Here is a 144,179-nt window from a genome sequence, read left to right on the forward strand (position 1 = left end):
CTCAAAGTTTTTTGCATTAATAGTCCATCGTGCTATGACCAAATAATGAGCATTTAGTACATGCCTAAAATGATCTCTGATGGGTATTGCAGGGGGTGGATTTTCATTATCTCTGTTGCCAGCCATTGCTTGAATCTCGTCTCTTCTCGTCTTTCTTAATCTTCTTACGGTTCTTTTGGTCTCGAGATCAAAGGTAAGCAAGTCAAGATTTTGCGATCTTCGCATGCGCTGTCAAACAGAGATAAGAAACAAATAAATTTTTTAATGTAATACAATAAAAACATCTCTAAATTAAAATCAAGACTAATTGGTAACAATACTAATATAAATTTAAAATAAACACTCCCCGGCTACGGCGCCAAAAACTTATTGCGTGTTTTCTTGATTTCTCTCGCAAGCGCATGACGTAGATTTATAGTAAAATGTATTTTTGAGTACAAGTGTCGATCCCACGAGAAGTATATATATAAATGTATATTAGTGCTTGTGATTAAAATAGTCTCGACTTTATTTAAAAAATTAAATTAAAATATTTAGTTGCAAGAATAATTAAATTAAAAGGGATTTAAATGTAGCACCAAATTGTAACAAATAACAATGGAATAAAAGATCTAGATGTCCGATTTCACGCAACTGTCCACCATGTGTAATTTCTTGTAACTATGTCATAAAAATCCTTCTTATTCATTAGCCAAAAATCCTATAATTATCTACTCCCTCTCCCGAGTGTTAAGTAGATATTAGTTATCTAAAAATAGATTGCAACGTTCCCATCAACAGTCTACAATTAAATAACACATCAAGCACTAGATTCTCTATGGGCTTCGATAGCATTATAGAACTCCTGAACTCTATAAATACCATTGATGTATTTTTCCCCTTTCTTGTTTATAATTTCCTCTTCCGAGTGATAAATTGTAAACATATAAATCATTCAAATTATGGCCAATAAATTGAAAGCATTAAGACTAGAACAATACAAATGAACAATATGAAGAACTTAAATAGATTAACATATAGATTCTAACACATGGTTTCTAGTTTTGTTCCATCTTTCCTCTAGAAATAAAAATTATTTCATAATAACACAAGTAAAACAATAAAACGTAGTTCTAAAACAAGACATATCAAATGAAAAATAAAAGAAAGAAGAACTTAGAACAAGAGTTTGAAGTGCTGATTCCGTCCCCGGAGCTGTGCAACAGATTTTCCAAAAGAACTTGATGAACTTGAGTCTTCAATCTCCTAGCAGCAGCCTCCACTCTTCCCTTGGCACCCCAATACCCTAGATGGTAAGTAAATGATGCAGTTTATAGTCCCAAACAAACCTCAATCCGTAGCACACCAAAATCTTGGACTTCCATGCGCAGCACACCAAAATACAGATTTTCCGGATTCTGTCTTGCAAGGAGCGCAGGTCCGGTCAAGAGGAGACCTCGGGTGCAGTGTTGGTTCTGGTGTGTGCGCGCAGGTGCGGTATGGATTGTAGCGCGGGTGCGGTGTAAAGATGAACGCGGGTGCGATATGGCCTCTGTATTTTTTTTTATCTTTTGCACTTTCCAATTCAACACTTTAATATTCCAAACTCTCATTCTAAGCTTCCAAACTACAACAACAAAAACAACAACAAATCAAATAAAACCTGCTCAAGAATCACAAAATTCTAATTTAAAACAAGTAATTAAATTACAATAAATTGCACTTATCAATATTAATACCGATAATGCAATCAAAATCAGATAACCCAAGCACAATACAATCTAACTCAATCTCATTACTTTTAAACTGTAGCATACCATGTCTAACAGAATTCCATGATATCAAACCACTCCCCAAAGGTGAAGAGACAGATACTACAACAGATAATGACTCTACAGGCAAGGCATGCATCAATGCAAATCGCTCAGATATAAATGTATGTGATGCACCAGTATCTATCAATACAAATGCAGGATAATCACAAAGAACACAGTTATCTGCTATCACATCCTCAAGTGCGTCTTGGGCTTGTTCCTCAGTCAATGCAAATACTCTCGCCTGCTGTCTAGGAGGTTGACTAACCGTCTGGCTTTCTCTTGGCCTTGGCTGGGACTGGGCATGTGACGGCTGAAAAAGTGAATAGAAGATGTCTGTCTCTCAACTTGAGCTACTGATCCAGATGATCCTGCACCCTGAGATCGCTTGGAACTTCTCTGTGAATAGACTTTAGCAAAATGTCCTTGCTGTCGACATATGTTGCATCTACCAAACACTTCTTGGCATTGCTCTATTGGATGTCATCCACCACATGTTCTGCAATAAACCCCTGTATACATCTGACTCGAACTAGTCTGTCTGGAGCCACCTGAGCTAGATGAACTGCTTCCCGACTTCTTGAACTGCTTCCCTCGGGCTTTCAGACTCTCTTTCTTCCCACTGTTGTTACCACCACTATTGAATCTAGGAGGAGGTTGTTGAAACTGAAAAGAGGGTGGTTGTGGTCTCGGGGTCTGAGCAACATACGAAGCTCCTCGCTGCTTAATCAAGCCAGCTTCAGCTTCCTTTGCTCTGTTCAAAGTATCAGCAAAATTATTTGGTCGTCCCGTATTCACCAATGTAAAAATATTTGGATTCAATCCATTGATGATTGATCAGCTACGGCTTCATCATTCTCGGCCACATGTGGCGCAAAACGTAGCAAGGTAGAGAATTTGGCGACGTATTCTTCGATGTTCAGATTACCCTGTCGCAAATTTGCAAACTCTGCACCCTTGTATTTTCTGTACAATACTGGGAAAAAGCGTTGATAGAACTCAGCTTTAAAGATCTTCCTAGTAATCATCGTACCTTGTTGTTCCAAAGCTCTCTTCGTCGTAAGCCACCAACTCTTCGCAACTTCCTGTAACTAGTGCCCAATCAGTTTGACCCTACGCTCATCTGTATAATCAAGGGAATCAAACAACATCTCAAGATCATCCAACCAGCTCTCACAATCAACAGAATTCTCGGTGCCTTTCAAAGTCTGCGGTTTGAATGACTGGAATCTTTTCAGCAGTGTTTCCATAGTTGTCGTAGTAACATCCATAGGATCATTCCATGTACTGCCCTGTTCTGGCATGCGGACTGCTGTTCTTCGAGGAGGCATATCTAATTATCAAAATGATTAGTACTCAACTATATTTAATCTGTCTCAGTCCTCCTCTGATCATCTTATCTCTGGTCCAGAATCGGTTCTGATTCATTCTTTACCAGTACATATCTCAATTACTAAATAAATCAAGCAAACATGTACTTTCAAAGTAATAAAACATGCTTTCATGCTAGCATAGAACATAAGTACAACAACAATACAATATTCCCATGCTAGTATCACATAAGTAAGCAAGGAAAAAGACTCAATCTACCCCGCTCACTCGCTTTTATCTCAGGCTAAGGAACCTATGGCTCTGATACCACCTGTTGTGGGGACCCGAGTGCTAATTCATCTTCTTCAATCATTGGGACTAATTGGATCAATTATGTATACTAATTTGATAAAAAAAATTATAATATCAAAGCATTCCTAATTAAAATGTATACCAGCATACAACAAGTTAAGTTTCTTTATTATACAAGATCAAATGTAAAGTTTACAACACATGATCAACTTACAAACTTATTCCAAATTACAAATCACATAACTAGTGTTGTTTTTCCATCACTACAATTATAGGAATAAACCACCAGTTTCATATCTAAGCCCGGATCACCATGCTAATCCTCCCTCGTTCAAGCTCTTTTCGGTGCCGATCCTGTCCCACCTGTTGCCATGCACACATACAAACACGACAACAGCCGGATAACTCCGGTGAGAATAGAATTTTCAGTATAAACAATGTATACATGCATGTCATACAAACATATACAACACATAAAACATATATTAAATACATGAATCCAAGTCTAGAAACATATATCAAAACCATACTCTAAATCAAACTCTTTAACTCTTAATCTTTGACTCGACTCTTTTTCTAAGTCTAGGGATCCCGTTTTGAATAAGAACGTAACAAATCTCCCACCTACTCTCCCATTCGGGGTGGCAATACGTTCTATTCTCGGACTTCGGCCCTCTCTATATTGAATATCTACAATAGGAGTAGATCTTCTCCTACGCACATCAATATAAACCGAACATCCGGTTACTTGGCACCTCTACCAAGTATTCATCTATCTCATATACATTTCTATAACTCAACAGACAAAGTATAAACATATCAAAGTATAAACAATCTAGTATGTGGTTTTGGGAAACTCAAATCGGATATAATTCGAGTTATTCTTCCCGGTTCAACATTGGATTATAGCTTTCTTTGTTCGGTTTGATTCTTTGTTCGTTCTTCTTTCGATGGTGAAGTCGGATTCTCGACGTATAAGCTGTCAATACCAACTGAAATGACAATTGAGAGGCCTGAAATCACATACAACTTAATGTACTTAAGTGATAGGCTTAATATTTGGTCTAGATTTATTCAACGGCATAATGGCGTCATTTCGATATACCGACAACTCAATCATCAGTAGATTCAATGTCACAACTCATCATCATCAACCAATATCATACACAAGTCACAAAATCTGTATAATCCCACTCATATATATGCTGAAAATTCATAACAATTGCATATAATAACATTTCTTCGATCCGGTTTCGATTCTACTTATCTCTACATATCACGAACACATCATATAGCTCAAAATCTGATTTCCCCAACATGATATTTCAAAACCTAGCAAGAACATAATAATACATACATAATCTTGAAGCTAGTAATGAAAGGAGCAAGAATCTACGCTCGGATAACAACTCGGATGGTTAGATGTTGCACAACCAAATTTCTAATATATTTTGTAGCTTGAGAATGTTTTCTTCATGGAGTCTCGTTCTTCAGCTGAAAATTGTGAAGGAATGAAGAGGTGTACACATTTAAACGCATGGCAAATTCACTTGGCTTATTTTTCGTTCTGCACGTCTCGCGTATATGCGCGACCTTCATTGGCGCATATGCGCGAGACCTACTGGTCTCTGCGCTCAGCAACTCTGCCTCTCGCACATATGTGCGCCCTAGCCCCGCGCATATGCGCGAGACTTACTGTCTCGGCATGTAATTTCCTAGGCAGCTCGCGCATATGTTCGTCCTCTCTCGCGCATATGCACGAGGTCCTCTACCTGCCTCGCGCATATGCGCGCATCATGTCGTAGCATATGCGCGAGAGGTACTTTCCTCGCACATATTTCATGTATTTTCTTGTCTTTTCCGGTCTGATCTTTTCTGTCTATAATCACATCAATTATCAGTAACTCATTTCAAATTACAATAGCAAAATTCTCGGGCATCACAGTCGCACCCAAGCCCATGCACCATGGTTCCCTTAAAACACAAACATTGACACAAACATGCAATAATCGGTTTCCTTCTTGTTCCAATTTGCTTGCGGCATCTTGTGCTCTATAAAACTCCGTAACTCATGTAAAAAAATGGCCCTATGATCCTATAATAGGCAGCCCCTTCATGTATGCATAAATCATGTTTTGGATCAAATATTATGCTTCAAAACCCTTTTTTATGCATAAAAAATAAATAAAAGAGTAACTTGTTTTTCATTCAATTAATATTCAAATACTTATTAGAGTGTGATAGATGAGAACAGAAAAGAGATATGGCGTGCCTTTGCATATTTAGCGCACGAATTCCGTTGACGATGCGAAGAACGATGACGAGAAGACATTGGGTGAATTTCCTAGCAATAGCCGAAGCTTTTCTCCTTGAAAAAATTTGTGTGTACCCTGTGATTGAGGAGAGAAGGAGTCTTGTATTGATAGGGGTGAGGGACGTGTGTTATGTGAATTATGGGGTGTGTTTGTACTTTAAATATTTAATCAACACTAATAATAGCTTAGGCTCATTAACACGGTTAGTTAGGCCTAATAAGCTCATTAGTACTTTTAAAAATATTTTGTTTAGGAAAGTTCGTGAAATTATTATCCAGGTTGTCAAAACGTTCGTATTTTTGATAAAAATCAAATACCGATAAAATTTACGTCCCGACGTTTAAAATCACCTCAAAACTCCTTATTTTCAAAAATAATAAAAAGCATCAACCTTATTTTAAATAATTAAAAACAATTATTTAACAAAAACATTTTCCATTTTTCAGTCAACGGTCTCCGTTCCTGGATCGCAACTCGAATAACCTTTAAAAATACATTTTAAAGCATTCAAGTAGAAAATTACTTCAAATTCATATAAACATATCACACATAATTAATTTAAAAATTAAATCAATTAATTAGATATTATTCATTTTCTCTATATTTACATGTATTTGGATTACATCGTCTTAATTTTGGACTTTACAGATGTTCTTGTTGATGAAGAGAAAAGAATGTTGATGAGGAGACCTACCAATGAGATGACTAAATATATCAAACCACTCTACATCTCAACACATGTTAATGGAAAGTCGGTGTCTAGGGTACTGATAGATAATGGGTCTGTTGTCAATATTTTACCATACATAATCCTTCTAAAGTTGGGGAAGAAAGTGGAAGACTTGATTCCTACCGAAGTCTCTGTGGCGGATTTTACTAGGGAATCTACAAAAACTTTGGGAGTGTTTCCAGCAAATGTTAGTGTAGGGTCTCGATCCTCGTTGTCAGCTTTTTTTGTGGTCAATTCTAGTGCTAGCTTCCATGCTTTGTTAGGGAGGGATTGGATTCATACCAATCATTGTGTGTCATCCTCCATGCGCCAATTATTGTTAATGTGGAAAGGGGATGAGGTTGAAGTGGTACGGGCTGATTCAAAATCGTATCAATCTAATTCCAATGCTAGTGAAAGCTAGATATTATGATGGAGCTTTTGGTCCAATTAAGTTTCTTAACTACAAAGTGCATGGACAACTAGGAACATTGTACATGGACACTCAAAAGGTTAAAGAACCAGTTGAGAAGGTTCTCAAACCTACTGCATGGTCTCTCCTAGACCAATGGTCTGACCTATTATCAAAATAATAAAAAATAATAATAATATTTTAATTTAAACACATAATAACAAAATTTTTGATTTAAATTTGAAAGTTTAATCGTAGAAATTTAAAAGTATATTTACTAAATCAAATAAAAAATTTAAAAAAAATAAAAATATGCAAAATAAATATTAAATGATGAAAATTTATCATATAAATATACAATAAATTTTGTTCAAACATACAATATATAAAAATATAGGTAATATTTTTAAAAAAAAGTTTGCGGGTCAACCCGCGACCCAACCCGACCCAACCCGAAACCCGCATAACATTGCACTAACCCGAATCCACCCAACCCGAACCCGAAAGACCCCAACCCGAACCTGATTTTTTTCGTGTTGGGTCGTGTCGGGTTGATGGGTCGTGTCGCATTTTGACATCCCTAGTGATATTTATAAACAATTTGAGACAGTTAAGCATAAACCGTTGCTATTGGCGAAGAAGAGCGACGGTTACCATTGGTAATTTATAAATTGCGACGGTTTTGCTTACAACCGTCGCTATATTTAGCGACGGTTGCTCAAAACTGTTGCTAAATTAAAACCGTCGCTAATTTAAAAATTGCGACGGTTTTTCTTAAAACCAAGCGACGGATTTAAAACCGTTGGTATATTTAGCGATGGTTTTAAGCAAAACCGTCACAATTTTTAAACTAACGACGGTTAATATAGCGACAGTTTAAAAGAACGGTTTTTGTTTGTCTAAAAAAACACGCTAATCGACAACGATTTTCTAAAAACATTGTCTATTGTCCAAAAGAACTCGCCCGTTGTCTTTTACTTAACAAAATGCACATACGACAACAGTTTTCACTAAAATCATTGTTAAAAAGCATACGATAACGGTTTTTTGTCGTATGTGCGTTGTTGAATGACGATTTCCTTGCAGTTTTTTGTCATATTGACTCATAAGAAGTTTCTGTAAATATGTGAGGAATATTATTTTAAGCCATTCCTTGTTGAAATTGTTTGTAAATAATGATGAAGCATTTGTGAATAAATAAAAAATACTTGCTCATGGAGTCCGCTATAGTCTTTAATTAGAATTGTTTGTTGTGTTAGTTGGCCAAATCGATAACAAAATGAAGTTCGTTTAGTGCATGTCTTGAAACTTAGGTGAGCATTATTAAAAAAATGTTGTTTAGCTGTTGGTTGGAGACAAATGTTGACTTGTGCTATTTGCGTCAATATTGAAGGTGTTCAACTTTTATAAACTTTTGTTGAGTTTCTTTGTAAATGTATTATGCCAAAAATATAAATGCCTGCAAATAAATCCCAAGCAACATATACAAAGATAACAATGTATTTTAACGGCAAAGTTGAGCTTTTTAGCCACTTTTCATCATTAAGGAAACAAAAACAAGGTAAGCCAAATCATAGAAAACAAGTGAAAAAATACACATGTTGTCCCTAGCCTATGTATTTATTCCATTTCAATGTGCATGACACTTCATACGTATATGTTCAGCCCCTTGCAGAGATATTCATCAAAGTTTGTAATTTTCTTTCGGATTGGCTAGCTGCACTACCATGAAGATTTTCTCTCTCTCTATTGGTTTTTAAGGTACTTTCTTGCGTTGGCCTCTGAGATTCTCAAATTCTCTATTTCTCAAACTTTGTTTCCTGAAAAAGAAACGACATGAGAAAAAATGGAGCGTTGATCAACAAAACTATGCTTTTTGTGTGCTATATGTTGTCCTTGATGTGGCAATTGTCACTTCTTTGTGAGGTGGAACGAGTCTTGCCATTTTTGAGTTTATGGCTTGCCAAAATTGCAGAAAATGGGATGTCATCCTCAATGAATGTGGTGGAGCATCATAATTCCTTGTGCTGGTGCATTTCATTTAAGCATATAAAAGATTACATAAGTTGCACAAGCTATAGACCAAGCTCTTAATATGCATACCAAGGGAGCCGTTATGTTGAGGTGCAAGCAGTAGGTGTTACAAGGTGTTACTCATCGAAAACTCACTCGGACATATTCACAAACACCTTGAGTGTAGTATGAAATGTGAAATATTCTACAATATTTTGTGATGGAGGATTGAGAAAAATGGTGAAATATATCTCCCTGGAGAAGGTGTGGCTTATGTAAAGGAGATTGATGATGGCAATTTTGAAAAACTTGGATGGCATCACAAAGGCGATGAAATAGACTGTTTCATCGGAAATATCGGTGGGCAGCGATGGAGATTTTGGGGAAAGAAATGAGGAAGAAAGAGATAAGGATGGAGTTCAGGAAATGCACGATCGGATTTAACATGTTGGAGGAAGAACATGTGTTTGAACTGTCAATTCTTCTTCAAGTTCGTAGAACCATTCTTTTCAACAATATGATTATATGCTAAGCTCTAAATAGTTAAAAGACTGAACAACGCAAAGATATAGCCAACTTGGCACACTGGGCCGAATTGGTCAAATTAGCCAAATAGCTAAAATTGGACAAATTGTCCATTAGCCCAAATTGGCTGGGGGGCAATTGTTTTAGAAGCCCACAAAAGCTTGGAAGTATTCGTGAGAAACAAATAATAAACAATTAACACGGAATTATTTTCAATTTAGAAGAGATATTCGATTTAATATAGATGATATACCTCGTCTGACGTCTCCCTTTGTTGGGACAAAGACAACGTGTCAAATAAATTTGGCTTAAAGTGCTTTGAATCTACACGGATTTTACATTTTTTATATTAAAAAAATAAAGAAATCATCTACAAGGATTTCATTTATTTTAGCCTACTGATTATTAATAATTAAGAAGTGTTAAGTGCTTATGCCTCATAATACTTTTCTTTGGTAATCAATCTTCATGTAACTCTGGAAAATTGGGTGAGTTAAGTAGACAATTTCTCGAGCAGAGATATGTTTTTTACTTATGAATACTGGTGATGTGGTAGGATGAACCTAGGTTGGATGGTCTGCACACTTTAAAACAAGAAACGTTAGTAGGGATGTCGGAAAGGTTTTCCTTGTGGCCAGTTCGACGATCTATTTAATCGATTATTCACACAAAAAAGAAAGTGTTTTTAAGATAATATAAAGGGGTTCCTTGTGAGAATGAAAGTGAACTCTCTGATTTTACCTTTGCTGAGGGTATTTATAGGGTACCACAGTAGGTGATCACTTCGAGATCCTCGGATAATTGCCACGATGTGAAGACGTGGTTCACGTCTTGGCTTCAACATGATCTGAGAACGTGGAGGGTAACAATCTTCTTGATTTTATGTGGACACAATCCATGATCAATTGACTTAGTATTCTTATGTTGCCCGATTGATCCCGAGATTGTACTAGTTGGTAGTGGTCTGATAGGTTCACTACAAGAAAGACGGCCAACGACAACGCAACTACGACAACGGTTTTTTTGAAAAACCGTTGTAACCGTTGCCGTAGATGCATTTTGACAACGGTTTTGTAAAAATCATTGTCTTTTAGGGGGTCAACAACACCGGTTTTCTAAAAACCGTTGTCTTTTAGCGTTTTTTTAGGACAAAAGACAATAGTTCTATGAACCGTTGTCTTTTGGCGAGTTTCTTTGGACAATCGACAACGGTTTTTAGCGTGTTTTTTTTATCAAACGACAATGGTTTTTTTAGACTGTTGTTTATTAGCGTGTTTTTTTGGACAATTGACAACTGTTTTAAAAACCATTGTCGATTAGCGTGGTTTTTGGACAAACAACAACGGGGTTGGAAAATGTTGTCATATTTAGCGACGGATTTTCTAAAAACGTCGCTAATGTAGCGACGATTTTATGATAACCGTCGCTAATTTCAAATTAGCGTTTAGACAAACCGTCGCTAATTAATAGCGACGGTTTTAAGGAAATTGTCACATGTTTAAAATTAGCAACTGTTTTACAACACCCATCGCTAAACATGCGATGGTTTTTGTGAAACTGTCGCCAAATGTAGCGACGGTTTTTCATTTGGCGACAGTTTTAAAAAAACCATCGCTAATTTCAACGTAGAGACAGTTTAACCAAAAACCGTTGCACATGCTCTATAAATAACTCCATATTCGGTCCATTTTCCTCCACAACACTTAAAAATTTTCTCTCTTACACAATTTTATCACTTCACACAACACTTAAAATTTTTCTCACTACATCATAACACTTCAAATTTTTCTCTCTTACACAATTTTATCACTTCACACAAAACTTAAAATTTTTCTCACTATTTCATAACACTTAAAATTTTTCTCACTACTTCATAAAATTTTTCTCACTACTTCATAACACTTAAAATTATCTCTCTTACATGATTTTATTACTTCACAACACTTCAATTTTTCTTTTTTACACGATTTTAGTTTCTTTTAGATTTATGAAATTATTAAAAGAATTTTTTTTTTGAAACACATTAGCGGGGAAATCATGATTAAAGACTGTCGCTAAAATTAGCGACGGCTTATATATGCTCACCATCGCTAAATTTAGTGGCGGTTTGAATAACCGTCGCTAATTTTAGCGACGGTGTAATAAACCGTTGCTAATTAGCAATAGTGTTGAATAAATCTGTCACTAATTTTATTAGCGACGGTTTTCCAAAACCGTTACAAATTCTACCTACCACAACGGATAAATTCCGTTGTCGTATGTTTTTTTGTTGTAGTGGTTTCCCGCATTGATGCATGTTCGAGGGTGGTTTAAACATGATATTTTTTCTTTACTCGGTCCTCTCTTGGCTTCACGGGACCAACTCTAGACTGACCCTGCTTTGGTCTTTCTTCCTAGCTCGTTTCCAAGGATGACCCAGGCCTTTTCCTTGAAGTTGAAGAGACGAGTGTCTGACATACATCATTTCGCATACGCGTAGCATTTTAGTTATTCCCATATGACCCGATTTAGTTTTCGAGATACATTATGTCTGTTCACGCACCCCGAGATCAATGGCTTAGATCATTTTTCTTGCCCCTATAAATACCAACCACCTTCCACCATTTCTCAATTTTGCACATTTGTGCTCTCATTTCTCCTGCAAATTTGACATACTTCCGCTTTCTTGTCGTGATTCCGACTACCTTCACATCTCATCACTTTCCTTTTAAGTTTCCTTCGTGTTTTCTTCTAATCACCATTATGTCTCACTCCATTTATTCTGCTTCAAGAGCAAATGCTCGCGGCTCGTCGGATTATGTGTTTGTCTCTCTGCACTCCGAATCCTTCGTTTGTTCTCCCATATTTCCCACTCTACTGAAACTTCAAAAATTCATATTCTCTCTATCTCCTAATGCTCAGAGCGAAGCCCACAAAAAATCCCATCCAATTGCATACCTTGGGACCGATCCCATCAAGTCCCATCAATTCTCTCTTTTTCTAGAGCACAGAGTAAGAAAAAAAAAATGAAATCGATCTCCAAAGATGGGACCAATACCTTGTGTGCCCCATGATTTTCAACCATGGCCAACACCCAATGCTCCGGTGCTGATGAGGACATCGTGTTCTTAGTCCATCTTTCCACTTATTCCATTATCATCCCTGGTCCTTCAGACCAGCCCCCTGAGGGGTTCTACACCTTCTTCCATGACCAAGTCCACAGTGGTATCCAATTTCATATTCCCACTCTCTATACCGAGGTGTCCCGCCAATTCCATCCTAATCTCCTGATAAATACTCTTATCTTCCATTGTTATTATGTTTGTTGTTTCAATGGAAATGCATTCTCTCTAACTGCTCATGTCAACGGCAAGTTTCTTGATGACATCAATTTCTCTCTGGAAAGATGTAAGGGTCTATACTTTTTTATTCGACCCCCTACCCCCTTAGACTGTTTAACTGGGTTTCTACCTAAGTGCCCACATATCTCAAGCTCTCCAAGGATTTTAAAACCTAGGAACCCTATGTTCGGAGCCAAGAAAGGAAAGTTTTGGCTGAGCCTGAGCACATCCTCTTAGGGATGTGATGGAGGAGATTTTGTACTTAACCCGGGCAGCCGGCCCTTCATCCTCCCATCGGTTTATTCCATGGACTCACCTTCAAGTCCTCCCACGGCCCAAGAGGACATTTTTTTGATGGGGTTTCCTCTGTTAGGATCCGGCTGGTGAAGTGTCTGACTTCTCTGGCCTAGCAAGCCCATATTGTGAGCATGGGCTTTGACCGCAAGTTCGTTGAGGGCACTACTCGGGCTTTCTCGGTAATCTCTCCCTTTTGTCCCCTATCAATTCTTAACAAAATATTTTCTGACACATTCTTTGCTTATACAAGGCATCCAGCTGCTGATAGACGCTTATGAGTATGTCGTCTCCCTAGCTCAACTAGAGACAGACTGTGCGCAGGAACTTTATGACCAACTATTAGATAACAAGTACAAAATTAAGGATAATATTTCTTTAAATGAATCTTTTTCCAAGGAATTTCCTTAGCTATCTTATAGGCATAAGGCTCGTGAGCCGACTTCCCAGATCACCTATTACGGTCTTTCCCACCGGGCTTCCAAATTACCTACATCTCCTGCACGATTAGATATCATTAAGACCAGATCACCAACCTATAAGTCTCAAGCCCGGATTCGTTTCTTGTAACCCCGCATGACTTGGCCCCGGTATGCCTCCATTCGAATGGTGACCTTTTCTATTTTTTCTTCAATAAAATCCAACTCTAAGCTCAAGCTTCATCATTTCCTTCCTGATAGACTTCATTTAGGTTGAAGTTTGCCCTATCTCGGCTGGTAACACTTCCTCAGACCCGTATACCAAGCTGAAAGGTATTTCCCCATCACATTCCAGGGGCTATATTGGTAGGCCTAAAGGACACTTGATATTTCTTCGACCCAATATTTCATGACTCGGTATTTCCTGGCTCTTAGGGCCTGAAAAATGGTGCGATTGGTAAACTCAGTCTATCCGTTAGCTTGTGGATAGGAAACTGAGTTTAAGGATTGTGAAATAATCATCTTTGCACCCAAGCTATCACCTTGGGTCCATGAAACCGTAGGCCAATGTCAGACACCAACTTCTTTGGCAACCTGATCTGGAACAATATGTTTTCCTCAAGAATTTTAACACCTCTTCCTCCGTAATTTTACCAAAGATTATGGCTCCACTCATTTAGAAAATTGTATACCGCTACCAACATGAATTTTTTCTGGGCTCGGCTACGGAAAAAGGCCATACGATATCCATCCCCATTGATCAATGGGGCAAGATGGTCGTAATGATCCCATGACCGAACCACTCACATATAATTTTAGTTCATAGCATGCCACCAAAACCACATCAACAACGCTTTCTTGTTTAACATCATGGCCCCGACATGGTCTACGCAACATCCTTTATGGATCTCTCAGAGCATGTACTTGTATTCCTCCTATGCCACATATTTGAGCATTGGACCTTGGTATGATTCTGGTACACTCTCCCCTTCAACACCAAAAAGGCCCGCCTTCTGACATTTTGATCTTGACCCAGGTCCTCGGGTAATCTGGTGGTCAAGATATATTCGTGCATAGGAGTCAGCTAGTTGTCTTCCCGAGGAACCGTTGGCCCGAACTCTATTGTGGACATCAACTCGGTATGACATATAATTTTTCGCTCTTTTACCTCGGCCAAGAAGGTTGTCATCTTGGCCAGGACGTCAGCCTCTGCATTTTCTTCACCGTGATTCGTTCCAAGCTCCAGTTAGTGAAACTTTCAGATAACTCTGGAACAATTTTCAAATATCTCATTAATCTTTCCTCCTAGACTCGTAAGATCCCCTTACTTGTTGGATGACCAACTGTGAATCTGAGTAAATGATGACCCAGGTTGCTTCGACTCCTCGGGCTGCTCTCATCTCGATAAGAACATATTCATACTCTTCTTCGTTGTTAGAGGCCTGAAAATTAAGCTTTACTGCTTAGGAAGACTCTCACGCAAATTATATCCTTATTAGATTCGCCTTCCACAAATACTCTACATACTTCTTGCTGCCTGGGATATCCTTGTGAGTTGTGGTCCTCCCAAACAGACTATTGATGAGGGCAATAATAGTATGAGACAAGAAGTAAGGTCTCAATTTCATTGTTGTGATTGATAGGTCTAGGGCCACCTTCTCTACCTTAGTATACCTCATCTCGAACCCCTTGAGGAAGTGACTGACATACTAGACATGATTTTTATCAGATCCTGTCTCTCGAACTAGTATTGAGCTACTCACATGCTCAGTTACAGACTATACCCACAACCTCTCTCTGGGCTTGGGAATCACCAAGACTTGTAGACCGGTTTGGTGACTCTTCAAATATTGGAAGGTTTGTTCACACTTATCATAACAAACAAATTCTTGGGTCTTCCTCAGTAACTGAAGGATATAACTGTGATGTGCCGACCTTGAGATGATTTGGAACAAAGCAACAATCCTCCCTATGAGCCACTACACCTCCTTGGCAGATTTGGTGGAGACCACTGCCATAATAGCTCTCACCTTTTCGTGGTTGGCCTCAATACCCCTCTTAGTCACCATAAATCCAAGAAATGTCTCACTCTTGACACCGAATGTACACTTAGCCGGGTTCAGTTTCACCCCATACTCCCTTAGATTTGAAAATGTCTCTTAAATATCCAGAATGAAACAAGACATGGCTCGGGATTTGTTAAAAATTTCATTCACGTATACCTCCAGATTCCTGCCAAACTATCTTTTGAATATTTTGTCCATCAACCTTTGGTATGTGGCCCTTACATTCTTCAAACCGAAGGGCATGACCACGTAGCAAAATGTGCCACCCATTCTTGTGCCAGAGAGGTTTGGTGATATCCGTGATAAACATCCATGAAGTAGAGGAGATCGTATCCCAATATGGAATCCACCAGCTGGTTGATCTAGGGTAGAGGATATCAATTTTTTGGGTGAGCTTTATTCAGGTCTATGAAGTCCACGCACATCCTCAATTTTCCAGTTGCTTTTGGAACCAGGACCACATTTTAGAGCGAGGCAAGTAATTGGATTTTTCGGATCAGCCCAACTCTTAGCAACTCTTGGACTTGTTCCGCTCAATTTAGCTTTCTCAGGACCCAAATGTCTTTTTATTTTCTTGGCAGGTCAAGAACCCGGGATGATATTCATTTTGTGTTCAGCCACATGAGCTAGGATCCCTACCAGTTCTGAGGATGACCGTGAAAATACATGAGCATAATTCCTTAAACAAGCAAGTAGCTCAACCAGAGCAACTAGTTCAAGATCCTGGGCTACCTTGGTTGTTTCTCGGACTGCCGGGGAACTATCTCCATTTTTTCCTACATAAAACTTCCGAGAGGAAGGTTGATCTCCTCGGACTTATCCTACCTTGTTCCCCACGAGGGATTTGATATCGTGATGATAATCCAAGGTGATGGCCATGAGGGATTCATAACCAGTCTTCTTAGAATGATGTTATATGAGGAAGACACACTGATCTATGTGAAGGTTTCCATGGCCGTCTTACTCAAGTTCTCGGAACTGACTATCAAGGCAAGCACTATTTCAACTTTGGGGTACACGGTGTGTCCATCGAAGCCAAAGAGAGTTGTTAGCAATCCTGACTTTTATGATCATGCCGAGATCCCCGAGTCTACAAACACATGCTTCACATCATAGTTAGCAATCCTGGCTTGTATGATCAAGGCATCATTGTGAGGTACAATGATGCATTCCAGATCTTGGGGTCCAAATCTAATCATCGGCTCCTTCCCTCGACCATCATTATCCACTACCAAGCTTTCTCTTCGACTCTAAGCCTTTCAAGCTCGATTAGAATCCTGGTTTGTTGATCCCCCCAAGATAATCTTAATCAAGCCTAAAGTAGGGGACTTTCTTTGGTCTCTCTTCTTGATCTCTGTCTCATCAGGAAGGGTCATCCTGACCTCCCGACCTGGATTGAAAACCTGGGTGTTTGAGGGAAAGATGGGACCTGAACTCTTGTGCACCCACAGAAGTCCCCAGTCTCTCTTGATCGACAGACTGAACTTAGTTGAGCTTAGTCAATAATGTGTCATCCTAAATTTCTTTCATCTGCTGGTATCATGTGCACATTCCCGATGGCATGCGCAGAATTTAACTATCATTTGTTGGTCCTTGGGATTCATGAGGGCTCTGGGAAAAGCCTATTCTCATTGCATATGTGTACTGCCCGATCTTTCCACCTTTAAGGGCGTATATTGGAAAAAACGCTCCAGAGGGTTTCCTCTTTGTACCCAGTCCTCCGCCCTTCTTGCCTGATTTCCTTTTTTTTTCCATAGTTTCTATTTTTTGTCTTTGAGCCTCCTCTATATTAATATACCCAGTGAAAATTTTTCATTAGGGATTGGAAGAAGTCTCTATACTGGAGCCCCTAAGTGAAAGCTGTAGTTTTGGTCTCAAGGGAATATGATGGTACCTCCAAAGCTGCTTTACTAAAATGATTGATGTATACCCGCAAAAATTCATCTATGTTCTAATTCACTTCGAACGGACTAAAGACATTCTTTGATATGATCGATTAAGGTTGGTGAAGTGTTTAGAAGGGAGGTTGAATAAACACGTAGGATTTTTGTATTCTTTTCTGATACGTGAATCAATTCTTTGAGGAACTGATCCTAGAATATTGTTTGTTGATATAGATCATTCAACTGATTGTAGTGAGGAATAAGACTGAAATATATATTGAGTACTTAGTGTAAACTGAAATGGTAACTGAAATGAACACGAGAGTTTTTATGGATATTCAGAGATTTCAAATGCTTCTACGTCACTCCCTTCTATCACAAGGATATGATTTCACTAAAAAACTTTGATATATTACAACAGAATGAAATAATCATCTTTAATTGGTCTTACACACTGTCAAACTAAAACTCTTAGTCTAATAACTCTTATACATTAGAGCGAGGCAAGTAATTGGATTTTTCGGATCAGCCCAACTCTTAGCAACTCTTGGACTTGTTCCGCTCAATTTAGCTTTCTCAGGACCCAAATGTCTTTTTATTTTCTTGGCAGGTCAAGAACCCGGGATGATATTCATTTTGTGTTCAGCCACATGAGCTAGGATCCCTACCAGTTCTGAGGATGACCGTGGAAATACACGAGCATAATTCCTTAAACAAGCAAGTAGCTCAACCAGAGCAACTAGTTCAAGATCCTGGGCTACCTTGGTTGTTTCTCGAACTGCCGGGGAACTATCTCCATTTTTTCCTACATAAAACTTCCGAGAGGAAGGTTGATCTCCTCGGACTTATCCTACCTTGTTCCCCACGAGGGATTTGATATCGTGATGATAATCCAAGGTGATGGCCATGAGGGATTCATAACCAGTCTTCTTAGAATGATGTTATATGAGGAAGACACACTGATCTATGTGAAGGTTTCCATGGCCGTCTTACTCAAGTTCTCGGAACTGACTATCAAGGCAAGCACTATTTCAACTTTGGGGTACACGGTGTGTCCATCGAAGCCAAAGAGAGTTGTTAGCAATCCTGACTTTTATGATCATGCCGAGATCCCCGAGTCTACAAACACATGCTTCACATCATAGTTAGCAATCCTGGCTTGTATGATCAAGGCATCATTGTGAGGTACAATGATGCATTCCAGATCTTGGGGTCCAAATCTAATCATCGGCTCCTCCCCTCGACCATCATTATCCACTACCAAGCTTTCTCTTCGACTCTAAGCCTTTCAAGCTCGATTAGAATCCTGGTTTGTTGATCCCCCCAAGATAATCTTAATCAAGCCTAAAGTAGGGGACTTTCTTTGGTCTCTCTTCTTGATCTCTGTCTCATCGGGAAGGGTCATCCTGACCTCCCGACCTGGATTGAAAACCTGGGTGTTTGAGGGAAAGATGGGACCTGAACTCTTGTGCACCCACAGAAGTCCCCAGTCTCTCTTGATCGACAGACTGAACTTAGTTGAGCTTAGTCAATAATGTGTCATCCTAAATTTCTTTCATCTGCTGGTATCATGTGCACATTCCCGATGGCATGCGCAGAATTTAACTATCATTTGTTGGTCCTTGGGATTCATGAGGGCTCTGGGAAAAGCCTATTCTCATTGCATATGTGTACTGCCCGATCTTTCCACCTTTAAGGGCGTATATTGGAAAAAACGCTCCAGAGGGTTTCCTCTTTGTACCCAGTCCTCCGCCCTTCTTGCCTGATTTCCTTTTTTTTTTCCATAGTTTCTATTTTTTGTCTTTGAGCCTCCTCTATATTAATATACCCAGTGAAAATTTTTCATTAGGGATTGGAAGAAGTCTCTATACTGGAGCCCCTAAGTGAAAGCTGTAGTTTTGGTCTCAAGGGAATATGATGGTACCTCCAAAGCTGCTTTACTAAAATGATTGATGTATACCCGCAAAAATTCATCTATGTTCTAATTCACTTCGAACGGACTAAAGACATTCTTTGATATGATCGATTAAGGTTGGTGAAGTGTTTAGAAGGGAGGTTGAATAAACACGTAGAATTTTTGTATTCTTTTCTGATACGTGAATCAATTCTTTGAGGAACTGATCCTAGAATATTGTTTGTTGATATAGATCATTCAACTGATTGTAGTGAGGAATAAGACTGAAATATATATTGAGTACTTAGTGTAAACTGAAATGGTAACTGAAATGAACACGAGAGTTTTTATGGATATTCAGAGATTTCAAATGCTCCTACGTCACTCCCTTCTATCACAAGGATATGATTTCACTAAAAAACATTGATATATTACAACAGAATGAAATAATCATCTTTAATTGGTCTTACACACTGTCAAACTAAAACTCTTAGTCTAACAACTCTTATACATTAACTGAAATGCCCTAAATTGGTAGCCTGAATGCTACAATGAATGTAGAGCTTGAGTGTGCGATCTTTATCTTGATAAAATACTTGTGAAAGGTATCGCAACTAATTGAAGGTTGAAATTTGATTGTTTTTTTGTTTGTTTACTCGTAGTCACTAGCCTTCTTCAACTGATTTGATCAGCTATATATAGTCTTCGATCTCAACGGTCGTATTGAATGAATATAATGAACATTTAATGACAAATATCCGTTGAAACGTTGTGTAGTTACTTTATCTGACAGTAGTATAATGTATTTAGAAATTTATTTACTTATTAAACTGTTCTGCTTTGGTACGACCTGTCAGTCTATCTGCTGATACTTTAACTAATGACGTGATCAACTGGTTAAAAGTAAACTGATCAGCCGATCACTTCAGCTGGGCATTATCATTTGTAACTGATATCCTATCAGTTAATAATGCTTCAGTTGATAAGATTTTTCCAGTTCAGCCAGAACAAGGTCTTCAGTTACAATTGCAAGACTGTTCGTTCGGTTAGATTCTTCAGTTCTCTTCTTGATTAATTTGTCAAACTATAAAACTTTATAATATTCCAACAATTTCTCCCTTTTCGGTGTTTGAAAAAACTTATATTGCGTGAACTGATGATAGATAATAAACTGATTGTAGATAAAATAATGTACAGATTCATACATAATCAGCAATAAAATTTTATAAATTTTGAAAGAGCTAAGTACAAATTCGTACAAACATTTCAAAGAAATAGTCTCCAGAATAACAACTGACTTAGGACATGAATTATTCCTTTGACTTCTTCTCAGATCAGCTGATCTTTTATCAGTTGGCTTCTCTGGTTCAGTTCTCTTCTTGTTGCTTGCTCCTACTGCCTCTATCTTCTGTTCTTCCCTTTTTTGTCAACACCCGCTACTCTTGTGAAGTGGAGGAATGTTGAACTAACTTGAGCAGATACCTCAGTCAACTGATTCTGCATTATGTCAATCTTCTTAGACAAAATTGTATGAACAAAATCTGTAACGTTCCGAAAATTTGAAAGTCCACGGGAATCACAAGCATGCAAGTTATTAAATTTATTTGGTATTTTATTAAATTGCTTTAAAGCATAAAATGCATCTTTATTTTATTAATTGGCGTTTAGTTATTTTTATGCATTTCATGCATAATTCATGCACGATAAGAGTTAATTCATGAAATGTTATAAGTTCATGCATTAGGGTTTCTAGGTGCATTTCACGCTCGAACGAGGAACGGAGACCAGAGAATTTTTAGGAAAATTATTTTATTACACGATTTATTTTTATAAATTAATTTAAATCATTTTTAAGTGCATTTTTCAAAAATGGGAATTTTTGGGTATTTTTACCCACAATATTTTAATTTTGAACGGTCCGCAAATTTTATCGAATCGGGGGACTTTTTAAGGATCGGCTAATATTTTCAAAATCTTTCCAACTCGTAATATGTTTTGGAAGAGTGTTAGGGCCTAATGGGCCTACCCATTAGTTTATTGGGCTTAAAATCTTTTTAAAACTTTTAAAATGCATTTTTATGGCCCATGAACTAATTATTATCTATATATATTAGGCCTTAATCACCCAATTAGCCCTAAACCTAATTTTTATCGCCCAACCAGCCAAAAACCATTCAGAACTCGTCCCTCCCCTCGGGTTCAGAGCTTCTCTTTGAGGAAAACTTTGGTGGTCAAGTATCCTTGCAAAGCAAACTTCTTCCGGGTCCTTTGTCTCGTTCTTGCACTCCAAAACACCACAAGGCACGCCTGAAACCTCCTTTCTGCATCACGCATGTTATATTACTGATGTGTATGTGTGTTTGCATTTAAAACTCTCGATCCAAGCATGTGTAAAGAGGATTAGTGGATTTTTCATGGGTTTATTGAATTATTTCATTTCTGCTCACTTCTCACGTTTTTATCCATTCTTGGTGCAAGGGGCTGCGGTCCTTGAGTGTCTAGAGGCTGATGGTAAGTTCAAGTTGCTGTCATGAGGGGTAGGTAGGTTATTGATGCGTCCGGGTGTAGGGACGAGAGACGATTTTCTTCTCGGGTGGCTAGATCTTGAGTGGTATGGCGTGTAAGGTTCGAACCACGGCATTGACCTCACTGAGGCTTAGTCCAGACCCTGGTGGGTATGAGACAAGGCTCGGAAGGGCTCTGCTTGATTTGGACCCATCCCAGGCGCAGTGGAACGAAAGAGTGGAAGTTGGCTTCGGTTAGGGTGCTTGGGGGAGAATAGCGAGTTGTAGGTGGACTGTGACTTGCATGGGGCGGGTGGCTTGGTTCAGTGGCACTCCTTGGTGTCTGTTCTAGGTCTACAGTAGGTGGGTTCATTGCTGGGACGATGGATTAGCTTGAGGTGTCGAATTAAGAGAGGACCGAGAATTTTAGCGTATTTTAGAATTTTTCCGTGGGTTTGGGGAGCCTAATGGCATTGTTTTAGGGCCTATTAAGTGCTTTTATGATATGGTAAAAGTTGTAGATGATTTGGGTAGATTTTGGATTGATTCGGATTAAAATCGGAACCCCGAACCGAGTTTTAAAATGAATTAGATGAGCGGCGAATTGGGCTCGAGTTTACGTCTAGGAATGCTTTTAAAAATTTTTTGGAATATTTTAAGGGGTTTGGTAAGCTTCGGGTTAATTTAGAGGTCCAGGCGTGAAACGAAATTTTTGGGTTTCTAGGGGCAAAATGCTCATTTTGCACCCAGGGTGAGATTTTGGTCCTGACAGCGCCCTGAGCACAAATTTATGATATTTTAAATGTTTATGCATCATGATCACGATTTTAAGATTTTATGATTTATGAAGATATACTTCGTATGCTTGGATTTAAGAAAAATTGCATTGGTGCATGATTTTTATAAGTGATAAAAATGATAATGTTTTGAATGACGGGAATTAGTTGTGGCTATCGAAGTATATGTAAATGTTTAAGACGTATATGCAAATGATGATGATGAGGCCTAGGCATAGTGGATGGGTGATCCTGTCACTGATGTCCGACAGCCGCCGAGTACCGCGGTTCTATGTATGATGGATCCATCGTAAATGATGATGATGTACGATAGTCACCTCTAATTAATTGAATTCACCAATGATAAATTATAAATGATGAATGATAAATGATGAATGATGAACGATAAATGATAAACGATGAATGATGAATGGTGATTAACGATGAGCTGTTTTAACACATCATGATTTTACAGGACACGTTTATGTTACGTTTTTAAAAGTTCATGAAAGGTATGTTGAGTATGATATTTTTCATTGTTGTGTGCTATGTATATGTATTTGCTATTAATGGTGCAGGTGTGTTGAGTCTTTAGACTCACTAGGCGTGTGTGATGCAGGTGAGCTTAATAATGAGGGGACTGGAGGTGCCGAACTCTAACTACGCAGACCTGGTGCAGTGACACGACCCGGGGACCACGCGTTTTTTCGCATTATGATTTATGAGATTGAAAGGAGATAAACATTTTTACATGTTGATGATTTTAAGATTTTTATTTGTTTATGGCTATTTAAACTGCACGATGTTACTGTCAAATATTTAAGATCATTTTTAAATGTTATCTTTTTTTGTACAGAGCATGCATAAGAAACGTTTAAATGTTATTTTGAAAATGTGATCTTTAAAAAAAATAAAAAAATTCCGCACTTTTAAAACATGTGGACGTTTCAAAATCAATCCAATTGCTGAGTGGTTCTTGGGAGGAAATCAGAAGTGGAAGTGTAACTGATTCTCTTTTAATCTTTTCAACTGAGTCCAAAAGAGCAACTCCATCCTTGGTCAGTTTCTTCTAGTACTTCAATGTATGTTCTTTTAAGGTGCCAATGTAGCAGCTGAGTAGATTTGATCTGGCTGATATGTGAACCAAGATTGTTCAATAATGAAATGATGGCGTCCAGCCTTATATCAGCTCATAGTGACAATTCAGGGGAAAAAGCTTCAGTATGTACTTTTTCTTTCCCCTTTCACTTATAAGGGAATTCCACCACACCAAGTTGACCTGGGGAAACATCTTGGTCAATATCAATGCAACTGACTGACTGAAAGGGTGATCGTGTTGATCATTCGAGTTAGATGCTTTTGCAGTCGTCTGAGCAGCAAAAATCTGAAGAATGGTTTCAGACATAAAGAAAGTCTCAGGAAGCAGCTGGTTGATTGATGGAAATTCTGGTGCTGCTGAAGGTTCATATATTGAGGAAGTAACAAATTGTTCAGTTGGTAACTGACCATCTTCAGTTTACCTTCCGTCTATGTTGGTGATATCATGGCTTGATCTTCAGTAGGTTCAACAACTTCATTGGCAACTGAATCATATTTGTATCCCATTTGAATATCCTAAGTGACTGATTGCAGCAGATCATCTACATTTGCTAGTGTCAGATCTTCTTTAGTATATATAGATGGTTGTGTTGTAGGTCCAGTCATTGGAAGGATAATCAATGCTGCAGAAGAGGAGGGTTGATCATCGGTGGAGAATGGAGGAGGAACTTCTAAAACTGTTTCAACTGGTTGAACCACAATATACTCTGCTTCAGCTGGAGCCATCATCTGCTCCTCGTTTGTTTCAGTTGGGAAGTCCTCCACAACTGACTAAGTTGGAATTTCTTCCTCGGCTAACTTGAATTGATGGTCTGTACTAGAATAAGTAATTGTTGTCACATCTCCCAGTTCTTCATTTTCATCTGAAGGGATATGAGATTAGAGTCCAGTTGTTGAAAAACTTCTCTCTCTTCATAGGCATTAGGACCAGCTGGATCATAGTTTGATTTCAGTTCGGCTTTCACCTCAGCCAACCTCTTGAGTCGCATAAGATCAAAGAAGTATGATCTTCTCTCCATGGCTTGGGCGACTGTGGTGGTTTTGACAGCCTTCATGACAGCTGATTCCAAAGAAATGAACTTGTCCAGAACTTTCTTCTTCTTCAGCTTCTTTGCAAGAGTAACTGTTCTGAAGTTCACCCATTCATCATAATGTTCCAACTTCAGTTGAGCATGCTCATTGATAGCTCTGCACCTTTTAAGCAAAAATCTCCAGATTAATGCCCTACTTTTCATATCTCAATTCCCAAATAATTCGCAGAAAACGCAAGCTTTCTTCTTATTTTCCACGACACATCAACTCTCGCCCGATTCTTCGAACCCACAAAATCTCCACGGTGTATTCGAAATATGTGCAAAGATTAATGAACTTCATATTAATTTCAATCAAATAACTATTTATAAATCCTAAAAAAAATATTAATTGCAGACTACTGTATTGACCTTTTAAATTTAACCAGAACACATAAAAAGCATATCGGCAGTAGGTTCTCAAGGTTAAAAAATAAAAAAATAATGTGAGATTTTAACATGATTTATTAATATTGCATAGTATTAGATGTGCCACATCAACTTTATTAAGTTCTTTATTCTTGTATATATGGATTTGGACAATTTTTTCATTGAGATAGATTTTAAGTTTGAGTTATGTTCAAATTCAATCTCAACAAACAGAAGATCAAAACATGATATGCTTTAGATCCCACCTCTTATTGGGACATCAAAATTAACCATTGTTGTAAGGCTCGAGAATTTTATCCTATTAATCTGAAATGATTTGTGGATATTTGATATGGTTATAGACGGAAATGATCGGACCGAGAAAGACGAGGAAATGCATGAAAATGTGCGAGGAACAGTAGCCTCGCACATATGCGCGGCACAGATGCGCGCATATGCGCGACGGAGGCAGAGGACCTCGCACATATGCGCGAAGTGAGTCGCGCATATGCGCGAGCCCTTGAAAGCGAAGTCCAGAGGACCTCGCGCATATGCGCGGAAATAAGTCGTGCATATGCGCGAGCTGCCGAGAAGCCGAGTACTGAGACCAGTAGGTCTCGCGCATATGCGCGAGACGTGTAATAGGCGGAATGAGCCTGTGACACCCTGACCCGTTACAATTAAAAATACAGCGGAATTTAAAATTTTCTTTCAAATGGAAGGAGTTTCAAAATACATTTCATTAAAATCTTTTCATCAAAATAAATACATGATCATTCAAATGATATAACAAAATACAAAACATCATTTCTATGATCATGTCCAAAAATCTTCCTTCCACATGGCATGCATATGACCCCCCTGTCCACAGTCAACGTCCCGGTCCGTCGCTCTTATCTGCATCACATGAAAATAACTGAAATGAGTATAAAACTCAGCAAGTGGAACTCTTACATAGCAATGAACATATCATACTCTGTAAAACATAGCTTTGAAATCATTAAATACCATCAACTCTGAAACAAATATCATAGCAATAGCATAACAATGAGATGGTATTTCTCTTTACTCTGGTTGGATTGATATCAATAGTAACTCTGTCTATGGTGCTCGTATCCCAATCGATATAAACCGATAACTCTGAGGGATATAAGCCTATGGGCGTTGATCAACTAATTGCATGCAATCTCTGACTATGTATCTATCAATCCAATAAAACATTTGAAACTCTCTCTTGGCATTTAAACAACACTTTAGAAACTATACTCTTTGTATTCCCTTTCAATACAATTGAGACATATAATGCCTCCAATAGATATAACAATGAATCAATACATAACTATGGATCAAATGGAAGGGAATATCACAATAAAACCTTTGAAATACAATACATATATAAACATGTGAGCACAAGGGATGAAATTCCACTTACAAACCACAAGAACACCTCAATCTAAGCTCTTGATACACCACCTACAACTATAATCCATAAATAACACCAACATCAACTCCATAACCAAGAAATCAAGCCAATAAATCCATAAATCCATAAACACAACCAACCTACTATATCTCTTTTCCAAAATCAAGAAATAACACAACCAAAAGCTTACCTTAGCTTCCTAGCACCAAGGAGAACTTCGATCTCTACTCGAAAATCCAACTAGAAGCTTGAATCGAAGATAGAAAATGGAAGAAATGGAAGAAAACCCTTATTTCTAGAGAGAAAAACGAGATGGAGAAGGAAGAAACGGGAAAAAGTGAAGTCATCTTATCCAAAAAGGTACTTAAAATCTCGACCATACCTCTACTGTTCATCACCGCGGGTGCGCTGCCAACAAGCACCGCGGGTGCGCTGAGCTCTCGGCAATCCAACAATTTCTGAAATACTCGGACCGCGGGTGCGGCGCTGCACACACCGCGGGTGCGGTCTCAACACCACCGCGGGTGCGGTGATGCTACGGCTCTCCAACAACAAAATTATGAACAGTACACCGCGGGGCACTCCTACTATGAGCGCGGGTGCACTAAGGTCACGGCCAAGAAACAAAACAATGCAACCAAAATCGATCCGAAATGCTGAAACGAACAACCAACAACAACTACACCTCAAGACAATAATAACCAACAATACTATGGCCCATAATCACAACTCTAATCATCTAATCAAATAACCCAAATAAACATACAAAACTTAAACCGTACCGTACACCGGGCTCGGCTATTACAATCTCCCCTCCTTAAGGGAATTTCGTCCTCGAAATTGACGTCACTGCACGAACAACTCAGGATACTTCTCTCTCATCTCATCCTCTGGTTTCCACGTAGCCTCTTCGATCAAATGGTTCCTCCAAAGGACTTTAACGATGCCGATCTCTTTGTTTCTCAATACTCTGACTCTGCGATCCAAAATCTGGACCAGAATCTCTTGGTAGGTCAAATTCGGCGTCAAGTCCAATGGCTCGTGGCGAAGAACATGGGAAGGATTAGCAATATACTTCCTGAGCATCGATACGTGAAAAACATTATGGACTCTGTCAAGATCTGGCGGTAGGGCTAACCTGTAGGCTCGATCACCAACTCTGTCCAAAATCTCGAAGGGACCAATAAACCTCGGACTCAACTTACCCTTCTTGCCAAACCGCGTCACACCCTTGAGAGGTGCTATCTTCAGAAACACGTGATCGCCAACCTCAAACTGCAAAGGTCTATGACGAACATCCGCATAGCTCTTCTGTCTCGATTGCGCAGTCTTTATCCTTTCACGGATAACAGCAACAACATCGGCCGTCTGTTGGACCAACTCTGGTCCCAACATCTTCCTCTCACCAACCTCATCCCAATACAAGGGAGATCTGCACTTCCTGCCATAAAGTGCATCATACGGTGCCATCCCAATCGTCGCTTGGTAGCTATTGTTGTACGTGAATTCAACAAGAGGCAACTTGGAATCCCAGCTACCAGAATAATCGATAGTACAAGCTCTGAGCATATCCTCAAGAATCTGAATGACTCTCTCTGATTGACCGTCGCTCTGAGGGTGATAAGCTGTACTGAAAGCTAACCGTGAACCCAAAGCTCTGTGCAAACTCTTCCAAAACTCTGAGGTAAATCTAGGGTCACGATCAGACACAATCGACACAGGGACACCGTGAAGTCTAACAATCTCTGCTATGTAATCCTCGGCATACTGGTTCATGGAATACGTCGTCTTGACTGGAAGAAAGTGCGCTGACTTGGTCAATCGATCAACGATAACCCAAATGGAATTAAAACCCTTCTGCGTCCTAGGAAGACCAGTCACGAAATCCATCGTAATATACTCCCACTTCCACTGAGGAATCGGCAAAGATAGCAATGTCCCAGCAGGTCTCTGGTGCTCAATCTTCACCTGCTGACAAGTTAGGCACTGAGAAATGAACATAGCAATATATTTCTTCATACCTGGCCACCAGTAAAGTCGACGAAGATCCTGATACATCTTGGTGCTGCCTGGATGTATCGAATATGGCGCGGTATGAGGCTCTGACAAGACGTCTCGCCAAATATCATCACCAATAGGAACACAAATACGACCTCTGAAAGTCACCAAACCATCACCATTCATCGCAAACTCTGAGTTACCTCTCTCCTCTGCTCTAGCTCTCAACTCTGTCAACTGAACATCAACAGTCTGCTCTCTACGGATCCTGTCCGTCAATGTAGCCCGAATGACCAACACTGAAAAGCGAGCAATGATCCCCGGAACTTCCAAAGAAATCTCCTCTCTCTGCAAGTCCATCAACAATGGTCTCTGAATCAAAGAACTCAAAGAAGAACTCGACTTACGGCTTAAGGCATCAGCCACAACGTTCGCCTTCCCCGGGTGGTAACTAATAGTCACATCATAATCTTTGACAAGTTCTAACCACATCCTCTGCCGCATGTTGAGCTCTTTCTGGGAAAACAGATACTTCAAACTCTTGTGTTCTGTGAAGATCTCACATTTTTCGCCATACAAATAATATCTCCAGATTTTCAGGGCGAAAACCACAGCTGCTAGCTCCAAATCGTGCGTCAGATAATTCTTCTCATAGTCTTTCAACTGGCGAGAAGCATAGGCTATAACCTTACCTCGCTGCATCAGCACTGCACCAAGGCCTTTCTTCGACGCATCGGTAAAGACAACGAAATCCTCTGAACCACTGGGCAATGAAAGAACAGGAGTTGTCGTCAATCTATCCTTCAACTCTTGGAATGAACTCTGGCAATCAATGGACCATTCGAACTTCACAGTCTTCCTCGTCAAATTGGTCAATGGCAAGGCAATCTTGGAGAAATCTGAAATAAAGCGACGATAATAACCCACCAAACCAAGGAAACTGCGTATCTCAGAAACAGTAGTAAGAATAGGCCACTTCTGAACTGCCTCTATCTTCGACGGATCAACAGCAATGCCATCTTTCGAAACAACATGGCCTATGAAAGAAATCTGATCCAGCCAAACTCACACTTCTTCAACTTGGCAAACAACCTCTTCTCCCTCAACAATCGGAGAACAACTCTGAGATGCTCTGCATGAAGCTCTCTGGACTTGGAATAAATCAAGATGTCGTCGATGAAAACAATGACGAAGCTATCCAAATAAGGCTTGAACACACGGTTCATCAGATCCATGAAAACTGAAGGGGCATTGGTCAGACCAAAAGACATCACAAGAAACTCATAATGACCGTACCTGGTCCGGAACGCTGTCTTAGGGATATCGGAATCCCTAACCTTCAACTGATAGTAGCCAGACCGAAGATCAATCTTCGAAAATACGGTGGCACCCTGAAGTTGGTCAAACAGATCGTCAATCCGTGGCAACGGATGCTTATTCTTGACAGTCACTTTGTTGAGCTCCCTGTAGTCGATACACAGCCGCAAAGACCCATCTTTCTTCTTGACAAACAGAACCGGAGCTCCCCAAGGCGAAGAACTCGGACGAATAAAACCCTTGTCCAATAGATCTTGCAACTGCGTCTTCAACTCCTTCATCTCGGCAGGGGCCATTCGGTACGGAGCCTTAGAAATAGGAACCGTACCTGGAGCTAGATCAATAACAAACTCAACATCTCTATCCGGCGGCAAACCCGGTACATCATCCTCAAACACATCAGCAAACTCCCTCACAACATCGATATCATCAATATTCAACTTAATCATTCTATCCACATCCACAATCGAAGCCAGAAACACATCACAACCTCTACACATCAACTTCTCAGCCTCAAGACAAGAAATAAAAGGAAGGACCAGCGAAGTACCTGCACTGGCGAGAACTCCTCCCTTAATGCTATCATCTGCAAAGGTCACCGTCTTAGCAACTCAATCAATAACAGCACGATAGGTCGACAGCCAATCCATGCCAAGAATAACATCAAAGGCAACCATCGGGATAACAATCAAATCAGCAAAAACAACTCGCTCCTCAATACGAACAGGGCATGCAAAAACAATAGACGTCGGGCACAACACGTCCCCCGAAGGCAAAACAACAATAAGCTGGAGGGGAAGAATGGAAGGAACTATACCCAAAGATCTCAAAAACAATTCAGACATAAAAGAATGAGTAGCACCAGTATCAATCAAAGTCGTAGTTACTCTGCCTGAAATCAAAATAGTGTTAGAGATCACAGAAGAATCATGATTAATACCTTCCTTGGTCATCGAAAAGATGCGACCCTGCACCGTATCCTTGCTTGCTCCCTTCGGACAATCTCTGGCAATGTGGTCTGCCGTGCCACAACGATAACAAGAATGTGTGCCAAATCTGCACTCTCCTCTATGATGTCTGCTGCACTTAGGACACAAAGGCTTCTCGGGATCAACTGGTACTGGCGGTGGTCTAGGACTCGGCTCTATCTTGCCCTTCCCTTTGAAACGATCCTCGCCTCTCTGATTCGAGCCCTGGCCTCTCTGAATAACAGCTTGATGCCTTTCTTGCCTCTCCCTGGCGATATCTTTCTCGTCCTGCTCGGCAAACAACGCCTTGGACACGATCTCTTTGAAAGTCACGGCCTTGGACATGTTGATATCCCTCTGGATCTCTGCTCTAAGGCCTCGAATGAAGTGAGCGCCTTTGTCCTTGTCGTTGGAAGCAATGTACGGAGCAAATAGACAACCCTCTTCAAACTTGAGAATGTACTCATCAACGTTCAAGCTCCCCTGTCGAAGCTCCAGAAACTCTGTCACCTTCCTAGCTCGAAGGGCGTCTGGGAAGTACTTGTCATAGAACAAATCAGTAAACTCTGACCACTTCAACACTGAAACATCAACACCAATCAATAGATAACAATGGATAGATGCAAAGAAAACATACCCGGACAGTTGAAAGTAGACGAAGTCATATGCATTGGTCCGAAGAACGGTGCTCTGATACCACTAAATGTGACACCCTGACCCGTTACAATTAAAAATACAGCGGAATTTAAAATTTTCTTTCAAATGGAAGGAGTTTCAAAATACATTTCATTAAAATCTTTTCATCAAAATAAATACATGATCATTCAAATGATATAACAAAATACAAAACATCATTTCTATGATCATGTCCAAAAATCTTCCTTCCACATGGCATGCATATGACCCCCCTGTCCACAGTCAACGTCCCGGTCCGTCGCTCTTATCTGCATCACATGAAAATAACTGAAATGAGTATAAAACTCAGCAAGTGGAACTCTTACATAGCAATGAACATATCATACTCTGTAAAACATAGCTTTGAAATCATTAAATACCATCAACTCTGAAACAAATATCATAGCAATAGCATAACAATGAGATGGTGTTTCTCTTTACTCTGGTTGGATTGATATCAATAGTAACTCTGTCTATGGTGCTCGTATCCCAATCGATATAAACCGATAACTCTGAGGGATATAAGCCTATGGGCGTTGATCAACTAATTGCATGCAATCTCTGACTATGTATCTATCAATCCAATAAAACATTTGAAACTCTCTCTTGGCATTTAAACAACACTTTAGAAACTATACTCTTTGTATTCCCTTTCAATACAATTGAGACATATAATGCCTCCAATAGATATAACAATGAATCAATACATAACTATGAATCAAATGGAAGGGAATATCACAATAAAACCTTTGAAATATAATACATATATATACATGTGAGCACAAGGGATGAATTCCACTTACAAACCACAAGAACACCTCAATCTAAGCTCTTGATACACCACCTACAACAATAATCCATAAATAACACCAACATCAACTCCATAACCAATAACTCAAGCCAATAAATCCATAAATCCATAAACACAACCAACCTACTATATCTCTTTTCCAAAATCAAGAAATAACACAACCAAAAGCTTACCTTAGCTTCCTAGCACCAAGGAGAACTTCGATCTCTACTCGAAAATCCAACTAGAAGCTTGAATCGAAGATAGAAAGTGGAAGAAATGGAAGAAAACCCTTATTTCTAGAGAGAAAAACGAGATGGAGAAGGAAGAAAAAGGAAAAAGTGAAGTCATCTTATCCAAAAAGGTACTTAAAATCTCGACCATACCTCTATTGTTCATCACCGCGGGTGCGCTGCCAACAAGCACCGCGGGTGTGCTGAGCTCTCGGCAATCCAACAATTTCTGAAATACTCGGACCGCGGGTGCGGCGCTGCACACACCGCGGGTGCGGTCTCTACCGCGGGTGCGGTCTCAACACCACCGCGGGTGCGGTGATGCCACGGCTCTCCAACAACAAAATTATGAACAGTACACCGCGGGGCACTCCTACTATGAGCGCGGGTGCACTAAGGTCACGGCCAAGAAACAAAACAATGCAACCAAAATCGATCCGAAATGCTGAAACGAACAACCAACAACAACTACACCTCAAGACAATAATAACCAACAATACTATGGCCCATAATCACAACTCTAATCATCTAATCAAATAACCCAAATAAACATACAAAACTTAAACCGTACCGTACACCAGGCTCGGCTATTACAGGGCCACTCGTCCTCTTGCATGTACGTGAATGTATATATATATATATATATATATATATATACACACGAATCCTTCGTTGTTCAGAAGGAAGGAAACGAAAAGAAAATCGAGAAAAGGTTTCTGAAAAAGGGTTGAAAATCCTTACGCGTTTTGTGAGAAATCCTTCTATCCGATTTTGAATCCGACTTCGGTATTGAGTTCCTATCGACGTAGACTACAACTGGACGTAAGTTTTGCTACGTTTTGATATGATTTGAAATTATGGTATTGTCAGAATCTGATATGATTCATATATGACGTTCTTGGTATGTTAGACATCGTATAATTGAAACTGGATTGAGAAACAGATACCATATGAAATTGTTATGATTTTCGGAATAGTTTTGGAATCAATTGATATCAGAATTGAATTGTTATCGAGTATGAGATGTTAGAATTAATATCTGACTGATATGGTAATGGTGGGTATATTGAGACTATGACGTTATACTGTTGAAACAGAATTTGATTGAATTCTGATTATGTCCAGTATTGATTGAGTGGTATATTGATATCGTACCCTCGATATTGTTATTGTCAGATTGAGTATTGACAGGCTTTGAGTTCGAGACTTCGACAGAGTCAGAATATCAGAAAGAAAGGTATAAATTAATGTTGAGTTGGGATTGCACAACTCGAGTGAGGTTTGACTCGAGTTTCCCTAAATCACATACTTTGTTTATTTCATTGATATTTGTAATTGATGAGATTGATGTTTGTAGTCTATTGATTTATAGCCACTGCATGTATTGACTACTGATTCGTTTAGTCACCGGCTGATTCGCCTAGTCACCGGCTGATTCGTCTAGTTATTGATTGATTCGTCTAATTATCGACTGATTCGTTTAAACTTTAGCTGATTCGCTTAATTACTGGCTGATTCGTCTAGTTATTGGCTGATTCGCTTAATTCTTGACTGATTCGTCAATTCTGCGGCTGTCTTGCCCAGACACTGGATATATGAAATTATATCGATGCCGTTTAGGGATTGATTCCTTCCTATCGACTGAGATTCAGTATATTTATCATTATCCAGACATCGGGATCCCTAGGTTAGAGTTGAGTCGAGTCTGAGACGACGCGTTGTTTGAGTCGAGTCTGAGTTTGAGTGTGATTCATTGCTTGATATTGAATTATGTTTCTGATTGGATACATGTTATGAATATTTATTATATGTTTTTGTATATGTTTTATATGATTGCATGTGTACATTGTTTATACTGGGATTTATTCTCACCGGAGTTATCCGGCATTGTCTTGTTTTGTATGTGTGCATGACAACAGGTGGGGTTGGATCAGGGTCAAGAAAAGGATGAGAGAAGACAGTAGCGTGGAGATCCGGGCTTCGAAATAACTTAGGGTTCAGCACTGATATATAGTTGAACCTAGTTGAATTCTTGTAGATAACACAGGATTGTATGTTTATGTTTAATATGTAATTTGAAGTAAATTACATTACGATTCCGCTTTGCGTTTTTTTAAAAAAAATTAGACCCTGTTTACTATAATTGATTAATTATTCCCAGAAAGTGATTAAGAATTGAATTAAGTTCGGGTCCCCACAACAGGTGGTATCAGAGCAGTAGGTGCTAGAACTGTAGGTTCTTGAGACTGAGATAGAAGCTAGTGAGCGGGGTAGATTGAATTTTCTTCCCTTGCTTGTGATTGCTAGCATGCTTTATTGCTTTATATAATACATGTTACTTGATTTATCTGATTTGATTTTGTAATATGTATTATTGGAAACGAATCTGAACCGATTCTCGATCAGCAGTAAGATGATCGGAAAAGGGAACTAAAGTGAAACAGGTTTATTGGATTAGGTTACTAATCCATTTGATTATCAGATATGCCTCCGAGAAGAGTGCCTGAACAGGGTAGCACTTCAAATCCTCCAATGGATGTTACAGCCACCCCTATGGAAAAATTATTGAAAAGATTTCAGTCATTCAAACCGCCAACCTTGAAAGGAACAGAGACTTCGGTTGACTGTGAGAGTTGGTTGAATGACATAGAAATGTTGTTTGATTCGTTGGAGTATACAGATGAACGACGAGTTCGGCTGATAGGACACCAGTTGCAGGACATTGCAAAGAGCTGGTGGGTTACGATGAAGAGGACCTTGGAGCATCGAGGTACGACTATTACTTGGGATGTATTTAAAACTGAATTATATCAGATATTTTTTCCAGTGTCGTACAGGAAAGACAAGGGGGCGGAGTTTGCCAATTTGAGACAGGGTCAGCTGAACATTGAAGAATATGTGACCAAGTTCTCTACCTTGTTGAAGTTTGCTCCACATGTGGCTGAAAATGAGAAAGCCTTTGCTGATCAGTTCATCAATGGCTTGAATCTCGATATCTTTACATTAGTGAACACAGGGCGACCGAATAACTTTGCTGATGCCATGAATAGAGCAAAGGGCGCTGAAGCGGGCCTGATAAGGCAGAGAGGAGCTGCAGATGTTCCTTCCGCACGGAGACCACCGCACTACCTCCCCGATTCGAGAGTGACAGTAGCAGTGGTGGAAAGAAAGATTTTCTGAAGGCTAGAGGAAAGCAGTTTAAGAAGTCTGGCGGCAGTTCTTCTAGCTCTAGCGGTTCCAAACAGAGTTATACCGGGGCTTACTGTGGAACTTGTGGAGGGAGACATTCCACTGAGCAATGCCAAGGAGTACTTGGTAGTTGCCACTTCTGCAAACAACAGGAACATTTTGCCAGAGTGTGTCTACAGAAGGGTTCCCAAAGATCCCAGGGAGCCGAATCATTTGGATCAGCGGCATAGTGGAGTAGACGATCAGCTGCTATTCATTCATTTCAGTCAGCATCATCTCAGTCACAGCAGAGGCCAGGAGGAAGCCAGACAGTTGGCCAGCCTCCTAGACAGCAGGCCAGAGTATTTGCTTTGACCGAGGAGCAAGCTCAGGAAGCACCAGATGATGATGTTGCAGGTAAATGTTCTTGATGTAGTTATCCTGCTTTTGTATTGATAAATACGGATGCTTCCCAAACGTTTATTTTTGAAAGATTTACATTGAGTCATGCATTTCCTGTTTAGTCTTTATCTACTGTAGTGTATGTCTTTACTCCGTTGGGAATAGATTTGATATCAGTGAATTCTATAAATATACTGAATACTACAGTAGGATGAGAATGAGATCGAGTTAGATCGTGTGGTAGATGGTATTGTACTAGTGTTCTCTGATTTTGGGACTGCATTACTGATATTGATATGCTGACCAAGTACAGAGCTACCATAGATTAGTTCCAGAAGATGGTGAGAATCGGACCTGAGATGGCCAAGGAATGAATATGGTACGATAAGGATTCTAGATTGAGAATTTCTTTGATATCCGTACTATCTATGACTCGATTATTACCGCGGGGAGCAAAGGGACTCCTTATGCATTCAGTCGATTTACTGAAGTTGAATTTATCATTGGCTGATTTACCAATGGTATGAAAGTTATTGATGTTTTTCCCCGATAAAACTCTAGATCTGATTTCAGTCAGAGAGATTGATTTTAGTCTTGAAAGATTTTTGAAATTCTGAATCCTGATTGAGACAGATTGCATTCAGGATGTGTTATATCTGAAGATGATATATTTGTTGATTTTAATAGAATTAAACCGTAATTAGTTGGCTGAGGTGGATATCAGTGTCAGATATTTGCGGTTTATGAGTTTAACAGATTAGTACCGATGAATGATGTTTTGAATCTGATTGAATCTGGCTGTTGTTCTGAATCCATGTCGGAATCAGGTAAGTAAGACTGCATTGTATATGAATAACTGGTCTGTTGTGCCAGATATTCCGAATTTGAAATGATAAATATTGCCAGAAGTGTGCAATAGTTTATTCAGTATGCATTTTGATAGTAGAAAAGGTGTTGATAGAAACAGATGAGAGTAGATATGGCAGAGTTGTACTGAAATGTCTACATCGTTGACAGATAAAGACAGGAAGATAGAAACTAGGAGATGGGTTGTACAGATTATTGATTCCTAAATATAAATTGGAGTACATTTCTATGGATCTGGTGATAGATTTACCGAAATCTTGCCAAGATTGCACCAGGATGTGGTTATGATTGAACGGTTGTTCAAATCTATATATATGTTATATTGTACAGGATGACGTACAGATATGATTAGACAACTGAGAGTTATGTCAGAAAAGAGGTCTGATTATATTAAATGCCAGAGTTGATTATATCATACCGTGATTTTTCGTTGATTTTGTATCTTGGTAGAATGTATAGCATGTTTGTCATCTCTGATTTAGAGATTGAAGGATAGTCGGAGCGAACTATCTAGATACTGGAGGATATCCAGAAAATGTCGTGCTGGATTTTAGCACCAGTGACCTGATGTCTTGTCACTTGATGAATTATTGTACAATAATAGCTATTAGATGAGTATCGAAATAGCTTTAGTCAAGATATTGTACAGTGAGAGCTGTAGATTTTCTGTGTATGGAAATGATACTACGGTGATGCCTGAGATTGGATCTGATAGGATCAGAAATTTGATAAAGAAAATGGAATTGATTCAGAAGTAAACGAAGATAGCTCGGAAATTGATATGAAATATGCCAACATTGGAAAATGACTGTTGGTATTTGAGGCCAAGATTGAGTTGTTAGGAGCTATTGGTTGATATATACGGATGTGGGATAACCAGTATTATGAGATTGATTCTATCATTAGTTTTTGAAAGCGGCATTATGAGGTTATACCTCTTAAATGAAAACTCATAATGAAGACTATTCTGATGTTAGAAATGCAATAAAGTCAACAGAACATCGCAACGTTACCTGGAAGACAGAGTTTGATATAAGGTAGCTATGTTCAGAACTGATGTCACTGAAATGAGTTTGCTGATTGATTCTGTTATACCTTCTTTTGATATGATTTTAATAGCCTGTGATTTCGATGACGAAATCATATCTTTGGGGGGGGGGGAGAAATGTAAGGCCCGAGAATTTTATCCTATTAATCTGAAATGATTTGGGGATAATTGATATGGTTATAGACGAAAATGATCGGACCGGAAAAGACGATGAAATGCATGAAAATGTGCGAGGAACAGTAGCCTCGCGCATATGCGCGACACAGATGCGTGACGGAGGCAGAGGACCTCGCGCATATGCGCGAAGTGAGTAGCGCATATGCGCGAGCCCTTGAAAGCGAAGTCCAGAGGACCTCGCGCATATGCGCGGAAATAAGTCGCGTATATGCGCGAGCTGCCGAGAAGCCGAGTACCGAGACCAGTAGGTCTCGCGCATATGCGCGAGACGTGTAATAGGCGGAATGAGCCATTCGTCCTCTTGCATGTACGTGAATGTATGTGTGTGTGTATATATATATATACACACGAATCCTTCTGTAACAAACCGTACTTTTTACTACTTAAAATTTGCGGAAAAATTAAAATTTTATTAAACGTAAACATCCTTACGGTCGTCACTCAACATTCATAAAAATATATCTCAATTTCATCCATAACCAAATAAAATTTTTTGCTAAAAGAAGTTGTCTCAAAATATTTCACATCCAGATATTTGAAAATCAGAGTATTTTTAAACTTCGCATAAAACGTGAACATTGCGGTCCTCGGGTCTAGCCTGCCACTCAGTCCAAGCCTGCCCCTTGGTCGCCATCTCCTGCCTCCTCATCAACATACTCACCTGCATCGATCAAGTCTAGTGAGTCTAAAGACTCAACACGTATAAACTGGGATAACGAGTACTACATAATAAAATCGCATGCATCTTAAAAATAGATCGTACATAACTTGAAACTTGAACTTGCATAATAAACTTGAACATATGTACGTACATAACTAGACGTGCCATCAACATAAACTTTTCATAAACATACTGCATACTTGAAGATACATAACTTCATCATTTTTGCGTAGAGGATGTTTCAAAGCAAGTGACTCATACATAATAAACGCCTGATCAGACAAACAACAGTACTGGGCTGACAGGGACGTATCCACTGCCACATACATGAGATCTCCGTTCATAATTTAACGGGCTGGTTGGTCCCCGTTCATAATTTAACGCTTTCCAACCGTGATCTAACCCGTTCATAGTTTAACGGGGCGGAGAGGTCCTCGGCCACGTTCACCGACTTCCAAACCCATTCATAATTTGGTCACAAGACATTTAGCATACCTCAAAAAAGCTTAAAATATTTTCTTGCACGTCATACATACTTACTTGGCGTTTAGGTATTCATTGGACTTCGATCGGGGCCGTCGCTGCTGCACATACTAACTTGAATTTACATACTTAACTTGCATACCTTAACGTAGAAATCATACTTACTCTCGAGTTCAATCATTACTTAGGACGTTCTAAAATTCCCATGACACGACCTTGACAATCCTTGCACTAAACCATGGCATCAAACCTCAAAGCATGCTAAAATATTTTTCCCAAAATGTGAAGGACACGGACCCCGTGCCTATCTCCGTGTAGGGGTCCGTGTAGACTCGAGTGAAAAGGGCTCGAAAAGAAGGGTGGACACGGACCCCGTGTCAGGGTCCATATGGGGGTCCGTGTAGACTCTGGAAAAAGACACCGAGGAGAATTGAAGGCACGGACCCCGTGTCAAGGTCCGGGTAAGGGTCCGTGTAGTCTCGGTTTCTTGGCACTAAGGAGGAAACAAAGGCACGGACCCCGTGTCAGGGTCCGTGTACGGGTCCGTGTGTCCTCGGTTTTTCTGTACCTGCGAGAAAACTTATGCAATGTCTATTCACCCCATTTGACACTTAAATGATGTGATTCAACACTTTACGACTCTTCTTAGGACACCCTAACAATGCACCAAAACCCGTACAAACTCCCCAAAACACGACGTCCCTTCTACTACCCAATGCACACGAAATACGGCAATTGACATCACATCGATTTCCTACATCTTCCCACTATTTCAAATGCCTAACGACATGAAACGAGACCACGATAACCATCTTACCAACATAATAACCATACCTAAACACAGCAAAGATCGCCCGTCGATCCCCAACGAAGCCTGCAACATAAAACTACAAGAACACAATTTTCGTAAAAGTAGCAGTTTGAGCAGTCCCAAAAAAATCATCATAACTCACTCAATATTCGTCCAAAAATCTTGAATTTTATATCAAATCGAAGGCATCGAAAATTTCTACAATTTTCTAGTTGAAAGTTATCTAAAAATCTCGACCGAAAATTCACAGTTTCAACCAGAACAGTAAAAATGTTATTTTTAGATCTAAAAAGGCTCCAAAAGCGATTTAAACATGATTGCTCAAACTTCTACACAACATACACATGGTTTTACGCATAAATAACAACGCACGCATAATATGACATGATCGATGCATCAAGAACAGAATATATGTGCTTTTTGATAATAAACGTTACCGAACCGGCGATATCGAAGCGGAGATGGAAGCGAGGTTGACCCGGAACGATCGTGCAACGATTTCTTTGAAGAAACTCGACAAAATACTGTTGGAAATAATCAGAGAAAGGGCGGCTGCTCTTGGGGAAGGAGAACCCTAGGTGTGTCTTGTAAAAATCTGAAAATAAACTTGTAGGTGTGTGTTGTGTGTTTTAGTGTGTGTAAAAATGTGTAAGTGTGTGTGAGTGTAGAAAACGTGTGTGTGTGTGTGTGTTTTAATTAGGAGAAATTCTAGCTAAATTAACTATTTAAAATACTAATTAAAGGTTAACACCTAATAATTTACTCAAAACTCTCCAATTAAAAATGATTACACACCAATTTTAAAAGTTTAAACTCTTAAATCACTCAATACATAGATAATGTTTTAAATTACTAAAACTCTATAATTTATTTAAAATGCCCCATCCTAAATCTTAAAATAAAATACCACATTCTAAATTGCCAAAATCGTCACCGGTCTTTTCCTCGATCCCGCCTCGAATAATCGCCTGAAACATGAAACTCGAAAAACATTTTAACGTGCATCACATAAACATAAATAATTTAAAACAATGCATTCAAATAAATCATGCATGGCTTAAAACTCATTTTAAAATTAATTAAATGATTTACTAGTTAAATAAATGCCTGTGTTATACGTGTACTGAATTTGGGCACTACAGTTCCTCCCCCACTTATAAAAATTTCGTCATCGAAATTAAATCTTACCGAACAACTCCGGGTAGCGAAGTCTCATATTTGCTTCGGACTCCATGTGGCTTCTTCCATTGATTGGTTTAGCCACCGGACTTTGACTAGCTTAGTCACTTTGTTCCGGAGCCTACGCTCTTGCCTGTCTAGGATTTGGACTGGTTTTTCCTCGTAAGACAAGTCTGGAGACAGCTGCAATGGTTCATAACTCATAATATGCGAAGGATTGGCTAGATACTTCCTCAGGATAGAAACATGGAACACATTGTGTATCCCGGCCAGATTCGGCGGAAGGGCTACACGATAAGCTAATGTTCCAACTCTTTCCAAAATCTGGAATGGTCCAATAAACCTCGGACTCAGTTTGCCTCTTTTTCCGAATCTCATAACACCCTTCATAGGTGTTATCTTAACGAAACGTGATCACCAATGGCAAACTCGAGATCTCTCCTCCTCTTATCAGCATAGCTCTTCTGACGGCTTTGGGCAGTCTTCATTCTGTCACGGATCTTGACCACCACGTCTGCAGTCTGCTGAACTATCTCTGGACCAAGTTCTGCTCTCTCACCGACTTCATCCCAATGAACTGGTGATCTGCACTTCCTCCCGTACAACGCCTCATAGGGAGCCATAACAATAGATGCTTGGAAGCTGTTGTTATATGTGAACTCCACTAGAGGTAGTCTAGACTCCCAAGTTCCTTGAAAATCAATCATGCAGGCTCTTAGCTAATCCTCTAAAATCTGAATCACTCGCTCAGACTGACCATCTGTCTGCGGGTGAAAAGCTGTATTGAAAAGAAACTTTGTCCTCATGGCTGCATGCAAGCTCTTCCAGAAGGACGAGGTGAACCTTGGGTCCCTGTCGGACACAATTGAAACTGGGAATTCATGTAAACGAACTATCTCCCTGAGATACAACTCCGCATACTGCGTCATGGAGAAAGTCGTCTTCACTGGTAGAAAAGGCGCTGATTTAGTTAGTCGGTCCACTATAACCCAAATCGAATTCGATCCTCTGACTGATCTCGGCAACCCAATGACGAAGTCCATCGTGATGTTCTCCCATTTCCACTCTGGTATGGGGAGTGGCTTAACCAATCCCGCTGGCCTCTGATGTTCTGCCTTCACCTGCTGACAAGTGAGACATCCAGACACAAACCTGCGGATGTCTCTCTTCATCCCAGGCCACCAATACAGAATCTGTAAGTCCTTATACATCTTGGTACCTCCTGGATGGATAGAATACGGAGATGCGTGTGCCTCTGTCAAAATATCCTGTCTGATCGAACCAACACTTGGCACCCACATTCTGCCTCTGTATCTCACAATTCCATCTGCCACTGTGTAGAGAACACTGCCCTTGGCTTCTTCTCTCAGTCTCCATTTCTGTAGCTGCTCATCTGAAGACTGTCCTGCCCGGTACGGTCTAGCAAATCAGATTTGACTGTCAGATTAGACAGCATAGGAGCTCTGCCCTCACAATAAATCTCTAGACCAAACTTCTGAATCTCAGACTGAAGAGGTCTCTGTGCTGATAACTGAGCTATGATGGAAACTTTTCTGCTCAAAGCGTCTGCGACAACATTAGCCTTTCCCGGATGGTAGCTAATTTCGCATTCGTAATCTTTCACAAGTTCCAACCACCGTCTCTGTCTCATATTCAACTCTTTCTGCGTGAAGAAATATTTGAGACTCTTATGATCGGTGAAAATCTGGCATTTCTCGCCGTATAGGTAGTGTCTCCAAATTTTCAGTGCGAAGACAACGGCGGCTAACTCAAGATCGTGTGTCGGGTAGTTCTTCTCGTGCACTTTCAACTGCCTGGAAGCATAAGCTATGACCCGACCCTGCTGCATCAATACTGCGCCTAGCCCGAGCTTAGATGCATCGGTATATAATACGAAATCTCCTTGCCCTGATGGCATGGCTAGCACCGGCGCAGAAATAAGAGCTTGCTTCAAGGTGTCGAAGCTCTTCTGACACTCGCCACTCCACACGAACTTAGCATTCTTCTTGGTCAGTGAAGTGAGTGGCACTGCTATGGACGAAAATCCCTTAATGAACTTACGCTAGTAACCGGCTAAACCCAAAAAGCTGCGGATTTCTGATGCATTCTTTGTTTCAACCCATTCCTTAACGGCTGCTACATTAGCTAGATCCACCTCAATACCACTGCTAGATATTATATGCCCCAAAAAGGCAATTTTCTGCAACCAAAATTCACACTTACTGAACTTCGCAAATAGCTTGCGACGCTGCAAGGTCTGCAAAACTGTCCTCAAATGCTGGTTGTGCTCCTCATGGCTCTTCGAGTATATAAGGATGTCGTCAATGAATACTATGACGAATTGATCGAGAAACGGCTGAAATACTCGGTTCATGAGATCCATGAAAATTGCTGGAGCATTCGTCAATCCAAACGGCATCACTAAGAACTCGTAATGCCCATAACTGGTCCTGAAGGCTGTCTTGTGGACGTCTGCATCTTACACCTTCAGCTGGTGATATCCTGATCGAAGATCTATCTTAGAGAACACTGTAGCTCCCTGCAATTGATCAAACAAGTCTTCGATCCTAGGAAGCGGGTACTTGTTCTTTAATGTTACCTTGTTCAGCTCACGGTAATCGATGCACAGTATCATGCTTCCGTCTTTCTTTTTCACAAAGAGCACTGGTGCGCCCCACGGTGAGCAACTCGGGCGGATAAACTCCTTGACTAAGAGCTCCTGAATCTGCTGCTTAAGTTCTAACATCTCTGCTGGAGCTAATTTGTACGGTGCCTTAAAGATTGGCACTGTACCTAGCATGAGATCGATTGCAAACTCTACCTCTCTATCTGGTGGAAGGCCTGTGACGTCATCTGGGAAGACGTCTGGAAATTCTTTGACTACAGGTACCTCTGATATAGAAGGAGTGGGCACGTCAGGTGCTGAGATAACACTGGCCAAGAAAGCCTGACACCCCTTAGAAATTAGCCTCCTCGCCTGCATGCACGAGATCATGCGAGGGAAACTCCTCCATCTAGCTGGCTCAAATAGAAACTGCTCCATGCCCAACGGTCTGACCAACATTGATCTCTTCTGAAAATCTATCAGAACTCTATTCTTAGTCAGCCAGTCCATGCCCAAGATAATGTCGAATTCTGGCATCGGCAATAGGATCAAGTCGGCATATACTAGGTGGCCATGCAATTCTAGATTGATATCTCTGACCACGCTGGTAGCTAACAGCTCTTCTCCTGATGGGACTGTCACTGAAAAGTTCACGTCTAGGCCAATGGACTTGAGGTCCAAATGATTAGCAAACGTCTCCGACATGAAGGAGTGAGTGGCTCCTAAGTCTATCAGGGCAGTTGTGGATAATCTCTTAATAAAATATTTCCTGAGAGACGTTAGCACACAAACTAACTTATATCCCCAAAATTACTAACATAAACCTTAAGCACAATAGAACTCAATAACCCTAGGCACACAAAATATTACTAGCACGCTAATAATCCCAAGTAAAAATTCCACATGCAAGGCAAAATAATACTGAGCTTAGGTAGAAAAATTTACCGGTCAGCAACGTCGTGTCTGGATTCGCCTCATGTGCATGCATGGCGAATACTCTCCCTTGGGTGGGCTGCTTCCAGTGTGGGCACTCTTTCAACATGTGGTCCGTAGCTCCACATTTAAAACATTTCCCGGATCCCCATAGGCACTGTCCGGGATTCTGGCGATTGCACTTCTGACACACTGGGAAGTTACCGGGCTTCTGAGGCGCCCCCTGCTGCTGAATTGGACCCTTGCCCTTTGGCGGTCCTGGATATGGCTTCTTCCCAGGAGGCCCCTGAAACGGCCTCTTAAACTGGGGTCTCTGCTGTTGTTGCTGCTGGTGTTGCAGTGGTGCCTGATAGGGCCTCTTGCCCTGCCTGTCCATCTCGATATCTCTCAGATCTTGCTCTGCAGCCAATGCTCTAGATACTGCGACTGCGTAGCTAGTAGGGCCAGCTACTCTCATATCGCGGCGCAGGATCGGCCGCAACCCATTCAGAAAATGCCTCAACTTTGCCTTGTACATCATTCGCAATGAGGAGAACGAAGTGACACCCTCTCTCAAACTTCCTCACGAATTCTGCCACGCTACTGTCTCCCTGTCGCAGCGTCATAAACTCGTTGGTGAGTCTAGATCGTACTTCCTCAGTGAAGTACTTGGAGTAAAAGGCCTCCTTGAAACCATTCCATGGCAATACTTGCAGATTGACTGCCACTGATGCGCTCTCCCACCATAACCTGGCGTCCCCAGTCAGAAGAAACGTGGCGCATCTGACCCTATCTGCATCGGTCAGTTCCATAAAGTCAAAGATTACCTCTATGGACTTAATCCATCACTCGGCTGCCATCGGGTCAGTGGTGCCCGAAAACTCCTTAGGGCTCATCCTCCTAAACCTTTCATACACTGCTTCTGATTGGGGTCTCGCCCCTGCACCTACTGATGTAGCTTGGTTCCCCGCAAACTGTGCGAAGAACTGCGTCATGCCTGCAAGCATCTGTGCCTGCATGTTTGGAGGTGGTGGTGGCGGAGGATTGGCCCTCTCCTCAACTCGAGGCTCTCTGTCCTCCTCTCTGGCTTCCCGGTTAATCACACGTCTAGGAGGCATACTGTTCCAATAAATTCCCAACACGTAAACCCAACATGCATGAACATGATATCAATGACATGGGATGCACGTACTACAACTTTAAAATATGCACATGCTGAAATCAGAACTTAATGCTTACTACATAACATAAATTTGAAACTTTAAAACTTACAGACTTGAGGTGTGACTTCGCGAGCTTCTTGCGACTGGCAGTAGGCATAACCCTTTACAAGAACACCGCTCTGATACCAACTGTAACAAACCGTACTTTTTACTACTTAAAATTTGCGGAAGAATTAAAATTTTCTTAAACGTAAACATCCTTACGGTCGTCACTCAACATTCATAAACATATATCTCAATTACATCCATAACCAAATAAATTTTTTGCTAAATGAAGTTGTCTCAAAATATTTCACATCCAGATATTTGAAAATCAGAGTATTTTTAAACTTCGCATAAAACGTGAACATTGCGGTCCTCGGGTCTAGCCTGCCACTCAGTCCAAGCCTGCCCCTTGGTCGCCACCTCCTGCCTCCTCATCAACATACTCACCTGCATCGATCAAGTCTAGTGAGTCTAAAGACTCAACACGTATAAACTGGGATAACGAGTACTACATAATAAAATCGCATGCATCTTAAAAATAGAGCGTACATAACTTGAAACTTGAACTTGCGTAATAAACTTGAACATACGTACGTACATAACTAGACGTGCCATCAACATAAACTTTTCATAAACATACTGCATACTTGAAGATACATAACTTCATCATTTTTGCGTAGAGGATGTTTCAAAGCAAGTGACTCATACATAATAAACGCCTGATCAGACAAACCACAGTACTGGGCTGACAGGGACGTATCCACTGCCACATACATGAGATCCCCGTTCATAATTTAATGGGCTGGTTGGTCCCCGTTCATAATTTAACGCTTTCCAACCGTGATCTAACCCGTTCATAGTTTAACGGGGTGGAGAGGTCCTCGGCCACGTTCACCGACTTCCAAACTCATTCATAATTTGGTCACAAGACATTTAGCATACCTCAAAAAAAGCTTAAAATATTTCCTTGCACGTCATACATACTTACTTGGCGTTTAGGGATTCATTGGACTTCGATCGGGGCCGTCGCTGCTGCACATACTAACTTGAATTTACATACTTAACTTCCATACCTTAACGTAGAAATCATACTTACTCTCGAGTTCAATCATTACTTAGGACGTTCTAAAATTCCCATGACACGACCTTGACAATACTTGCACTAAACCATGGCATCAAACCTCAAAGCATGCTAAAATAGTTTCCCAAAATGTGAAGGACACGGACCCCGTGCCTACCTCCGTGTACGGGTCCGTGTAGGCTCGGGTGAAAAGGGCTCGAAAAGAAGGGTGGACACGAACCCCGTGTCAGGGTCCGTATGGGGGTCCGTATAGACTCTGGAAAAAGACACCGAGGAGAATTGAAGGCACGGACCCCGTGTCAAGGTCCGGGTAAGGGTCAGTGTAGTCTCGGTTTCTTGGCACTAAGGAGGAAACAAAGGCACGGACCCCGTATCAGGGTCCGTGTGTCCTCGGTTTTTCTGTACCTGCGAGAAAACTTATGCAATGTCTATTCACCCCATTTGACACTTAAATGATGTGATTCAACACTTTACGACTCTTCTTAGGACACCCTAACAATGCACCAAAACCCGTACAAACTACCCAATGCACACGAAATACGGCAATTGACATCACATCAATTTCCTACGTCTTCCCACTATTTCAAATGCCTAACGACATGAAACGAGACCACGATAACCATCTTACCAACATAATAACCATACCTAAACGCAGCAACGATCATCCGTCGATCCCCAACGAAGCCTGCAACATAAAACTTCAAGGACACAATTTTCGTAAAAGTCGCAGTTTGAGCAGTCCCACAAAAATCATCATAACTCACTCAATTTTCGTCCAAAAATCTAGATTTTTATATCAAATCGAAGGCATCAAAAATTTCTACAATTTTCTAGTTGAAAGTTTTCTAAAAATCTCGACCGAAAATTCGCAGTTTCAACCAGAACAGTAAAAACGTGATTTTAGATCTAAAAAGGCTCCAAAAGCGATTTAAACATGATTGCTCAAACTTCTACACAACATACACATGCTTTTACGCATAAATAACAACGCACGCATAATATGACATGATCGATGCATCAAGAACAGAATATACGTGCCTTTTGATAATAAACGTTACCGAACCGGCGATATCGAAGCGGAGATGGAAGCGAGGTTGACCCGGAACGATCGTGCAACGATTTCTTTGAAGAAACTCGACAAAATACTACTGGAAATAATCAGATAAAGGGGCGGCTGCTCTTGGGGAAGGAGAACCCTAGGTTTGTCTTGTAAAAATATGAATATAAACATGTAGGTGTTTGTTGTGTGTTTTAGTAGTGTGTAAAAACGTGTGAAGTGTGTGTGAGTGTAGAAAACGTGTGTGTGTGTTTTTAATTAGGAGAAATTCTAGCTAAATTAACTATTTAAAATACTAATTAAAGGTTAACACCTAATAATTTACTCAAAACTCTCCAATTAAAAATGATTACACACCAATTTTAAAAGTTTAAACTCTTAAATCACTCAATACATAGATAATGTTTTAAAATACTAAAACTCTATAATTTATTTAAAATGCCCCATCCTAAATCTTAAAATAAAATACCACATTCTAAATTGCCAAAAATCGTCACCGGTCTTTTCTTCGATCCCGCCTCGAATAATCGCCTGAAACATGAAACTCGAAAAACATTTTAACGTGCATCACATAAACATAAATAATTTAAAACAATGCATTCAAATAAATCATGCATGGCTTAAAACTCATTTTAAAATTAATTAAATGATTTACTTGTTAAATAAATGCATGGGTTATACGTGTACTGAATTTGGGCACTAATCCTTCGTTGTTCAGAAGGAAGGAAACGAAAAGAAAATCGAGAAAAGGTTTCTGAAAAAGGGTTGAAAATCCTTACGCCTTTTGTGAGAAATCCGTCTATCCGATTTTGAATCCGACTTCGGTATTGAGTTCCTATCGACGTAGACTACAACTGGACGTAAGTTTTGCTACGTTTTGATATGATTTGAAATTATGGTATTGTCAGAATCTGATATGATTCATATATGACGTTCTTGGTATGTTAGACATCGTATAATTGAAACTGGATTGAGAAACAGATATCATATGAAATTGTTATGATTTTCGGAATAGTTTTGGAATCAATTGATATCAGAATTGAATTGTTATCGAGTATGAGATGTTAGAATTAATATCTGACTGATATGGTAATGGTGGGTATATTGAGACTATGACGTTATACTGTTGAAACAGGATTTGATTGAATTCTGATTATGTCCAGTATTGATTGAGTAAGATATTGATACCGTACCCTCGATATTGTTATTGTCAGATTGAGTATTGACAGGCTTTGAATTCGAGACTTCGACAGAGTCAGAATATCAGAAAGAAAGGTATAAATTAATGTTGAGTTGGGATTGCACAACTCGAGTGAGGTTTGACTCGAGTTTCCCTTAAATCACATACTTTGTTTATTTCATTGATATTTGTAATTGATGAGATTGATGTTTGTAGTCTATTGATTTATAGCCACTGCATGTATTGACTACTGATTCGTTTAGTCACCAGCTGATTCGCCTAGTCACCGGCTGATTCGTCTGATTATTGACTGATTCGTCTCATTATCGACTGATTCGTCTAAACTTTAGCTGATTCGCTTAATTACTAGCTGATTCGTCTAGTTATTGGCTGATTCGCTTAATTCTTGACTGATTCGTCAATTCTGCGGCTGTCTCGCCCAGACACTGGATATATGAAATTATATCGATGCCGTTTAGGGATTGATTCATTCCTATCGACTGAGATTCGGTATATTTATCATTATCCAGAAATCGGGATCCCTAGGTTAGAGTTGAGTCGAGTCTGAGACGACGCGTTGTTTGAGTCGAGTCTGAGTCTGAGTGTGATTCATTGCTTGATATTGATTTATGTTTCTGATTGGATACATGTTATGAATATTTAATATATGTTTTTGTATATGTTTTATATGATTGCATGTGTACATTGTTTATACTGGGATTTATTCTCACCAGAGTTATCCGGCTGTTGTCTTGTTTTGTATGTGTGCATGACAACATGTGGGGTTGGATCAGGGTCAAGAAGAGGATGAGAGAAGACAGTAGCGTGGAGATCCGGGCTTCGAAATAACTTAGGATTCAGCACTGATATATAGTCAAACCTAGTTGAATTCTTGTAGATAACACATGATTGTATGTTTATGTTTAATATGTAATTTGAAGTAAATTACATTACGATTCCGCTTTGCGTTTAAAAAAAAAAAATTAGACACTGTTTATTATAATTGATTAATTATTCCCAGAAAGTGATTAAGAATTGAATTAAGTTCGGGTCCCCACAACAGGTGGTATCAGAGCAGTAGGTGCTAGAACTGTAGGTTCTTGAGACTGAGATAGAAGCTAGTGAGCAAGGTAGATTGAATTTTCTTTCCTTGCTTGTGATTGCTAGCATGCTTTATTACTTTATATAATACATGTTACTTGATTTATCTGATTTGATTTTGTAATATGTATTATTGGAAACGAATCTGAACCGATTCTCGATCAGCAGTGCTACTTACCATATCTATTACACAATAAGTTGATTAAGCTCCTTTGATAGTTAATTTGTGTAAAGCACCAATTTTTATGAAGAAAGTTTGAGAACAATGAAAAGTACTTATTAGAGAAAATATTGATAGTGAAAAGAGTTATTGGCGGGGAGAGCTCTCTTTCGTTTATTTGATTCCTTTCCTTTCCTATTGTGGAAAAAAATGGCCCGAACTTTCTGGGCCAAATTTTTTCTTGACACGTAAAATTGGGCTAAAAAGTTTTAGTTGGAGAAAAAATGTTGTTTAAAAAAAATTGGTTATTGCGGGGCATTCGACCAGTAGGCCACTAATATATATATATATATATATATATATATATATATATATATATATATATATATATATATATATATATATATATATATATTTACTTATTCTAAAAAAAATTCAAAATATAAAATAAAAATAAAATGTAGAAACATGCCAGTAAATTATATATTTTAAAGCTCCTTCAAATTTATGTTTCGAGCATATAAATAACAACATATGTTCTTTGTAAATTTTCAGCAGAATTTTAATTTATAAAATGAATATAGTGTCTTCTTTCCTAAAGTAGTTTATTTGTGATGTCAGAAATTTTCATGACTGTATTATACTTGAACAAATTCAGAAAATCATACAAAATTTTCCATAATTGGTACTCTACCACCACCACACACTTTCATTACACCTTACCTGTCGCGCTCTAGGCCTCGGTCCGCGCCTGCGTAAGTGTACAATGAGCCTCTATAGCAACTACTTCGCATTCTTCTTCGTTTTACGTAAATGATTATTCTAAGTTGCTATAGAAGTCCATTATAAATCATTATAAACTGATATGAAATCTTTAATTTTTACTATTTAGGACAAAAGACATCATCTTACCTAATCACCTTCAAAAGTACAATTTTAAAAATTATGGATGATATATTTGACAAATTATATTTCCTTTATTGACTAAAATGGGAACAAATTATACAAATAATATCATTAAATAGAGCAACTAAAACAAGTCCATCATCAAATACACAAGTGATCCTCGAAGACATCTGATTACTAGAGAAACGAATTGATAGCTGAAGAACGAATTCGACATCGCTAGTCTCCAAAGAATTGACATGAAAATTGAAAAGAAAGAACGAAAGACTGATCAAATCGAAATATTATCTTATTTAAAAAACAACTAGAGCTAGCTTTTTCAAGTTTAGAATAGTGTTCATACAAAATTTAAAAGAGACATGGAGTGTTTGTTTTATATACCCATTAGATGTAAGTTGTATATTAGTGCCGGCTTTAGTAAATAAAAATAAATATAAACACAAAAAGTATACGTATATACTCATCATCGGGTGTATATATATAAACATTTCGACTTTTTAAGAGTATATCTATACGATAATCAATTTTTTTTTAAAAAAATAAAATTAGGCCAGCACTTAACAAAGATTGTATTCTTATATAATGCTGAAGAAGATATGAACAAGAGAAAAATTTATGTTAGATGGTCTCACGGATTGTATTTTGTGAGACGTATCTCTTATTTGAGTTATCTATGAAAAAATATTACTTTTCATGCTAAGAATATTACTTTTTACTGCGAATATCGGTAAGGTTGATCCGATCATATTTTGTGAGACGGATCTCTTATTTGGGTTATCCATGAAAAAATATTATTTTTTATACTAAGAATATTATTTTTATTGTAAATATCGATAAAATTGATCCGTGTCAAAGATAAATATTCGTAAGATTGACTCACAATCCTTTCATTGATAAGATTCATGCATACCCCCGAGGGGTTTCTCATTGGAAGTTGGGAACATGCCAATCTTGATGTGCTCACCCGATCTAAAACCTGTACAACTATTAATTTCTCGAGCTATAGAAATATCAAAAAATGTCCCATCTGTACAGCACCAAAATTATGATGATAATGATTGGAATGAGACCTCGATTTTGAGATTCAATCGTAATAAAAACAAGAAAGATAATATTACTACGGCAATTAATACATGAACTTAGACAGAATCTACCAAAATCGAATCCTTTAATCAGAATACGTAGGCAATATAAGTAACCGACGAACTATTGGTCAATTCTCAAAAGTTTAAGGATGCAATAACTGGTAGGTGACGAATTCATTCTATTCAAGAAAGGGACGTGACCGACGATTCGGTTGAGATTAATTCTAGTAAACGGACTAGGTTAAGTTATAGTAAATAGACGAACAGTCCAAGTATCGATCCCACAGAGACTATTATTTAATTACTAAGATTCGATTATTTTATTTAATCTAGGCAAACAAGAGCGAACGATTGATTATTATTTCAACTAAGCGATTTTTAAACGAATTTATTCTAATGTAATAACGAAAGCAAATATCAGAGAAGCTTGGACGCGGGATTTTCAAATTTAAATAGAATGACCGGGAACACACAACGGTAACAAACTCTGATTAAATTCAAGCACTGGAATTATTCGACTAGCAATTATTCGAAGTCACGATGTAATCCTCTAATTTAATTATAAATCTATTTCTAGAATTTATAATCCTATTTTCATTTAACAGTCCAATTATTTCTAATTGAATTTAATTAAACAAAAACGCATGCATCAACTATAGAATTACAGCTGTCGCCTAAAATCGCACACTGAAACCGAATACTATTTCTAGTCGGTTTAACCGTGTGTTGATTAATATTTTTGAAGCTAAATTTCAATCTATTCCTTTTCGAGTCAAGATCGAACAACAAACATGCAATTTAATTGGCCAAATCAAAAGCACGAAAATTACGCAAACATTGATCAATAACAAGAGATAATTATGAATTGAACGATCCAACGAATAAACAAAATCAGGCGTTTGTCCCTATCGTGGTCCCGATCACAAGAAGAACTACTCCATAAATTCAACACTCAAATCAAATTCAATGTTTGAATTCATGTCTAAGAAAATAAGAAAATAAAATAGAAGAGAAGAGAAATCTCAATGACGGTGCGCGGATCTTGCGTGTGAATTGCGCTGTTTTCGCCCAAGTCGCCGCCGTCTTCGAAAAGTTCAAAGCTTGCCCTCTTCTTTTCTCTCCAAGTCGGGTGCTTTCTGAATTTTTTCAACAACCCTATTCTTTCTCTCGATTTTCCCTTTTATTCTTCCTCTAAATCTCGAGCAAATCTTCGCCAAAATCTCGATCTGATATTGCACACACGGACCTCGTGCCTGCATCCGGAGAGGGGTCCGTGTAGGCTCTGGATTTTTTTTCTTTCTCGAGAATGGCTGACACGGACCCCGTGCAGGGGTCCGTCTGGAGATCCGTCCACATACTGTAAGTTGGGTTCTCGGGTGATGAGGAACACGGACCCCGTGTAGGGGTCCGTCAAGGGGTCCGTCGAGGCTCTGTAAATTGCATCTTGCAACTGAATGGCACGGACCTGTCTCCGGGGTCCGTGCCTGGGTCCGTGTCTCTTCGGCAAAATTCTTCTTTTGTGGTTGAATGACACGGACCCTTACACGGGGTCCGTGTAAGGGTCTGTGTTTTGTTCATGCTTTCTTCCTATTCTTCCGGGTATTTCTGACGTGGCATTGCGGAGTTTGACATTTCTTTCACTTCTTTGGTTTTCACCCTCTTTTGGTCAAACCTGCAAATAGCCATAATGAGACGAAATAAGCGCAAAACTCGGAATAAAAATGCCAGATAAGCACGAATACGACAAAATAAAATCCCTAAAATGTTATATAATTCGTGCTTATCAACTCCCCCACACTTAACCCTTGTTCGTCCTCGAACAAATCAGACAAAATAAAGATGAGAAATATCTCAGATTCAGAGCTCAAGTAACACAATCAAAGCTTCTCAATTTGTCAAATCCGTTCACCCCCAGTTAAAAGATCACGCTTCGCATATCACAAGATTCGTTTTCGTTGCAATTTAAAAATCTAACAGTCACCAATAAAGATCAACGGAACAAGATATGTGTAGTGTGCATGTCAGACTCGTACTCATCAGCAGTTACTTGGTTTTAGGATCACTTCTTTTTGTTTTTTATCGAACCGCCCCATATGCTTGACTTTCATACCCCTCTCTACTAAATGTTGAACGACGATGACTAGGTTAATAGGTCTTTTTAAGCTTATAACGTAAGGCCACGGTTCACGGCTACAAAAGAAGGCGTGGGAATCAAAAGTGAGAGAAGATAGAAAAAATTAATCCTGTCACACATTCACTTAACTTTTGACTCATCACCGACTACTACATTTTCATCATTTTTAGAGCCCTGTCGTTTCCTTTCTTTCTCATTGTCCATCAACTTTCACCCACAGATTTTTCGGGTGTTTTCAATACTACACACTTTCTTCCCTTTTCTTTTCTTTTTGTTTCTCTTCTTTTTTTTTTTTTTTTCCATCTTATAAAGATTCATTGACTCCTTCACACATATTTCTTCAACCCATTGGGGTATTTCAACCATTTCAATGTGTACAGGAAGTTTATTTCTCTCACAAGTGGGTAGGGAAAAGTGTATAGGCTAAACTTCAGGTAGTTGATGTGGGACATTGAATAAATTACGAATGGGGGCTAATCGTGTGTCATAGACACACACCATTCGATTCTTGTAGGCTCAAAAAAGGTTACTAGAGACAATAAATGATGTATCGGTTAGGCTTGAAAGGCTCAAACGGTCCAAAGATTGCCTAAATCATCCCTAAATCACCATCGTTCGTATTTTCGCTTCGAGGGCTAATCAGACAAGTTCTAGGATTCGTTGTTTGAATCCTTTTTTTTTTTTTTTTAAGTTCACCTTACACCGATTTACCATTAATGAGCAAAAATCTGACCACGTGCATAGAATGAAATGTTGATACAGAACTAGTTAATGTCTGACTCTTTCCTTAAAACTACGACTCCTCTCATTCAATACTAGGCGTGAAACGATTTCCAGGGTGATCCAAAATCTAACAAATTAATCAGAATATCAAGTGAAACAGGAGTTCGTTGTCTAAAAATAATCTCATCCTACGTGAAAAGTGCTGTTAAGTGGTGTGCAACGATGTGAAACTAAACTGACCTACCCCCACACTTTGAAATCGACACTGCCCTCAGTGTAAAACAATATATATAAAAAAAATGAATGATCAAGATATATAAAGCAAAAACACTTCCCTGGACTGTGCGAGATTTTGAAAATCGATCGCCTTGATAAATTCTCCCACACCTGATAAATTCCACCGCCAGTAGATAAATTACCTGCACCACCATTCATTGAGATGAGCTCTCGAGCAATGCTAGAAAAACAAAAAGAAAGTAAACTAGAACAGATAAAATAAACTAAAACAAGAAAGAAAAATAAGATTAAACACTGGGTTACCTCCCAGTAAGCGCTAAATTTAGAGTCGATAGCCTGACTGTACTCCCTTGATTCAGTTTGGATCCTGCAGATCCACTGTGGTCGGCTCATCGGGTATGGCACCACCATGGTAAACCTTCAGCCTATGCCCATTCACTTTAAATGCTCCAGTCGCTTCGCTAGTGATCTCCACTGTCCCATAAGGGAAAACTTGCGTGATGGTATATGGTCCTGACCACCGTGAACGCAACTTACCTGGCATCAACTTCAGTCTAGAATTATATAATAGTACATGTTGTCCCACCGCAAATTCTCGACCGACAATGTTCTGATCATGCCAGCGTTTGGTTTTCTCTTTGTAAAGCTTGGCATTCTCATAAGCCTCCAACCGAAACTCATCCAATTCATTCAACTGCAACACTCTATCATCACCTGTGGCTTTAGCATCAAAATTCAGAAATTTAGTTGCCCAATAAGCCTTATGTTCAAGTTCTACAGGTAGGTGACATGACTTTCCATACAACAATTTAAAAGGAGACATGCCGATGGGGGTTTTAAAAGCAGTGCGGTATGCCCACAGTGCATCGTCAAGTTTGCTAGACCATTCTTTCCTTGAAGCACCGACAGTCTTCTCAAGAATGCGCTTAATCTCTCGATTTGATACCTCGACTTGGCCACTAGTCTGGGGATGGTAAGGTGTAGCCACCTTATGTCGGACCCCATACTTTGCCAACAGACTGTCGAATTGGCGATTGCAGAAATGAGTACCCCCATCGCTAATAATGGCTCTAGGTGTTCCAAAACGTGAAAAAAATGTTTTTCTTTAAAAATTGAACAACCACCTTAGAGTCATTAGTTTTGCATGCAAGTGCTTCCACCCACTTAGATACATAGTCTACAGCCACCAATATATACTTGTTCCCAAAAGAAACCGGGAACGGACCCATGAAATCTATACCCCAAACATCAAATATCTCACATACCAAAATATTATTAAGAGGCATTTCATGTCTTCTAGAGATATTACCTGTGCGCTGACAATTTGAACATTTTGTAACATACTCATGCGCATCCTTAAACAAAGTAGGCCAATAAAAACAAGACTGGAGGACTTTGGACGCAGTTCTAGTTGTTCCAAAATGGCCCCCAGCCGGACCAGCATGACAATGAAACAAAATTTCACTTACCTCTTCTTGGGGGATACATCTACGAATTATACCGTCTGCACATATTCTAAACAAATAAGGGTCCTCCTACAAATAATATTTCAAATCAGAGAAAAATTTCTTCTTTTGCTGGTATGTAAAATGGGGAGGAATGAACTTACTTGATAGATAATTAACAAAGTAGGCATACCATGGTAGACTGTTGATCGCAAACAGTTGCTCATCTGGAAAACTGTCTCGAATAAGGCCAGTGTCTTGAATAGGATTCTCCAATCGTGAGAGGTGATCTGCAACTTGATTCTCAGTCCCCTTCCTATCGATTATCGTCAAGTCAAATTCCTGCAGAAGAAGGATCCAACGAATTAGCCTTGGTTTCGCATCTTTTTTAGACATTAAGTATTTCAAGGCTGAATGATCGGTGTGCACGACAACTTTGCTCCCTATTAAATATGATCGAAATTTATCCAGAGCAAAAACTACAGCAAGAAGCTCCTTTTCCGTAGTGGCATAGTTCAGTTGAGCTGCGGACAGTGTCATACTAGCATAGTAAATGACATGGATGCATTTTTCTCTCTTTTGTCCCAACACTGCCCCCAGAGCGGTGTCGCTTGCGTCACACATCACCTCAAATGGCGACCCCCAATCGGGTGCTATCATCACAGGTGCGGTGATCAACTTCTCCTTCAGGGCCCGAAATGCCTGCACACACTCATCAGAAAAATTAAATGGCACATCTTTTATCAGCAAATTGGTCAGTGGCTTAGAAATGCAGGAAAAATCTTTGATAAAACGTCTATAAAACCCTGCATGTCCTAAAAAACTACGCACTCCTCTGATATTTGTTGGGGCTGGGAGTTTTTCAATTACTTCAATTTTTGCCTTATCAACTTCAATCCCATTTTCAGAAATTTTGTGCCCCAACACTATCCCCTCTCTCACCATAAAGTGGCATTTTTCCCAGTTCAGCACCAAATTTGACTCCTCACATCTCTCCAAAACTTTAGACAAATTAATCAAACAAGTATCGAATGAAGAGCCAAATACAGAAAAATCGTCCATAAATATTTCAATGAAGTCCTCAATCATATCACGGAAAATTGCCATCATGCATCGTTGGAAGGTTGCTGGTGCGTTACATAGACCGAATGGCATTCGTTTATATGCAAATGTCCCATAAGGACAAGTAAAAGTGGTTTTCTCCTGATCTTCAGGGTCAATAGGAATTTGCATATAACCTGAATAACCATCCAGGAAACAGTAAAAAGGATGTCCAGCTAACCTTTCCAACATTTGATCAATAAAAGGGAGGGGGAAGTGGTCTTTACGGATGGCATCATTAAGTTTTCTATAATCAATGCAAACACGCCACCCTGTAACAGTTCTAGTAGGGATCAATTCATTATTCTCATTCTTGACAACAGTGATCCCACCCTTTTTCGGAACTACTTGCACTGGACTAACCCACCTACTATCAGAAATCGGGTAAATAATACCTTCGTCCAGTAGCTTAATCACCTCTTTCTTTACCACCTCTTGCATAGCTGGGTTCAGTCGTCTTTGAGGTTGGGTAGAAGTCTTGTGGTCAGCCTCCATCAGAATTTTGTGCATGCACATGGATGAACTGATCCCCTTGATGTCTGCAATGCTCCAACCTATTGCTTTGATATTATCCCTCAGAACTCGCAGCAGCTTTTCCTCCTCCAAAACTGTCAAAATAGATGAGACAATTACCGGCAGTTTATCATTGTCAAGCAAAAATAAATATTTCAAATGAGAAGGGAGAGGTTTCATCTCTAAGATTGGGGCTTCTTCAATGGATGACCTTAAAGGTCTTGGGACATGCCCAAGCTCCCCAATCCTAGAGTTTACCGTTCTCGAAATCGGTCTGCCTGCTTCCAGATAAAGCATGTATTCCTTAATATCCTCATTCTCCAACTCTCCTGAACATGAATCAGTCAAACAAACCTCCAAAGGATCTTCACCTATCAGTACCTGCAAACTAAACTCAACAAGCTCGTCAGTAGCATCAATTCTAAAACAATCAGATTTATCATTAGGATATTTGATGGACTGAAAAACATTAAACACCACACTTTCATCATTCAGTCTCAACACCAACTCACCCTTTTGTACATCTATCAGAGCTTTCCCAGTGGCTAAAAATGTTCTTCCTAAAATTAGAGGAATCTCACGATCCTCTTCCATGTCTAACACAACAAAATCCACTGGAAAAATAAACTTGTCAACTTTCACCAACACATCCTCTACAACTCCCCTAGGAAATTTAATTGATCTATCAGCTAACTGTAGGGAAATTGTAGTTGTTTTCACTTCACCTATCCCTAGCTTCTCGAAACATGAATAAGGCATCAAGTTAATGCTTGCACCTAAATCACACAAAGCTTTAGCAAAAAATGAAGTTCCTATGGTACAGGGAATAGAGAAACTACCTGGATCCTTAAGCTTTGGAGGTAATTTATTTTGTAAAATAGCAGAACATTCCTCCGAAAGCTTAACTGTCTCAAAGTCAACCAATTTCCTCTTGTTTGATAAGATTTCTTTAAGAAATTTTGCATATGAGGGCATTTGAGCTAAAGCTTCTGCAAATGGGATATTTATGTGCAGCTTTTTGAAAATCTCAAGGAATTTTGAAAATTGAGTATCCAATTGCAGTTGCTTAGCTCTTTGGGGAAAGGGGAGCGAATTAATATCAACATTGGAGTTCAAGTTTAGGGACTTACCTTTCTCCTTCGTGTCATTGGATCCTTGCTTTGATGACTCCTTCTCCTTCGCATATTTATCGACATCAACCACCTCTTGCTTTATGGGAGACGTCACAGTGACTGCATTGACACCTTTAGGATTCTTTTCCGTGTCACTAGGTAGTGAACCCGGAGCTCGTGTAGCCATCTGTGTCGCTAGCTGCCCTAGTTGAGTCTCCACTCTTTGCATAATGGCATCATGATTTTGCCATCTCATCTCATTCCCTGCTATGTACTTTGCAAGCATGTCCTCAAGGTTTGACTTGCCATCTTGTGGCTTGAAACCGGGTGGCATAGAGGGTCCAACACCTTGTGGGGGCTTAGGTGGTTGTTGAGGAGGCTTTTGCTGCATAGGATGTTGTGGAGGATTAAACTGTAATGGCACAACAGCATTTTCTGACGGTCTCCATCCGAAATTTGGATGATTCCTCCAGCCTGGATTATACGAGAAACTGTATGGATTGTTTTGCTGATGCCCCTGGTTTCCCAAATAATTTACTGAATCCCCTCCAAAACACTGTATTTCCTCACAAGGCATATCCGGCATGAATGGCATGTCACAAGATGGACCACCAACTATTTCAGCATTTCCTTGGATCTGATTCACTGACTTGACTGGTATTGACTTCTGCGCTTGTAACTGTGCCATCTGATGTGTCAATCCATCAAGTTTCGCTGTAATCGCTGTCAAAGCATCCATCTCAAGGAATCCGACCTTCTTCTCCCTTCGCTTATCTTGCCAACCCAAATTGCTTTCCGCCATATTAGAAATGATTTCAAGTGCTGCGGTTGGCGTTTTCCTGTATAAACTCCCATTTGCTGCCGCATCAAGCATAGATCTCACAGAAGGATCTACCCCAAAGTAAAATGTCTCCACCTGCTGGCCTACTGAAAAACCATGTCTTGGGCACATTCTCAACATCTTTTTAAACCTCGCCCATGCTGAATTCAGTGATTCCCCATCTCTCTGTCTAAATGAAGTGATTTCATTTCGCAGTTGTGTAATCTTAGTAGGGGGAAAATACCTGTGCATGAAAAACTCAACTAGCCCATCCCAAGTAGTGATAGTGTGACGTCCCGAAAATTGAGTTCCACATGAACCACGTGCGTGCAAGTTATTAAATTTCTCATGTATTTTATTAAATGGTTTTAATGCATGTTTATTTCATTAATTTGCGTTTTAATTCATGATCTATGAATTTGCATTATGTTAAATTATTATATGATGCACGTAAAAACGTTTTCCTCGAGTTTTATATTTCAGGCGATTATTCGAGGCGGGATCGAGGGAAAGAGACCGACGACGAATTTAGGCGATTTTAAAATGTGGTATTTTATCTTAAGTTGAGGTTGGGGTATTTTAACTAATTTATTAGGTTGGTAGTATTTTTAAAGCCTAATCTTGTATTTTGTGAATTAAGAGTTTAAAATTTTTAAAGTTAGCATTCTTGGTGTTCTATTGTTCTAATTAGAGAATTTTATAAAATTAGTGGGGATGCATGTTAATTAGGAATTTTGTTAAAATTAATGGAAGGTTGGCATGTTAATTAGTGGCTAATTGTCATTAAGCATAATTTATTCCCTAGATATTAGAAACACACGCACACACACAATTTCACACACAAACACTCACGTAAAAACACACTACACACACACATACACATTTTATTTTCAGAATTTAAAAGAGAGAAACCTAGGGTTCCATAGCATTCAGCAGCCGTCCCCTTCTCTTCGAGTCTCCCAGCAATTTTCGTGAGTTTTATTGCAAGAATTTAGTGCCACGTTCGTCCCGGATCAAGCCTCGCTCCGTTCCCGCATCGGTATCGCCGTTTCGGTAAAGTTTATCATCAAAAGGCACGTATATTCTGTTCTTTCTGCATCGATCTTGTCATATTATGTGTTGGGTTATTTTTATGCGTAAAAATTCATGTGTGACATTTGTCGTTTGAGCGGAAAATGGTTTGAATGCGTTTTGAAATACTTTTTAGATCTGAAAACTCGTAACTTACTGTTCTGTCAAAAACTGCGATTTTTCCGTCGGGATTTTGAGATAACTTTCAACTAGAAAATTTTAGAACTTTTCGATGCCTTCGATTTGATATAAAATTCGAGATTTTTGGATGAAAATTGAGTGAGTTATGACATTTTTCGCGGGACTGCTCAAACTGCGTTTTTCAGAAAATTATGTATTGATGTGTTCTTGAGATTTTATGGTTGCAGGCTTCGTTGGGGATCGACGGGTGATCGTTGCTGCGTCTAGGTATGCTTAGCATGATGTTGGGTTGTTATTTGATAGGTTGTTTAGTGTCGATAGGCACTCGACCTCATTAAAGCCGTAGGAAACGGTTCTGTGTCAATTGCCACGTTTTTGAATGATATGCGTCGTAAGGTGAACATTGTTGCTTTGGGAGTCTATGCGAATGTGTTTTAAGGTTATGGCAAGCTAGGATGGGTCTCGAGGTGTCCACTCATAGTTCGTACAATCGAGTCGAGAGCGCTAAAAAACATGTACAAAATTCTCGTGAGTTTTCTTGTCCCGCGAGTACACGGACCCTCACCCGGACCCCCACACGGGGTCCGTGCCTTTGTTCCCTCAGTAGTGCCAAGTTTCTGAGAGTACACGGAGCCTCCACACGGACCCATGCACGGGGTCCGTGCCCCTCTCCTTTCCGAGTGTTCCCTTCACAGTATCTACACGGACCCTGACCCGGACCTATAGACGGGGTCCGTGCCTTTACTTTTCGACACACACACCATGCAGTGTCTACACGGACCCAAGCCCGGACCTAGGCACGGGGTCCGTGTCCTCCTATTTTTGGGATACATTCTTTCATCACTTAGGATTCGGTTTGAGGTTGTATGTTAAGGTTTAATATGATGTTTTCAAGGTCGAGTCATGGGAAAACTTAGAACGTCCTAAGTATTGATTGAGCTTAGGAGTAAGTATGATTTCTACGTCTAAGTTATGTCAGTTAAGTATGCAGTTTCATGTTAGTATGTGCAGCAGCAACGACCCCAGTCAAAGTCCAACGAATCCCTCAACGTCAAGTAAGTATGTATGACGTGCAAAGAAAATAGTTGAAGTTTTTGAGGTATGCTAAATGTCTTGTGACCAAAAGTGAATGGGTTTGGAAGTCGGTGAACGTGGCCGAGGACCTCTCCACCCCGTTAAATTATGAACGGGTTTGAAGTTAGGATTGGAAAGCGTTAAATTATGAACGGAGACCAATCCGCCCGTTAAATTATGAACGGGTTAGATCGTGGTTGTGAAGCGTTAAATTATGAACGTGGATCAACTGGCCTGTTAAATTATGAACAGGGATCTCATGTATGTGGCAGTGGATACGTCCCTGTCAGCCCAGTACTGTGGTGTGTCTGATCAGGTGTTTATTATGTATGGGTCACTTGCTTTGAAACATCCTCTACGCAAAAATGATGAAGTTATGTATGTGCAAGTATGTTCAAGTATGCAGCATGTTTATGAAAAGTTTAAGTTATGGCACGTCGAAGTATGTATGTACGTATGTTCAAGTTTTAATACGCAAGTTCAAGTTTCAAGTTATGTATGTCCTATTTTAAAGTTGCATGTGATTTTATTATGTAGTACTCGTTATGCCAGTTTATACGTGTTGAGTCTTTAGACTCACTAGACTTGATCGATGCAGGTGACTATGTTGATGAGGAGACGGGAGGTGGCGACCAAGGGGCAGGCTTGGACTGAGTGGGAGGCTAGACCCGAGGACCGCCTACGTTATTTTAAGATTTTAAGCATGAAAACATTTACACTCTGATTCTATGATTTGAATGTTAGATATTATGAGGCAGCTTTTCTTTTAGTAAATTTTAGTTGGCGACATTGATTTCAAATATTATTTTGATGAATGATGAGTGACGACCGTATGGATGTTTTTATTTAAGAAAATTTTTAATTTTTCCGCAAATTTTAAGTATGAAAATACGGTTCGTTACAGTTGGTATCAGAGCGGTGTTCTTGTAAAGGGTTATGCCTACTGCCAGTCGCAAGAAGCTCACGAAAGTCACACCTCAAGTCTGTAAGTTTTAAAGTTTTGCATTATGTTATGTAGTAAGCATTAAGTCATGATTTTCGCATGTGCATGTTTTAATGCTATACATAACCTGTGTGTCTACATGACATACGTTTTAGAGTACAGGCTTACCTGTCGTTATGACTTGAGATTGGATCTTTAAAATTTTATGCATGTTACGACATGAAATGAGAAATTGTTTAATCTTCTTGCATGCTGGGTGGTGGAATTGGAAATGAGTAAGAATTTTGCTTTTGGGTGTTAGGAAAAGTTGGAAATGATTTGTCTATTTTAATTTTTGGTTAGTAGTACTGATGTTATAATCGTGGGTCATGAGTTGAACTTGACAATTATGAATGCTTTTGGGACTTGTAGATTTTCTATGAAATTACTGATGGTTCGTGGTTGCTAGCTGAGTTGATTTTTGGAGGACTCCATGTAAGGATTAATGATTCGGGAAAACGACGATCTTTGGAAGTATACAAAGCGTAGAATTTATTTAGTATGCATGCTCCCCCTAGTTGGATTTAAGGATTTAATTGCACGAATGGAGAATTTTAAGGACCTAGTGGTAATGACCAATAGTTTCAGGACCTAAGTGCAAAGATAAAAATCCTAAGGGACTAGTTTCGAAGTTATCGTTTGGGATTAAATTCCGAGTTTCGAGGATTTTAAGGTTTAATGAGACTAAAATCGAAGATTTTATTGGGGACCGGAAATGCAAATTTTGAAGAGTTGTAGTGCCAAAAATGTAAGTTCGAGAACTTTAAGGGTCAAATTGCAAATTCAGAAAATTTTGGGGATTAAATTCGAATTTTTGAGGAACACTTGGGTTAAATCAGTAAAGTTCGAGGCTATGAGAATTGAATTTGGGTCTAATAAGCTTCAAATTTTTGAATTTTATGTTGCGAGAAACTTACACAATTGAATTAGGAACACCAAGAACTTATGGGTAAATGTGGAATTTCCGAAATTTAGGACAAACTGGATAATTTTGAGGAAATAATGAATTAATGCTACAATTTGAAGGAATTTGGGGGACTAGTTTAGTAGTAAGTGAGAGTTGAATGGTTTAAATGATAGGGATTTTCGATGATTTAAGCTCGAAGGGATCATTAGAACCTTAAAGTATCGGGGTTATAATATTATAAGAAATGGTAATCAAAGGGATTGTAAGATGAATCGACATTGGGCTCGAAAAGTTAAGCACTAGTGAATTAATGTTGCGGCAATTTAAAATTCAGGGTGATAACAATTTGAGGTAAAGTCGATCGGTTAGCTAAGTTATAAGAATAGACATTGAGTTAGCGAATTTTTTTTTGGAACTTAAGTTGATGTGTCATAAATTTTAGTCATGATTGTAACAGTTAAGCTTGTACCTTTGTTGGAATTTGATTTTTTCTAGAAGGTTGGGTATGGTTGATGATTAGGTTATTTGATAGACGACGCATGTAAGAATTGAGGTAGACACCTTGTCTTGGGAAATTTTTGTAAATTATGAAGAAACTTGGGAGTAAGTGAATATGTGTGTTGGAATTATGTTATCCAAAACTATTTGGACTGCGTAAGGTTGAATTTCAAATTTATGGGATATTTGCTCATACGGAATTTTTGGGTAAAATAAACAAAGGGAATTATTGGTGTTCAACATAAGTTATCAATAAATGAATATTAAGATTTTTATTGAGTAAGAAATCTACAAGCTTGATATGGGGATTCTAAAATTCTATGGGTTATAAGTGGAGTTGATTCATTAGAGTTAGTCCATTATTAATAAAGGAAATTTATTAGGTTTTATACGCTAGAATTAATTGAGTATTGAGGATACGTCTAAGTGGGACATTCGTTCCAATGAGGAAGGCTCAAGTGTCTTAGGCTTTAACTATATTGTAATCGTGAAGAAAATAGTTTAAGCTTATGATTGATGCTAGAAAGTTTTTATTATTTAAGAAGAGGATCGATATATATATTTTGGGGTTTTACGGAGTTATGTTACTCGAAATTAAAGGTTGGCAACAATTTTATATTTGGGATGTACTCGTAAATAGCTAAGTTATGTAAGTTTGCATCGTAAGGTAAAAATTCAATTCAAGGATTGTAGGCCAATATTATTATGGGGTTAAGATAAGGTTTAACTTTTAAGTGTATTGTCGAGGATAGAAGTTGATGAGTAACCTTTGGTGCTAAGAATTCTTAAGTTGAACTGCATAAATGCTAATGTAATAGGTCGTTGACATTACAGGTATAGTATAAAGAAGGTAAGATACGATAAGTTTGAACCTCCATTTCTAATATTGGGAACAACGAGAAAAGTCAGAATTCAAGGTCGTAGTAAAGTAAACTAAGTTACCATAAGTCGTTTTAAGTTGTGATTCGCAAACGAAGTTTTTGGAAGGCAATTTAATTAAGATTGAAGAGATGTAAGGACAACATAAGACTTAATTTTATTCAGAGTAGCGCAGCGGTAGCGTGGATCGTTGGGATACTAGAATTAAGAATATAACTTTTGGATTATCGAGGATAAGCGAATTTCGGGGACGAAATTCAAATTAAGGGGGATAGATTGTGACGTCCCGAAAATTGAGTTCCACATGAACCACGTGCGTGCAAGTTATTAAATTTCTCATGTATTTATTAAATGGTTTTAATGCATGTTTATTTCATTAATTTAAGTTTTAATTCATGATCTATGAATTTGCATTATGTTAAATTATTATATGATGCACGTAAAAACGTTTTCCTCGAGTTTTATATTTCAGGCGATTATTCGAGGCGGGATCGAGGGAAAGAGACCGACGACGAATTTAGGCGATTTTAAAATGTGGTATTTTATCTTAAGTTGAGGTTGGGGTATTTTAACTAATTTATTAGGTTGGTAGTATTTTTAAAGCCTAATCTTGTATTTTGTGAATTAAGAGTTTAAAATTTTTAAAGTTAGCATTCTTGGTGTTCTATTGTTCTAATTAGAGAACTTTATAAAATTAGTGGGGATGCATGTTAAATAGGAATTTTGTTAAAATTAATGGAAGGTTGGCATGTTAATTAGTGGCTAATTGTCATTAAGCATAATTTATTCCCTAGATATTAGAAACACACGCACACACACAATTTCACACACACACACTCACGTAAAAACACACTACACACACACATACACATTTTATTTTCAGAATTTAAAAGAGAGAAACCTAGGGTTCCATAGCATTCAGCAGCCGTCCCCTTCTCTTCGAGTCTCCCAGCAATTTTCGTGAGTTTTATTGCAAGAATTTAGTGCCACGTTCGTCCCGGATCAAGCCTCGCTCCGTTCCCGCATCGGTATCGCCGTTTCGGTAAAGTTTATCATCAAAAGGCACGTATATTCTGTTCTTTCTGCATCGATCTTGTCATATTATGTGTTGGGTTATTTTTATGCGTAAAAATTCATGTGTGACATTCGTCGTTTGAGCGGAAAATGGTTTGAATGCGTTTTGAAATACTTTTTAGATCTGAAAACTCGTAACTTACTGTTCTGTCGAAAACTGAGATTTTTTCGTCGGGATTTGAGAAAACTTTCAACTAGAAAATTTTAGAACTTTTCGATGCCTTCGATTTGATATAAAATTCGAGATTTTTGGATGAAAATTGAGTGAGTTATGACGTTTTTCGCGGGACTGCTCAAACTGCGTTTTTCAGAAAATTATGTATTGATGTGTTCTTGAGATTTTATGGTTGCAGGCTTCGTCGGGGATCGACGGGTGATCGTTGCTGCGTCTAGGTATGCTTAGTATGATGTTGGGTTGTTATTTGATAGGTTGTTTAGTGTCGATAGGCACTCGACCTCATTAAAGCCGTAGGAAACGTTTCGGTGTCAATTGCCACGTTTTTGAATGATATGCGTCGTAAGGTGAACATTGTTGCTTTGGGAGTCTATGCGAATGTGTTTTAAGGTTATGGCAAGCTAGGATGGGTCTCGAGGTGTCCGCTCATAGTCCGTACAATCGAGTCGAGAGCGCTAAACAAAACATGTACAAAATTCTCGTGAGTTTTCTTGTCCCGCGAGTACACGGACCCTCACCCGGACCCCCACACGGGGTCCGTGCCTTTGTTCCCTCAGCAGTGCCAAGTTTCTGAGAGTACACGGAGCCTCCACACGGACCCATGCACGGGGTCCGTGCCCCTCTCCTTTCCGAGTGTTCCCTTCACAGTATCTACACGGACCCTGACCCGGACCTATAGACGGGGTCCGTGCCTTTACTTTTCGACACACACACCATGCAGTGTCTACACGGACCCAAGCCCGGACCTAGGCACGGGGTCCGTGTCCTCCTATTTTTGGGATACATTCTTTCATCACTTAGGATTCGGTTTGAGGTTGTATGTTAAGGTTTAATATGATGTTTTCAAGGTCGAGTCATGGGAAAACTTAGAACGTCCTAAGTATTGATTGAGCTTAGGAGTAAGTATGATTTCTACGTCTAAGTTATGTCAGTTAAGTATGCAGTTTCATGTTAGTATGTGCAGCAGCGACGGCCCCAGTCAAAGTCCAACGAATCCCTCAACGCCAAGTAAGTATGTATGACGTGCAAAGAAAATAGTTGAAGTTTTTGAGGTATGCTAAATGTCTTGTGACCAAAAGTGAATGGGTTTGGAAGTCGGTGAACGTGGCCGAGGACCTCTCCACCCCGTTAAATTATGAACGGGTTTGAAGTTAGGATTGGAAAGCGTTAAATTATGAACGGGGACCAATCCGCCCGTTAAATTATGAACGGGTTAGATCGTGGTTGTGAAGCGTTAAATTATGAACGTGGATCAACTGGCCTGTTAAATTATGAACAGGGATCTCATGTATGTGGCAGTGGATACGTCCCTGTCAGCCCAGTACTGTGGTGTGTCTGATCAGGCGTTTATTATGTATGGGTCACTTGCTTTGAAACATCCTCTACGCAAAAATGATGAAGTTATGTATGTGCAAGTATGTTCAAGTATGCAGCATGTTTATGAAAAGTTTAAGTTATGGCACGTCGAAGTATGTATGTACGTATGTTCAAGTTTTAATACGCAAGTTCAAGTTTCAAGTTATGTATGTCCTATTTTAAAGTTGCATGTGATTTTATTATGTAGTACTCGTTATGCCAGTTTATACGTGTTGAGTCTTTAGACTCACTAGACTTGATCGATGCAGGTGACTATGTTGATGAGGAGACGGGAGGTGGCGACCAAGGGGCAGGCTTGGACTGAGTGGGAGGCTAGACCCGAGGACCGCCTAAGTTATTTTAAGATTTTAAGCATGAAAACATTTACACTCTGATTCTATGATTTGAATGTTAGATATTATGAGGCAGCTTTTCTTTTAGTAAATTTTAGTTGGCGACATTGATTTCAAATATTATTTTGATGAATGATGAGTGACGACCGTATGGATGTTTTTATTTAAGAAAATTTTTAATTTTTCCGCAAATTTTAAGTATGAAAATACGGTTCGTTACATACCATGTGAGGCCCGGGGCCGAAGAGGGCGGGGGGTGAACGCCGGTGCCATCAGTTGCATGGACAATGAGCGGCTCCTGGCAGGCTTCTAGGTGAAGGGAACATGAATGAACCGACCCACACGGGAATGAGAGGGATTCCGAGATTGGGCAATGTAATGGACTGAACAGTTGAAGAGGGCTTAAAAGATTTGATTGGTACTACTCATATCACGAAGGTGCATCTTCTTTTCGGTAGCTCATCACATAAGAACTCCAAAGTTAAGCATGCTTGACTTGGGGCAATTTTGGGATGGGTAACCTCCTGGGAAGTTTCCTAGGGTGCGTGTGAGTGAGGACATAAGCACGCTGGAAAGACTCGTCTTGGTACAGTGAGGACAGTCGTCAAATCTGGGGCGTTACAAGTGGTATCAGAGCCGACCTCTCTTAGTACGGTGTGGTTCGGGGACGAACCAAGCGGAAGCTGGTGGGCATGTGAGGCCCGAGGCCGAAGATGGCGGGGGGTGAACGCCGGTGCCATCAGTTGCACGGACAATGAGCGGCTCCTGGCAGGCTTCTAGGTGAAGGGAACATGAATGAACCGACCCACACGGGAATGAGAGGGATTCCGAGACTGGGCAATGTAATGGACTGAACAGTTGAAGAGGGCTTAAAAGATTTGATTGGTACTACTCATATCACGAAGGTGCATCTTCTTTTCGGTAGCTCATCACATAAGAACTCCAAAGTTAAGCGTGCTTGACTTGGGGCAATTTTGGGATGGGTAACCTCCTGGGAAGTTTCCTAGGGTGCGTGTGAGTGAGGACATAAGCACGCTGGAAAGACTCGTCTTGGTACAGTGAGGACAGTCGTCAAATCTGGGGCGTTACAGATAGAACCAGCTGGAAGGTCGCGAAGCCACTCCATAGCTTCTCCTTGCAAGGAGAATGGAAATAGTCTGAGTCGAATGGCATCAGTACTCACCCCATTGCACTTGATCGTATCACAAATTGACAGAAAATTCTCCAGATGTGCATTGGGGTCTTCAGATGGTGCTCCACCAAACTTTACTTGCATTTGGATCATCTGGATGATGCCTGGCTTCAGCTCGAATGTATTTGCCTGAATCGTAGGGCGGATGATACTAGAACCATACCCTCCAAATGCTGGCCTATGAAGCTCCATCAGAGTGCGATTATCCTCTTCCCCGGCCATTTCCTCAACTTTTGGTTTATGGTCCAAATCAGATTCTGCTTCAGATTCAAATTCCAGAGTCAAGTTGTTATTCCTTCGAGCTCTGCGGATACTGCGGAGAGTGCTTTCAATCTCAAGATCAAGTGGCACTAGATTCCTGACGTCTTGAGCACGGCTCATATAACACGAGCTAACCCCTGAAATCAAAAATTTAAGTGCACGATTTAAGTTCCAAGAGAGAATAAGTAGAATAAGCAAAGGTAATTAAAATGCTAAAGAAAGAATAAAATAAAAAAAAATTTAAACTAAGAGTAAAAGCCTAGTCTCAAACAAATAATTTATCCTAATATCAAATAAATAGTCCTCGGCAACGGCGCCAAAAACTTGACCGACGATTCGGTTGGGATTAATTCTAGCAAGCGGACTAGGTCAAGTTATAGTAAATGGACGAACAGTCCAAGTATCGATCCCACAGAGACTATTATTTAATTACTAAGATTCGATTATTTTATTTAATCTAGGCAAACAAGAGCGAACGATTGATTATTATTTCAACTAAGCGAATTTTTAAACGAATTTATTCTAATGTAATAACGAAAGCAAATATCAGAGAAGCTTGGACGCGGGATTTTCAAATTTAAATAGAATGACCGGAAACACACAATGGTAACAAACTCTGATTAAATTCAAGCACTGGAATTATTCGACTAGCAATTATTCGAAGTCACGATGTAATCCTCTAATTTAATTATAAATCTATTTCTAGAATTTATAATCCTATTTTCATTTAACAGTCCAATTATTTCTAATTGAATTTAATTAAACAAAAACTCATGCATCAACTATAGAATTACAGCTGTCGCCTAAAATCGCACACTGAAACCGAATACTATTTCTAGTCGGTTTAACCGTGTGTTGATTAATATTTTTGAAGCTAAATTTCAATCTATTCCCTTTCGAGTCAAGATCGAACAACAAACATGCAATTTAATTGGCCAAATCAAAAGCACGAAAATTACGCAAACATTGATCAATAACAAGAGATAATTATGAATTGAACGATCCAACGAATAAAAAAATCAGGCGTTTGTCCCTATCGTGGTCCCGATCACAAGAAAAACTACTCCAGAAATTCAACACTCAAATCAAATTCAATGTTTGAATTCATGTCTAAGAAAATAAGAAAATAAAAGAGAAGAGAAGAGAAATCTCAATGACGGTGCGCGGATCTTGCGTGTGAATTGCGCTGTTTTCGCCCAAGTCGCCGCCGTCTTCGAAAAGTTCAAAGCTTGCCCTCTTCTTTTCTCTCCAAGTCGACTGCTTTCTGAATTTTTTCAACAACCCTATTATTTCTCTCGATTTTCCCTTTTATTCTTCCTCTAAATCTCGAGCAAATCTTCGCCAAAATCTCGATCTGATATTGCACACACGGACCCCGTGCCTGCATCCGGAGAGGGGTCCGTGTAGGCTCTGGATTTTTTTTCTTTCTCGAGAATGGCTGACACGGACCCCGTGCAGGGGTCCGTCTGGAGATCCGTCCACATACTGTAAGTTGGGTTCTCGGGTGATGAGGGACACGGACCCCGTGTAGGGGTCCGTCAAGGGGTCCGTCGAGGCTCTGTAAATTGCATCTTGCAACTGAATGGCACGGACCTGTCTCCGGGGTCCGTGCCTGGGTCCGTGTCTCTTCGGCAAAATTCTTCTTTTGTGGTTGAATGACACGGACCCTTACACAGGGTCCGTGTAAGGGTCTGTGTTTGGTTCATGCTTTCTTCCTATTCTTCCGGGTATTTCTGACGTGGCATTGCGGAGTTTGACATTTCTTTCACTTCTTTGGTTTTCACCCTCTTTTGGTCAAACCTGCAAATAGCCATAATGAGACGAAATAAGCGCAAAACTCGGAATAAAAATGCCAGATAAGCACGAATACGACAAAATAAAATCCCTAAAATGTTATATAATTCGTGCTTATCAGGACGGCTCCAGCCTTTTACTGGCACCATTTTCTAGGTTCATTTATCTTTTCAATGCAACCCATTATCTCATTCCAAACTAGTCTGGACATGGAACAATTCAGAACCAACGCTCGTGAGAATTTTTAAGGGTGTTGAGTTTACCGGTTCAGAATTACGGATTCTTGTCTCCTTCCGATTGCGTTGTTTGCTAAACTTCCAGCTTTTGTAACGCACTTTGCAAATTTTTGGTAGATGGAGAATTCAGACAGTGATGATATGATGTCTGTGGCGTATGGATCCAAGAAACCTGTTTCAGACAAAGTTCATGATGTTGATGAAAGTGCTGTGGGTGATTTATTTTCTTCTTAGTTTGTAGTTGCTGTTATTTATTTCAAAGTTGTACGATGACTTGGAACTTTCATGCTTTAATTTTCTGTTACATTGTCTCATGTTAACGACGCGATTTGGCTTTGATTTTATGTTGCTGTAATAGTTGAGGATCTTGTATGTTTTTTTTATATGGCAAGAATGTAACAGGTAGAATTGTTTCTTGAATGAAATGAAACTAATGTTTCACGAAACACTAAAGATATTTTACTGTGTCGAACGTTTGACTGAGAAATTTTATGTTTTCTGTAGAAGAAGAGAATGATTCTCCCATAGAAGAAGTGCGGCTCACTGTGCCGATAACAGATGATCCTACCCTTCCATGTTTGACATTTCGAACATGGTTCCTAGGGATAATCTCGTGTGCAGCAATAGGATTTCTAAACCAGTTCTTCAGTTATCGCCAAAACGCCCTCTCCATTACATCTGTTTCAGCCCAAATATTGGTCCTTCCCATTGGAAAACTTATGGCTGCATATCTTCCAAGAAAAGAAATACACATTCCGGGAACAAAATGGTCATTTTCATTGAATCCAGGGCCTTTCAACTTGAAGGAACATTGCCTGATAACCATATTTGCTAATGCCGGCGCGACTTCTGTGTATGCAGTGAACATTGTAACGATTATAAAGGCTTTTTATCATCGTAAACTCAACCCTGTTGCAGCACTATTGCTAACACACAGTACACAGGTAAGATTGTTATTTTATCATATACTTTTTCATTCTTTTCATTTCTGGAATCATATTTTAACTTAATTCACTGTAGTTGCTTGGGTATGGTTGGGCTGGTATTTTTAGGAAATACCTTGTTGATTCACCGTACATGTGGTGGCCCTCCAATCTTGTTCAAGTCTCCCTCTTCAGAGCATTACACGATGTCGAAGTCCGGCGAAAAGGAGGCCTCACAAGGTTACAGTTCTTCATTTTAGTTCTTGTTTCGAGCTTCTCGTATTACATCGTCCCAAACTATCTGTTCCAATCCATCACTGCCCTTTCCTTTGTCTGTTGGATATGGAAAGATTCAGTCACAGCACAACAAATAGGAGCAGGAATCCGTGGCCTCGGAATCGGATCATTTGCTCTGGATTGGGCTACCGTAGCAAGTTTTCTTGGAAGCCCATTGGCCACTCCAGGCTTTGCCATTATTAACATGCTCGTTGGTTTCATAATAGTCGTCTACATTGTCTTGCCAATTGCCTACTGGAACAACTTGTACAACGCTAAGCGATTCCCGATCCTTTCGCCTCATGTGTTTGATTCTAATGGAGCACCCTACAACATATCAGCAATTATTAACGAGAAAACATTTGAATTCAATAATCAGGGATATGATAACTACAGCAAGGTTTATCTGAGCATAGTTTTCGTGTTTACATACGGTTTAAGCTTCGCAAGTTTGGCTGCTACTTTGTCACATGTAGCACTCTTCTATGGCGGGTACCGTATCTTTCTCCGAATTGCTATTTTATTTTTTTTACCTTCAAGTATCTCGTCCTTTAGACTCTTTTCTGACAGCCCTTTAATCGCAGAGCAATTTGGAAACAAACAAAGGCGTCGTTTCAAGACAAATCCGGAGATGTGCACACTAGGTTGATGAGGAAAAACTACGACCCTGTACCTCAATGGTGGTTTTACAGTCTTCTGGTTATAGTAATTGGCATGTCGTTTTTCGCCTGTGAAGGATTTAATAGGCAGTTACAGCTTCCATATTGGGGCATTGTTTTAGCATTTGCTCTGGCGTTTGCATTCACCCTGCCTATTGGTGTCATTATGGCCACCACAAACCAGGCATGTTTCGATTCACTCCAAGCCTTTGTTTTTCTTTACTAGTTGTTTGGTTACTACATTTTTCATGACACGGGTGTCTTTTTCTCCAGGGAACAGGACTGAATGTCATATCTGAGATGATAATCGGTTTCATGTATCAAGGGAAACCTCTGGCCAATGTGGTCTTCAAAACATATGGAACCATCAGCATGTCTCAAGCCATCACTTTTCTCTCGGATTTCAAACTAGGACATTACATGAAAATTCCTCCGAAATCCATGTTCCTTGTCCAGGTAAATCTTGTAACCACACCTTTTTTTCCCTTTATGCCCGACATCCAAAAAACTTTAACAAATTCATGTTTGTAAATAAAGTTAACAGGAACATTTGTTACCTCCTTGGTATACTTCGGTACGGCCTGGTGGCTCCTCACAACAATAGACCACATCTGCGATCCATCGCAACTGCCGGCCGGAAGCCCCTGGACATGCCCTGGAGACGATGTTTTCTACAGTGCTTCCATAATTTGGGGGGTCGTCGGCCCTCTCCGGATGTTTGGGAAACTTGGGATATACCCTCAGATGAACTATTTCTTCCTTTTCGGCCTTGTTGCTCCATTACCAGTTTGGTACTTTGCACGAAGATACCCAGAAAAGAAGTGGATCCGACTCATCAATATTCCAGTTCTTATATCAGGGGCAGGGAATTTGCCGGTAGCCAAAGTTGTCAACTACATGTGCTGGTTCAGTGTGGGGCTATTCTTCAACTTTTATGTATATCGAAGATTCAAGGGGTGGTGGGCAAGGCATAATTATATTCTATCTGCCGGGTTGGAAGCCGGGGTTGCGTTTATGGCTACCTTGTGCTATTTTACGTTGCAGTTTCGGGGTATCTCTGGGCCGAGCTGGTGGGGGCAGGCGGTGGATGATCACTGTCCATTGGCTAAGTGTCCAACAGCACCTGGAATAGTAGTTGAAGGATGTCCAGTTGTTCATTGATCTGGCGTTATGTGGGAGAGTGAAGAAGAATCCCTGGATGAATTAATTGTTCTTATCATGATCAAATCGCAGCTAAAAAAATCAATTTATTCCTCAACATGGGTGTTGTTTAATTATTCCTGAAACAAAACCGCATCAGGGAACCATGCAAACAATGATCAACACAGTGATGAAGCAGCTGAATGATGTGGGAAGGGGCATGGCCTGCCCGCCTAACCCCTTTCCGCCTCCGCTGCTTCCCTCGCTGTCGCAACTCTTTCCGCCTTTTTGCAGCCACGACAATCATTTTACGACTATGGCTATATCAGCAACCACCCATAAATTTTCCTTGCTACTTCACTTAATTTTTTTGTAGTTTCGCTATCTAAAATAACGTTCAAACTTTCACTTCTTATTTGCCTTTCATTTATATCCTATCATCTAAACTCTCGAGTATCTTTCGAATAAGTTATACACATCATACACATAAGAAGTTAAAAATCACCGAACCTATTCAAATTGGAAATGCAAGCACACCATCTTTTACCAAAAGGGACGCTTCCACTTTTCTGTATGTCTTGGAAGCGTTATTATAAGGATTGAAAAAGTAAATGCAGAAGATCTTCTCGTAGAACTATTGTTTTATAGAGATTTCAAATCTAATTAGTGCCTTCTAATGACGATATTTTTATAAGATTGTCTATAATTAGTTAAAATAACCTTCTCATTAATGTTATATATTGAAATTTTATAGCACCAAAATGTATCCACTGCAGCTTGATTCCCTGTAAACTGTGTGAAGAACTGAGTCATACCTGCAAGCATCTGAGCCTGCATATCGGGCGGTGGGCGAGAAGGAGTGACCCTCTCCCCATCCTAAGCTTCCCCATTCTCATCCTTTGCTCCACGGTTAACCAAACGTCTGGGAGGCATACTGTTCCAAAATTTGCCAAACACGAAAAATCAACATGCATGAACATACTACTAATATCATAAGATGCACGTAATTTGAACTCAGATATGCACATGCTGAAATCGTGTCTTGATGCTTACTACATAGAATATATAATTTAAAACCTTATAACTTACGGACTTCAGGTGTGACTTCGTGAGCTTCTCGCAACTGGCAGTAGGCATAACCTTTTACAAGAACACCGCTCTGATACCAACTGTAACATACTGTACTTTTAACTATTTTAAAATTTGCGAAAAAATTAAAAAATTTCTTAAATACAAATAAAATTTCAGATTGTGATAATAAATAAACTGTCCATCCAAAAATATTTGCGATGAAAGATATCACAAATAAGGTTTGCTAAAGAAAAATACTTGTTTAAACATCGTAAACCAAAATGTAAAATCAGATAATTGAAATTTTCGTGCTTAAAATCTTAAAACATGGGCGGTCCTCGGGTTTAGCATCCTGCGCAGTCCAAGTTGGCTCATTGTTCCCCACCCCTCGTCTCCTCAACATCTTTCTCACCTGCATCGATCAAGTCTAGTGAGTCTAAAGACCCGACATGTATAAACTGGAGATAACAAGTAATACGTAATAAAACCACATGCATCTTTAAAATAGAGTGTACATACTTGAAACTTAAAGGTAATAGCATAAACATACTTGAAACTTAAAGGTAATAGCATAAACATACTTGAAACTTAAAGGTAATAGCATAAACATACTTGAAACTTGAACGTAATAGCATAAACATAGACATGCCATCATTATAAAGCTTTTCTTAAACATAGTTACATCATACATACTTGAGCATACATAAGATCATTTTACGTAGAGATATGTTTCAAAGCAAGTGACATATACATAATTGTGTCTGATCAGACTAAACCACAGTACTGGGCTGGCAGGGATGTCCACTACCACATACATAAGATCCCCGGTCATACTTTACCGGGTGGATTGGTCTCTGGTCATACTTTACCACTTTCCAACCTGATCAAAACCCGGTTATACTTTACCGGGGTGGAGAGGTCATCGGCCACGTTCACCGACTTCCAAACTCATTCATAATTTTGTCACAAGATAGTTAGCATACCTCAAAGACATAAAAATAATTTTTTTGCACATCGAACATACTTACTTGGCGTTGAGGGATTCGTTGGATCTTTCTTGGGGTCACTGCTGCACATACTAACATGAGTTCGGATACCTATTTTGCATAACTTAGACGTATAGTCATGCTCACACCCAAAATGACAAAACATTCTTAATTCTCTCGGGACTTGACCTCGTTTAATCATCGTACTAAATCATAACATCAAATCCCAAAATAATCCCTATTTTTTTTATTTTAAAAAGGGGTACATGGACCCCGTGTAAGGATCCGGTACATGTTGCAAATTCATATTTTGAAGGAAAAAGGACACGGACCCCATGTACGGGTCAGGCTTCGGGTCCGTGTAGGTGCTGGAATCGTGAAAAAACGGCATTCTCTATACTTGTGACTTAATCCTACCTCAAGACCCATTCCTAGGATGCTAAGGCACTGATTCAACTCAAACAAACACCTACACATCACAAACAACGCAATCCAATACGTGAAAATGACATTTGACACCTAAAACGCATCCTACGACTTCTAATGCATGCAAGTGTCTATCGATGCGAACCGACACACCAAAAATCATCCCAAAATCATACTCAACATACGTAAACGCAGTAGAGAACACCCGTCGATCCCCAACAAATCCTGCAACAATAAAACTTCAAGAACACATCAAAAACGCATTTTTCATAAAAACGCAGTTTGAGCAGTCCCACGAAAACAATCATAACTCACTCATTTATTATCCAAATATTTCGAATTTACTGTCAAATCGAAGGTATCAAAAAATTATACATTTTATATGTTGAACGTTTTTCTATAAATCAACCGAAAAGTCGCTATAATTAAAATGACGGCAAATTTCGAGTTTTAGATCCAAAAACGTTTCAAAAATCGATCCAACAAATTTATACTCAAACTTTGTACATCATGCGTGGTTTTTTATGCACAATAAATATCAAAACACATAATATGACAAGATCGAAGCAAAAATAATAGAATATACATGCCTTTGATAGGAAACACGCTAAAATACCGAACACCGAAGCGGGGAGATGCGGGAATCGATCGGATGTGACTTACTGCAAAAAATTTCTTTGCTTTAAACTGAGTGAAACCACCGAGAAAAGCTAGGGGAAAGGGACGACTGCTGAGGGTAGTATGAGAGGGGAGAAAAACTAGATTTGATTTAGAAGAAAAAAATTGAAACGTATTGATAGAGAAGAAATGGATTAGGCGGTGGTTTTGGTAGATTAGGGGGTTGATTAGTAGTTAACTGGGGTAATTAAAATATTTAGTAAAAATCTTAACCCATCAATTAACATACTAAATAATACAATAATTCAACAAAAAAATGTCTAAGTTAAATCCCCCAACTATCTCAAATTAACTTCTGAAAAGTTTACAATCTTAAATCACCCAATAAAATAAATTAGGCTATAAAATGCATAAAATATCACGACTCATTAAAATGCTAATTTTCTTTCCTTGACATAAAATATCACATTTTCATAAACTGGTCAGCCAAACTAGACGAGTTCAATTGATGTGTCGTAAATGAGTTCAACTGATTGTTCAGTTGATTGGTTCAGCAGGAGAACCTCAGAAGCCCGACCAGCTGAAGGAGTATTCAACTGATGAAGAGCACAACTGAACAAGAGTGAAATCAGTTCAACTAACGAGTCAACTGGTTTCACCAGCCTAACTGAAGACCAGTTCAGAAAATCAGTTTGGAGCAATCAGATGCAGATCAAGACAAGCTGAACTAAGTGGAATCCAGCTGTGCGCAAAGGTACAAAAACATTTGTCCAGTCAAAGGACAATAATGGACGTTGCATCCGAGCTTAAAGACAAAAGTGTTCCAGAAAGATCAAGACAAATTTCGAGGAACAAATTCAAAATGCAACAGATACAATAATTGAGTCTCAATGTGCGGTCAAACTTCGCGCCATAAATAGAGGGTGAAGATCAGTGAAGACATATACAATACAAGAGAGAAAAGAAAGGGCACGCTTCAAAGTCATATCAGCTTAAGAGAGAAGCATTCAGCTCAGTCGAGGGAACACTTAAACGTGTTATCAGCTTTAGATTATAAGCATATTTTCCTCAATGTGTGAGAACACTTTCGGGTAGTTTTTTAGAGATCAGTTCACACACTCACACACCACTACTCAAATACAGTCTTACACAAAGATATTAAACTTGTGTATGTGTCTTTCTCACATAGACATTAAAGAAGTGTTGATTAGAAGGTACTGCTTTCAGTCTAGTCTAGGAGTTCAGTTAAGGCAGTGGGTAAGTCCTAAGCTGGGTAGGTTTATACAAATATTTGTATCGATCAAAGTCTCCTAGTGAATCCTACCCGATGTGGTAGAAAGGGTGACGTAAGAGCAGTTAAAGTCTCCAAACATCCATAAACATATCTTGTATATTTAAAAATTATTTTCAAATTGATTTAACTAGTTAGAGCATCCGTTGGTTCAGTTCTCACCATAACTGAACTAATGAATGCAAAAAATAATTTAGTCTTTTTGTTATTCAGTTACCCAAGATATACAAATATATCATTGTTTCTTAATGAGGGATCATTTTGAGTGTTTTCCGCTTCGTTCTATACCAAACTAGATCTAATTCATCGATGTATACATTTTTAGAACACGAGCTATTGCAGCTCTTGGAGAATATTTTGTTTGAAGCACCTCAAGGTGCTCTGCAAACGATTCTTCAACTTGCTTCATTACCTTAATTCTACGTTGTCTTGATTTAAACTGTGAGAACCTGAAATTCCAACAGTAGCAGCAGATAGCATAATATCAGCAGCAACTCATATTTCAGAAGATGACATTTTCCAGCAGACCAGAATCCAGCAGATTAGAATCCAGCAGAAGAGCGAATTCCAGCAGACAGTTACTGATTCAGCTTAAACTTGTAACTGAAGCATTTAACACAAAATAAAGATTGTTAATGTCAGATTATGGCCTTAATTGGGAGGCCAACAGTCAAAATTTCACCTATAAATAGCACCCTCAAACAGCTGAATTGGTTTACCAAAATCTTGAGTTATCACTTGAAATTAGAGCTAAGAGGGTGCATTTTCGAAGCTGTGAGATCCAGTAGCAAGGCAAGCAGATTTCCATACCTCAACCGAAATTCTTTAAGCGAATTACTGTAAGTGGGCTTATGTATAAATATCTTGAAAACCGTTTGATGATTTCTGTTTTAAAGCAAAGTATATTCTTGAATCCTGTTATCTGATTTCGAAGCACTGAAACTTAGTGAACTAATGGTAGGAATATATATTCTGAACATTACTGAATACTGATTACTGATTACTGGCCTCACCACTTAGAGGAGAGAACATATAGGGGACTGATATCAGTTTAGCCATGAAATTCACGAACGTACTCAGTGCTTATTTGATAAACTTCTGATTTCCGACTACTGAATACTGATTACTGATTTCTGAACACTGAACACTGATTTCTGTTATGAAAATAAGAATTTCTGTATATTTTCGTATTACTGTTCTGTATGAAAATGATTTCAAAAACTGGGAATTATTCCCGCCCCCGCTTACTGAGTGACAACCATATCACTCACCCACAAAAACATCTCAGATAAGAACGATGAAGAAAGGCTAGAAGAAGAGGAGCAGATCCAGTTCTGGGGCTGGTGAAGAAGATTGTAAATTCTCAGTTTTATTTATGTTGTTTTTCGCTGCGTCTGTAAGACATTGTGATGTCTGGGTTGTTTTAATTTTCCGCTGTAAAACATTAATTATTCGAGTTTGTATCAGACATTGGAATATTCAGTATTTATGAATAAAAGACGGGTTTCTGAAATTCTCTACTTCTGAGGCTTGTTGTTTTCGAATGAATATTAGAGAGCAACGCCGGTGTCAACTAACCCCCGTCCCGGGGCGTGACATAAACAATTTGAAGGAATTGTTGCAAACGTGGTACGTAAGATATATGAATTTTATGTAACTTTTGTCTCTAATTATCATGAGATTAGAATGGTGAAGGATAATTGCGTGCATTATGTTTAATTCTTATTGAACTTGATTTCTCACAATCTTTCATGAGACTAAGTAGTAGCCATGAATTTTATGTATTAGAATTGAACTCTTGTAATGTGTTAAAAGATTGCATGGATAGTGTATGCCACAAGTCCAATTTTCATTATCTTTACTCGTTTGATGATGATTGTGGAAGATGCATGGTTGAATATGTGAAGTTCTATTTTCATGATGAATATCTTCTTAAAGAGAATAAAATTTTCACTTTTTATTCATTGCCTGAGTTACTTGATGATAAGACACATAGTTGTTGTTTGATCATAGATGTGTTATATGAATATGTGTTATGCTAAATCTTATTTTTTGTGAATTATGGTTATACATGTGTATGGATTTTATTTTGGTGCTTACTAGTGAATATGTGTGTTTTTTGGTGATGCTTAATGATATTTTACTATTATCATATGGTTTATTGTGTTACCTATCATCTGATGTAGTTGATGAAAGTTATAATGAAGACAACCATGGAATTGGAACTTCTAGAGATAATGGAGTGCGTGGATGATAAAGTCTAAAAGTTAGAGTTGAAGGGTAAGCAAATTGATAATTTAATTATTTTAATTACTAACTTACTTTGTTTTTGTGTAAGTAACAAAGATTTGAGGACAGATCTTTTTAAAGAAGAGGAGTATGATATGAATCTGACAGCGCGTTATGAGCTAAATATTGGAAAGAAGTTTAAGGAAGCTCCTCAAGAATTCATTGTGATCTATCAAAGGCATAACAATCAAGTTTGAGACCATTATAATGTCATTCAAGTGTTAAAGGACCAAGAAAAGAGCCTCGGGCCGAAGCAGGTGCACCCCAGCGGCCATTTCCGCCCGCCCCATCATGTCAGGCACTCCCCAATGGTTAAAAAGGGCTGCCCCATCATGCTCCTCTACGAGGACAGTGCGCCCTAGCACTCCAAAATATCTGCCCTCCGCGCCGTGATACATATTTCAACATGGAAATCGTAACTTACAATTTTTAATTTATTTTTACATATAAAAAAGGTTGTAATCTTTAGAATCATCATTATTGAATTTTATCAAACTTTTTATTAGTTTTTTTCTCTCAAACCCTAGCCTTCGTTCTTCGAATCAAACTTATCAAATATTTTTCAATATTAGTGGCATTTTGTCAATTGTATTCACGTGGATTGTCAAAGATGGGTTCTTTGAAGTTTCTCATAAGTTTTAGATTGTTTTCTTTGTGTTATTTATTATTAAACTGTGTAGTCTAGGGGTGAATATCGTTCGTGCTTGTTTCGAAAGACCGGAAAAAAAATACACGGATTCTTATTTGTTTATTGAATTTAGAGTGTAATTCACTCAAATCGTGTTCGTTTTTCATACGCACGAGGATTCATATAACTTCTTGTTCTTGATTTGTAAGATAATAATCCCACCAATCTTTAGTTTGGAAAAAAAACCCGGGTTTTTGTAAGATAGTAATCCCCCCAATCTTTAATTTGGAAAAAAACCCGGGTATAAAGAGTTCGGTTATGGTTATATCTTGTCTATTAATTTGAGTATTATAAACATTTGCATTCATAGTCAATTGTTGTAATAAACTACAAATATTATATTCGGTCATTCCATCTATGTTTCAATCATAAACGGAGGATGCATTGAAACAAGACTGTGTTAAGGGTTTTACCATTCCATAATCTGAGCACGAATTATTTGTAATTTTTGTTGTGAGGATTGATTCTAGTCTACTTTATTGATTTTATTGTTAGGATTTTGAAATTGTTCTAACGCTTCATTAATATTTGAATCATGATTTAAGATATTTATTATAAGATTAAAAATATTGTTTCAGGAATAGTTTGATCTATGGTGATTTGAACTACTAGTTGTTATCATATTGCTTAATTGATCTTGAAAAAATAAAAATATTGTTATGAAAAAGTAAAAATTTATGGTAAAAAGTAAAAATCTCAAACTCTCAAAATTTATCAAACTACACACTTTATAATATTTTTCTCTCTACTCAATTGTGAATTTCTTCACAAATGATGAGCCTATTTATAGAATTTCTTTACAAATAATCCAAAAATAAATTCATCATTACATATATCATCACACACTAATTTTCAATATTCAACACCTAATTTTACCTAATTTTCAACATTCAACATTATAATTTTCAACACAAACATTTTTCACATTTTCGACACTCCTCCTTGTGATGATGATCATAATACAATGATTGTCTTCATTACGTGTTTTTATACTGCCTCGTTAAAAACCTTACTAGGAAAAACTCATTGGGATAAAAACCATAGTAAGGGAAAAAGAGTGCAGTCACGTAAACTCCCCCTCATGTTGACATGAATAATTCTTCACAAATTTCGTAGATTGCGCATCCCAATATTATATATGTTTTTTCTGAATATTGTCGTAGGAAGTGCCTTTGTGAAAAGATGTGAAGAGTTTTTACTTGATTGAATGTAACGAACATCAATATATTTATTCTTCTCAAGCTCCTTGGTGAATGCGAAGAGCTTAGGAGGAATATGTTTAGTTCTGTCGCTTTTTATATGTCCTTCTTTCATTGAGCAACACATGCAACATTATTTTCATATAGTATCACTGACTTCTCGTCGAATGATAATCTGCATGAGATTTGGACGTATTGAGTCATTGATTTTAACCACACACATTCACGGCTTGCTTCATGTAGTGCAATAATCTCGGCATGATTTGATGAAGTTATTACGAGTGTTTGTTTCTGTGAACACCAAGAAATTTCAGTGCCTCCATGAGTAAATACATATCCAGTTTGGGAACGTGCCTTGTGTGGATCAGATAAGTATCCAGCATCGGCATAACCAATTATACTTGGATTGACATCTTTTGAATATAAAAGTCCCAAGTTTGTTGTTCCTCGTAGATAACGAAATATATGTTTAATTCCGTTCCAGTGTCTCTTTGTTGGATATGTGCTAAATCTTGCCAATAAATTTACGGCAAAAGATATATCAGGCCTTGTACTATTTTTAAGATACATAAGGGCACCGATAGCACTTATATATGGTACTTCTGGACCAAGAATTTCTTCATCATCTTCACATGGATGGAATGGATCCTTTTCTATGTTTAATGATCTAACAATCATTGAAGTACTCAAAGGATTTGATTTATCCATATTAAAATGTTTAAATATCTTTTCTGTATAATTTGTCTGGTGAACAAATATTCCATATTCTTTTTGTTCAATTTGTAAACCCAGACAATACTTTGTTTTTCCAAGATCCTTCATTTCAAATTCTTCCTTCAAGTATGACACAACTTCTTACATTTTCTTTTTTATTCCAATAATGTTTAAATCATCAACATATACAGCAATAATTACTCATCCGGATGTTGTTTTCTTAATGAAAACACAAGGACATATTGAATTATTTACATATCCCTTTTTCATCAAGTGATCACTTAGTCGATTATACCACATTCGGCCGGATTGCTTTAACCCATATAATGATCTTTGTAATTGCACAGAATAACACTATCTAGGTTTTGAACTTTGTGCTTCAGGCATCTTAAATCCTTAAGGGATTTTCATATATATATTACTATCAAGTGATCCATATAAGTAAGCTGTAACAACATCCATAAGACGCATTTCTAAATTTTTAGATACCGCCAAGCTAATCAAATACCGAAAGTAATTGCATCCATCACAGGAGAATAAGTTTCTTCATAATTAATTCCAGGTCTTTGAGAAAAACCTTGTACAACAAGTCGAGTTTTATATTTTACTATTTCATTTTTCTCATTTCGCTTTCGAATAAAAACCCATTTGTATCCAACAGGTTTTACACCTTCAGGTGTAAGGACTATAGGTCCAAAAACGTTACGTTTATTTAACGAATCTAATTCAGCATTGATGACATCTTTCCATTTTATCCAATCCTGCCGATTTTTACATTCACCAAAAGATTTTGGTTCATGATCTTCATTATCATTTATGATGTCAATTGTCACATTATAAGAAAATATATCATCATTTCTTCTATATTTTTTCGGTTCCATATTTTTCCAGTATTAATATAATTGAAAGAGATTTCACGATTTTCGTCAGTTTGTGGTTGTGACAGAACATTTTCATCATCATGTGTTTCTTCAGAAACATCATTCTCTATTTCGTGATCATCATGTTTTTCTTCAGGAACATCATTCTCTATTTTGTGATCATCGTATTTCTCTATAAATTTTCTTTTTCGACTACCTTCCATGCTTCAGGCGTTTAATGACATCATGAGTATCTTCAATCTGTTTCTTCGGAATTTCAATTCGAGTAGGGGCATTTGCAGCATGTATATATGATTTAGTTACCCCTTTTGTGTCTGCAAATGCATATGGTATTTGATTTTCTATTTTTTGCAAGTGCACAATTTGTTGTACATCCTTTTCACATTGTTTTGTTCTTGGATCCAGATGTAACAATGATGATACATACCATGTAATTTCCTTTTCGGTATGTTTCTGTTATCCCCCTAACATTGGGAAGATTTCCTCATAAAAATGACAATCAGCAAAACGTGCTGTGAACACGTCGTCTGTCTGAGTTCAAGATATCGAATGATTGATGGACTATCATAACCGATATAAATTACAATATTTCTTTGAGGTCCCATTTTCTTTCGTTGTGGTGGTGCAATAGGCACATACACCATACATCCAAAAATTCTCAGATGAGAAATGTCTGGTTCTTTACCAAATGCAAGCTGCAATGGGGAGTATTTATGATATGCACTTGGTCTGATGCGAATTAATGCAGCAGCATGTAAAATTACATATCCCCATATAGAAATAGAGAGATTTATTTTCATAATCATTAGTCTAGAAATCATTTGCAGACGTTTAATCAATGATTCAGCCAATCCATTATGTGTATGTACATGAGCAACATGATGCTCAACAATGATTCCCATAGACATACAATAATAATTGAAAATCTGGGAAGTAAATTCACCGTCATTATCAAGTCTAATTTTTTTGATTGTATAATCGAGAAATTGATTCCTCAATTTTATTATTTGAGCAAGTAATCTTGCAAATGCAACATTTCGAGTTGACAATAAACATACGTGTGATCATCTGCTGGAGGTATCAATCAATACCATAAAGTATGTGAATGATCCACATGGTGAATGTATTGGTCCACAAATATCACCCTGAATACGTTCAAGAAACATTGGTGATTCAGTTTGGATTTTGACTGGTGATGGTCTTATAATAAGTTTTCCAAGAGAACATGCTTCATATTGAAACTTATTATTCTGAAAGATCTTCTATTCTTTCAAAGGATGACCATGTGTATTTTCTATAATTATTCGCATCATTTTTGAACTAGGATGTCCTAATCGATCATGCCAATTGGTTAATATTGAAGAATTATCAACTACCATGTTTGATTCAATGGGACTTATATGTGTATAATGCAGTCCAGTAGAGAGCATTTGTAGTTTTTCAATCACATATTTCTTTCCTGATTTATATGTGGTAAGACAGATATATTTCTCATTCCCTTCATTCATTGTTTGAGTATCAACCCATGGGAGTATATATCATTAAAACTCAACAAATTTCTTTTCGATTGTGGTGAATACAAAGCATCATTGATAAAAAAAAATTTGTACCATTAGGTAACAAAAATTGTGCTTTACCACATCCTTTAATCAAGTCTACAAGACCTGATATTGTATTCACCATTGTTTTTGTTGGTTTTAGTTCCAAGAAATATCTTTTATCTCGAAGAATATTGTACGTTGTACCACTATCAGGTATGCAAACTTCTATGAGATTAGTTCTTTGTTTAGCTTTGTTCATGGCATTTTCAATATTTGAACTTCAAAAATATGCAATGAAAAAAAATTACTGACAATACATATGTAAATATAACGTATATCATAATTGTACAATAAAACATTATCATATGAATACATGAAAAATAAATTATTGTATATTTATATTCTACCACTATATTGTTCATTTTCAGATAAATTACTGAGAAAATCTGCAGCATCAATATTTTTCATTTCTATCTCACCAACATATTGATCATTTCCAGAGAAATCATTCAGAAAATCAGCAGCATCAAAATGAGTTGAATCACTCAAACGGTCACTGCGTTCAGTGAAGTTGGACTTTTTTTCTTTCCCCTTTATCGATTCTTTATAGAGCTTGCAAAGGTGCTCGGGAGCTCGACAAATACGAGACCAATGTCCTGGAGTGCCGCATCTAAACAAGAACTTTAAAATCTTTTCAAGTGATTTTCATTAAGACTCATTTTCTCATGATGCCTTTTCAGTGGGTGGTTCGTGACGCCCTTTTGAGATGAGTTATAAAAATAACTATCTCGATTGTTTTCAAAACCACGGTCTCGACCACGACCACGACCACGACCAATTCCACGTCCACATCCACGTCCAAGACCACGATCTCGACCTCGACCAAAACCTTGTCTTTTAATTTGATTTTGGTTTTCAGGTTTAAATTCATTTTTATTTACAACATTTACTTTTGGAAATACCGTTGATCCAGTGGGTCGGGACTGATGATTTCTCATTAGCAACTCGTTGTTCTTTTCCGCCACAAGAAGATAGGCGATGAGTTCAGAATATCTCGCAAATCCACGCACTCTATATTGTTGTTGTAGAGTTATATTTGATGCGTGAAACGTAGAAAATGTTTTTTCAATCATTTCCGATTGTGTAACCTCATGTCCACAAAATTTTAGCTGCGAGATTATTCGATACATCACTGAATTGTAATCACTGACTTTCTTAAAATCTTGGAATCTTAACATATTTCATTCATCACGGGCGGTCGGAAGTATAATTTTTCTTATATGTTCAAATATTTCTTTTAATCCTTTCTACAGAGCCATGAGATCTTTTTCGATGAGATATTCACATTTTAAACTTTCATCAAGATGTCGATGCAAAAATATTATAACTTTTGCTTTTTCTTGTGATGAAGATATACCATTTTCTTTAATGGTCTCACTTAGACCCAATGACTCAAGATGCATTTCTACATCAAGAGTCAATGGCATATAATTTTTCCCCGTAATATCAAGAGCAATGAATTCGAGCTTTGCCAAGTTTGTCATGGTGGTACTAAAAAAATTACGATGCATTTTATTAGTTAATGAATATTGCAATACAAATTAATGGATAAACAACAAGTACAGGTATTCGTAAAAATAAAGAAAACATACGAGGAGGATATTCTCCAATAAATACAAGACTCGTGAGTATGATAACCAAAATAATTAAAAATAACCTTGAGAAAGCCATCTTCTTTTTTCTTCAAAAAATTTGATGAAGAATAATTTTTAGAGAAGAAGAGAAAGTTGGAGTGATTGAATGTGTTTGTCAGATCATATTTATAGGGCAAAAACTAGCCGTTTTGTTACCGTTTATGACCGTTGGTGTACAAAAAAATAAATGTATGTATTTGTATAATTTTACGGTAATAATATGGTGTATATAATATTAGACATGTTTGAATAATTATGTATATCATATCACAGTATTATAATGAGGTGTCATTTATTATTTTGTTTAAAAACCTTATAGGCTTTTATACTTGTCGTATCCCTTACCGTGAGTGTGATGTCGTCTTGACATCCTCCCAAGATTTATAACAAGTTTTTTGAAAAATTTATTTTTATTATTTCTAATCTTATTATATAATAACATTATATTATATATTAAAGATATACACAATAAAATAAATATTATTACTTTTGTTACATTTTTCTCCTGTTTTGGAGCTTGAAAAATATGAAGGTCTTTTAAAGTTTCGTGCTGATAATGTGCTATGAAAAAGTAAAATTTTATGGTAAAAAATAAAAATATCAAACTCTCAAAATTTACCAAACTGCACATTTCATAATATTTTTCTCTCTACTCAATTGTGAATTTTTTCACAAATGGTGATCCTATTTATAGAATTTCTTTACAAATAATCATCATCACATACTAATTTTCAATATTCAACACCCAATTTTACCTAATTTTCAACATTCAACATTATAATTTTCAACACAAATATTTTTCACATTTTCAACAAATATAGATATATAAATATTTGAAATTAAATAATATTATTTGATTATCAAATCAAACAAATCGATCTATTTAATACGAAAGCTATAACGAAGCAAAAGTGGGACACATGGTTTAAGGTGTCAATATCCGAATTCAAGTTGCAAATAATTATAATACAAAATCCATTTCCAAAAAAAAAAAGTCTAAAAATTTATTCCTTTATATTCAATTTGAGCTATACAACATAAATTGAATCCAATTGTGAAGCCTAATTAATTAAAAAAAAAGAGTAATATGATTATAATTAAAATAAAGAATAACCCAAAAATGCCACAATCAAGCACGGCCATGGAAATGAAGTAGACGAGCTGCTGCTACCGGGCTCCTGGCCGTTGGACTGTGTACGCACAACATTGTATCCGCCGCCATTACCAGTGGACGTGCCTCCGCCAACACTACCTCCTCCAACTCCGCCAACAGTGCTGCCATCTCTATTATTAAAGCCGCTGCCGCTACCTCCATTAGATCCCCCGCTTGTGCCACCCCTTGCTTTACCACTGCTGCCCCCACCTCCCATTCCTCCGCCGCGGGAACGAGCAAGTGCGGATGAGAGGAGGAGACAGATGATTGTGGACACAAGCATGAACTTCACTTCTTTCTGCATATTCTTGATTTCAGAGCGTCCGGTTTCGAGATCGGTTTGCTGTCTCTATGGTTTGATGATTTTAGGAATGAAAATAAGAAGTTGCCAAGATTATTTATAGAATGCATGGTGGAATGATTGTATTCAGAAGTCAAGACGTGTGATTATATATATATATATATATATATATATATATATATATATATATATATATATAGTAAGTTTCATGTGAGACCGTCTCACGGATCATAATCTGTGAGACCGTCTCACGGGGGTCAACCCTACCAATATTCACAATAAAAAGTAATACCATTAGCATTAAAAGTAATAATTTTTCATGGGTGACCCAAATAAGAGATCCGTCTCACAAATACGATCCGTGAGACCGTCTCACACAAGTTTATATATATATATATATATATATATAGTGATATTTAATGATAGTCAAAGATAGATTATTTCAAAACGAGAAAGTTTCCTCAACCTATAGGTGACATCTTCAATCATAATTGGACATAAAAGTTATTCAGCGGGGAAAACAACAAATCGGTGTTTGTTCAGAAGTGGACTTGGACGGATTCATACATTAGAGTTGGAGGCGTGAATAATGAATATAGTATAATAAATTGTATATTTTAAAAAATAATTTTGGACTTTAAAAAATATTATTTAAGCAGTGCCGAGCCAAGATTCATAATATGTTAAAAGTAATAAGTTCGGTTAAAATCGAACCAAATTTTCTAAAATCTAATTAATCGAACATTTTTCGGACAAACCGAATTGACCAAACTTTTCTAAAATCTAATTAATCGAAACAAATTTTTTAAAATCATATGCGTCCCAATATAAGTAGGGACGGACTCATGCTTGGCATGTCCTAGGCTGTAGCCCAGCCCAATTTTTTTTTTACAAAGAGTTATGGAGATTCGAGCCAATTCTATTTTTTTTGCTAAATATATATAGAGATTTAAGCACAGTGTAATTTTTTAAAAAGATATCACGGTGCAAATAACTCATAAAATTTAATATATAAAATATCTATTTAACTTTCACAATGAATAAATGTAGATTTTAGATATTTTAAAGGAGGTTTGGTGCAAATTAACTCATAAAAGTGATAAATTTATTTTATCAATTCTTTTATTTAATAGAATTTATATTTTAAAATATATTTAAAATATATTAAAAATAGTTTTAAAATATAAATTATAAATTTAAGTGAAACTTGTCTTATATTATACTGGTTACATATTAATTTAAATAATATATAAATTTTGAAAAATGATATTAATTAAACTTGTTTTTTTTTTTAAATTAAGTCTTCTATTTCGAATACGTTAGGAACAATATTAGGTTTTTTTTAAAAAAAAAAATTATCAAGGTCATTTTGCTAACTATTTTAATATTAATATCTCATATCTGATATATACATATATATATATATATATATATATACATATATATATATATATATATATTAACTTATTATATTAAATTTAAGCTAATCTCAACTTTAATTTCTGGATCTGTCCTAAATATAAGGAATCAAGGATGATGTCTATATTCAAGACTGAAAATTATATCCACTTCCACATAATACTAAAAAATTGATGGAAAAAAAACTTTTTCTCGAGTTGCATATGTACAATCATGTAGTGGTATTATATAATTGATTGAGGCTGGAAAGTTGAAAGAAATAAGTCGATTATGATACACAATCTGTCACGTCCCGATACCGGGGTGAGTTGACATCCGGCGTTGTTTTACAATTATTCAATCGTAAATCAACAAGCCTCGTAGTACAGTGTACAACCAAACCAGTCTTTTTCATAAAACATACAATGTCTTTACAACGTAATCAATTTAACAAACGAGTGCGGAAGCGAACAGCGTAAAAATAAAAGATAGCCAAATTCCAAAGTATGTCTTGATCAACAGAAACATTGTTACCATCCCCAGAAATGCATTTGCTCTTCTTCTTCAACTTGTTTTTCATTCTTATCTGGGAGTGAGAGGTGTAAGGGTGAGTATTTTGTGAAATACTCAGCAAGTGGGGGCCGATCGATCACAATAACACAAAGATATACATATATAGATCTTTAACAATTCGAAATTTTCCGTGTCTCAACAAACGTCGGAACAATAAAATGATAGATACGACATAACTTATATATATTTATGTAAATATTAAATGAATTTCATGTCACAATAATTAGTCACAACAAAATCAAGACATGATATTAACAATGAGCAAACATAACTTAGCATATGCATATAGACATAAATTATTCGTATTGCACTGTTATTTCATCTTATTATCCATGGTGTTACTGATCAGTCCCCTATATGTAATTCCTCTAAGGGGTGAGGCCTTATATCGGTTATTATTACCCACCGCATCAGGGCCATAAACTTGTCATATCTTATCATGTTTTAGGAAAATTTTCCTTTTTACCATTTCTAACTTGAATCATAACAGTGCCTTTAAACATAATTCTTAGAATACACTAAATTGGTGTTTAAGAATATATATTAGAATATAACATGAAATGAAGATAACATAATTTTGAAACGAAAGGAACATGCACTTGAAATTGATTTAAACATGCTTAACAAATTATCAAAACGAAATATTCATATATCAAATCGAAGGAATATATCATGTCGACCGAATTTTCGAAAACATACTTAAATACTTTAAAACATAAGCCCACTTACAGAAAGGTGTTCCAAAATTACGGAAGAAACAAGCTTGAATTTATCGTCCGAAAATCCGTAAATTAGCTAAACTCGTTCGGAATCCGAGCAGTTTTCTTGCCGAAGGGTTTCACAAAATTTGACCGTATGGATGAGGCTGAAATTTTGATATGATGTTTAAAACATATGAAAGTGTAATATGAACGGTGGAGATTAGATTTGAATAAACCGTTGGACCGGAAGTTTCTCTCGAAAATGAACAGAATTTCTAGCTCGAAAATATCACTCAAGAAATGGTTGATGGTGTTCAAGCTTCATTCATGCTCTAGTTTGAGAGGTTTTGGTGTGATTTCTCTCATTCTCAAAACATCTATTTATAGGTAAGATTGGAGAATAATTCTTATAATTTAATGCATGCTTTAAAATATTTTAATTATTTTAGTCAAAAATTTGGACACAATTGTTTTTCAATGCTTTGAACTCATGTTTTTCAATGTTTTGAACTCATGTTTTTCAATGTTTTGAACTCATGTTTGTCAATGTTTTGAACTCCATAATGACTAATAAAAATAATACTAATACTAATAATTAATAATAATAAAAAAAATCATATTCTTACATTCCTCCCTCCTTATTGGAAGTTTCGTCCCTGAAACTTGAGTTTTCTAGATTTTCGAACAGATAGGGATATTGCTCGAACATCTTCTCTTTTAGTTCCCAAGTAGCTTCTCTTTCAGTATGATTAGACCATTGTATCTTAACATAGGAAATGTTGCGACGCCTTAATACTTGTTCTTTGGTGTCCAAAATTCGAATTGGAACTTCTTCATATCTTAGTTTTTCATTCAAATTACTTTCCATCAGGAGCGGTCCAGTTTCAAGAACATGACTTGGATCTGGGATGTATTTCCTCAATTGTGAAACATGAAATACATTATGAATTCTTGACATATCTGGTGGCAATGCTAGTCTGTATGCCAATGTTCCGATTCTTTCTAAAATTTCAAAAGGTCCTATGTATCGAGGATGTAATTTCCCAGTTTTATTGAATCGAACAACTCCTTTCATGGGAGAAACTTTTACGTAAGCTTTTTCTCCAACGGTGAACTCCACTGGTCTCCTCTTTAGATCAGCCCAACTTTTCTGTCGATCTTGAGCAATTTTGAGTCTTTCTTTAATGATTGTTACTTTGTCCACGGTTTCTTGGATAAGTTCAGGTCCAGTTATGGATTTCTCTCCTACCTCATCCCAGTATAGAGGTGATCGACATTTTCGGCCGTACAAAGCTTCGTATGGAGCCATTCCAATACTGCTATGATAACTGTTATTGTAAGCGAACTCAATTAAAGGTAGATGTTCACTCCAATTACCACTTGAATTCTAAAGCACATGCTCGTAGCATATCTTCAAGGGTTTGTATTGTTCTCTCTGTTTGGCCATCAGTTTGAGGGTGATAAGCTGTACTGAGAGTAACCTTAGTCCCCATAGCTTGTTGAAAACTTTTCCAGAATCGAGATACAAATCTTGGATCTCTATCAGACAGAATGCTTGCCAGAACTCCATGTAATCGCACAATATTGTCCATGTATATGGTAGCCAATTTTTCCAGATTATAATTCATACGGACAGGTAGAAAATGTGCAGATTTTGTGAGTCTATCTACGATTACCCATATTCCATTATGACTTTGCCTAGACTTTGGTAAACCTACTACAAAATCCATGGAAATATGTTCCCATTTCCATTCTGGAATTTCCAAGGGTTGAAGAAGTCCTCCAGGCCGTTGATGTTCAGCTTTAACTTGTTGACAGACTTGGCATCTAGAGATGTATTCTGCTACATCCTTCTTCATTCTGCTCCACCAGAAATTTTTCTTTAAATCTCTGTACATTTTTGTACTGCCGGGGTGGACCGAAAATTTTGATTTATGTGCTTCAGACATTACTTCCTGTCGAAGATTCTCGATGTTTGGTACACACAATCGTCCTTTCATCCACAGAACTCCCTTCTCATCTATATGAAAATCTTGTGACTTCTTTTCTTTGACTTGTTCTTTAAGTTTTGTCAAAGTAGGATCTTGATTCTGTCTTAACTTGATTGTTTCTTGAAGGCATGGTTGTGCAGAAAGTGAAGCTAGGATCACTTTACCCATGTTTTTCCTACTTAAAGCATCAGCTACCTTATTTGCCTTGCCCGGATGATAGCTTATTGTTAAATCATAATCTTTTAACAATTCAATCCATCTTCTCTGCCTCATGTTCAATTCTTTCTGTGTGAACAAATACTTGAGACTTTGATGATCTGTGAAGATCTCGCATTTGGCGCCGTAAAGATAATGCCTCCAAATTTTTAAGGCAAAAACTACCGCAGCTAGTTCGAGGTCGTGAGTAGGATAATTTTTCTCGTACGGCTTCAATTGTCTTGATGCATATGCGATTACTCTTCCTTCTTGCATGAGTACGCATCCTAAACCCTCTTTTGATGCGTCACTGTAAATGGTAAAGCTTTTGTCCTCAGTGGGTAGAACCAGTACTGGTGTAGATGCAAGCTTTTCCTTGAGCGTTTGGAAGCTCTTTTCACATTCCTCACTCCAGTTAAATTTTGAGTTCTTTTGTGTAAGTTTTGTAAGAGGCGTAGCTATTGAAGAGAAACCTTCAACAAATTTTCGATAGTAACCTGCCAATCCTAGAAAGCTTCGAATTTCAGTTACTGTCTTAGGTCTCGGCCAGCCAGTGATTGCTTCCACCTTTTTAGGGTCCACAGATACTCCTTCTTTTGAAATGATATGGCCTAAGAAAGTCACACTTTTTAGCCAAAATTCGCATTTCTTGAATTTCGCGTATAACTCTTTTTCTCTTAACATCTGAAGAGTCAGGTGAAGATGTTCTTTGTGATCCTCTTCACTTGGGGAATATACGAGAATGTCATCGATAAATACCACTACAAATTTGTCGAGAAATGGCTTGAATACTCTGTTCATGAGATCCATGAAAGCTGCTGGAGCATTTGTCAATCCAAATGGCATTACTGTAAACTCATAATGGCCATATCTTGTTCTGAAGGCTGTCTTTGGAACGTCTTCTGGTTTGACCTTCAGTTGATGATATCCTGTCCTCAAATCAAGCTTGGAAAATACTGTGGCTCCTTTGAGTTGATCGAAAAGATCATCTATCCTTGGAAGAGGATATCTGTTTTTGATTGTGATCTTGTTGAGTTCTCTATAATCGATACACAATCTCATACTTCCATCTTTTTTCTTTACAAATAAGACTGGAGCTCCCCAAGGAGAGACACTTGGTCTGATTTGTTTCTTGTCTAACAACTCTTGAAGTTGTTCTTTTAGTTCATTGAGTTCTGCTGGAGCCATTCGATAGGGTGCCTTTGATATTGGTGTGGCACCTGGTACCAAGTTAATCTCGAATTCTATCTCACGGTCCGGAACCATTCCAGGTAGCTCTTCTGGAAAGACATCCGAAAATTCTTGTACCACTGGAATATCTTCTATCTTGAGCTCGACTCCTTCTTTTACTTCGTTTACCATTGCTAGATAAACTATTTCTCCAGACTTCATGGCTTTCCAGGTTTGAGATGCAGAAAGGAGGGATTTACGTTTCTTAGCCTTGCCATGGTATGTGATTTCTTTTTGGCTTGGAGTTCGGAGTTTGATAATCTTATGCCGACAATCTACTATTGCATGACTCTTGGATAACCAATCCATTCCCAGAATAACGTCGAACTCCACCATGTTAACTTGAATCAATTCAGCGTTGAATGTGTGTTCATTGATATATACTATGCAGTTCCGATGTATCTTATGTGTTTCAATTGTTTTACTGGTGGGAGTAGCAATTCTAAAAGGTTCAACAAGTATCTCTGGTATAAGCCCTAACTTCTTAGTGAATCTCTTAGAAATAAATGAATGAGTGGCACCACAGTCAAACAACACATAAGCTGAAATTTTATTGATTATAATGGTACCTGCCACGACATCGTTTGCATCATCTGCCTCTTCTTGAGTGATGGCAAACATACGAGCATTGGTCTTATTCTCCTTTGGCTTGTTGGGGGTATCATTAGTGTTTGACCATGTCATTTTCTTTAATGGTTCAGGACAATTAGCAATTCGATGTCCCATCTTCCCACAATTGAAGCAAGCACCAGTGTTCCTTCGACATTCTCCAATGTGTCGGTAGTTGCATAATGGACACGGTTTTATGCTTGAGAATGTCGTAGTTGAATTGGAAGGAGTTCCCTTGAATGGTCCACTTGATTGGTTTGACCTTTTAACTGGTTGTTTACCTTGAAAAGATTGTCCAGTGAGAGGTCGTTTATTTTTATTTTCATCTTCTCGGCGCTTGATATCAGTCTCAGCTCTAATGGCTGCTCCCATTAAATCATCAAAACCTGTGGGTTGGTAAACTGCCAGAGCTGATTGGATACGGCTGTTCAGACCACGTTTGAAACGATGCATCTTCAGGATATCATCTGCCATGATGGCAGGAGCATAGGTTCCAAGGGAGTTGAATTTAGAAGTGTACTCCACAACAGACATATCCGGGGTTTGAGTAAAATTCTCAAATTCACTCAACAATTTTAATCTCAACTCTGGTGGATAGTATTGTTTCAAGAATGCTTCTCGAAATCTTTGCCATGTGATTGGTCCGACTTCTGTCATATTTGCTGAGATTGTCTCCCACCATTTGGCCGCCTTTTCTTCTAGGAATGGTGTCACCACAGTCACTTTTAGTTCATTTGGCACTTCAAGCAATTGGAGTTGTGTCTCAATACTCTTGAGCCAGCCTTGACCAACTTCTGGGTCAGGGTTGCCGTCAAACGTTGGGACTCGATTCCTCCGAAGAGATTCATAATGGTGTTTGATTCCATTCGGTGGTGGAGGTGGTGGTGGCTGATTAGTGTTGGTATTTACATGGCTCATTCCTTGGATGGTTGTTGCCACAATGGTTGCTATGGCCATTAAATCTTCTCTGCTAAGGCCAACTCTTGCTGCTGGTGGTGTATCTTCGTTGTTATTGTTGTTGCAATCATTGTTGCGATTGGCATATCGCGGGTTGCGGTTGCTACGATAGGGTCTCTCTGCCATTTCCTACACGCATGAGAATTTCTAAGATGTTTGAATAATTATGTACAAAAATATTGAAGATTAACTCAAATATGAAATCAATCAAGGAATAGATCAAATAAACTTTTTATTGATTCCAATGAGAAGGAAAAGCAATACAAATCAAAGTTTTCAGAAGTGTAATGATAAGAAGTAAAAGAAAGGAAATGGATTATCAATCCTTATTACAAATAGTCACGACACTAAATACTCAATCATCTAAAACCTCGCCATCTCCTAATACTTCATCTTCCATCTGTTCTTCTACCGGTTCTACTTCCGGCTCCAATGCCATAATGATGGCATCCTCAAGATGATGAACATAATTCTGTAATTGTTCATTTTACATAGTCAAATTGTGCACTGAATTCTGTAGTTCTTGAATGGTTGCCTCATCTTGCTGACGACGTTGATTTTCCATCAGTATACTTTGTTGAATTTGAGACTGGAGTGCTTGGGATTCTTCTAGCATTTGTTGGTGTTCTTTGTTCAATTCAAGGACTTTTGTTTGGGAAGCCTCTAGTTTATTTTTGGTCATTTCGTGATTTTTCTCTTCTGAGTTGAGATAGTAAGCAAACCTTTGTACGTCAGCCTGAAAATGGTCTTTGATCTCTTCTAACTCTTGTTTTTCCTTTTTCAAGTTTTCATATGCCAAATCTTTGGCCAACAATTGCTCTTGGTGTTTTTGTTGCTCTTCATAAAGTTGAGCTCTAAGGTTTGCCATTGCAATCTCGTGGTTACTAAGAGCGAGTTCACGCATACGTTTGGGTATTTCAGCACGAGTACGGGAAGCCATTTCCTGAAATAAAACCAATGGAAAGGCTTAGAACAAGGAGTTTATGATATTCACGATTATTACCAAAAACGGCAAAACGTGATTTAGGACGCTTCATCAATAGAATTTTGTGATTTTCAGATGTCACGATAAGAATAGTGAATATTGTTCATTGGTAGGAAGTCGCTAGGGTCTTGCCAAAAACTGACTTTGTCAAATTTCCTATGGCAATTTCCCAGTCGGATTATGAACCTGGAGGGCTCTGATACCACTTAAATGTCACGTCCCGATACCGGGGTGTGTTGACATCCGGCGTTGTTTTACAATTATTCAATCGTAAATCAACAAGCCTCGTAGTACAGTGTACAACCAAACCAGTCTTTTTCATAAAACATACAATGTCTTTACAACGTAATCAATTTAACAAACGAGTGCGGAAGCGAACAGCGTAAAAATAAAAGATAGCCAAATTCCAAAGTATGTCTTGATCAACAGAAACATTGTTACCATCCCCAGAAATGCATTTGCTCTTCTTCTTCAACTTGTTTTTCATTCTTATCTGGGAGTGAGAGGTGTAAGGGTGAGTATTTTGTGAAATACTCAGCAAGTGGGGGCCGATCGATCACAATAACACAAAGATATACATATATAGATCTTTAACAATTCGAAATTTTCCGTGTCTCAACAAACGTCGGAACAATAAAATGATAGATACGACATAACTTATATATATTTATGTAAATATTAAATGAATTTCATGTCACAATAATTAGTCACAACAAAATCAAGACATGATATTAACAATGAGCAAACATAACTTAGCATATGCATATAGACATAAATTATTCGTATTGCACTGTTATTTCATCTTATTATCCATGGTGTTACTGATCAGTCCCCTATATGTAATTCCTCTAAGGGGTGAGGCCTTATATCGGTTATTATTACCCACCGCATCAGGGCCATAAACTTGTCATATCTTATCATGTTTTAGGAAAATTTTCCTTTTTACCATTTCTAACTTGAATCATAACAGTGCCTTTAAACATAATTCTTAGAATACACTAAATTGGTGTTTAAGAATATATATTAGAATATAACATGAAATGAAGATAACATAATTTTGAAACGAAAGGAACATGCACTTGAAATTGATTTAAACATGCTTAACAAATTATCAAAACGAAATATTCATATATCAAATCGAAGGAATATATCATGTCGACCGAATTTTCGAAAACATACTTAAATACTTTAAAACATAAGCCCACTTACAGAAAGGTGTTCCAAAATTACGGAAGAAACAAGCTTGAATTTATCGTCCGAAAATCCGTAAATTAGCTAAACTCGTTCGGAATCCGAGCAGTTTTCTTGCCGAAGGGTTTCACAAAATTTGACCGTATGGATGAGGCTGAAATTTTGATATGATGTTTAAAACATATGAAAGTGTAATATGAACGGTGGAGATTAGATTTGAATAAACCGTTGGACCGGAATTTTCTCTCGAAAATGAACAGAATTTCTAGCTCGAAAATATCACTCAAGAAATGGTTGATGGTGTTCAAGCTTCATTCATGCTCTAGTTTGAGAGGTTTTGGTGTGATTTCTCTCATTCTCAAAACATCTATTTATAGGTAAGATTGGAGAATAATTCTTATAATTTAATGCATGCTTTAAAATATTTTAATTATTTTAGTCAAAAATTTGGACACAATTGTTTTTCAATGCTTTGAACTCATGTTTTCAATGTTTTGAACTCATGTTTGTCAATGTTTTGAACTCCATAATGACTAATAAAAATAATACTAATACTAATAATTAATAATAATAAAAAAAATCATATTCTTACACAATCATTTACAATATTTATCGAGCCAAAAATAGCGCGTATGCAAGGGACAAGATAATTAAGCTAGGTGTGAAAGTTGCAAGCTAAGCTGTGATTTTTATTTAAGTAATTAAAAAAATAAAAATGAGTTCTGCTGGACACAGCTTTTGAAAAACGTCTCTTCCAAAGATCTTGGTCTAAAGGTGAATGTGACGATTCAAAATCTAAAATATCCAATTGGTCTAAAGGTGAATGTGACGATTCAAAATCTAAAATATCTTGGATATATATTTTTCTATGATTTTGGTCTTCTAATTTTTCATTCAATCTTAAGCTGCTTTTTGAGTGTGTGTGTGTGTGTGTGTGCGATTTTAGCCATTTTTCTGACATAGCACGAAATGTGACATTTGTGATGACACATCTAACATTTTCTTCTGATATAAAATGACCAAAATTGTCAAATATTGAAATATATATGACTAATACTAAAATTAGACAACATAGATATTAGGACAAAATCGCAAAGAAACAAACTTATAAGACTAATATTGCAGTTTACTATGTAATCACGCTAAATAGTTAAACAGCCTTGGACAAGTCCTACGCACAGGCTCGTCTGAAAAAATATTGGTAGATAGATCGAACTCATGACTATTGATCAATAGCTCACTTATTCCACCAACTCGAATACGTGTTGAAAACCTCTATTATACATGTATATGCAGGGCCGTGCTTATGCAGAGTCAAAAGAGTCCAATGACTCAGGCCCAAATTTGTTTGGGGCCCAAAAATTTTAAATTGTAATATTTAATTTTAGTTTCCCTGGTGGAGCACACGAGTTCATCTCTCGTCTTCTTCATTCCACCGGATCTATGGGACCCACAACAGTGAATATACTCATTATTATTTTACCAATATATATATATATATATTTGTTTTTTTAAAATATTAATCATGTTTGCAGATATGCTCGACTCTAGCTATTGGTCATATACTTTACTTTTTCCCATTTTTCCCCTTTTTTTATTAAAATGTGTGATTATTTTACATCTTTATCTTAGTATTTATATTAAGAGTTTATCGTTCTAAGTAAGATATATATATATATGATACTCACGGGAAATTTAGGGTCCGCCCCCAGCAAGTGTCACTAATCCAGACGCAGGTTTTGAAGTTATCCTGAGTCTGAAATAAGAAATAAGATCGTTAGGAGGGGACCAGGAGGGTGTCCTGGCGTAGCCCCTCCGACGCTCAAGTCAGATACTGAGGATATATGGGGAGAGCAGCTAAGGGCGCTGCTGAAATCAATATAGTGAATAATCTTATCATACGCTCAAACCTAGTATTTATAGGAGAATACCTGGGCCCTTGATGGGCCTGTCTTCCTCTTGGGCTTGGGAAGGGCCAGGGGATGAGCCAGGGATAATGGGGCCCTTGATGGACCTGTCTTCCATAATGATGCCCTTGATGGGCCTGTCTTCCATGTGGTATCACCAGTCTCCCCCTCCCAAGTCGAACTGAATCGTAGGTTCAAAGTTCGATTAATTGCATTGTTCTCAGTTTACAACATGTGAGTTGTGTGTCCTTCTCGCCATCTGTTAGTCTCCACAAATTTGGAAACAAATAAAGTCGCAATCCTGCAGCTCTTCCCCGCCCACGCTTCACCTACGCGTTAAGCCTAGCGCCGCTTCACAATCACCCTGCCATCACCCTCGGCCGCAGCCTCGCCCGAGTCACCGTCTCGTCCAACAACTCTCGAGCGTCCCTTAGCCATTTCCTGGCCCGAGCTTAGCGCACGCCCACGCCCTTAGCGCATAGCCATGCTCGCCCAGCCTCGTCACCTCGCTATCACCTCGCCCCATCGTCTCGCCCCATCACCTCGCCCCAGCCTCATCACCGCGCCCCTCGCCTCGCCCCAGCCCCATCGCCTTCACTCACCTTCGCCCCTCGCCAGCAGCGCCTTACCCCTCGGCGCCTCACAGCCCCTCGCACGTCTCGCCCCTCGCCAGTCTCGCCCATAAACTCTGCTCCCCGTAAACTCTGCTCCCCAACATCTTTCGTTATCGACTAACCAAATAAATTTTTTTTTCCCCAAACTCTGCTCCTCTGCTAGGCGAAGCCTTAGCAGGAAAATTTAACTCTCCTCCTCTGCTAGGCAACGCCATAGCAGGAAAATAACAATTCACCACCTCCACCCTCTAACTCCCCTGCTAAGCCGAGTCTTAGCAGGAAAATAAAAACTCAACACCTCCACCCTCTAACTCCTCTGCTAAGCCGGACCTTAGCAGGAAAATAGAAATTCAACATCTCTACCCTCTAACTCCTCTGCTAGGTGATACCTTAGCAGGAAAATAGAAATTCAACATCTCCACTCGCTAACTCCTCTGCTAGGTGATACCTTAGCAGGAAAATAAAACCTCCATCTCCTCACCCTATGACGCCTCTGCTAGGCGATGCCTTAGCAGGAAAATAAGAGTTCAACACCTCCACCCTCTAACTCCTCTGCTAAGCCGGGCCTTAGCAGGAAAATAAAAATTCAACATCCTCACCCTCTTACTCCTCTGCTAGGTGACGCCTTAGCAGGAAAATAGAAACTCAACATCTCCACTCGCTAACTCCTCTGCTAGGTGATACCTTAGCAGGAAAATAAAACCTCCATCTCCTCACCATGTGACTCCTCTGCTAGGCGATGCCTTAGCAGGAAAATAAGAGTTCAACACCTCCACCCTCTAACTACTCTGCTAAGCCGGGCCTTAGCAGGAAAATAAAACTTCCATCTCCTCACCCTGTGACTCCTCTGCTAGGCGATGCCTTAGCAGGAAAATAAGAGTTCAACACCTCCACCCTCTAACTCCTCTGCTAAGCCGGGCCTTAGCAGGAAAATAAAAATTCCACATCCTCACCCTCTTACTCCTCTGCTAGGAGACGCCTTAGCAGGAAAATAGAAACTCAACATCTCCACTCGCTAACTCCTCTGCTAGGTGATACCTTAGCAGGAAAATAAAACCTCCATCTCCTCACCCTGTGACTCCTCTGCTAGGCGATGCCTTAGCAGGAAAATAAGAGTTCAACACCTCCACCCTCTAACTCCTCTGCTAAGCCGGGCCTTAGCAGGAAAATAAAAATTCAACATCCTCACCCTCTTACTCCTCTGCTAGGTGACGCCTTAGCAGGAAAATAGAAACTCAACATCTCCACTCGCTAACTCCTCTGCTAGGTGAAACCTTAGCAGGAAAATAAAACCTCCATCTCCTCACCCTGTGACTCTTCTGCTAGGCGATGCCTTAGCAGGAAAATAAGAGTTCAACACCTCCACCCTCTAACTCCTCTGCTAAGGTGATACCTTAGCAGGAAAATAAAACCTCCATCTCCTCACCCTGTAACTCCTCTGCTAGGCGATGCTTTAGCAGGAAAAAAAGAGTTCAACACCTCCACCCTCTAACTCCTCTGCTAAGCCGGGCCTTAGCAGGAAAATAAAAATTCAACATCCTCACCCTCTTACTCCTCTGCTAGGTGATGCCTTAGCAGGAAAATAGAAACTCAACATCTCTACTCGCTAACTCCTCTGCTAGGTAATACCTTAGCAGGAAAATAAAACCTCCATCTCCTCACCCTGTGACTCCTCTGCTAGGCGATGCCTTAGCAGGAAAATAAGAGTTCAACACCTCCACCCTCTAACTCCTCTGCTAAGCCGGGCCTTAGCAAGAAAATAAAACTTCCATCTCCTCACCCTGTGACTCCTCTGCTAGGCGATGCCTTACCAGGAAAATAAGAGTTCAACACCTCCACCCTCTAACTCCTCTGCTAAGCCGGGCCTTAGCAGGAAAATAAAAATTTAACATCCTCACCCTCTTACTCCTCTGCTAGGTGACGCCTTAGCAGGAAAATAGAAACTCAACATCTCCACTCGCTAACTCCTCTGCTAGGTGATAACTTAGCAGGAAAATAAAACCTCCATCTCCTCACCCTGTGACTCCTCTGCTAGGCGATGCCTTAGCAGGAAAATAAGAGTTCAACACCTCCACCCTCTAACTCCTCTGCTAAGCCGGGCCTTAGCAGGAAAATAAAAATTCAACATCCTCACCCTCTTACTCCTCTGCTAGGTGACGCCTTAGCAGGAAAACAGAAACTCAACATCTCCACTCGCTAACTCCTCTGCTAGGTGATACCTTAGCAGGAAAATAAAACCTCCATCTCCTCACCCTTTGACTCCTCTGCTAGGCGATGCCTTAGCAGGAAAATAAGAGTTCAACACCTCCACCCTCTAACTCCTCTGCTAAGCCGGGCCTTAGCAGGAAAATAAAAATTCCACATCCTCACCCTCTTACTCCTCTGCTAGGAGACGCCTTAGCAGGAAAATAGAAACTCAACATCTCCACTCGCTAACTCCTCTGCCAGGTGATACCTTAGCAGGAAAATAAAACCTCCATCTCCTCACCCTGTGACTCCTCTGCTAGGCGATGCCTTAGCAGGAAAATAAGAGTTCAACACCTCCACCCTCTAACTCCTCTGCTAAGCCGGGCCTTAGCAGGAAAATAAAAATTCAACATCCTCACCCTCTTACTCCTCTGCTAGGTGACGCCTTAGCAGGAAAATAGAAACTCAACATCTCCACTCGCTAACTCTTCTGCTAGGTGAAACCTTAGCAGGAAAATAAAACCTCCATCTCCTCACCCTGTGACTCTTCTGCTAGGCGATGCCTTAGCAGGAAAATAAGAGTTCAACACCTCCACCCTCTAACTCCTCTGCTAAGGTGATACCTTAGCAGGAAAATAAAACCTCCATCTCCTCACCCTGTAACTCCTCTGCTAGGCGATGCTTTAGCAGGAAAATAAGAGTTCAACACCTCCACCCTCTAACTCCTCTGCTAAGCCGGGCCTTAGCAGGAAAATAAAAATTCAACATCCTCACCCTCTTACTCCTCTGCTAGGTGATGCCTTAGCAGGAAAATAGAAACTCAACATCTCCACTCGCTAACTCCTCTGCTAGGTAATACCTTAGCAGGAAAATAAAACCTCCATCTCCTCACCCTGTGACTCCTCTGCTAGGCGATGCCTTAGCAGGAAAATAAGAGTTCAACACCTCCACCCTCTAACTCCTCTGCTAAGCCGGGCCTTAGCAGGAAAATAAAACTTCCATCTCCTCACCCTGTGACTCCTCTGCTAGGCGATGCCTTAGCAGGAAAATAAGAGTTCAACACCTCCACCCTCTAACTCCTCTGCTAAGCCGGGCCTTAGCAGGAAAATAAAAATTCAACATCCTCACCCTCTTACTCCTCTGCTAGGTGACGCCTTAGCAGGAAAATAGAAACTCAACATCTCCACTCGCTAACTCCTCTGCTAGGTGATAACTTAGCAGGAAAATAAAACCTCCATATCCTCACCCTGTGACTCCTCTGCTAGGCGATGCCTTAGCAGGAAAATAAGAGTTCAACACCTCCACCCTCTAACTCCTCTGCTAAGCCGGGCCTTAGCAGGAAAATAAAAATTCAACATCCTCACCCTCTTACTCCTCTGCTAGGTGACGCCTTAGCAGGAAAATAGAAACTCAACATCTCCACTCGCTAACTCCTCTGCTAGGTGATACCTTAGCAGGAAAATAAAACCTCCATCTCCTCACCCTATGACTCCTCTGCTAGGCGATGCCTTAGCAGGAAAATAAGAGTTCAACACCTCCACCCTCTAACTCCTCTGCTAAGCCGGGCCTTAGCAGGAAAATAAAAATTCCACATCCTCACCCTCTTACTCCTCTGCTAGGTGACGCCTTAGCAGGAAAATAGAAACTCAACATCTCCACTCGCTAACTCCTCTGCTAGGTGATACCATAGCAGGAAAATAAAACCTCCATCTCCTCACCCTGTGACTCCTCTGCTAGGCGATGCCTTAGCAGGAAAATAAGAGTTCAACACCTCCACCCTCTAACTCCTCTGCTAAGCCGGGCCTTAGCAGGAAAATAAAACTTCCATCTCCTCACCCTGTGACTCCTCTACTAGGCGATGCCTTAGCAGGAAAATAAGAGTTCAACACCTCCACCCTCTAACTCCTCTGCTAAGCCGGGCTTTAGCAGGAAAATAAAAATTCAACATCCTCACCCTCTTACTCCTCTGCTAGGTGACGCCTTAGCAGGAAAATAGAAACTCAACATCTCCACTCGCTAACTCCTCTGCTAGGTGATACCTTAGCAGGAAAATAAAACCTCCATCTCCTCACCCTGTGACTCCTCTGCTAGGCGATGCCTTAGCAGGAAAATAAGAGTTCAACACCTCCACCCTCTAACTCCTCTGCTAAGCCGGGCCTTAGCAGGAAAATAAAACTTCCATCTCCTCACCCTGTGACTCCTCTGCTAGGCGATGCCTTAGCAGGAAAATAAGAGTTCAACACCTCCACCCTCTAACTCCTCTGCTAAGCCGGGCCTTAGCAGGAAAATAAAAATTCAACATCCTCACCCTCTTACTCCTCTGCTAGGTGACGCCTTAGCAGGAAAATAGAAACTCAACATCTCCACTCGCTAACTCCTCTGCTAGGTGATACCTTAGCAGGAAAATAAAACCTCCATCTCCTCACCCTGTGACTCCTCTGCTAGGCGATGCTTTAGCAGGAAAATAAGAGTTCAACACCTCCACCCTCTAACTCCTCTGCTAAGCCGGGCCTTAGCAGGAAAATAAAAATTCAACATCCTCACCCTCTTACTCCTCTACTAGGTGATGCCTTAGCAGGAAAATAGAAACTCAACATCTCCACTCGCTAACTCCTCTGCTAGGTGATACCTTAGCAGGAAAATAAAACCTCCATCTCCTCACCCTGTGACTCCTCTGCTAGGCGATGCCTTAGCAGGAAAATAAGAGTTCAACACCTCCACCCTCTAACTCCTCTGCTAAGCCGGGCCTTAGCAGGAAAATAAAACTTCCATCTCCTCACCCTGTGACTCCTCTGCTAGGCGATGCCTTAGCAGGAAAATAAGAGTTCAACACCTCCACCCTCTAACTCCTCTGCTAAGCCGGGCCTTAGCAGGAAAATAAAAATTCAACATCCTCACCCTCTTACTCCTCTGCTAGGTGACGCCTTAGCAGGAAAATAGAAACTCAACATCTCCACTCGCTAACTCCTCTGCTAGGTGATAACTTAGCAGGAAAATAAAACCTCCATATCCTCACCCTGTGACTCCTCTGCTAGGCGATGCCTTAGCAGGAAAATAAGAGTTCAACACCTCCACCTTCTAACTCCTCTGCTAAGCCGGGCCTTAGCAGGAAAATAAAAATTCAACATCCTCACCCTCTTACTCCTCTGCTAGGTGACGCCTTAGCAGGAAAATATAAACTCAACATCTCCACTCGCTAACTCCTCTGCTAGGTGATACCTTAGCAGGAAAATAAAACCTCCATCTCCTCACCCTATGACTCCTCTGCTAGGCGATGCCTTAGCAGGAAAATAAGAGTTCAACACCTCCACCCTCTAACTCCTCTGCTAAGCCGGGCCTTAGCAGAAAAATAAAAATTCAACATCCTCACCCTCTTACTCCTCTGCTTGATGACGCCTTAGCAGGAAAATAGAAACTCAACATCTCCACTCGCTAACTCCTCTGCTAGGTGATACCTTAGCAGGAAAATAAAACCTCCATCTCCTCACCCTGTGACTCCTCTGCTAGGCGATGCCTTAGCAGGAAAATAAGAGTTCAACACCTCCACCCTCTAACTCCTCTGCTAAGCCGGGCCTTAGCAGGAAAATAAAAATTCCACATCCTCACCCTCTTACTCCTCTGCTAGGTGACGCCTTAGCAGGAAAATAGAAACTCAACATCTCCACTCGCTAACTCCTCTGCTAGGTGATACCTTAGCAGGAAAATAAAACCTCCATCTCCTCACCCTGTGACTCCTCTGCTAGGCGATGTCTTAGCAGGAAAATAAGAGTTCAACACCTCCACCCTCTAACTCCTCTGCTAAGCCGGGCCTTAGCAGGAAAAATCAAATTCTCACCTCATCATCTCATAACTCCTCTGCTAAGCCGGGCCTTAGCAGGAAAATAAAATCAACACCTCAACCCCCTAACTCCTCTGCTAAGCCAGGCCTTAGCAGGAAGATAAAAATTCAACACATCCACCCTCTAACTCCTCTGCTAAGCCGGGCCTTAGCAAGAAAATAAAATTCAACGCCCCCACCCTCTAACTCCTCTGCTAGGCGATGCCTTAGCAGGAAAATAAAAATTCAAAACCTCCACTTTTTAACTCCTCTGCTAGGTGATACCTCAGCAGGAAAATAGAAATTCGACCTCCTCACCATCTAACTCCTCTGCTAGGTGATATCTTAGCAGGCATATTTAATTTCTCACGATGTCCCTCTACTAGGCGATGCCTTAGTAGGAAAATAAAATTTTTCCGCGCCCCAACTCTGCTCCTCTACTAGGCGATGCCTTAGTAGAAAAATAAAATTTTTCTCATTCCCTCTCATAATACAACAACATTCATGAACTGAAAAGAGGAACCTTATTTTATTGAATTCCAACGGATATATAAGACAAATTCATAAACGAAATACATCAAAATTCAAGTCAAGATTAATATTCTCTAAGGTGGCAAGCGTTCCTGAGCCTCTTTAGACCTTTGCCCAGCGCATTCTCCAACTTTCATCTCTGCTCCTCTTGTACCTCCTCAGGACAAAGTTACTCATTTATTCCTTTCCTAATCATGCTAAGCTCCACACTCGCTTTCTTCCCATCTTCTTTCACTATCCCCTCATAACACCGACGCGCGAACATCTGGTCCCCGCATAAGGCTCCAACCTCCTTCCCTACAGGGAACTTCAACTTCTGATGATATGTGGACGCTACAGCTTTGAAATCCTTTAGAGCTGGTCGCCCCAGAATTCCATTATACGCTGAAAGGGTATCCACCACGGTGAACGCTATCATTTTTGTTACCCGCCGAGGATCAGTCCCCAAGGATAGGGGAAGCACAATCTGACCCAAAGTTGGAATGGCGTGTCCTGCAAACCTGTGAAGGCCCTTAAAACTTCTTGCTTGAAAATTTGCGAAAAATTAAAAATTTTCTTTTTAAAAGAACTTAAATGGCCTTACTCATAAAACCAACTGATGAATCAAGTTCAATGTTTAAAATAAAAGCAGCGGAATGAAATAATTGTTTGTCCACAATAACAATTTAAAAAAATGTCCAATGACTGATAAAAATTTGTTTGCGGAATAAAATAAACACTGCTGCACTGAGTTCCTCGGGTGCCACTACTGCCGACCCAAGCTGGCTCACTGGTCCCCGCCCTCGGCCCTGACCTCATCAGTACCTACAACAATCAAGTCTAGTGAGCCTAAAGACTCAGCATGAATATATCGCAGGTAACGAGTAAAAATCTGAGAAAAAATATGCATGGGGCAAAATATCATGTCATGAGGCATACTGAAAATAATCTGTACTGAGCAATTATAATACGTGCATAACTGAACTGATAATCACAGTAAAAATATTTGCTCCTTGGAGCCTTGCACTGAAATGACTGATAAAATTTTCTGTTGAGATTATGTTTTACGCCTGTGGCCACTGCACTAAGCTGAACTGATCGGTAACTGACTACCGGGGAGCCTGGAACTGAGCTGGCGGTCACTGAAGACCCGATGGTACCATTCTGAACTGATCGGTCACTGGCGACCGGGTGGTACCAACCTGAACTGAGCGGTCACTGGCGACCGTATAAATAATGCTCCCACATAGTGAATGCACCACAAGACATATCGCATGAATCTCAAAAATAATCATTTTCTGTTTTCATGCACGTAATATAATTAAATGACATAATTAAATACGAACAATTTCGATCTTCTTGCATTAAAATCATGCACTTGCTATATTTAAAAATACCTATATGACTTGATTGAAGAGTGAAAGAAGATATAAACATGCCTTGGTTTGTTTTGACTGAAAACAAACAAAATAACGACGCGGCGCGGCGGAGACGGAGTGCTCTTCACTTTCTCACCTAATTCCTTTAAATTAAGCATGCACCATAATTATTATAATAGCGTAAAAATCGTAAACGTGATGCATGAACATTTCAAAAATATTATGATTTGTGCTCAGGGCGCTGCTAGGACTAAAATATCACCCTGGGTGCAAAATGACCATTTTGCCCCTGGAAACCCGAAAATTATCGTTTCAACCCTGGACTTCAAAATTGACCCGAAGCTTACCAAACTCCTTAAAATATCCCAAAATATTTTTAAAAGTATTCCTAGACGTAAACTCGAGCCCGTTATACAACTTAACCTTTTTGTTTTAAAACTTAAACTGGGGTCCCGGTTTTCATCCGAATCAAATCAAAACTTAACCAAATTTTTTCCTACCTTTTTACTTTATTTTACCAACATTTAAAAATCCTAAAACTATATCATTGGACCCCTAAAACTCAACTGAAAGTTTCAGAATTAGGCCAAAACCTTCGGCCCTATCTCTATGCACCACTATCTAACAAAATCTCCCATCTCGTGCTTACCCGATTTCCCAGCTATGAGCCAACCTACTAATGACCTCCCTTAGACCCTAAAACACTTAACCAAACCGAGCCACTGATCCCATGCACTCTCCTTACGCTAGGAACCAAGAAAACGCATCCCACTTCCTACCGAGACCAAATCTCTTCTCTTTAATTGGATCGTTTGTTCCCTGGTTTTCCTCACAGCTCGAGCCATTCTAGACCCTGACTCAGACCCACCAGGGTCTGGTCCAGGGCTGGAGTGGGCCTTCGCACGGCTGGTGTACAAGAAGCAAAAGATCGAAACACTACACAAAGTCCCGATCTTCATAGCCTTCACGGCTTTGAACAAAACTCGATAAAATTCCCATTCCTGCACCTAGTCACCATTATACACGACATGTGCAGCCCCTTAAATCATAATAATTAGCAGCCCCTTACACATAAATACAAAAACGTGAGCATAAATCAAAACAATGCGAGTTTCGTGTCAAGTTTGTAACAAAAACCCAACTACATGAAAGATTCTATCATTTTCGAGAACACACATAACAGTATAAATACACGTGAATGATGCAGAAATGGAGGTAAAATGCTTGCCTTATAGATGATGGAAGAACAAGGATAAGCCAAAACCGGTAGGGCCTCTTGTTGAGAATAATAAAGCCGATGGGAAAAGTGAATTCTGAGAGGGTGTCGGCTGGTTGGGGAGTAGGAGACTAGGTTTAGGGTTAAATGGGTGATTAGGGGTCTAAATATATAGATAGATTATTAGTTAATGGGCCTAACTTGTTTAATTAAAAGATTAAAAGAGAATTAGGCCCAATAGACTTAAAATTGGGTCCATTTAACCCAAACACACTCCCGTAAAATATTTCGAGTTGAAAAGATTTTGAAAATATTAGCCGAACCAATAAAAAGTCCCCCGATTCGATAAAATTTGCGTACCGCTAAAAATAAAGTCCTGCGGGTAAAAATACCCCAAAATTTCCATTTTTGAAAAATACAGTTAAAAATGCTTTAACTTAATTTATAAAAACAAATCATGTAATAAATAATTTTCCTGGAAATTCCCCGGTCTCCGATCCTCGCTCGAACGTGAAATGCAACTTAAAATTCTAATGCACGAACTTTTAAAATTTCGTGAAGCAAATCCTATCATGCATGAATTATGCATAAAATGCATAAAATAATTAAACATGACTTTATTAATTTATCTCAATACTCCATCTCCAGTCCGGCCTCACTTATATACTGAAAAGATGACGATTAAACTACTGCGTAAAATAAATAAATTTAAAGAGAAGCAATTAAATACTCATGCAATAAAAAAAATCATTTTATTTTAAATACTAGGAATTATGCATGACTTATACGTAGTCTGAATTACGGGTTCTACAATCCTTCCCCCCTTAAAAGAAATTTCGTCCTCGAAATTAGAACTCACCGAATAGCTCTGGATAGCGACTCCTCATCTCTGGCTCAGACTCCCATGTAGCTTTCTCCTCTGAATGGTTAAGCCATTTGACCTTGACTCGCTGTACCAATTTGTTCCGAAGCTTCTTTTCCTGTCTGTCTAAGATCTGCACTGGCCTCTCCTCATAAGACAGGTTCGGAGTAAGTTGCAACGGCTCAAAATTCAGCACATGCGAAGGGTTCGCCATGTACTTTCTTAGCATGGAGACGTGGAACACATTGTGTACTCCGGCCAGATTCGGCGGAAGAGCTACACGATAAGCTAGCGTCCCAACTCTGTCAAGGATCTCAAACGGTCCAATGAATCTCGGACTGAGCTTCCCTTTCTTGCCAAATCTCATGACACCCTTCATAGGTGCCACTTTCACAAAAACATGATCGCCCACTGCAAACTCTAAATCTCTCCTCCGCTGGTCTGCATAACTCTTCTGTCGACTCTGAGCAGTACTCATCCTATCACGGATCTTGACTACTACATCTGCTGCCTGCTGAACAATCTCGGGACCCAACTCTGCTCTCTCTCCTACTTCATCCCAATGAACAGGAGATCTACACTTACGGCCATACAGCGCTTCATACGGTGCCATACCAATAGAAGACTGGAAGCTGTTGTTATAGGTGAACTCAACCAATGGTAAGTTCGTCTCCCAACTCCCTGAGAAATCAATGACGCAAGCGCGAAGAAGATCCTCCAAAATCTGAATGACTCGCTCTGACTGACCATCTGTCTGTGGGTGGAAAGCTGTGCTAAACAGCAACTTTGTACCCATGGTCGAATGCAAACTCTTCCAAAAGGAGGAAGTAAATCGGGGGTCTCGTTCAGATACAATCGAAACTGGAATACCATGAAGTCGTACTATCTCCCGGATATACAACTTTGCATACTGTACCATGGTGAAAGTCGTCTTAATAGGCAAGAAGTGCGCTGATTTGGTAAGACGGTCTACAATCACCCAAATGGCATTCGATCCTCTGGCTGACCTCGACAATCCGGTCACAAAGTCCATGGTAACATTCTCCCACTTCCACTCGGGAATGGGAAGAGGCTTGAGCAAACCTGCTGGTCTCTGATGCTCTGCCTTCACTAACTGACAAGTCAGGCACTCGGATACAAAACGCCTGACGTCCTTCTTCATCCCTGGCCACCAGTACAATAGCTGTAGATCTTTGTACATCTTCGTACTCCCTGGGTGAATTGAGTACGGCGACCTGTGGGCCTCTGATAGAATATCTGCACGGATAGTATCACTGCTAGGAACCCACATCCCGTCTGGGTATCTCACAATACCGTCGCTGACGGTATACAAGACACTGCCCTTGGCTTCATCCCTCTGTTTCCACTGTGCCAACTGCTCATCGGTGGACTGACCGTTGCGAATACGGTCAAGAAGGGAGGACTGAATAGTCAAGGTAGATAGACGGGGAACTCTACCTCGAGGATAAGTCTCTAGACCAAACCTCTGCATCTCAGTCTGAAGAGGTCTCTGAATCGTCAAGTGAGCCATCACTGCGACTTTTCTGCTCAATGCATCCGCAACTACATTAGCTTTACCCGGGTGGTAGCTAATGTCACAGTCATAATCTTTCACAAGCTCCAACCAACGCCTCTGACGCATGTTCAGCTCCTTCTGTGTAAAGAAATACTTGAGGCTCTTGTGGTCGGTAAAGATCTGGCACTTCTCTCCATACAAATAATGCCTCCAGATCTTCAAAGCAAAAACAAAGGCGGCCAACTCTAGGTCATGGTTAGGGTAATTCTTCTCGTGGATTTTCAACTGTCGAGAAGCATAAGCTATCACCTTCCCATGCTGCATCAATACTGCGCCCAAACCGAGCTTCGAAGCATCGGTATACAGAACAAACTCACCGGGCCCTGACGGCATGGCCAAAACTGGCGCTGAGACAAGAGCTTGCTTCAAAGTATCGAAGCTCTTCTGACAGTCATCGCTCCACACAAACTTCGCATTCTTCTTTGTCAGTGCTGTGAGTGGGACGGCAATAGAGGAGAATCCCTGAATGAATTTCCTGTAATATCCTGCCAGCCCAAGAAAACTGCGGATCTCGGATGCATTCTGCGGCACAACCCAATCTCTGACTGCAGCGACTTTCGCTGGGTCTACCTCAATGCCACTGCTAGAAACAATGTGGCCCAAGAACGCCACCTTCTCTAACCAGAATTCGCACTTACTGAACTTTGCGAATAATTTGTGCTTCTGCAAGGTCTGCAGCACTGTGGTCAGATGTCTGCTGTGATCCTCCCGACATTTGGAGTAGACGAGAATGTCATCTATGAACACTATCACAAACTGGTCGAGGTACGGCTGAAATACGCGATTCATGAGATCCATGAAGATCGCTGGCGCATTTGTTAGACCGAACGGCATCACAAGGAACTCGTAGTGACCATAACGAGTCCTGAAAGCTGTCTTCGAGACATCAGCATCTCTCACTCTCAACTGATGATAACCGGAACGCAGATCAATCTTGGAGAAAATCGAAGCTCCCTGCAACTGGTCAAACAGATCCTCAATCCTCAGAAGTGGGTACTTGTTCTTCACTGTAACCCTGTTCAACTCCCGGTAGTCAATGCAAAGCCTCATCGAGCCATCCTTCTTCTTCACAAATAAGACTGGCGCGCCCCATGGAGAAAAGCTCGGACGAATGAACTCCTTGTCAAGAAGGTCCTGAATCTGCTTCTTAAGCTCTGCCATCTCTGTCGGTGCTAGTCGGTACGGTGTTTTGGAGATCGGAGCCGTACCTGGCATAAGCTCAATAGAAAACTCCACCTCTCTCTCAGGTGGCATACCCGAGACGTCTTCCGGAAAAACGTCTAGAAAATCTCTGACAACTGGGACATCTGAAGCTGACTGACTGGGTGCCTCGGGGACAGATAAAAAGGTCGCTAGAAATGCCCGACACCCTCTATGCATGAGTTTCCTAGCCTGAACATATGAAATAATGCGCGGTAACGAAAAGTACCTGTCCGGCTCAAATAAGAACTGCTCCATTCCAGGCGGTCGGACAAGAACAGAACTCCGCTGGAAGTCGATCAATACTCTGTTCTTCAGTAGCCAGTCCATCCCTAGGATGATGTCAAATTCCGGCATCGGTAGCACAATCAGATCTGCATATACAAGCTTACCGTCCAGCTCAAGGTCTATATCTCGGATAACATTGGTGGCTGCCATCTCCTCGCCTGACGGCAACACTACTGAAAAGGCTATGTCTAGCCCAATGGTCTTGATCTTCAGAAAGTTTGCGAAGATCTCCGAAATGAACGAGTGAGTGGCCCCTGAATCTATCAAGGCCTTGGTAGCTTTGTCGGCTATGAAAATTCTCCCTGAAAGTTTGGAATACTAAGCAGAACCCAAAGTTCACGAGAGCTAAGCTTATAGACATGCAAAGGCCAAAGTTCTTCTAACTAAGTCCCGAAAATAATACTAAGTAGAGCATGCCACCCTATTAAAATTCTAAGTTCAAATCTAAATCCCGATTCCCAAAATCATTCTGAGTAGAGCATGCAATCCTATAACAGTTCTAAGTTCAAAAATCTTAATCCAGGTTCTCAAAATACTGAAATTCGAATAATAATTTAAGGCTTAAAGGTACCTGTCATCAACATCGTCTCCGGATTCGTTTCCGTGGCATGTAGATCAAAAACTCTGCCCTGAGTAGGCAGATTCCGCTGAGGGCACTGCAACAGTACGTGGTCTGGACTACCACACTTGAAACACTTTCTTGAGCCAGCCATACACGCTCCAGGATGGCGGCGTGAGCACCTGGGACAGAGTGGGTGCTCAAAATTCCTCGGGGCCGGGCGCCCCTGCTGCTGATGCGGCTGCTGGCCTCTGATTCTAGGCGGTCCATGGAATGGCCTCTTATGCTGATGCTGATGTTGTTGAGGAGGAGGGCGGTGCGGTACTTGGGCTGGGCGCTTGCCCTGTCGGTCCCTCTCAATATCCTGCTGGTCCTGCTCGGCGGCAAGAGCTTTGGAGACCGCAATCTCATACGTAGTAGGGTCAGACACCCTAACATCACGGCGCAAAATCGGCCGCAGACCCACCAGAAAGTGCATCAACTTAGCTCTGGCATCATTCGCTATTAGGGGCACAAAGTGACAGCCCCTCTCGAACTTACGGATAAACTCCGTAACCGTCATATCTCCTTGCCTCAGACTCATAAACTCGGTGGTCAGCCTGGTGCGAACCTCCTCAGCAAAATACTTGGAGTAGAAAACCTCCGTTAAGCGGGTCCAAGAAAGTGTAGCCAAAGTCAAGGCTACCAAAGCTCCTTCCCACCATAAGCGGGCGTCTCCAGTGAACAGATAAGTGGCACACCGGACTCGGTCTGCGTCTCCTAGCTCCATAAACTCGAAAATGACCTCGAGAGATTTGATCCATCCCTCGGCAACCATGGGGTCAGAAGTCCCAGAAAACTCCTTTGGACGTATCTTCATAAATCGCTCGTAAACAGCCTCGGGCCCTGTCGGCCTAGTCACCACAGCATTGTTCCCCGCAAACTGTGCGAAGAACTGTGTCATCCCAGCTAGCATCTGGGCATTCATGTCCGGTGGGGGCGGTGGGGGAGGTGGAGGAGGAGGAGGTGGAGGAGGAGGAGGTGCCTGCCTCTCCTGTCTCTGATCAAACTCGTTCACATGACGGTACCCACGGCCCCCTCGCGGGAGTCCTACCTGACGTCTAGGAGGCATACTGTTCCAAAAATAACCCGTACGTAACCAACATGCATAATTTCTTAATTTATTTTAACTGAACAATGAAATACTGAAAATCTGGAAGCATGCTGACAAAATAATTCATGCTTTAAATAAAATGCTGAACAAAATGCTGAACTGTAAAACTTACAGACCGAAGACGTGGCTTCGCGAGCTTCTCGCAGTCAGTAGTAGTGAAACCCTATACAGAACCACCGCTCTGATACCAACTGTGAAGGCCCTTAAAACTTCTTGCTTGAAAATTTGCGAAAAATTAAAAATTTTCTTTTTAAAAGAACTTAAATGGCCTTACTCATAAAACCAACTGATGAATCAAGTTCAATGTTTAAAATAAAAGCAGCGGAATGAAATAATTGTTTGTCCACAATAACAATTTAAAAAAATGTCCAATGACTGATAAAAATTTGTTTGCGGAATAAAATAAACACTGCTGCACTGAGGTCCTCGGGTGCCACTACTGCCGACCCAAGCTGGCTCACTGGTCCCCGCCCTCGGCCCTGACCTCATCAGCACCTACAACAATCAAGTCTAGTGAGCCTAAAGACTCAGCATGCATATATCGCAGGTAACGAGTAAAAATCTGAGTAAAAATATGCATGGGGTAAAATATCATGTCATGAGACATACTGAAAATAATCTGTACTGAGCAATTATAATACGTGCATAACTGAACTGATAATCACAGTAAAAATATTTGCTCCTTGGAGCCTTGCACTGAAATGACTGATAAAATTTTCTGTTGAGATTATGTTTTACGCCTGTGGCCACTGCACTAAGCTGAACTGATCGGTAACTGACTACCGGGGAGCCTGGAACTGAGCTGGCGGTCACTGAAGACCCGATGGTACCATTCTGAACTGATCGGTCACTGGCGACCGGGTGGTACCAACCTGAACTGAGCGGTCACTGGCGACCGTATAAATAATGCTCCCACATAGTGAATGCACCACAAGCCATATCGCATGAATCTCAAAAATAATCATTTTCTGTTTTCATGCACGTAATATAATTAAATGACATAATTAAATACGAACAATTTCGATCTTCTTGCATTAAAATCATGCACTTGCTATATTTAAAAATACCTATATGACTTGATTGAAGAGTGAAAGAAGATATAAACATGCCTTGGTTTGTTTTGACTGAAAACAAACAAAATAACGACGCGGCGCGGCGGAGACGGAGTGCTCTTCACTTTCTCACCTAATTCCTTTAAATTAAGCATGCACCATAATTATTATAATAGCGTAAAAATCGTAAACGTGATGCATGAACATTTCAAAAATATTATGATTTGTGCTCAGGGCGCTGCTAGGACTAAAATCTCACCCCGGGTGCAAAATGACCATTTTGCCCCTGGAAACCCGAAAATTATCGTTTCAACCCTGGACTTCAAAAATTGACCCGAAGCTTACCAAACTCCTTAAAATATCCCAAAATATTTTTAAAAGTATTCCTAGACGTAAACTTGAGCCCGTTATATAACTTAACCTTTTTGTTTTAAAACTTAAACTAGGGTCCCGGTTTCCATCCGAATCAAATCAAAACTTAACCAAATTTTTTTCCTACCTTTTTACTTTATTTTACCAACATTTAAAAATCCTAAAACTATATCATTGGACCCCTAAAACTCAACTGAAAGTTTCAGAATTAGGCCAAAACCTTCGGCACTATCTCTATGCACCACCTCATGCACCACTATCTAACAAAATCTCCCATCTCGTGCTTACCCGATTTCCCAGCTATGAGCCAACCTACTAATGACCTCCCTTATACCCTAAAACACTTAACCAAACCGAGCCACTGATCCCATGCACTCTCCTTACGCTAGGAACCAAGAAAACGCATCCCACTTCCTACCGAGACCAAATCTCTTCTCTTTAATTGGATCGTTTGTTCCCTGGTTTTCCTCACAGCTCGAGCCATTCTAGACCCTGACTCAGACCCACCAGGGTCTGGTCCAGGGCTGGAGTGGGCCTTTGCACGGCTGGTGTACAAGAAGCAAAAGATCGAAACACTACACAAAGTCCCGATCTGCATAGCCTTCACGGCTTTGAACAAAACTCGATAAAATTCCCATTCCTGCACCTAGTCACCATTATACACGACATGTGCAGCCCCTTAAATCATAATAATTAGCAGCCCCTTACACATAAATACAAAAACGTGAGCATAAATCAAAACAATGCGAGTTTCGTGTCAAGTTTGTAACAAAAACCCAACTACATGAAAGATTCTATCATTTTCGAGAACACACATAACAGTATAAATACACGTGAATGATGCAGAAATGGAGGTAAAATGCTTGCCTTATAGATGATTGAAGAACAAGGATAAGCCAAAACCGGTAGGGCCTCTTGTTGAGAATAATAAAGCCGATGGGAAAAGTGAATTCTGAGAGGGTGTCGGCTGGTTGGGGAGTAGGAGACTAGGTTTAGGGTTAAATGGGTGATTAGGGGTCTAAATATATAGATAGATTATTAATTAATGGGCCTAACTTGTTTAATTAAAATATTAAAAGAGAATTAGGCCCAATAGACTTAAAATTGGGTCAATTTAACCCAAACACACTCCCGTAAAATATTTCGAGTTGAAAAGATTTTGAAAATATTAGCCGAACCAATAAAAAGTCCCCCGATTCGATAAAATTTGCGTACCGCTAAAAATAAAGTCCTGCGGGTAAAAATACCCCAAAATTTCCATTTTTTGAAAAATACAGTTAAAAATGCTTTAACTTAATTTATAAAAACAAATCATGTAATAAATAATTTTCCTGGAAATTCCCCGGTCTCCGATCCTCGCTCGAACGTGAAATGCAACTTAAAATTCTAATGCACGAACTTTTAAAATTTCGTGAAGCAAATCCTATCATGCATGAATTATGCATAAAATACATAAAATAATTAAACATGACTTTATTAATTTATCTCAATACTCCATCTCCAGTCCGGCCTCACTTATATACTGAAAAGATGACGATTAAACTACTGCGTAAAATAAATAAATTTAAAGAGAAGCAATTAAATACTCATGCAATAAAAAAAATCATTTTAATTTAAATACTAGGAATTATGCATGACTTATACGTAGTCTGAATTACGGGTTCTACAAAACCCATACAACGGGGTGGAGACCGGCTCAAACTAAAATCCTTCCACCTTCATTTGATCCAACGTGCTCTTGAACAAGACGTTCACGGAGCTTCCATTATCGACAAATATCTTTGCCACATCGTAATTGGCAATGGTGGCCGTCACCACCAAGGCATCGTTATGAGGAGCCACGATGACTCGAAGGTCTTCCGGCCCAAAACTGATGACGGTGTCTTGTGGTAAGTCTGCACCCCTATATATCTCAAAGTTCTCCAACATTCTCCCACGTGCTTTCCCAGCTCGCCCAGAGTCTCCATCAGTAGCACCCCCCGAGATCATATGAATCATTCCTCTCGTAGGGTGGTTATCCTCGTTCATTCCTCTCCTCGGTTCTGCGTGCTCTCGAGGGATATCCTGACCTCGACTTTCTCTCCTCGACTCCTCGATCCTCTGATGTACCCATGGAGGACCTTGACCACGTCTAGGGGACAGGCGAGACCTCGGTCGACTCCCGGATGCGGATCCCTGCTCTCAATCCTTTGCGACTTCTCCCACCTCCCCTCGGACTCTCCCACCTCCATCACCTTGTCATGACTTCTATCCAGATGAACATGAGATGAGAACCGTCCTCTACCTCTAGTTCTATCCTCCTCCCTTTCACCTGTACCCCTCTTCCTTCCTCCTCTCTCTACTCCCTCAACTCTTCCTCCCCCGGGCCGCTGCTCCATCCTCTTGTGCCGCTGGGCATCCTCTAGATTTACATATTTTTCCGCCCGAACTAACAAATCATCATAGCTCGACGGAGGTTTCTTGACAAGAGATTTGAAAAATTCTCCTCCTCTAAGTCCCTGGGTAAAGGCACTTATCATGATGTCAGGAGTAGCCGCTGGTATCTCCAATGCTACGTTGTTGAAACGCTGAACAAACTCTCGCAAAGTTTCAGCTTCTTGTTGTTTCACCACAAACAGGCTCAAATAGTTTTTTTGGTGTTTCTTGCTGCTAGAAAATCGGTGCAAGAAGGCAGCTGAGAAGTCCTCAAAAGAACGTATAGAGCTGGGCTGCAAAGTGTTAAACCATTGTTGGGCTGACCTCACCAACGTGCCCAGAAAAACCCTGCACCTGACCTCATCTGAATACTGGTGCAACAGAGCCGAATTTTCAAATCTCCCCAAGTGTTCTTCGGGGTCTGTATGTCCATCATATTCTCCAACGTTTGACTGTCGGAAATTTGGAGGAAGCCCCTCTTCAAAATGGCGAGGGAAAAAGGACTTCCTTTCTTGGGGGCTGCAGCTCTGTTTCCCAATTGCTGCCTCAGCGTCCGTATTTCCCTCCACATCTCTTCCATCTCCGGATTCTCCTCACTTGGGCGGGGTCGCGTCTCCTCCACCCTACTCTGACTTCCCTCCACATTCTCCTCTCGCTCCTGGCGAGCGGCCTGATCTTCTGCAAACATAGACTCTTGATTCCTCTTCATGGCCTCATCCACTGTTCGGGTGATAAATTGACCCAACTGTTCTAGGGTCAAGTTCCCCACATTCTCATTGGGACGGAGTTGCTCGACCCTTGTCTTGTGAAGGGGCTGCTCGGTTCTTGTCTCTTGACGAGGTTGCTCCTGTCTTGTCTCAAGATGCGGCTGTTCCTGTATTGTCTCAGCACGAGATGGTTCAGGTCCCCTCCGAGGACGTGATGATGCTGATGTAGCTCTTCCACTCTTTCTCTTAGCTACCATATCTACGTCTCAACTCAAACTTCCCACAGACGGCGCCAAGTGATACTCACGGGAAATTTAGGGTCCGCCCCCAGCAAGTGTCACTAATCCAGACGCAGGTTTTGAAGTTATCCTAAGCCTGAAATAAGAAAGAAGATCGTTAGGAGGGGGCCAGGAGGGTGTCCTGGCGTAGCCCCTCCGACGCTCAAGTCAGAGACTGAGGATATATGGGGGGAGCAGCTAAGGGCGCTGCTGAAAACAATATAGTGAATAATCTTATCATACGCTCAAACCTGGTATTTATAGGAGAATACCTGGGCCCTTGATGGGCCTGTCTTCCTCTTGGGCTTGGGATGGGCCAGGGGATGAGCCAGGGATAATGGGGCCCTTGATGGGCCTGTCTTCCATAATGATGCCCTTGATGGGCCTGTCTTCCATGGGGTATCAATATATATATATATATATATATATATATATATATATATATATATATATATATATATATACTTGTTTGTGTTAAATAATTAAAACAAAATCAAGAAAAACGAAAACATAACGAGCAAAGAGGAATAAAATTAAAATATTATTTAAATTTTAAGATTTCCAAATCAAGAAATATCCTGCTTTGAAATTTTGCTTGAGAGTACATAGAAAAATCCAAATAAATATTTTAAGGTATGTTAGGAACGCTGAGTAGAGACCTGGATTAAAAAGAGCTTACAGTCGGAAAATTCCCATATCAGGTCCAGCTAAGATCAAAATTCAAAAGTGAAAGGTTGAAAATGTGTATGTGGGACGTATCAAGAATGTGTGGTGATTAGCTGTAACTGATATGTATATTTGATGTTGAATTCGGTTGGTGAGTAAGACAGCCTTTCCCAATTATTTAGTTGTGTAAAAAGTGGGAGATTCATTCAAGCTATTGATGTGGCTAAAGATTGTTGCGCTTGATCATCAGCGTTTTTTATGTGATACTCATTTGATTGCATTTAGAATCTCAAATGCTCATATTGTTTATAAAATCTTGTTGACTGTCCTGATCACAGTAGCAAGTGCATAGCGAAGTTTCTCAAAGTTAAAGCTCATCAAAACTTTTCTAATGTCACAAACAAGATTGAATGGATAGACTATGTTGTCGATTGAGAAAGGAATTACTGAACAACTTGATTATACAGTCTTGATTAGTATTTTTAGAAATAAAACGTTAGACGGATTGTTTTTTAACGATTATTTTGGACATGTTTGATTTTTTTATTCTTTTAGTTTTTTATATTGTTTTAACGTATTGATTTAATTTAAAAAATTGCTATGGATTCAGAGGCCTTTTTCTAAAAATTAGACTCAGGCCCAAATATTGTTAGGATCGGCCCTGTGTATATGTATTTATATTTGTATAAGACTATAAACGAAAAATATTTAACCTGTATTTGAAAAATATTTAATCCATATTCGAAATCATATGCCCATAATTTTTAGAGATCTATTGTTTTACAGAGATTTAATATCTAACTAACAAATTTGTTATATAATATAGAGTATATATCATATGAAACAGTAATGCATTTTCGTGATATAGGTCAACTTGATTCATAATTAAAATGAAAAATAATACTTTTAGTATAAAAATATTATTTTTCATAAATCAGCAATAATGGAGATCTATTTAACAAAATTATCTAGTGAGATCGTCTCACCGTTGTTTTTGTGTACAAGATAATATTAACTCATGTTGGGATCTTGTAGATGTTCTGGTTTAATTTTTGTTTTAAAATCATTTGAATAATTAAATTATAAGTGTATTTACCGTCAGGATTCTATTTTTTAAAAAAAAAATTAAAGAACATTAAAATTAATGTATGGAGCTCTCTCTTTTTTTTTTAATACGTGCTTTTAAAAGTTTTGAACTTTCAAAACTCATAAGCCATAAATTGTAAGTAGTGTAGTACTATTAAAACAATTGGATGCCCCACCAAATTAATGTCGTTTAAATTATCATTTATCAGTGATAAAATATAAAATAAATCGAACTATCCAATAACAAACGTACGCCGAGTCAAAACCCACGCGGTTTAGTTGTTACTGTCCGAATTCAAAGTTGCTTACGAATCAAAATCCGTCAACTTTATTCCTTTCTACTCAACATATTGCAGAAATTCAATCAAATCGACAATTTTTGAAGCCTAATAAATTATCAAAGTGAATCTGATTATAATATTAAACTAAAGAATAACCCAAATATGCCACAATTAAGTACGGCCATGCAAATGAAATAGACGGGCTGCTGTTACTGGGCCGGCGGCCGATATTGTTACCGCCCTCGTTAACTGTGGACGTGCCTCCTCCGCCGTTACCGGTGGATGTTCCTCCACCGCCACCATCTCCATCTTCACCACCTCCTCCAGCTCCACCACCAGTGCGGCCACCTCTACTACTGGTGCTGCCACCGCCCTTGCTTCCCCCGCTGCTACCTCCGCTAGATCCCCCGCTTGTGCCACCCTTTGCCGCACCTCCTCCAGTACTACTGCCGCCTCCTCCCCTTCCTCCGGCTCCGCTGCTTCCACCACCTCCACTGCTGCCGCTTGGAGGAGCAACCGCGGATGTGAGGAGGAGACAAATGATTGTTAACACAAAAATAAACTTCACGGCGTCACGCATGTTTATGGTTTGAGAACGTCCACTTTCAAGATCGATTTGTTGGCTCTTTGATCTGATGAACTTCGAGTACGTACAAAAACAGAATTTTCCTTGAGTATTTATAGAGTAAAATGGTGAAAAGGGTCCCAATTCATTCATCTTAAGAGATATGAAATATGAAATATCTTCGTTATAAATGTGTACATTCAGAAATCAAGACGTGTGTTTTTGTTATGTTTAAATAGTCAAATATAAGATGATACATTTGGATATAGGGAAAGAAATCATTATCACACAATTTCCTAACGTGCGTGGATATCTGACTTCGTCAATAGCTGCAATGCTGGGTGTGAAAATTCTACGGCGAGGGACATGAGCAACAAATTAGTATTTTCTAATTTTTAAATAATCTATTTTTCTTTCAAAAAAACCAAACTAACTTTTCTAATGGTTATATTCCCGTGCATTACAATAATTTCATATGTTAATTTTTGGGGCAGCATTCAAAAATCCTGCTTGTCCATAAGTTGCTTGTACAAGTGTACAACTACGTTATTTTAAATACAGTTTCCTCCATAAACCAACATGTATTACTTTGAATTTTTTATCTAACACCGGACAATCCTCCAACCCTCTTAAACGCATCCCATCTTACCTCTGCACCAGCCGCAAATGCGGTAATATAATAATACTTCGGTGTTGAAACAAAAAAAAAATGCCAACACTGAACATTCAATGTTGTTGCTCATGGAAGACGACTGCATGCAAGTATTATAAAAGCAATAAATTCAGGCAGTTGTCAGTTCATTCTATTGAGATTATGTGAGAAAACATTAAGCTGGAAGCGGGAAATCAAATAATCATTTAAAATCTGTGAGTAGAATCCAAACCCCATTATAAACATTGATATCCTTATAAGGATATGGATTCGTTCACCTGATACCCATATTTACAACCTGGGGTACCGGGTCATTTTGTGCATGCCCGGGTAAAATCTTCTCTTCCCGGGTGTGGTGGTTTTAATCGCAATCCTTTACCAGTAGCCCGGGTCCTTATAGAGTTGGCCGGGTGCTTCTCATCTTTCCGAGTATAGTTCCCGACTGCACAACCACTTGGGCAGCCTCGGGAATGGCGCTACCTCGATAACTGAATCGCACTCGAGTGTGAGCATTTCAAGCAGTCCAATCCTTCAGAACAACTTGGATTTGGAGTGTCCGAGAAGTCATCAGAAGCTAGTATGGTAAACCGACTTAGTAGATGACACGGAAACCGAGGTAACTACCCATTCCTCTCCTATAAATAGCAGGTATTAATGTCATTAAATGATTCCGAAAAACCTTTGAACTTTAAGCACTCTACGTATTTTTTCTCAAATATTGCTTGAGTTCATCATCTTCCACCTGCTAACTTTAGCATCGGAGTGGCTACGTCGGACACCCCTCCGGCGCCCATTCACGAGTTTTTTTCATTGTTCGCAGGTGTTGTTTAGGCCATTGTCTTCGTTCAAAATTCCCAAATACTATAAATTGTTGATTTGATCCGTTGGAGCTCCTTACCCGGCTCGCCCATTTCAGCGAGATCTCATCAAACATGCATCGCGGGTTGGCAATATCTTCAAAACCATGATTATATTGATCCTATACCAGCTGAAAACAAGCGGTCAAAAGATTATGCATCGGATAGCTTTAGTTGCCATAAAGATGGCAGATGAAGCATCAAAGGTTGGGCATACGAAGATATAATGGTCAAGCCATGCGAAAGGTCTCAAAGGCATGTGAAAGGTCTCAACTAGAAGGAAAGGAAAAAAAGATGGAATGGACTAGCTAGGCGATTTATGCATCCAGGTCGCGCTCGTACGCTTGCACACAAGTCAAGCTTTTTTCCACTGCAAATCGGGCCCATGATTTGCACCCCTACACCGGCGTGCGCGAGAGAGCCTCTTGACCAATCATTGTTACACCTCCATAAAGTATAACACAATATAAATATTTATCTATACCACTTCAATTTTTCCAATAGACAAACACACATTTCTAAATTTCCATTTAGTTACATGGAAAAGCCCATAGACCTCAAGCCCATAAACCTCACATTTAATCCAACAATCAGTTTGTTACATCGAGAGCAAATATAGAGAATAATCACTTGAAATTAGTGAAAACATTAATTTTGGGTAATATAAAATGGACCAAATCTATTTTAATGAACAAAGAAACCAAAGCACAAACATTGCCTTCACTCACACGACAACTTTCGGATAAAATATTAGCATCATCTTCACTTATAATATGCGTAACTACAATTCTTCCTAATTTTTCAGCACTCAGAATAATCATGAACCAAACGAACCCAAAGAAAGCTGTCAATATTCAAATCCCTTTTTCCAATTTCTTGAGATGACAGCTTTCGTTGTCCCCATTCTTCGGATTGAACGCTGCTTTTCCGGTGTGTTTTATGTGGCTTCTTAGGATATTCTTAATTTCATTTTCCGATAAATTTTCTGTTCATTTGGTTTCCAACATTTTCATGCCAATGTACTCGAGCTGATTGTGCAAAAGATATGATAAATAGTCGATATAGATGTCTGCTGATTGCTTGAATGTAACTGTTTGATTTAGTTTGTAGGAGCTTTTTTGAGAATTCTTACTATTTTCCTTATTTATATGATCTCTTTTTAAGTTATTTTAAGTAACGTACCCTTTTCTTGTTTTGTAATATAAGCATTTTTTTAAAATTGTATTGGACTCTATAAGAGCAAATAGAATAAAGAAAATTGGAGTCCTCCTCAAGATTTATCGTTTCACTCCCTTAAATTGGTGAAATTTTTTGCGTCTTGATGAAATTGATGAAGCTGTTTTTGCGCAAAAGTCGAAGAAATAGCAGTTTTTGCTCTACTCTCTTTCTTTTGATGGAGAAGATCATAAAAAGATTTCCACTGGTTCATGACTAGAATGCAGAATGATCTGCTGTCTGCCTACAGAAGCATGATTAGGTTTAATATTTTCATAAAATTAATTTCCTGGACATAATTGTCATGTCGTGTTAGCAAATGAAAATGCAAACACCACCACATTATTGTAAGTATAATTTTGGAGAATGATCCTTGGATTAAGGTTCCTTATTTATAAATTTAAAAAAAAGGTGTGAGTAAAACCTATCTTGTCTGTTGAACTAATTGAAACTAAAAGAGGGAAATATGGTACTGGAATTTAATGAGAGATACGCTAAAAGCAGGTCTGATATCTGTATATGCAAGGTATAATCTTGCCAAGAGGTATAAAGAAAAGAACTACGAGTCTGACTCGCCCGCAAATGTTAAATAAAGCAGCAAGTGAGAATAAAAACTTGTCAAAACTCAAAAAGATAAGAGTTAAGAAAATGCACTCTCAATTTAAATTCTGAGATAAGGATAAATAACTAGTAAATGTTACAATTTCTTATTATTTCATCAATAATTGAGCATCCATGCATTTGATTCACTTATCCAAAGCAAGTCTCTACTATCAAAATTCCACAGTCAGACACAACAAAGAATCCTAGAAAGTCCAATATCTAATGCTAGGAAATTCTTCAAAACTTGTATTTTTAAATTCCAGTAAACAAAGACTTGTATGCTTAATAGAGCAACTGCACCGTAAGAACCAAACAAACAAGTCTACGCACACATCAAACATTGTTAAAACCCATAGCCCCACGCTGACAAAAAACTCAACATTCCAGGTGAAGAAAAACAAGATGGATGCCCCTAAAAGTATTAGGGGCTAACGACTGTACAAGACCTCATACCACTTAATAATTAAACACTATAATTAACCTCCCGTATTTATGCGAAATCAGAATAAGGGAAAAATATGACCATGAAGCAATATATCACTTTCGAATATTAGTAGAACTGAAAATTGACTTTTACTTTGTTGATTGTTTATATCACTTTCTTCTTAGAACTACTTGTGTATTGCCATGTCAAATCATACTTGCTACACTTACCAACATATGATCAATAAAAAATGTTGAGTTATTCGATTCGGCCACCATATATGTTCGATTATTGGTTACAATTTATATTACTAGTTGTTTTGTATATATGGGTCTCCTCTGTTTAACTTTAATAAGTATTCAACTATTAAACTTAGTTTTATATCACATTGTGTTTTTTATAGGATTAGTTGAATTGTTTAGAAAATAGGTTAAATAAAGACTTCCTAAAATTTATTTGTTTAAAAATTAATTCAGTCTGGTTAAAAACTGAAATTTGTATTCTTGATTGTCAATATTAGTTGACTAACATAATATGTGGGTAAAGAAGTCAAATTGACATATTACAACACTTTAGATAATGGTTTGGCTATTTAAACTTAATGACAATATGAAAGTAAAATGTACGAAGTTTGTTTCGGGATGTTTGGAGAATTCAAGCTCTTAAGTCACCCCTTCTTCCTATTCGGAAGGCTCACGATATAAGGCTCTTATCTTTACAAGCAATTTGCAAAAAATCATTTCATTTTGAACTTAACAATGCCAAAACTGAAACTCCAAGTCTTCTCAGCTGAACGATATAAGGCTCTGATCTTTACAAGCAATTTGCAAAAAATCATTTCAATTTGAACTCAACAATGCCAAAACTGAAACTCCAAGTCTTCTCAACTGAACAAAGAAGCAATTACAAATTGTTTTCGAATACAATGAATTATAATGAATTTTCCTAGCACTTGATGATCTTTAAGGATTAGATACAACTTTTTAAATTGTTCATGAGTATATAATCAGTTTTGTAAGCTGGAAGGCTTGAATAAGATGCATGTCTGTATAATCTTTTGTTCAGTAGGTTCGTAACTTTTGCTCAACTGATCTGCTTCTCTATTTATATATTTGAAACTACAACGGTCACAAAATTCAAAAAAGATCCGTTCGAAGTAAGGTTAGTCGTTGCTGTGTCTTTTGTCTTGGTCATCATTTTCTAACATCCGTACAAAATGTAGTTTGGTTGATTTTTTATGTGTTAACAAGGTACGTAAAAACTTATCCAATAATCAGTTTAACCCTCTGGTTTAAATTGTTGTCCTTGAAAATGAATGATGATCTCTAAAGTAATATCTTGATAAAAGGAATTTTGATATAATTCAATTTAGGTCTTGTTCTGTTTTGCTTGACTAGTCTAGTTTAGGTAAACCATTTTATCTTGTGGACATAGTCAGTTCCGTTTGGTTCGAATGACTCAGTTTTAACCTTGTTCAGTTTAGCTTAGATCAGATTTGCCTTAAATATTTGTTAACACCAAAGCATAAATGTTCCAACAAATTTTCCTTTTTTGGTGTGTGACAAAATTAAGCAACAAGTCCATTTGTCTTTAGGCAAAAGCCGTAAGAATATTTCTGATAATCATATATCTGATAAACTGATATTGAAACTGATAAAGAGATAAAATGAAAACTTGTAAAACAAATACAACTATCATCTATGTTCCTTATCTTCACCTTTTTTCTCTAACTTCTTTGAAGAAGATTCAGCCTCGGAATTGTCTTCCCGTTAATATTCCCATTTTTGTCAACAACAGGGGCAATCACATATCTTTTCATAATGCGTACAACTGAAGTCATATGGGCTGACATAGCATTAAACTTTGCAGAGAGCTAGGTGTGAACTGAATCTATCTTGGAATTTAAATTGTTATGCACTATATCCATATTCTGTGTAGGAGCATCATGAAAACTTGATAGTTGTGAAGTTGAAGCATAGTTCTTTCTCATGGAATCTAGATGGATAAACAATGTGTTGACATCTTTAGATAAACCTGAGAGGTCTTGAACTCTTTATCTTTGAGATTCTCAACATCATTTTCAGTTAGTTTTTGACATGTATTGACTTTTGAAAGAAGATCATTGATTCAAGTCTGATTTGAAAGAATAATATCCATTGGACAATCATCTCCAAGCCCCAATTCTAGTGATTCAACAATAATATGGGGCTTTTTGATCAGGAAATATGATCAACTGACTGCTCGGTTCAGCAATATCAACTTGCTCAACTGCCTTTACGACTTCAATTTCAGTTTCTTGAATGTCAATTTGGTTTGCTACTACAACTGAATCTTTAACTACAGACATGTTCGAAGCAATCTAGTTCATCACAGATTCAAACATGAAAAATGTATTAGGAATTAAACTTTAGTAATTTGAATTGATTCTTCCACTGCATGTTCTTCAGTTTCTATTACAAGTGCATTAGTTCTTTCATTTTCTCATGAAATTCTGCAATGCTTTCAGTTTCTATTTTTAAAATTTCATCAACATTGATCAGTGATATTTCCTAATCTGGTTCAGTTGACAACTGCACTTCTATTTTTAAACTGATTGAGAATTCAGTTGAGCCAACAACTTGCTCAGCTGAACTAGATGATTGTCCAACTTGGATTGACTTTGGTTGATGTTGAGCAATCACCTCCTTCGGAGTTGAAACTGGTGAGTCCTTGGAAGATTTCTTACTCTTATTATAAATTGAAATGAACAACTATCGGTCCATCTACCAGAACTTAACTTTCAATTGTTATGAGCTCAAATCTACATCCAACTGAGTGAACATGGCTCGATCATTGTGGCTGTTGGATAGGTTTGATCATAATTTCTCTTTAATTCTTCACAAATCAATGTCAATTTTTTATTCTCATTAAATCATATAAATACTTCAACCTCTCCAACGCATGATACACTGATACTACTTTTACAACCTTCATCACCATTTTCTCAAGACCAATGAACTTCTTCAAACTCTCACTCTTCTTCAGTTTGCGAGCAAGAATAACTGTCCTAAACTGATATCATTCATCATAGAATTCGATTTTGGTATCGTCTTACTCATTCACTTGATCCATTAGATCTATTAGAGTTTGACTGTAGAGGGTGGTATAGAATCATCAGTTTCAACCATCTTTTCTTTTCCTTTCCACTATATTCCTTTTGAATAGAATTTTGAGTCCAGTCTAGACCCGGTGTGCTCAATAGAATCCCTGATAACCATGCCTATAGGACTTGCTGTTGGTAGAATGGTAGGTGGAGCAATTGTTTGCATAGGAGCAGTTCTCCCAACCAATGTCGAATTCTCCGCAGCCTCAATATTATTATTATTATTATTATTATATTATTATTATTATTATTATTCTCACTTGCCTTTTCAACAAGCAAAAGGGCTATTTTGCTCGGAGTAGAAACTAGTTTTGTCTTTGTTGTCCTAGCCTTCTTAGCTGATGGAGAAGGTACCTTATCAGAATCAATTTCATAAGTGATTATTTTTCTCTTGGCTTTGGGCTTGGGAGCTAAACAGACTTTGCTCTTCACAGCCCTAGACTTCTTAGCTTGAGCCATTTTTTTCTCCAATTTCTTTCTTCACATTTATCATACCAGTAGGTGAAATAGCCAAAGCTTGGCCCTTTGGTCTCAAAGCCAAAATTATTTGTGCATTGAGCATCATAAGCTTGTGGAGATTTGTTGCAGTATTTAGAGGATCGTGAATAATACGAAGGCAGTGAATATTCTCGAGCAAGGTAAGCACAAAATGTATCCCACGTAACTCTTCACTACAAGAAAATACACATTCAACAACACATCAAAGACAACAGAATAAAAACCGTTGTTTTTTTATTTTAACAACGGTTTCAACAAAAATCTTTGTCGTAGCCTAAAAAAATCCGCTCATAGAAAACAGTCTCTTCAACACCGTTGTCTTTTATATATCTATGACAACAATTTTTAAAAACCGTTGTCTATGAGCGTGTTTTTTTGAGCTAAGACAACGGTTTTTAAAAATCGTTGTCTATATGTATTTTGTAAGCGGTTCAAAGACAACGGTTTGTTTAAACCGTTGTCTTTCAGATGATTTTTTAGTTCTACGACAATGGTTTTTGTAAAACGTCATCTTTTTTTATTGTTTTATATGGTAGAACCATTGTCTTTGAATTTTTTTTTATAAAATTATTAATTTTTGCGAAGGTTTTGCTACAACTGTCGCTAATTTAAAAATTGCGACGATTTTGTATAATTGTCGCTAACTTTAGCGATGGTTTTAAGCAAAACCATCATATAATTTTAATTAGCAATGGTTGTAGGCGACAGTTATACAAAACCGTCACAATTTTTGAATTAGTGACAGTGATAGAAAAACTGTCGCGAAATTTAGCAACAATTATATATACGAAACTATCGCAATTTTTTAATTAGCAACAGTTTGATAATTAGCGACGGTTTTTTTATTAGCTGTTGTTAATTGCTAGCGACGGTGTTTGTTTAACTATCACTAATAGCGACGGTTTATGAAATTACTGTCGCTAATAGCGACAGTTACACAAACCATCGCAAATTGTCTATAAATATCAGTATTTTCGGTCCATTTTCCTCCACATCACATCACAACACTTAAAATTTTTCTCTCTTACACGATTTTAGTTTCGATTTAGAGTAATATTTTCTCTTTAATTTTTAGTAAATTTTTAAGTGTTAGTTAAGATCAGGAATATTGTTAGCATATTAAGCTCGTAAGTTTTTTTATATTTATTAAATTATTAAAAGTAATTTTTTTATTTTATTTAAAAAATTAACGACAGAAATCATGCAAAACCGTCGCTAATTTGAAAAACCATCGCTAATTTTAGTGACGATTTACTAAACCGTTGCTAATTAGAGACGGATTTGCATTAACACTGTCGCTAATTTTAGCAAAATCATTGCTAATTAATTTGCGACGGTTTTTGTTTGTCTTCGAGTGCACTTTTTAACCACAGGGCCTTTAACAACGGTTTTACAAGATCTACGACAACGGTTTTTCACCGTCGTCTTTTGACGTCTACGAAAAGGGTGTTTCACAGTTATCTTTGAGCACAACCTTTAACCACAGTGCCTTTAACAACGGTTTTATAAGACCTACTGACAACGGTGAAAAACCGTTATCTTTAGTCTTTTTTTGTAGTGCTATCACCTGATTCTTTCAGAGCTTCCTCAGTAGTTTCCCACCATAACTAAGCTCAATCTTTTAATTGACAAATTTCCAACTTAAGCTGCAATTCAGGAGTGTACTTCGACATAATAAACAATCGCTTCATACTTTTTAGCCATGCTACAGCTTTCTCACCATCTTCATTTCCAAAGAATCGAGGAGGACACATGTTCTGAAATCGGGATATCACTATTTCCATATCACCCATTCCCCAATCAGTCTCGTCAAGTCCTCTCGAATTATGGGCTTCAGATTCCTGAACAACTTATTTTCCTGTTCTGCCTTTACGTCCAGGTGCCATCTACAAGACAAAAAAAAAAAAATTAATCCACAGGCACAAACATAATAATTGGTTTAGTATCAGAGCATAAACATTCAAGGCACATAATAGCAAACAACATCCACTGAATATTCTTACACGCCAATATAAGCGTCATAATAATATAAGTTTGAGCGTACCTCGACTACAAACTTATAACACCACAATATTCTTAAGGACTTTTTGATGAAATCGTCTAACGATATAACCTACAATATAAATTCATTATTATACTTCATATACTACTACATCTCAACTGACTAAAACAATTTAAATCAGAGCAGTTAAAAATTAAATTTTTGGCAGCCAATAAACCCATTCAAAATATGGAATTTCAAGCTTAATACCTCAAGAATTGAGGCTTAAATGAACAATGGTAATCTCGCGAAGGTGGCTCGCAGGAAAATTCGTCGGAAATATTGTTCACGGTCAGAAAACAAGCTGGATAACAGGAAAAAAGCTTAATACTTCACTTATATAAACTAATCCACCAAGAAAAACCAAGAATAGAAGCCAAAACCTTACCTAAAAACCAGATCAAAACACGCACAGTTGCTGGAAAACAAACAGATCGAGCTCGTAACCTTCTGATTCATTGCAGAAAGAGGATAATAGACTGGAGGAAGAAGATTGATAGCTTCTGCCCCACTTCTCCGGCCTCTAGCAGCGTTGCGCGACTGTTGCAGAAAGAGTAGAGAAAAACGACGGGGTGCAAGGCAGGGAGAATATCTTTCTAGATTGAGCGATCTGCTAAGCTATTTCATCAAATGGGTTGGGTAAAAATAAATTAAATGTGTTGGGCTTCAAATGAGTTATTGGGCTCTCACATCTTCATTTCCTTTACTACGGCCGTCATCACATGAAAATTTTCAACAGTTAGGACAATGAAAGAACCTGCCTTAGAAATCAAACCATTGGCCACAACATTCACAAAAACAGATACTCCATTTAAAGTTCTTTTTTAGCATCCAAAATTTTTAAAATCTTCCCAGACGCAAAGAACTCAGTTGCATCTCCTCCAAATCAGTAGTAGAGATAGCAGAAAAATTAGTGATTCATTCTGAAGGTAAGTGGAACAGAGATGCAAATAAACCCTCGTCAATCAGCAGATAGTGTCCGTTGATATTCATAATAATATTCCCTTCTTTACTGACTGAACTCTTCTCATAGAAACTCAGCAACTCTCACAAAGATATCCAAGGAAGAAGAAGAAAGAAATCCTTCGAGTCCAGATAAGTCTATCAGTTGGAAAAATCCTTAAATGGATTCACCTACCATGGCATAAATTGAATTGAAATCTACAGCAAGAGCGTTTAAGATGTAAGCTGGTGAATTTGATGTCATTTAAAAAAAAAAATCTTAACATATTTAGAAAGAGAAAATATGATAGTGATTGATAATTGGTAGGAAAAAGCACAAACAATTGAAGAGAATGTTTTGAAAACTGAAGAGTATAAGGAGTAAAACCGAGGTATTAATGTACGATGACATTTTTCAATTTCCTCTAACAAGACACGTGTCAGTCTATCATTGGAATAAAAAATATTTTTTAAAAATCGGTAAATTGATTTGAAGTATACAGATCAGTCAACCATCACAACCTGATATGGAACTAAACTGAGTTATGAATTAAGTCTACTAAATGATGAGATCAATTAGTCCGAGAACATAATGACATAGTTTAGTTGAGATACTAAACTGACAGTCAGTTAAGCTCAAGGGTAACTAACTTTTTTCTTATCAGTTGACTTTCTAAAACTCAATATTCCCCCTAAATAAAGCATTAAGATAAATCAATGAGCCATAAAATATTTCTAAAGTAAGAAAACTTAGTCTCATGTAGTGGCTTAGTGAATATATTCTGCCGCTTGTTATTCAGTTGAGACATATTTCAGTCTTATGTCATTCTTCAGTGAATGATCTCTGATGAATTGATTCCTGACGTGAATGTGTTAGGTCCTCGAGTGTAGAATTGAATTATAGGTGATTGCAATGGTGTTTGTATTGTCACAAAAAATTGGTGACTCTTAAACATTAATCCCATAATCTTTCAACTGGTTTTGAATCCAGATTAGTTGGGCACAATAATTTCTTTCGACTAAGTATTCTGGTTCAGTTGTGGATGTTGCAATGGAAGTATTCTTCTTGTTAAACCATGAGATTAGCATGTCTCCTAGAAACTGATATGATCCACGTGTACTTTTCTATCAATCTTGTACCCTGCATAATATGCATCTGAATAGCTAACTAAATTGAAAGAAGAATATTTATCATACCAAAATCTCACATTTTATGTCTTTTAGATATTTAAGAATATGCTTAACAGCTAAATAATGAGATTTCTTGGGATCAGACTGAAACCGAGCAGGCATACAGACAACAAAAACAATATCAGGTCGACTGAAAATTAGATACAATAAAAAAACCCATAAAGCCTCGATACATGGTTACATCAACTTATATTCATTCTTAATATTTATCAAGCTTAACATATGAGCTCATTGAGATTGCTGCTACGGAACATGTTTTCATTCCAAATTTCTTGATTATTTCATTTATGATAAGTTATTGTTTCACTTGGAGACCAAGAAAAAATTTCTATTCACCCATTGTACTCATCTCGAAATTGTCCTGCATCAGTTTAGAAAACTTTTCACATAGTTTGGGGTTAGTTGACCCAAAAATAGTATCATAATCATAAATTTGTGCTAATAAAGTATGATCTTCTATGGTAAATTTAAATAGAGTCCAATCAATAGTTCCTATAACAAAATCATAATCAATTAGAAATTTCGACAATGTTTCATACCAAGCTCTTGGAGCTTGCTTTAAACAATATAAAACTTTGTTTAAATGATAGATATAATCAGGAAATAAAAGGTTGATAAAACCTAGTGGTTGTTTTAACATAGACTTCTTTTTGAAGTTGACCATTCAAGAATGTACTCTTAACATCCATTTGATATACTCTGAAATTCTTGTAACAGAAATAGGTAAGAAACATTCGATGGCGTCAAGTCTAGCTACTGGTGCATATGTTTCATCATAATCAATTTCTTCTTCTTTCTTGGATCCTTGGGCAATTAGTCTTGCTTTGTTCCTTACTACAGTTCCAACTTCATTTAGTTTGTTCTTGTACACCCATCTTGTACCTATAACTGGTTCATGAGAAGGACTTGGAACTAAGTTTCGTACATGATTTCTAGTAAACTGATTGAGCTCTTCTTGCATAGCATCAGTCCAGCTACTATCGGTTAGATCTTCATCAATCTTTTTAGGTTTAATATTAGAAATAAATGCAGTATGTTTAAACTGATTGATCATCCGCCCTATGGTTTTTATAGGAGGAGTTGGGTTACCTATTACCAAGTTAGGTGGATGATTCTTATTTCACCTACAAAATGTTTCATCATTGTTGTTATGTGGAACTGAATTAAGTTGGATTTTATTCAGTTGAGTTGACATCAGTCTGGTTGGCATCACTTGGGATCTTTTCAGATCTTTGTGCATCAACAAACTGGTCAATTGAAGCATCATCTTGTCCAACTGGTTGATCAAACATCTCAGGTTTTGGTGATGAAGTGTTCTTTTTTTGAAATGATCTTCATCCTCCAGATTGATTTCTTCAAATCTATAGGTCAGTTCAGTTGAATCGTCAGTCGACACTGTTCATCAAACAAAATATGAAAATATTATTCAAATTTTAGATTTTTTTGTTAAATACTCGATAAGCTTTTCTAACTGATAAATATTCAAGAAATATACCCTAATCTGACTTAGCTTCAAATGCAATTAGATGATTTTTACCATAGTTGTGGATAAAAAATTTTCAACCAAAACTTTTGAAGTAGGATACTACATGTTACTTGTCATGCCAGATCTCATATGGTATGTTGCCAAGTTTCTTGTTAATTATTGATTTGTTCTGAGTATAACATGCACTATTCACTGCCTCAGCCCAAAATTTCTGAGAAATTTAAGAATCAGCAAGCATTGTTCTAGTAGCCTTTTTAAGGGACTTATTTCTTCTCAGCACAACTCCATTTTGATAAAATGTTCTAGCTACAGAGAACTCATGCTTGATTCCATGATTTTCTAAAAAAGTACACAAAGTTTGGTTTACAAACTCATTTCTTTTATCAGATCTAATTTTATCAATCTCTCTTCATTTTACATTTAAAATTTTTTTGAAAATTTTAATCAGTTGAACAGCAGTTTGGTCTTTCGATTTTAAAAATATTACCCCAAGTAAACCTTGAGAAATAATCAACAATAACTAGAGCATACTTCAACCCCCATAAGCTCATGATTGGATAGGACCAAAAAAGTCCATATGCAGCAGTTCTAAGCTTCGAGTTGATGAGTTACACCATTTATTCTTAAAAGATGACCTAACTTGCTTTCCAAACTAACAATGAAACATCTACAAATTTTAAAAGCGCAGAATTTTTATTTTTTTTAAAAATGAAAGCTCGCATTTCCGAAATAACATTTAAAAATGTCTTAAGTATTTGACAATAAAAATAATACGTAAACATAAACGAGTAAAAATTGTGAAAATCATCAGCGTATCAAAACCAGCGTATAAAAATGTTCATATTATCTCAAATCTCATAAAAACAAAATGCGGAAAACATGTGGTCCTCGGGTCGTGTCACCCCACCAGGTCTGTCTACTCAGTGTTCAGCACCTCCAGTCCTCTCAATAACAAGCTCACCTACATCACACACGCCTAGTGAGTCTAAAGACTCAACACACCTGTACCGTTAATAACAAGTACATATACATAGCACACAACAGTGAAAAATATCATACTCAACATATCTTTCATGAACTTAAAAGCATAACGTAAACGTGTCGTATAAAATCATGTCGTGTCAACTCATGTCATTTCATATCATCATATACATGTCAAAACAGCTCATCGTGTCATCATAAACTTAAACATTTTCTTTTAATTGAATTCAGTTCATTAGTTATGACTTTCGTATCAGCTCTATCAGCTATCGATGGATCCATCTATAAAACCCGTGGTACCCGGCGGCGGGGGACATCAGCGACAGCATTACCCGCCCACTGAGCCCGGGCCTCAGCTCATCATATCTCATGTCATCGTATACATATACATCGTCAGTCACAACTAATTCCCATCCTTCAAAATATCATCATTTTCATCACTTAATAAAAACATGCATATGCGTAACTTTTCCTTTAAATCAAGCATGCAACGTATTTATCATAATTGCGTAAAAATCGTAAAAAATTATGCATGAACATTTAACATATCATATATTTGTGCTCAGGGCGCTGCCAGAACCAAAATCTCACCCCGGGTGCAAAATGATCGGTTTGCCCCTAGAAACCCGAGAATTATAGTTTCACCCCTGAACCTCTAAAATTGACCCGAAGCTTACCAAACTACGTAAAATATCCCAAAATATTTTTAAAATATTCTTAGACGTAAATTCGAGCCCAAAAACCAAATTTAATCGATTCGTTTTAAAACTTGGACCGGGGTCCCGGTTTTAATCCGAATCGACTCAAAACATAACCAAATTTCTCCCAACTTTTTATCATATCTTATAAACTCCATAATGATCCTAAACTCTTAACCTCCGGCCCTTGAACCTACTGTTGATAGTCCAGAAAAATACCAAACCACTCGGCCCCTCTCTTGTACTCTTGTTTCTCAACCCCTACTCACCTCTTAAATGCTTTCTCTTCTATCCTCACGTGTCTAATACCTAACCATCTAAGTTTATGCCACAACCGACCCAAGAGACTCCTCTAGAACCCACTTAATCAATCCCACTACCTCGCTAACCCCATGCTGCACAATCCAATTTCCCACGCTGGACACAAAACTCACGCTGCACATCAACTCACGGCTCCTCACTATCATCGACCCACCACAGCCCCAGCAACTCACAGCTCTCTCCTAGAACTTTCACATACCCAAGTTGGCCAATTCCTTAGCCAAGATCAAACCATGCATAGCTGCGACTAGAACCCTCTCGATCTGCCCGCTATACACACACACGCGCTGAAGCCTACAATCCTCTCGTTCAACCGGCTTTTACATGGTCTGCAGCTTCCATCCTTCATACAACTCGATATCTACAGTCCCTTAACAACCACAACAGCAGGCCCCTTGCACAAATCACCGCAAACGTGAGAGGTGAAACAAAAGAATGCATGTGTTACACCAAAGCCGAAAAAACTTCAAGATATGTTTTGGATCGAAAATTCCTTGAACAAATTAGATGAACACAAAACAGTATACATAAGACGTGTAAGATGCAGAAATAATAGTACGTGGCGTGCCTGTTGTGTTTAAGATGCACCCATGCTCAAAGGAACCGAAGTATAGGAGATGCTTAAGTTTGAATGTCCGAATTCCTTAGTTGTTACTTAGACGAAGAGGGTTGCTGATTGGAGGGGTGAGCGGCTGAGTGGAGGTGGAAATGATATGTTTAGAGTTAATGATACTTAATTATATAGCTAGATAACAATGGATAGTGGGTCTTCAACCGATTGATTTCCTTTGTAACCGTGGGCATTATGAAAGGAGGGGAACGTGATGGGCGGTCATCGGTTGTGGAGGGTTATGGGAGGTTAAGGGTCTATTATATAATAATCAGATAGTTAATCAAATAATAATAATTAATGGGTCATAATATGATAATTAAGGGTTTGAAAAGGGTTTTAAGCCCAACAAGCTCAAAAGTAGGCCATTAAATTTAAACGCACTCCCGAAAAATATTTCGTGTTGAAAAGGTTTCGAAAATAATAGCCGAACCCTAAAAAATCCTCCGATTTGATAAAATTTGCGTACTGTTAAAAATAAAATCCTGCATATAAAAATATCCAAATAAAATCTCATTTTTTGAGAAATACCCTTAAAACACCTTAACTTACTTTATAAAAATAAATCGTGCAATAAAATAATTTTCTTGAAAATTTTCCGATCTCAGATCCTCGTTCGAACGTGAAATGCATCTAGAAATCCTAATGCATGAATTTCATGATTTAAATCATATCGTGCATGAATTATGTATAAAATGCATAAAAATAATTAAACACATAATTAATGAAATAAACATGTATTTACTGTTTTAAAACAATTTAATAAAATACCAAAGAAATTTAATAAGTTGCATGCATGTGGTTCCCGTGGACTTTCAAATTTTCGGGACGTTACAATATTCCCCCCTTAAATTGAATTTCGTCCCCGAAATTCGCTTATCCTTTATAAACAAAAAGTTTAGACTCTTAATCCTAGTATCCCAATAATACACGCTTCCGTTGCGCTACTCTGATAAAATAAGTGTTAAATCGTCCTTAGGTCTCGCCAATCCTAATTAAATTTTCCTACCAAAATTCTCGTTTGCGGATCCCAACTTAAAACGATCCATGGCGACTAAGTTCTATTTTCCTAATACATCGAATTTCGACTTACCTCGCAATTCCTCATATTAGAAATGGATGTCCAAACTTTATCGTATCTTACTTTACTTATACTATACTCGTAATATTCATCGACCTATTACATTAGCATTTATGCAGTTCAACTTAGGAAACATTAGTCCCAAAATTAACTGACCGACTTCTATTCTCGGTGATAGACTTAAAAATTAAACCTTATCTCAACTCCATAACAAGATTAGCCTAAGATCCTTGAATCGAATGTTTATATTACGGCACCAAACTTACGTAACTTTACAATTTACAAGTACATTCCAAATATCCGATCAATGCAAATCTTAAATTCGATTAGTGTTAATCTATAAACCCAAAATATACAGTATCGATATTCTATTTAATTAGTAAATCCCTTCTAGCACCATTTGCATGTTTAAGCTATTCTCTTCCAATTACAATATAGTTGAGCTTGAGACCCTTGAACTTTCCTCACTGGAACGAGTGTCGCATTCTTATATATCCTTAATGCTTAATTAATTCTAGCATATAAATTTAATAAGTTAGCCCATGGTAGTTGATAGGACTCGTTTTTACGTGTTTTTAGTGTTGGTTTCGAATCGTATTCATACATCATATTAGTTTGTTTTAGTTTGTTCTTGCATTTTGTTTGCATTATTTAGCATATGACTGATCTCGTGTGTTTTTTGGTATTTTGAAGGAATGGAACCAAATAGGGCAGAAAATGGGCACAACAACGAAGAAGCCTCGCTAGGGCGGTCAAAACTGACCGCCCCAGCGAGCATTCTAGCCTTACCGAGGATATCGAACAGAAGACCTCTCGCTAGGGCGGTTAAAACTGACCGTCCCAGCGAGACTGCTAGCCTGGACAAGAGAATTTAACAGAAGATCTCTCGCTCGGCGGTCAAAAGTGGCCGCCCCAGCGAGACTAGAGAGAAGGCTCAAAGTTTTTATTCGAGAGTCACTCGCCCCAGCGGTCAAAACCTACCGCCCTAGCGAGTCACGCGATCCAGCAAGATTCTGCGAGATTTGTTTCTATTTTCATGGACTCTATCCAAGACCACTAACCTAATACACGAGATTGGGCGCCTCTGGGAGGATTATTCATCATATTTTCATCATTTTTTCTGGGAGAGAAGGCGAGGAGTAAGGAAGACTTTCGAAGAACTCGAGAATTCCAAGCATCGCAGCCATCTTCCATCGTCATATTTAGTATTTTATTATTCAGTATTTTATTCTCTTGCATAGATTGTTGATTTCTAGTATGAATTTGGTTGGCTAAACTCTAAATTTGTTGGGATTTGAGGGGATCCTACCCGTACTCGTTGTTTAACATTATTTCTTGACGTTTTTACAAGTGATTTGTTTATGCTATTGTTATTTCTTGTTTCAAGCGAAGCCTAGCTATCTTCCTTTGATTATTGCATGTTGTTAACGATGTCGACAGACTAATTAACAATAGGATCGCATAGTATAAACCTCGGCCTTACAATTTTAGTAGACATACGGAATTGGGTACGTGTCGATAGTGATAGTTCACCCGGATAAAAGCTAGAGGATTCCATAGAACGTAAGGCGATCTTAAACTGTTAAATAATTGAGGACACTTGATTACTGCATGTTTATGATTAGTATTAATATAGCTCGACAGAGTATATTGATTAGTCTAGGGAATTCCGTCGAATGCACGAGTAAGAGTCGAGGGTAATTATTAAAACACGAGTGGTAGGTGAACTGATAATTCCCAACAAAGTCATCTTTCATTTGATTTAATCCAACTTAATCATTGCATTATTGCATACATTCTCTTTGTGCTTTAATTCTTTTAGTTATTTGATTTACATTAGTTTAATTACCAAACCACTTTATCGTTGCTAAAGAAATTTTAATTGAGAATAAAAAAATTATTGTAACGCAGTCCCTGTGGATCGATACTCGTATTCACGTACGTTTATTATAACTTGACTATCGTGCACTTGCGATATTTAAATCGAGCTTTCATATATAAAACAAATTTTGGGACCATTCACTGTGCAAGTTTTGCTCGATCAAGTTTTTGGCGCCGTTGCCGGGGACTGTTGATTCACAATTTTTTATTTTTCATTTAAATTCTTGCGCCGTTGCCGGGGACTGTTGATTCACAATTTTTTATTTTTCATTTAAATTCTTTAGTATTATTTATTTCATTTTTATTTGATACTCTCATTGTGTTGCAGATTTTTCTTGTGGTGCATGCCAAGATCACTTGACGTGGAGCTTGAATTTGACCCTGAAATCGAAAGAACTTTCCGCAGACGAAGACAGCAACAAAGACTCAAAGAACAGATGGAAAGACACGAGCAAGAACGTGGAGAGGAACAGCGTGACAATAGACAAGTTGAGATACCACGTCGCATTCCGATGATGGATTATGCACAA

At 38.7% G+C, this 144,179-nt stretch overlaps 2 protein-coding genes across 4 annotated transcripts; one reads left to right on the top strand and one right to left on the bottom strand.

Moving 5' to 3' along the window:
- The first annotated feature begins 72,553 nt into the window (after positions 1 to 72,553).
- On the top strand, positions 72,554 to 76,153 carry LOC140838851 (oligopeptide transporter 5-like). 3 transcript variants are annotated; one of them, XM_073205456.1, is made up of 7 exons: positions 72,554 to 72,654; positions 72,774 to 72,870; positions 73,164 to 73,600; positions 73,677 to 74,347; positions 74,440 to 74,698; positions 74,788 to 74,970; positions 75,052 to 76,153. In XM_073205456.1, exons 2-7 carry the CDS (start codon positions 72,774 to 72,776, stop codon positions 75,673 to 75,675), a joined length of 2,271 nt encoding a protein of 756 aa, XP_073061557.1. In that variant the 5' UTR covers positions 72,554 to 72,654; the 3' UTR covers positions 75,676 to 76,153. The 3 variants fall into 3 exon arrangements, with proteins under 3 accessions (XP_073061557.1, XP_073061556.1, XP_073061558.1); XM_073205455.1 differs by having other exon boundaries at positions 73,161 to 73,600; positions 75,052 to 76,151; XM_073205457.1 differs by having other exon boundaries at positions 72,556 to 72,654; positions 73,518 to 73,600; positions 75,052 to 76,149.
- A 17,647-nt stretch (positions 76,154 to 93,800) lies between these two features.
- Positions 93,801 to 98,286, bottom strand: LOC140838985 (uncharacterized). The gene is made up of 4 exons (XM_073205614.1): positions 96,480 to 98,286; positions 95,647 to 96,179; positions 94,660 to 95,454; positions 93,801 to 94,565 (listed from the first exon to the last, which is right to left on the bottom strand). Exons 1-4 carry the CDS (start codon positions 98,284 to 98,286, stop codon positions 93,801 to 93,803), a joined length of 3,900 nt encoding a protein of 1,299 aa, XP_073061715.1.
- Between the last annotated feature and the right edge of the window lie 45,893 nt (positions 98,287 to 144,179).

This window comes from Primulina eburnea, chromosome 8 (assembly GCF_022965805.1).
Source record: "Primulina eburnea isolate SZY01 chromosome 8, ASM2296580v1, whole genome shotgun sequence".
Classification (NCBI taxonomy): domain Eukaryota; kingdom Viridiplantae; phylum Streptophyta; class Magnoliopsida; order Lamiales; family Gesneriaceae; genus Primulina; species Primulina eburnea.

What these genes read in the sequence shown, in the direction of transcription:
- LOC140838851 (XM_073205455.1), top strand. Translation starts at nt 72,774, where the DNA reads ATGGAGAATTCAGACAGTGATGATATGATGTCTGTGGCGTATGGATCC. An exon ending in TGTTGATGAAAGTGCTGTGG is followed by an intron (nt 72,871 to 73,160) that starts GTGATTTATTTT and finishes TGTTTTCTGTAG; the next exon opens with AAGAAGAGAATGATTCTCCC. An exon ending in TTATGGCCACCACAAACCAG is followed by an intron (nt 74,699 to 74,787) that starts GCATGTTTCGAT and finishes CTTTTTCTCCAG; the next exon opens with GGAACAGGACTGAATGTCAT.
- LOC140838985 (XM_073205614.1), bottom strand. Translation starts at nt 98,286, where the DNA reads ATGGCAGAGAGACCCTATCGTAGCAACCGCAACCCGCGATATGCCAAT. An exon ending in CAAGAAACAAATCAGACCAA is followed by an intron (nt 96,180 to 96,479) that starts GTGTCTCTCCTT and finishes ATGCTCCAGCAG; the next exon opens with CTTTCATGGATCTCATGAAC. An exon ending in AACAAGCTATGGGGACTAAG is followed by an intron (nt 94,566 to 94,659) that starts GTTACTCTCAGT and finishes CATGTGCTTTAG; the next exon opens with AATTCAAGTGGTAATTGGAG.